This window comes from Pristiophorus japonicus, chromosome 22, assembly GCF_044704955.1.
Source record: "Pristiophorus japonicus isolate sPriJap1 chromosome 22, sPriJap1.hap1, whole genome shotgun sequence".
Classification (NCBI taxonomy): Eukaryota; Metazoa; Chordata; class Chondrichthyes; family Pristiophoridae; genus Pristiophorus; species Pristiophorus japonicus.
In genome coordinates, this window is record NC_091998.1 from 64,558,618 (window position 1) to 64,702,796 (window position 144,179).

The window sequence follows — 144,179 nt, forward strand, 5'->3', positions numbered from 1 at the left end:
TTCCCGCGCTGTGGAGCGCGCTCCCCTCCTCCAGGTTCCCATGGAGACGGTGCAGTCACGTGTGATTGCTCAGCCAATCAGGTACAGTATTCCTCAGCTTTCCCATTAATAGCAACGGGAGCTCCGTATCTACCAGTTCTCAGTGCTATTAATGGAAAAAAACACACTAAACACATATAATAAAAAATAAAAAAGCGCACCTCACATAATTAAAATTAAAGTTAATAAATATCTTAGAGAAAAAGAAGTCAAAGTTTTTAAAACGTTTTTAAAATTATGGTTTTAAAAATAAATATAACGTAGTAGGCAGGGTTTTAAAATTAATATGTTTTTTTTAAATGTAATTTAATTCTATTTTTGTATGTTTTTAAACTCTTACGCCTGTAAAAGTAGGCTGTACGCCTGCTTTTATCAGGCACAAGAATTTTGAGGACATTTGCTGGGCAAGATATGGGTAAATACCGCAATTTTAACCTTGAAAATGTCCTTGCACCCGATATGCATTGGATCTGTCAAGCGCCAGTGCACACACATTGTGCGCTGAAAACCGGCTTTGTGATGCCTTCCTGTCAGTACACACTCCATACACACTCCATGCACACTCCATGCACACTCTGTACACACCCCGTACACACTCCGTACACACCCCGTACACCATCCGTGCACACTCCATACACACCCCGTGCACACCCCGTACACACCCCGTACACCATCCGTACACACTCCATGCACACTCCATGCACACTCCGTACACACCCCGTACACACTCCGTACACACCGCGTACACACCCCGTACACCATCCGTGCACACTCCATACACACCCCGAGCACACCCCGTGCACACCCCGTACACACTCCGTACATGCCCCGTACACCATCCGTACACCATCCGTACACCATCCGTACACCATCCGTACACACTCCGTGCACACCCCAACTGGTTGGGGTTTTATTGAGTCTTGTGAACATCATGTGACTGACTCAACAGCTGTACAAACCTGTGAGCAGATCCCTGCTGCCACTGCCCCTTTAGTCCTACTGGCACCGATGTTGCTAACAGTATATCTAACTGCTGTCTCTTTTACAGGATGAAAGCATTATGCATTCAATGCAGCTCTTCGAAAATGTTATCTAGAAGCACTTGAGTCACACACTGAATGGGAGCACCATGACCAGGAACCTTAATCTATCCTTTGACACACTTTGTAGAAGTAATAAAAAAAAATCCAGAGGATTTACGAGTATGCTATTTCATCTAGGAAACTTTTTAAAAACAGTGCAGTTAACAATTAGGAATAATTGTGCCTCTGTATCTCGAAGCTTTTCTCAACAAGGTCTGACTTGGAAAGGACTGCTCCAATACGGTAAAAGATATTTTTCCAATGGAAAACAGACATTTTGGGAAGGATGTTATCCCCTCCACGATCCTGAGGGCGGAATCTGACACGGACTGCGCCGCTCTCCCTGACTGAAAGGGATGAGGCGAGGGGGAATGATGTGCACACAATGCATCAGCGATTGTCTCAGTACCTGACTCACTTCACCAACACACTGCCCTCTGACTGTGTGCGTGGGTTGTTGGAACAGCGGAAAGTGGAACGCAGCACCCGTAGGCAAACGCTGTCGCCCGTTGGCAACTCTTCCAAATGAGACCTACTCTGCTGATCAGGAAAGACTGGGCCGAGAATCTGGAATTTAATTCGACCCTGAAAAACTTATAGTCCCACTCCAGACTTTTTTCTCCAGTTTGAGAGACTAATTGCCACGCTATTTAATGCCACAATATGTGATGCTTCTACCTGAGGGAAAGAAATGGAAACCTAATTTTCAGATCACAATTTTCAGACTGTAATGTGTCAGTATTGTTATTTGCATTCTGTTGATTAAAGGCTGACAGGCTGTCCCCGTTTACAGTACAGTAATGTTCGTCTGTTATTGTCTATTTTATATTAGTGCGGATTGGATTATTAATATATCATACCGTGGGTCTGATCTCTCAAACTGTGCGATGGGACTGACTGCAACACAGCTCCAGCACTTGGCCTGCCTCGGGACTATGGTCCTTTTCATTGAGGCCAAAGTAAGAATCCTCTAGCATTCTGCACTGCACCAATCCCAACTCATCCTCTCGTCACAGGAACAGACCAATTTCAGCTGCAGAAAGATTGGAAATATCAGGAAATGCATTCCCTGGAACTTAGAAGGTTGTGCCGTGATTTAATCAAAAGTTTTCAAGATAGTCAGGGGAGCTGATAGGGTAGATGGAGAGAAATTATTTCCACTAGGCATCATATTTGACCCTGAAATGAGCTCCTGGCCACATATCCACGCCATAACTAAAACCGCCTATTTCCACCTCCGTAACATCGGCCGGCTCCACCCCTGCCTCAGCTCATCTGCTGCTGAAGCCCTCATCCACGCCTTTACCTCTAGACTTGACTATTCCAACGCACTCCTGGCTGGCCTCCCACATTCTAAACTAGAGGTCGTCCAAAACTCAGCTGCCCCGTGTCCTAACTCGCAACAAGTCCCGCTCACCCATCACCCTCTGTGCTCGCTGACCTACATTGGCTCCCAGTTAAGCAACGCCTCGATTTCAAAATTCTCATCCTTGTTTTCAAATCTCTCCACGGCCTCGCCCCTCCCTATCTCTGTAATCTCCTCCAGCCCCACAACCCCCGGAGATCTCTGCCCTCCTGAGCATCCCTGATTATAATCGCTCAACCATTGGTGGCCGTGCCTTCTGTTGCTTAGGCCCTAAACTCTGTAATTCCTTCCGTAAACCTCGCTGCCTCTCTACCTCTCTTTCCTCCTTTAAGACGCTCCTTAAAACCTACCTCTTTGACCAAGCTTTTGGTCACCTGCCCTAATTTCTCCTTATGTGGCTGGGTGTCAATTTTCTTGTCTTATAACACTCATGTGAGGCGCCTTGGGATGTTTCACTACGTTAAAGGCGCTGTATAAATACAAGTTGTTGTTGTTGGGAGTCTAGGGCTAAGGAACATAGTTCAAAGGCCAGGCCTTTCAGGAGTGAAGTTAAGAAACACTACACGCAAAGGGTGGTAGAGGTTTGGAACTCTCTTCCGCAAACGTCAATTGATGCTGGGTCAATTGTTAATTTTAATTCTGAGATTGATAATTTTTTGTTAACTAAAGTATTAAGGGATATGGGGCAAAGGCATAAGGAGTTAGGTCGCAGATCAGCCATGATCTTGTTAAATGGCGGAGCAGGCTCGAGGGGCTGAATGGCCTCCTCCTGTTCCAATGGTCCTTTGTTCCTATAAATGGGAATATTGGAGATTTTCAATAGTGTGATATTTGCAGGGGGAAGGGAGAGGGATATAAGCCTCTGGCTGTGAAACCTAATAACAGACCTCAAATCTAAGGACAACACAGCGAAGGACAGAGACTGTGCCAGCGCCTGGTGTACAAGGGGGCTAACCTCACCGGGTAATGTCAGGTCCCGTTATCTTGTGGTACTGCAGGTACGTCACTCCTGATCTATCCAGCAACGAGAAGTATTGCCACGTCAGGCACCAGCGGTTCCATGCTGGGCCACCTTGTAAAGTTACTGATGAAGGTGGTTCAATGTGATCAGCTGGCAGAATTTGCCCAGTAAAAAGAACACAATAGGAGCTGGAGTCGGCCATTCGGCCCCTTGAACCTGCTTCACCATTCAATAAGATCATGGCTGATCTTCCACCTCAACTCCCCCCTCCCGCACTCTCCCCCTAAAATCTCGATCTCAGCCTTGAATATACTCAATGACTGAGCATCCACTGCCGTCTGGGGCAGAGAATTCCAAAGATTCACCACCCTCTGAGTGAAGAAATTTCTCCTCATCTCAGTCCTAAATGGCCAACCCCTTATCCTGAGACTGTGGCCCCTGGTTCCAGACTCCCCAGCTCGGGGGAAACATTCTCTCTGCATCTACCCTGTCAAGCCCTGTAAGAATTTTATATGTTTCCATTAGATTACCTCTCATTCTTCTAAACTCTAGGGAATAAAGGCCTAGTCCACTCAATTTCTCCTCATAGGGCAATCCCCCCATCCCAGGAACCAGTCTGGTGAACCTTTGTTGCACTCCCTCAAAGGCAAGTATGTCTTAGGTATTTTAATGTGGGATCGTTCTAGTTTTTTATCATTCTCAAAAACTGGACAGATGTGAATACTCTTATTTTAACACTATAAATTTATTGGCCCAGAAATTGCGGTCAGAGGCTTCTCGAGGGGCCGAAACCTCAGAAATTTCCACGAAAGTACCTGGTGGCCTGGGGGTTTCGAAGACTCCTATCCTGTGTCTCTACGCGAAAGCCTACATAGAGGCACCTGTATCCCAGGAGCACCTGGGATCCCAGACCCACCTGTATCCCCGGAGCATATGGCCTTTGATTGGATCACTGGGATCACGTGGGCCGGCCCAACCAATCAGAGTAGGGGGAGGGGGGGGAATCCCCATTCATACTTAATGGTGAGTTCCGATATACGGAACCACCGTAAGTACGAATGGGAATACCCCCAAAAACACAGAAAATAAATTTGAAAAAGTCATTCGCGTATTTCAAATTAATAAAAATGGAAATTAGTTAATTATTTAAAACAAAAATTTAATTTTTTGAAAAGTAAATTTACATATTTTAAGCGGTCAAAAATAAACTTACCTCACATTTTAAATGTTTGAATTATTTTTTAAAATGCACTTTAAAAGTCTTACACTGATTTAAAAAAAAAGCTGGCCCTATGCCTGCTTCCATCAGTCGTAAGAATTTGAAGGGCGTTCGCTGGGCAGGAGTTGGGCAAATAGATTTCCTTCCCTAAAGGATATTAGTTTCATGGTCACCATTACCAACAATAGGAGGCCCTTTAGATTCGGAGGATGCTTGACCGATCGTAAGGTCTGGGCTTTCAGCGCACGCACTTCGCATACCTCAACCCGGATCTCGCGGAGACCCCGTCAGCGTGTGCACACCCTGTACGTGCCCCTAGTGCAACTTTTAAACTGGTGACTTTGGGTCGTTTCCAAATAAACTTCAGTTATGTTATAATTGGAACTGATGAGTTACGTCAGCAAATGTTGTAACTTTTTTTTGATTGTGAAATCAAGTTGAAGGACTGAGGTTGCTCATGCAGGACAGCGCCATCATTGGGAAAGAATAAAGATCAAAGAAAATGAGCCAAGTCTTGGGTGACACCAAGCTCCGATGTAAAGGTCAGTCAATTGTACGAGTGAGCAAAGACTGAGGGAGGTAAAGAGTGCCACAGTTTCAGGTCCCGAGAGATAAATATTCGACTATTTGTTCATGGGATGTGGCTTCACTGGGAAGGCCAGCATTTATTGCCCATCCCTAACTGTCTCTGAGAAGGTGGTGGTGAGCCACCTTGAACGCTGCAGTCCACAATACTCTTTTGTACTGGTTTGGTACAACGGAATATCTCACTAGGCCATTTCAGAGGGCAGTTAAGAGTCAACCACATTGCTGTGGGTCTGGAGTCACATATAGGCCAGACTGGGTAAGAGCGGCAGATTTCCTTCCCTGAAGGACATTAGTTTCATGGTTACCATTACTGATACCATCATCATCATCATCATCATAGGCAGTCCCTCGGAATCGAGGAAGACTTGCTTCCACTCTAAAAGTGAGTTCTCAGGTGACTGAACAGTCCAATACGGGAATTACAGTCTCTGTCACAGGTGGGACAGACAGTGGTTGGAGGAAAGGGTGGATGGGACAGGTTTGCCGCACGCTCCTTCTGCTGCCTGCGCTTGGTTTCTGCATGCTCTCGATGACGAGACTCGAGGGGCTCAGCGTCCTCCCGGATGCACTTCCTCCACTTAGGGCGGTCTTTGGCCAGGGACTCCCAGGTGTCGGTGGGGATGTTGCATTTTATCAAGGAGGCTTTGAGGGTGTCCTTGAAACATTTTATCTGCCCACCTTGGGCTCGCTTGCCGTGTAGGAGTTCCGAGAAAGCGCTTGCTTTGAGTGTAGCAGAGCTTGGTCTCCAGTCGCCTTGGGTAATCCTTGCCACTGGACCAAGACCTAGCTCTGTCAAGCCCGTGTGGTGGCTGGTGTGCAACGGCCACCCCACGTTAAAAAAATCCACGCACAGGCATCTTCCACCCTTCAGGATGTATTTCTGGACCTAGATTGTTAGATCCCTCATTGAAACACCTGTGAACTCATCCCTTTTTGGTGTAGAAGTGGGTCACCCTGAGGAGGGACTGCCTAATACTATACTTGCTTTGGGAGTCTCGTGTCGGGCATGCGAACAATGTGGCTCGACCAACGGAGCTGGTCGAGTGTGGTCAGTGCTTCGATGCTGGGGGTGTTGGCCTGATCAAGGACGTTAACGTTGGTGCGTCTGTCCTCCCAGGGGATTTGCAGGATCTTGCGGAGACATCGTTGGTGGCATTTCTCCAGCGACTTGAGGTGTCTACTGTACATGGTCCACGTCTCTGAGCCATACAGGAGGGCGGGTATCACTACAGTCCTGTAGACCATGAGCTCGGTGGCAGATTTGAGGGCCTGGTCTTCAAACACTCTTTTCCTCTTTCATTGATACCAGCTTTTTATTACAGATGTATTTAATTAACTGAATTTTAAATTCCCCAGCTGCCGTGGTGGGATTTGAACTTGTGTCTCCGGACCATTAGGCCGGGCCTCTGGATTACTGGTCGAGCAACATAACTACGATGTTACCGCATCATGATTTCAGCACTGTGGGAATGTAGAGGGGCGCAGGGAGATGTGAACACTGTCCAGATTGACAAATTTGGAGCTTAAAATGAATGAGAGGAGCTTGAAATGAAAGGAACTCTCCGCATTATTCGCACTGATAAAGCAGAGCCACGCAAAGGGTTACAACAGAGAGGGAGGCAGAATTCGAAGGCTGGAGGTGAGGTGTGAGTAGAATCGTTCACCCGATGATGAGTTTTTTCTCCTTCCTCATCTGCCAGAAGGAGCTGCCCCGATGTGGTCGCAGTTTTCGTGTTCTCGGGTTTTGCAGATCACAAGCCGCTGAGGAAAATAAAATCCATTGACAAATGAAGAGGAAAGCAAGTTATTGAGGAGGAACATGGGAGTTGCGGAGATATAACACCTGAGGAGATTGTGCGCTTATGAAGTTACGGAAGGGGGGGGGAGGGGGGGATATTCCGTTGCACTCATGGGTAACTTTGCGGAGGGCGGGGAAGCCTGGCCTCCCGCGAGAAATTTGGGGTTACTGCCCCCCGAGAGGAAGTGGAGTGCAAAATAACACTAGCGGTGCCGGACGGGTCGGGAGCGGGGCGCAGCCTATAAAAGGCCCAGCGGCAGTTGGTGAGACGTGGGAGCAAAAAGTGACGTCACAGCCAATGAGGTAAGTGATTGGCTGGTGATTGGTGAGTAGCTTTTCTTTTCTTTTTTATATCAGTAAGTGAACTGTAACATTGTTATTACCAATTTAAGGGTATCTAAGGTTAAGACATGGCAGGAGAGCTCGGCCATGTGATATGCTCCTCCTGTACCATGTGGGAACTCGGGGACACTTCCGGTGTCCCTGGGCGCTACGTGTGTGGGAAGTGTATCCGCCTCGAGCTCTTGACGGTCCGCGTTGCGGAATTGGAACTGAGGGTGGATTCACTCTGGAGCATCCACGATGCTGAGAATGACATGAGTATCACGTGTAGTGAGTTGGTCTTACCGCAGGAGAAGGGTCCACAGCCAGATAGGGAATGGAAGACCAGCAGGAAGAGCAGTGCAAGAAAGATAGTACAGGGGTCCCCTGTGGTCATCCCCCTGCAAAACAGATACACTGCTTTGAGTACTGTTGGGGAGGATGACTCATCAGGGGAGGGCAGCAGCAGCCAAGTTCATGGCACCATAGGTGGCTCTGCTGCAAAGGAGGGCAGGAAAAAGATTGGGAGCGCGATAGTGATAGGGGGTTCGATGGTGAGGGGAATAGATAGGCATTTCTGCGGACGCAACCGAGACTCCAGGATGGTATGTTGCCTCCCTGGTGCAAGGGTCAAGGATGTCTCGGAGCGGGTGCAGGACATTCTGAAATGGGAGGGAGAACAGCCAGTTGTCGTGGTGCACATTGGTACCAACGACATAGGTAAAAAAAGGGATGAGGTCCTACGAAAAGAATTTAAGGAGCTAGGAGCTAAATTAAAAAGTAGGACCTCAAAAGTAGTAATCTCGGGATTGCTACCAGTGCCAAGTGCTAGTCAGAGTAGGAATCGCAGGATAGCGCAGATGAATACATGGCTTGAGCGGTGGTGCAGCAGGGAGGGATTCAAATTCTTGGGGCATTGGAACCGGTTCTGGGGGAGGTGGGACCAGTACAAACCGGACGGTCTGCACCTGGGCAGGACCGGAACCAATGTCCTAGGGGGAGTGTTTGCTAGTGCTGTTGGGGAGGAGTTAAACTAATATTGCAGGGGGATGGGAACCTATGCAGGGAGACAGAGGGAGACAAAAATGAGGCAAAAGCAAAAGACAGAAAGGAGATGAGGAAAAGTGGAGGGCAGAGAAACCCAAGGCAAAGAACAAAAAGGGCCACTGTACAGCAAAATTCTAAAAGGACAAAGGGTGTTAAAAAAGCAAGCCTGAAGGCTGTGTGTCTTAATGCAAGGAGTATCCGCAATAAGGTGGATGAATTAACTGTGCAAATAGATGTTAACAAATATGATGTGATTGGGATTACGGAGACGTGGCTCCAGGATGATCAGGGCTGGGAACTCAACATCCAGGGGTATTCAACATTCAGGAAGGATAGAATAAAAGGAAAGGGAGGTGGGGTAGCATTGCTGGTTAAAGAGGAGATTAATGCAATAGTTAGGAAAGACATTAGCTTGGATGATGTGGAATCTATATGGGTAGAGCTGCAGAATACCAAAGGGCAAAAAACGTTAGTGGGAGTTGTGTACAGACCTCCAAACAGTAGTAGTGATGTTGGGGAGGGCATCAAACAGGAAATTAGGAGTGCATGCAATAAAGGTGCAGCAGTTATAATGGGTGACTTTAATATGCACATAGATTGGACCAGCCAAACTGGAAGCAATACGATGGAGGAGGATTTCCTGGAGTGCATAAGGGATGGTTTTCTAGACCAATATGTCGAGGAACCAACTAGGGGGGAGGCCATCTTAGACTGGGTGTTGTGTAATGAGAGAGGATTAATTAGCAATCTCATTGTGCGAGGCCCCTTGGGGAAGAGTGACCATAATATGGTGGAATTCTGCATTAGGATGGAGAATGAAACAGTTAATTCAGAGACCATGGTCCAGAACTTAAAGAAGGGTAACTTTGAAGGTATGAGGCATGAATTGGCCAAGATCGATTGGCTAATGATACTGAAGGGGTTGACTGTGGATGGGCAATGGCAGACATTTAGAGACCGCATGGATGAATTACAACAATTGTACATTCCTGTCTGGCGTAAAAATAAAAAAGGGAAGGTGGCTCAACCGTGGCTATCAAGGGAAATCAGGGATAGTATTAAAGCCAAGGAAATGGCATACAAATTGGCCAGAAATAGCAGCGAACCTGGGGACTGGGAGAAATTTAGAACTCAGCAGAGGAGGACAAAGGGTTTGATTAGGGCAGGGAAAATGGAGTACGAGAAAAAGCTTGCAGGGAACATTAAAGCGGATTGCAAAAGTTTCTATAGGTATGTAAAGAGAAAAAGGTTAGTAAAGACAAACGTAGGTCCCCTGCAGTCAGAATCAGGGGAAGTCATAACGGGGAACAAAGAAATGGCAGACCAATTGAACAAGTACTTTGGTTCAGTATTCACTAAGGAGGACACAAACAACCTTCCGCATATAAAAGTGATCAGAGGGTCTAGTAAGGAGGAGGAACTGAGGGAAATCTTTATTAGTCGGGAAATTGTGTTGGGGAAATTGATGGGATTGAAGGCCGATAAATCCCCAGGGTCTGATGGACTGCATCCCAGAGTACTTAAGGAGGTGGCCTTGGAAATAGCGGATGCATTGACAGTCATTTTCCAACATTCCATTGACTCTGGATCAGTTCCTATTGAGTGGAGGGTAGCCAATGTAACCCCACTTTTTAAAAAAGGAGGGAGAGAGAAAGCAGGGAATTATAGACCGGTCAGCCTGACCTCAGTAGTGGGTAAAATGATGGAATCAATTATTAAGGATGTCATAGCAGCGCATTTGGAAAATGGTGACATGATAGGTCCAAGTCAGCATGGATTTGTAAAAGGGAGATCATGCTTGACAAATCTTCTGGAATTTTTTGAGGATGTTTCCAATAAAGTGGACAAAGGAGTACCAGTTGATGTGGTATATTTGGACTTTCAGAAGGCTTTCGACAAGGTCCCACACAGGAGATTAATGTGCAAAGTTAAAGCACATGGGATTGGGGGTAGTGTGCTGACGTGGATTGAGAACTGGTTGTCAGACAGGAAGCAAAGAGTAGGAGTAAATGGGTACTTTTCGGAATGGCAGGCAGTGACTAGTGGGGTACCGCAGGGTTCTGTGCTGGGGCCCTAGTTGTTTACATTGTACATTAATGATTTAGACGAGGGGATTAAATGTAGTATCTCCAAATTTGCGGATGACACTAAGTTGGGTGGCAGTGTGAGCTGCGAGGAGGATGCTATGAGGCTGCAGAGTGACTTGGATAGGTTAGGTGAGTGGGCAAATGCGTGGCAGATGAAGTATAATGTGGATAAATGTGAGGTTATCCACTTTGGTGGTAAAAACAGTGAGACAGACTATTATCTGAATGCTGACAGATTAGGAAAAGGGAAGGTGCAACGAGACCTGGGTGTCATGGTACATCAGTCATTGAAGGTTGGCATGCAGGTACAGCAGGCGGTTAAGAAAGCAAATGGCATGTTGGCCTTCATAGCGAGGGGATTTGAGTACAGGGGCAGGGAGGTGTTGCTACAGTTGTACAGGGCCTTGGTGAGGCCACACCTGGAGTATTGTGTACAGTTTTGGTCTCCTAACTTGAGGAAGGACATTCTTGCTATTGAGGGAGTGCAGCGAAGATTCACCAGACTGATTCCCGGGATGGTGGGACTGACCTATCAAGAAAGACTGGATCAACTGGGCTTGTATTCACTGGAGTTCAGAAGAGTGAGAGGGGACCTCATAGAAACGTTTAAAATTCTGATGGGTTTGGACAGGTTGGATGCAGGAAGAATGTTCCCAATGTTGGGGAAGTCCAGAACCAGGGGTCACAGTCTAAGGATAAGGGGTAAGCCATTTAGGACCGAGATAAGGAGAAGCTTCTTCACCCAGAGAGTGGTGAACCTGTGGAATTCTCTACCACAGAAAGTAGTTGAGGCCAATTCACTAAATATATTCAAAAGGGAGTTAGATGAAGTCCTTACAACTCGGGGGATCAAGGGGTATGGTGTGAAAGCAGGAATGGGGTACTGAAGTTGCATGTTCAGCCATGAACTCATTGAATGGCGGTGCAGGCTAGAAGGGCTGAATGGCCTGCTCCTGCACCTATTTTCTATGTTTCTATGTTTCTATGCACTGGTCGGGCTCGCGCCTTCATTAAAGGGAAGGAACCAAGCTACAAACTCTGCGGTGAGGAAAGGGGCCCCCCTGGTCCACTGGGGAGCAGGGCCACCAGCCCGACCGGGTGTATAATGATGTATGGGTGGGTTATATATATATATATATGTGTGTGTGTGTATAATATGCATTTGTATTGTTCAGAGACAATTTGGGCCTGAAATTCCGATTGAGGTCTTCCCACGGGCAAAGGAGTGAAACAGAGAAAGAGGATGGGCGCTCGCCTGTTGCTGCACCGCCCGTTGGAACTTCCGAGCCTGAGGCCTCCCGTGACTGTGCGTCGCAGAGCGCGCACGTGGGAGCTGGAGACAGCAGCCAATCAGGTGTCGTACAGATTCTCATTCATCGTAAAAAGAGTTCCGAAAGTCCGGAACACCAAACTCCCAAACACTCAAAACACAATAAAAAATAGAAAATAAACTACATATTTAACATTCATTATATAAAAAATATATTCTCGACTTTTGGTAAAGTTTTTCTAATTAAGTCTTAAAATAAACTTCCCGTAGTGGGGCGGGTTTATAAAACTAAAATGTGTTTTTATAACTTTAGTTCTGTGTATTTTTAAACACTTGCGCCTGTAAACGTAGGCTAGACGCCTGCTTTTTCAGGCACAAGATTTTAAAGGACATTTGCTGGGCAAGATATGCGTAAATATCGGAAATCTTGCCCTCGCTCCCGATATGCGGATGATCTGTCAAGCCTGAAACTAGAAAGATCGGAAAAAACGGTTTTCAGCGCATGTGCATTGCGCGCCGAAAACCGCCTTTTTCGATGCCTTCCTGGGTCCGTAGACACTCCGAACGACATCGGAATTTCAGGGCCGTTTTTTATTTCCGATATATTAGTAAACCTCTTGCTGCTGCACACACTGACCTTCCTTCCTGGGTCGAGGTTTCTCCAGCAGTGACCACGGGCTGCAGAGTTAGGAACCGAGGCCCCAGCACTGAAGCCCTGCTGCCACAGGAGGAAAGGGCAGCACTTTGAAGCTGCTCGCCACCCTGAATTCTACAGCACAGGGCTCGATCCGCTGAGCACCGCCTTAAAATGGGCGAGGGCGTTTGTTCAAGAGCTCCCGCCATTTGAAACTAGGTTTGGATCTTTGTGAAAAGCTGCATTCTGACTGCTGGTTTTTTGACTTCACCAGCTGTGCGGACACGATGGGCCGAAATGGCCTCCTTCCGTGACAGGAAAGTTGGGCCGGCAATTTTCCAGTGATGTTCCGGCCCAACTTACCATTTTTTAATCAAAATGGGTGCTAGCCTCCTATTTTGGGCGATATACGGGCACTAACCCAGTGATCTGAAGTGGAAAGTCTAGCCTTCCACTTCAGATCGCTGGGCTAACTGGATGTTGAGCATCAAAGCTGGCAATGGCTGCTGGTTATGTGGCTCAGTGGGCAGCACTCTCGCCTTTGAATCAGAAGATTGTGGGTGCAAGTCCCACTCCAGAGATTTGAGCACAGAAATCTCAGCTGACATTCCAGTGCAGTGCTGAGGGAGTGCTGCACTGTCAGAGGTACTGTTCTTCAGATGAAAGCAATTGAAGCTCCGTCTGCCCTCTCAAGTGGATGTAAAAATCCCATGGTGCTATTTCAAAGAAGAACAGGGGAGATGTCCCATGGTGTGAGGATTAATCACACCCTACTTTATCAATTTGGCCCTTTCTTAATCTTGAACAGGACAGGTAATATTTAGGAAGATAATTCTGGTACAGTTTTTAGCAGCGGTTTTAAGGCAGTAGCCTTTACTAACCCATTTCGCTCTGTTGTACACTCCAAACCCATCCCAAGTCAAGCGGTGATTCAGAGAATGGACTGGTGTTCTGGTCAATATTTGTTCCCCCACAAACATCACTAAAACAAATGATTTGATCATTTATCTCACTGCTGATTGTGGGATCTTGCTGTGCACAACTTTAGGGATGGGCAATAAATGCTGGCCTTGCAGGGGCACTCACATCCCAACGAATGTAAAAAACAAATTGGCCTCTGTGTTTTCTACGTTACAACAGTGACTGTACTTCGAAAGTATCCCGGCTCCCGGTTATGCAACGCCTTGATTTTAAAATTCTCATCCTTGTTTTCAAATCCCTCCGTGGCCTCGCCCCTCCCTATCTCTGTAATCTCCTTCAGGCTCACAACCCCCCGAGATGTCTGCGCTCTTGAGCATCCCTGATTTTAATCGCTCCACCATCGGTGGCCGTGCCTTCAGCTGCCTGGGCCCCAAGCTCTGGAATTCCCTTCCTAAACCTCCTCGCCTCTTTTTCCTCCTTTAAGACGCTCCTTAAAACCAACCTCTTTAACCAAGCTTTTGGTCACCATACCTAATATCTGCTTCCGTGACTCGGTGTCAAATGTTGGTTTTTAACCCTCCCATGAAGAGCCTTGGGGAGTTTTACGATGTCAAAAATGCTATATAAATGACAGTTGTATTTCATTGGCTGTAAAACACTTTGGGTGGTGAAAGTCGCTATATAAATGTAAATCTTCAGATGCTGTGTTTTCCTGCTTTCATTTCAGGCAGGCGTAATGTCTGTAGCTCCACACTGTGGACTCCTGTGTTACTGCAGCCAGTGCTGTTTAATAAAGAGCCAGGTCACCTGACAAGAAGGTCAGCGACTTCTGGAAACTTCTGCCATCTTAAATGCTGTGTGTGCTGTGTGGCCTCTGGAAATATCACAATGGCGGCGAGAATGGGATTAATCGGATAAAACAAAGCTGAAATTTTTGTTGGTGGATGATTCAGCCAGCCGACAGAGAGACTTTGAGAGCTTCTCTGTTTTGATTAACAGCTACAAATCCAAGGTAAATTACAAGCACACTTGTTTGAACTGCCAGAGTCCAGATGGCCGTGCCTATGGGAGTAATAGGGCATTTGGGGGAATTTCAACGCGACCGGGAAAGTTTCAGAGTGTATGTGGATCGGCTAGAAATATTTTTCACTGCAAATAATATAATCGAAGTCCCCGAGAATGAAAGCCAGAACCGGGCGGTGTTGGAACGAAAAAGGGCTATATTCTTAACTGAGGCGGGGCCCGAGGTGTATGAAACGCTGTTAAATTTACTTGTGCCTAACAAGCCAAAGGATACAACTCTGAAACAGAGTTAGAACAGCACTACAGCCCCGTGCCCTTAGAAATTGCTGAAAGTTATCGTTTCGGAATACGAAATCAGAAGACCGAAGAAAATATCAGTGAGTACAATGTAGCATTAAAAATGCTATCTATTCACAGTAATTTTGGAAACTTTCAGGACCGAGCATTGCGTGACCACTTTATTTGTGGGATGCAAAATGATGCGATCAGAAGGAAGTTATTGACAAAGCCTAACTTGACTTTTGATTTAGCTTGTCAGGCAGCTATGTCAATGAGTATGGCCGACCAATATTCCTGAGAATTTCATACTATTTTCAGCCTGCAGGTTCAAAATAAAAGGCGGTGGGGCCCCAAAGTCTCAGAAACTGGAAATGGGAACAGAGCATTGAAGTCCTGCTATCGGGGCCTGGGACAACACTTTGCTCAAAGTTGTCCATATGTGAAGGCAGAGTGTTTCTTCTGCAGGAAAACTGGGCATCTTGTGAAGGCATGCCGACTGAAGGGTAAACCAGTTTTCAAAGCTATGAGTAGAAATCCCCAGAGACTACATAGCATGGAAGAAAAACAACAGGATAACGAGATGTTAGACGTCATCACGAGCATGAGGTTAACGGACAGCGATTCAAAAAGCATCATAATCCACATAGATGTTGTAGGATTCAAGATACCCAAGAAATCGACACTGGTGCATCCATGAGTGTAGTACTGGAGCCGCTGTACCTCAACAAATTGCGTGATTTCCCACTGGAGAAATCCAAGATAGAGCTGCAAGGCTACTCTGGAGAGAACATTCCTGTGGTAGGTCGTATCACTGTACCGGTGAAATACAAGGATCAAATTCAGAGCTTGCTTCTCTTAGTAATGGCAGAAGACAAGCTTGCCTTACAAGGAAGAAATTGATGGGATCACTGAAGCTGGATTGGAATGAGATTTTTCATGTTGAAATGAGATTTGCGTCAAAGGATGATGTCATCAAGAATTGTCCGAAGGTGTTCTGCAAAACAGGCAATCTGATCCAAGGCTTCAAGGCGAGTGTCAGGGTACAGAAGGATGCTAGATCAGTTTACTGCAAGCCACGTTCCATACCATATGCACTCAAGGAGAAAGTTGAGCAAGAACTCAAAAGACTAGAGACTGAGAACTTTATTTCTAAGATAGATCGATGTAATTGGGCTACACCCATTGTTGTTGTAGCTAAGTCCGATGGTAAGGTAAGATTGTGTGGTGATTCTAAAGTAACCGTAAACCAGGTTCAAGAGGGTAATGTCCCCAATACATTGCCGAATATAGAAGATTTGTTCACAACACTGACAGGTGGTCAGATCTTTTCAAAGTTGGATCTTACAAATGCCTACTTACAGCTTGAACTAGATGAGGAGTCCAAGTCATGTTTGACTATAAATACTCATCTAGGCCTATATCAGTTTAATAGGCTACTATTTGGAGTGTCTTCCGCTCCTGCCATATTCCAATGGGTGATGAACCAGATTTTGCAAGGTATTAAAGGGGTAGTATGTTATTTAGATGACATACTAATTTCAGCACCAAATAGGCAAATTCATAATAACATATTGAATGAAGTCCTCAAACGGCTAGAGAAGCACAAAGTATGAGTGTCTGTTCGTAAGTGTGAGTTATTTCAAAACTCCGTGGAGTACTTAGGGTACAGAGTAGACAAAGATGGTTTACATCCAACCAAGGGAAAGTTGGATGCAATCAGAAATGCACCCACTCCCAAGAATGTCACTGAACTTTGATCATTTTTGAATCTTTTGAAGTATTATGGGAAGTTCCTACCAAATTTGGCTACAGTATTGCATCCACTGAATGAACTATTGAAAAATCAGGTCCATTGAAAGTGGTCAGAAGAATGCGATACAGCATTCAAGGAGTATAAAAGCAAATTGGTGGAGAGCACCATGTTATTTCACTATGACGTATCTAAGGAGATCAAGCGAGCATGTGATGCCACTCCGTATGGAATTGGGACAGTGATCTCTCATGTATTATGTAACGGGGAGGAGAGACCAATTGTTTTTGCTTCACGCACTCTCAGTGCCAGTGAGCGTAATTATGCGCAAATCGAAAAGGAAGCTTTGGCATTCATTTTTGGGGTCAAGAAGTTCCTCAAATACTTGTATGGTCATAAGTTTACCATCGTTACAGACCATAAGCCCCTGACAGCAATCCTCCATCCAAAGTCCCCAGTTCCAACATTATCTGCAGCCCGAATGCAGAGATGGGCTTTGATTTTGTCAGCATATACATATAATATTGAATACAGATCATCAGCTGATCACAGTAATGCTGATGCAATGTCTAGATTGCCTTCCCCATCACAAGTTACACCCGATAGGGAAGAAGTGTTCTATTTTTCATACATTGATGAACTGCCAGTCACAGCTGAAGAGATTGGTAGAGCAACCAAACGTGACCCAGTGATGTCAAAGGTGTATGATTATATTGCAAATGGATGGCCAAACCAGGTAACAGACAAAGATCCATTTTTCATTCATAGGAATGAATTCTCAGTCGATAAAGATTGTATCATGTGGGGTGCAAGAGTAGTTATACCAAATAAATTCAGGTCCAAATTATTAGGAGACCTCCATGACCAGCACCTGGGAATGTGCTTGACCAAGAGTTTTGCACGCAGTTACTTATGGTGGCCAGGTCTTGATAAAGACAGAGTACATTGTCAGTCAGTGTACGACATGTCAATCGGTAAGCAAGCAACCACCATCAGTACCATTACAGCCATGGAAATGGCCTCCCAGGGTGTGGCAAAGGCTACATATCGATTTTGCTGAGCTAGAAGGACAACAATTGATCATTGTGATTGATAGCCATTCAAAGTGGGTCGAGGTGTTTCCAATGTATAAATAACAACAAGTAAAACATTAGACATTTTGCGAAGTTTATTTTCTTCATCTGGCCTCCCGGAAGAAATTGTTTCTGATAATGGACCACAATTTTGTTCAGAAGAATTTGCACAGTTCACGAGCAAAAATGGTGTGAAACATACCAAGGTTCCACCATACCATCCTGCTTCAAATGGTGCAGCAGAGCACACTGTACAAATTGTAAAACATGCCCTCATCAAACAGATGTTGGATCCAAATTCAAAGAAATTACAGTTGTCATTGGACCACAAATTGGCTAATTTCCTAATTATGTATCATAATACTCCTCACACAACTACTGGTAGAACACCAGCAGAGTTGTTTCTCAAACGATAGCCACGAACCAAATTCTCGTTGTTAAAACCAAACTTGGCACAGTCCGTAGAAGAGACACAATTAAGACAGAAAGAGAATCATGATAGAGGTAGAGTAAAATAGAGAAGTGTGAAATTAAATCAGAAGGTGAGAGTGAAGAACCATCACCATAAATGGTTAAAGTGGTTACTAGGAAGAGTGGTGAAGATATGTGGTCCCCACACATATTTGGTCAAGATGTTTGGTCATGAACAGGTTAGGTTTGTTCACATTGATTATATTTTACCTACAGACATGGAAGGAGTTGAAGGTGGGAATGATTCAATTATTTCTGATTCATCAGATAGTTTTGATACACCAGTAGCAAATCCTATGTCTAGTGTACTGGAAACAAATCCCAGAGAAAGTCAGAATTTAAGTCTGAGTCCGAGTCAGGCAGCCAAACAGTCTGAAGTTAGAGAGAGTTCAAATGGAAATCAAGGGCATCCCTTGGAGGAAAACTTTCATGTTCCCGATGTTGGGGAAGTCCAGAACCAGGGGACACAGTCTAAGGATAAGGGGTAAGCCATTTAGGACTGAGATGAGGAGAAACTTCTTCACTCAGAGAATTGTGAACCTGTGGAATTCTCTACCGCAGAGAGTTGTTGATGCCAGTTCATTGGATATATTCAAGAGGGAGTTAGATATGGCCCTTACGGCTAAAGAGATCAAGGGGTTTGGAGAGAAAGCAGGAAAGGGGTACTGAGGGAATGATCAGCTATGATCTTATTGAATGGTGATGCAGGCTCAAAGGCCCGAATGGCCTACTCCTGCACCTATTTTCTATGTTTCTCAGGATCAGCCTCGAATGAGTTTAAATTGGACACCATGTTTGGAAAGTTCTGTCGAGAGCGAAAGTATTCTCTTCGAAACAGAAAAGAAGTGGTTAAGCTTGATTTGTAAATATGGCAAAATAAGTCCATATCCTTTGTTAGGTATAACCATGCAAGTTATGTATGATAATTGTTTGTTATAATAATTTCTTCATTAAGGAGGGAGAAGTGTAATGTCTGTAGCCCCACACTGTGGACTCCTGTGGCACTCAAGCCAGTGCTGTTTAATAAAGAGCCAGGTCGCCTGACAAGAACGTCTGTCACTTCTGGCACCTTAAATGCTGTGTGTGCTCTCTGGAAATATCACAGCAGGTCAATCTATTTCTTGTTTCAGCTTGCTGTGGTGAGAGTTGAGAAGGTTTTGGCTGAGTTGCTGCCAGCTCTCTGCCGTTGCGTAGAGGTGGGAGACAACACAGGAAGTGTGTGAGAGTTTGAACAGCTCGAAGGGGTGGAGTTAGCTTGGTGCAAAAAGGCGGAAACCCCCCCCAAAATGTTAATGTGCAACGCGAGAGAGCGAGAAGGAAGGAGACTTTTACGTTGCTGACAGTCCTGAGGAACTCTATATGGAAGGGGCGAGAGAGGGGCTGGCGAGGAATTAGAAGGAATTGCTGAATCCTAGACTTGAAGGGCTCCAGATGGAGGTCCTGCTGCTCACGGCCAATGTCGGTTCCCTCTTCGACGATGTGAGTAAACGGCCTAATTCTCAGCCCGCAGCAACAGGAGGCTTTATTGCAAAAGCACTTTTTAAACAAAAAAAAATGCAGACTGTAAACTTTTTAAAAGTTGGGCAGGGAGTCCGGGGTGGGACAAGGCAGAGCTGCAGCAGGGGTGGGCGATGGGGTAACCCCTGGGAAGTGTTTCCTAATCCCTCCCGTTCCACCCTGCGCTGGCTGGGACCGTATCTCCAGCCCGGCCACCCCATGCCACGGTCAGGCAGTGCCTGGCTGAGGTGCTCAAGATGTGTCTCGCTGTCCCCCTCCCTGGTTAGACACAGGCAGCCACCGCCTCTTGCTCTCACTTTCTCTCTCAATCTATGGTCAGGAAGTGTCTGCCTCTTTCATTGGCCGGACTTTTTTTTGGGGGGGAGGCTCTTGTCCATGTTTATAGTCCTTTTGTGTGTGTGTGTGTGGGAGGTTGCAATGTTGGCCTCCCCTCTTGCTGAAGGTGCTGATTCAGGAGGGGGCACTGGCTCCTTGCTTCCTGGGCGAGCGGGACATTGCGGGGTGGAGCGGGCTATTCGACTCTTGCGGCATCACAACTGCCCTCCCATCTTTCCAGCACATACTGCCCAGCAGGGGGCGTGTCATTGGCTGGTGCCGGGGAGTGACCCTCACCAAAAGTCAACCCATGACGATCGTAATGCCCTGGCTCTCGGCTCAGAGTCGAGATGAAACTTAGGAACGCAGGTCTGTAAGTTCCCAACACTAGATCTCAGCCCCCCGCCCCTCCCCCCCCAACACTAGATCACAGCCTCCCCAACACTAGATCACAGCCCCCTCCAACACTGAATCACAGCCCCCCCCCCCAGTACCCGATACCAGTTCAGGGCCCAACACTGGATCACGTAACACATTTACACACACCCAATAAATGAACTGTGTATTATGGGGACAGCGATGGCACCCAAATACTGTGTGTCGTGTATTCTCCCTCGGTAATGAACTCACATGAACACCGTTCGGTCTATTTGTATCTTTCTGCTACCGGGTTTGTACAGACCGAGTGATGTGATTTGGAATGTGGAAGCTCCTGGCAGCAGTTGGGGGCAGGTTTGATTCGAACACTGAATATTCGTCAGTCTAGGCCGATTGAGGCCAAACCTCATTTTTCTGTCAGCTACAAGGCCTCTAGGCGACAGTGGGGCAGGATCAATTCACTGCCCGGCAACGACAGGTCCACAGTGCAAAATGACCCATAATCGTGGCTCAGTGGGCAGCACACTCGCCTCTGAGTCAGAAGGTTGTGGGTTCAAGGACATAAATCTAGGCTGACACTCCAGTGCAGTGCTGAGGTAGTGCTGCACTGTCGGAGGTGCCGTCTTTCGGATGAGACGTTAAACCGAGGCCCGGTCTGCTCTCTCAGGTGGACGTAAAAGATCCCGTGGCACTATTCAAAGAAGAACAGGGGAGTTATCCCTGGTGTCCTGGGCAATCATAGACGTTTACAGCAAGGAAGGAGGCTATTTCGGCCCAAGAGGCTACCCAGCCTAATCCCACTTTCCAGCTCTCGGTCCATAGCCCTGTAGGTTACGGCACTTCAGGTGCACATCCAAGTACTTTTTAAATGTGGTGAGGGTTTCTGCCTCTACCACCCTTTCAGGCAGCGAGTTCCAGACCCCCACCACCCTCTGGGTGAAGAAATTTCCCCTCAAATTCCCTCTAAACCTCCTACCAATTACTTTACATTTATTCCCCTGGTTGTTGACCCCTCTGCTAAGGGAAATAGGTCCTTCCTATCCATAATTTTATACACCTCAATGAGGTCTCCCCTCAGCCTCCTCTGTTCCAAGGAAAACAAACCCAGCCTATCCAATCTTTCCTCATGGCTAAGATTCTCCACTCCCAGCAACATCCTTGTACCCTCTCCAGTGCAATCACGTCCTTCCTGTAATGCGGTGACCAGAACTGCACGCAGTACTCCAGCTGTGGCCTAACTAGTGTTTTATATAGTTCAAGCATAACCTCCCTGCTCTTGTATTCCATGCCTTGGCTAATAAAGGCAAGTATTCCCTATACCTTCTTAACCATCTTATCTACCCGGCCTGCTACCTTCAGGGATCTGTGGACCTGCACTCCAAGGTCTCTTTGTTCCTCTACACTTCTCAGTGTCCTACCATTTAATGTGTATTCCCTTGCCTTGTTAGCCCTCCCCAATGACCTCACACTTCTCCCGGATTAATTTCCATTTGCCACCGTTCTGCCCGCCTGACCAGTCCGCAGCTTTCTTCTTCATTATCAACCAACGTAACAAAAACAGATTATCTGCTCATTATCACATTGCTGTTTGTGGGAGCTTGCTGTGCACAAATTGGCTGCCGCGTTACAACAGTGACTGCACTTCACAAAGTTGGTTTGGCAGAAGTCTGGAAAGCAAGCTAATTTTCCATGTCAGTTGGCGAACGAGACAAATAAATTAAAACTTCCCCGGAACCAACTACTAGCTCCTTCAAAAATAAAGTTCCAATATGGGTGCTGATTGTCAGGATTATAGCTATCATTTTTCCCTCTTATACTTAAAAAATAAATTCTAGTGTAGATTCCCCTTTCGTCTCCCATTTTCCTTTCTAATTTGAGGATTCCTGTGCTCCTAAAGATATTGGAAACTGTCAAATATTTGATAGTTAAATGAGCTGCTAACCAGCATGAATATTTTTAGACAAGAGATATTCTATCCCTTACTATTTATAAAGCAAGTGCCTAACATTCAAAGGGGTTTATCATATGGAACAGTGGTGTAGCAGAATAGCACACCAACATGCTGGCATAAGTTTTAAAATAAGAATTAACTCCTCACCAGTTGGGAGTAAATGATGATAGTTAAAAGAAAGATTTATAATAGTGTCTTTCAGGACATCCCAAAACCCTTTACAGCCAATGAAGTATTTTTGAAGTGTAGCCACTGTTGTAACAATGGGCCCTGACCCGCGAGAGACCGTCAGCGACAGGTCAGGGCCATAAAAGGAGCGGTGAGCAGCGGCCACGGGAAGCGGGCAGCGTACCACGGCAAGGTACAACACGAGTCGGTGCAGGGGGGGCGACGGCAGCAACGAGGGACTTCATCGAGGTCCAGGTCGGTGATTGGAGCGTGGGCAGGAGCGGCGAGGTCGGGCCGAAGGAGCGGCGAGAGACTGTAGAGGGACGTGATCGGGGCCCAGGAGAGGCGCGATTTCGGGGCCCCGAAGAGGCGAGGGCCCAGGGGCAGCACGGGCCCAGCCCACACTGCGATATGTGAGTGCACGCTCGGTCCATGCAGCAGAGCAGGTCTCCAGTCGTCCTGGTTAACCCTTGCCACTGGACCAAGACCTCGCTCTGTCAAGCCCGTGTGGTGGCTGGTGTGCAACGGTCACCCCACGTTAAAAAAATCCACCCACAGGCATCTTCCACCCTTCAGGATGTAGTTCGGGATCCGGAATATTAGGTCCTTTATTGAAACACCTTTTTGGAGTGGAAGCAAGTCATCCTCGTTTCGAGGGACTGTCTATGATAATGATAACACTTCACAAAGCAATTGATTGGCTGTGAACCGCTTTGGGGCGCCCTGAGGTTGCGAAAGGCGCTATATAAATGCAAAATTCTTTCTTTAATTCAAGATAAGTTCCAGTTTCACTGTTATGCTTGCATGAGCATTGCAAACACCACTGCTGAGCTCGGGACAAAGTTCAGTTTTGGTATTGCAGGCAGCACTTTGCTCCTGCGTATTTGCAGAGTGAGGCCAGGAACGTGAGCACCATCATAACATAATAGGAACAGGAGTAGGCCATACGGCCCCTTGAGCCTGCTCCGCCATTCAATAAGATCATAGAAACATAGAAATTTACAGCGCAGAAGGAGACCATTCCGGCCCACCGTGTCCGCGCCGGCCGACAAAGAGCCGCACGGCCCTCGGTCAGCAGCCCTGAAGGTGTCCATAGGTTTATATGTAAATGACGGCAAGGCAAAGACCACCCAGCCCAACCAGTCCGCCTCACACAACTGCGACACCTCTTATACTGAAAAATTCTACACTCCACCCCAACCGGAGCCATGTGATCTCCTGGGAGAGGCAAAAAGCAGATAAAAACCCAGGCCAATTTAGGGAGAAAAATCTGGGAACATTCCTCTCCGAGCCATGGCTGATCCGATCATGGACTTGGCTCCACTTCCCTGCCCGTTCCCCATAACCCCTTATTCCCTTAGCGTTTAAGAAACTGTCTATCTCTGTCTTAAATTTATTCCATGTCCCAGCTTCCACAGCTCTCTGAGGCAGCAAATTCCACAGATTTACAACCCTCAGAGAAGAAATTCCTCCTCATCTCAGTTTTAAATGGGCGGCCCCTTATTCTAAGATCATGCCCTCTAGTTCTAGTCTCTCCTATCAGTGGAAACATCCTCTCTGCATCCACCTTGTCAAGCCCCCTCATAATCTTATACGTTTCGATAAGATCACCTCTCATTCTTCTGAATTCCAATGAGTAGAGGCCCAACCTACTCAACCTTTCCTCATAAGTCAACCCCCTCATCTCCGGAATCAAGCTAGTGAACCTTCTCTGAACTGCCTCCAAAGCAAGGATATCCTTTCGTAAATATGGAAACCAAAACTGCACGCACTATTCCAGATGTGGCCTCACCAATGCCCTGTATAGCTGTAGCAAGACTTCCCTGCTTTTATCTAATCCTCAAATATCTATCGTTGGAGCCACTCTCTGCTGTGAAAACTCTTCCGGATTTTCTCACCTGCGCTCCTGAATTTGGTGGACTTTGCTGGGGCTAGTTTCTACAGGTCCCTTGGCAATGTTCCCTCTAAGCTGTGCATGGCTGCTCACGGGCTTCCGCACTGGAATTACCGCGCGTACGTTGAGATTTAGCGGGACCGCACATTGAAAGTAACGTGGCGCAGAATATGGTGCAGCCTGCAGGGGGCGCTCCCCTCGGATGGGTTACCTTGATGGCTGCTCCTTGTGAGTGAGCCTGAATAGTACAGGTACGGGAACGCAGTTATACTTGCATTGGAAGCTGTTCAGAGAAGGTTCATGAAGTTGATACCAGAGATGAGAGGGTTGACTTATGAGGAAAGGTTGAGTAGGTTGGGCCTCTACTCATTGGAATTCAGAAGAATGAGAGGTGATCTTATTGAAACTTATAAGATAATGAGAGGGCTTGACAAGGTGGATGCTGAGAGGATATTTCCACTCATAGGGGAAACTAAAACTAGGGGACATAGTCTCAGAATAAGGGGCCGCCCATTTAAAACTGGGATGAGGAGGAATTTCTTCTCTGAGGGTTGTAAATCTGTGGAATTCTCTGCGCCATAAAGCTGTGGAGGCTGTGTCATTGAATATATTTAAGGTGGAGATAGACAGATTTTTGAGCGTTAAGGGAGTCGAGGGTTATGGGGAGCGGGCGGGGAAGTGGAGCTGAGTCCATGATCAGATCAGCCATGATCTTATTGAATGGTGGAGCAGGCTCGAGGGGCCAAATGGCCGACTCCTGCTCCTGATTCTTATATTCGTATATTTTATGCTCATAGTGGTTATGTTACTGGGCCAGTAATCCAGAGGCCTGGATAATGATCTGGAGACGTGAGTTCTAATCCCATCACGGCAGCTGGGGAATTTAAATTCAGTTAATTAAATAAATCTGGAAATGAAAAGCTTGTGTCTGTAACGGTGACCATGAAACCCGTGTATTGTCAGAGGAAACCCAACTGGTTCACTAATGTCCTTTTGGTACATAAGAAATAGGAGCAGGAGTCAGCCATTTGGCCCCTCGAGCCTGCTCTGCCATTCAATAAGATCATATCTGATCATGGCCGCAACTCCACTTCCCCGCCCGCTCCCCATAACCCTCGACTCCTTTAGTGAAGGAAATCTGCCGCCCTTACCCGGTCTGGCCTCTATGTGACTCCAGACCCACAGCAATGTGGTTGACTCTTAACTGCCCTCTGAAATGGCCCAGCGAGACACTGTATTGTACCAAACCACTGCAACAAAGTCAGCACTGTGGGAGCATCTTCACCACACGGACTGCAGCGGTTCAAGAAGGCGGCTCACCACCACCTTCTCGAGGGGCAGTTAGGGATGGGCAATAAATGCCGGCCTTGCCAGCGACGCCCACATCCTGTGAATTTTTTAAAAATAGGTACGGGGAGACTATTTGACTATATAAGGCATCACGGGCCAGCCCAATCCAATCCTCCCATTGAGAGGGGGGGGGGGGGAATAATTCTGACTTTGGGTGATGGTGTAAGCGGGTGACATTGATTCAGCCGCCCGTAATACATCGCTAGCTGAAGTCATTAACGTCATGACTTCGATGGAAAGTAAAATGTTTATCCCGCAATCAACATAACAAAAAAGCAGATTATGTGGTCATTATCACATTGCTGTCTGTGGGAGCTTGCTGTGCGTAAATTAGAACATAAGAACGAACATAAATAGGAGCAGGAGTCGGCCATTCGGCCCCTCGAGCCTGCTCCGCCATTCAATACGATCATGGCTGATCTGATCTTGGACTCAGCTCCATTTCCATGTCCGCTCCCCATAACCCTTTACTCCCTTATCATTCAAAAATCTGTCCATATATTGGCTGCTGCGTTTCCCACATTACAACAGTGACTACACGCCAAAAAGTACTTCATTGGCTGTAAAGCACTTTGAGACGTTCGGTGGCTGTGAAAGGCGCTATATAAATGCATGTCTGTCTTTAAATATTGTCGCATCGTGCTGGGCGACACTCTAGCTGTCCGGCTCTCTGTGGACACTGGAAAGGGACTTTAAAAAGGGCTGGGTGGATATCCAGTTAGCAGCATATGTAAAAGTTACACGGTATGTGCAGGTGTTGAGGATAAATATTTTCTGGTACATTGGCCGTTCCCTCGCTGGGGCCGTAGAAAATAACTGGAACGCAGGAAATCGGTAAGCTTATTTTTATATTCGTTCCTGGGATGTGGGCGTCGCCGGCAAGGCCGGCATTTATTGCCCATCCCTAATTGCCCCTTGAGGTGGTGGTGGTGAGCCGCCTTCTTGAGCCGCTGCAGTCCGTGTGGTGAAGGTGCTCCCACAGTGCTGTTAGGGAGGGAGTTCCAGGATTGTGACCCAGCGACGATGAAGGAATGGCCGATATATTTCCCAGTCAGGATGGTGTGTGACTCGGAGGGGAACGTGGAGGTGGTGGTGTTCCCGTGCCCCTGCTGCCCTTGTCCTTCTAGGTGGTAGAGGTCGCGGGTTTGGGAGGTGCTGCCGAAGAAGCCTTGGCGAGTTGCTGCAGTGCATCTTGTAGATGGAGCAGTGGATCTGTGATGAGCTGCGCTCGGTTAACCATAAGAAATAGGAAGAAATTTCAGCATTTGCACAAGCTCCATTTGCGGTTACTCACTTCCTTCAGGAAGGTCGATAAACTGTGGGCAGTACATGACACGGCCAACTGTACATGGTCCGTTGGAAGGGCCGGTCTTAGTGGCCTCTGCTGGTTCCATGCTTTTATTTCTGAGGGTAACAGTCCCATTATTCTGTTCCCCAGGCCCTCAGCCTTCTGGGACTCACAGGGCAGGCAACTTTCCTTTGTCAATTTTCTCTCCGCTTATTCTTCTCTTCTGTGTGTCAGCCGTGGCTCAGTGGGCAGCACTCTCGCTTCTGAGTCAGAAGGTTGTGGGTTCAAGTCCCACTCCAGGAGCTTGAGCACTTAAATCTAGGCTGACACTCCCAGTGCAGTGCTGCACTGTCGGAGGTGCCGTCTTTTAAATGAGACTTTAGACCGAGGATCCGAGTGGATGTAAAAGATCCCCCGGTGCTATTTCGAAGAGGAGCAGGGGAGTTATCCCTGATGTCCTGGGGCCAATATTTATCCCTCAATCAATATAACAAAAACAGATTATCTGGTCATTGTCACATCGCTGTTTGTGGGAGTTTGCTGTGCGCAAATTGACTGCCGTGTTTCCTACAATACAACAGTGACTACACTCCAAAAGTACTTCATTGGCTGTAAAGCGCTTTGAGACGTCCGGTGGCATGAAAGGCGCTATATAAATGCAAGTCTTTTTCACATTGCAGTTTGAGTTCAAGGCGGCGGACGGCTCTGGGGAATTCAGATCTGTCAAATTGCATTTCTGATTAGTAAATCAAAAACGATTAATCGGCACTGTCATTGGTCATGTGATCTCAATCCTCATAATCACACGGTGTATGCCTGTGAACTTTAACCTTTCTGTGTGTTTGCCGGTAAAATGTTACGGCAAAATGTAGGGTGTGGCAATGTTCCCTCTGCCCCTTTAGCTGGCACCTACAAATATCTGCGTGTGTGCAGTTTTTCCATCGGTGAGCGGCCCGCGCAGCCTAACGGGCGCGTTGGGGTGTGGGTGTTCTGCTCGTTGAGCTCTTTGTTTCTTTGGTTACTGAATTGTGGCCGAGTATTGTTAATTAAACATGCGCGTGTTGTGAAGTACATTTACCTGTATTGTGTGGAAGGCGCTTTGCACTAAAATTGGTACAGGAGGTTGAAACATCATCATTATAGGCGGTCCCTCGAACGAGGATGACTTGCTTCCACATGGGTTCACAGATGTTTCAATGAAGGACCTAATATTCCAGTCCTGAACTCCAGTTGAAGGATGGAAGATGCCTGGGTGTGGATTTTTTTAACGTGGGGTGACTGTTGCACATCAGCCACCACACGGGCTTGACCGAGCTAGGCCTTGGTCCAGTGGCAAGGGTTAACCAGGACGACTGGAGACCTGCTCTGCTGCACAAGAGGTTAAAGCAGCGTCTTCACAGTCACCACCTTCAGACACGCGAGATCAGGAACCGGCAAGTTAGGGAATGTGAAACTCGGCCTGCCCCAGTCCTAAGGAGCAGCAGCACTGTTCCAAACGCCCGTGCGTCCGTGCTGGTTTAAAAATGCCGCAAAAGACGGTGTTCCTGGTAATGAAGCTATCCTGTTTGTGGGAGCTTGCTGTGCGCAAATTGGCTACCTGTGTTTCCCACATTACAACAGTGACTGCACAAATGGGACAGTGTGAGACTCTGAGATCCTGGGCCTTAGTACCGGAGGTTAAGGCCGGTTTCGTGGAAAATAAAAATAACTTCTGTCTTGCTTCTGTCCACCTCTGCAGATGCCATGTTGGTGAGGGCAATAAAAGAATCGGGTGTTGGGCTGTTAACATATTCAAATACGGGGCCCAACGCCCGCCTTTGCAATCTCTTACAAATTTGGTTTGGGTCTGAGGCAGCCCATGCATGTACTGACTGCCTCCGGGGAAACAAACACTAACCGACCTCACTCTCTCCTCCAACCTCCAGGCCCTCACCGACATCTCCCCCCGATCTTGGCCATGACCTTCCACACCTGATCCCGGCACTCCCCCGGATCCCGGTCCTGACCTCTCACCCCTCTCCGCCCTCCCACTCCCCTGGATCCCGGCCCTGACCTCTCGCCCCTCTCCGCCCTCCCACTCCCCCGGATCCCGGCCCTGACCTCTCGCCCCTCTCCGCCCTCCCACTCCCCCGGATCCCGGCCCTGACCTCTCACCCCTCTCCGCCCTCCCACTCCCCCGGATCCCGGCCCTGACCTCTCGCCCCTCTCCGCCCTCCCCCCCCCGCCCCCCCCACCGATCCCAGCCCTCCCACTCCCTCCGATCTCCAGGCCCTTCCCTAGAGTCCGTGCTGGTGTTCAGCGTGTTCAGCACGGGGCTGAACACCACGAAATGCAGCCCCAGAATAACGCTGTGGCCCATCTTTTTTTTACAAGTGTGAGAAAATTTCTCCTACCGCGACCGTTTTCGGGCCTTATCGAGTTTCCCGGCCCCTGTTTTAGTTGTGGTGGGTTAGTGCGGGTGTGGTACACGCCATCAGCCTCTCTAACCCGTACAGTGGCTGTGATTGGCCCAGTCCAGACGATCGGAAATGGATCTGGTCAGGGCCACAAGAAGCTTTCAGCATGCAGGATCAATGCAACACGTCGCGCTTGTTTAACCGGCGGGCTCCTGAAGCGGTCAGTGCCTTGGAGCCTGACTGGTTTTGGACTGACCGATCGGTAACACCCAGAGCAGCAGGATTAGCCGCAGTTGCTGCAAGTGCCTGTTTTATTCAGCCTTCCCCTACTGGTTTAGTCCACAGACTCACCACATCGTGTGGTTCCGAGCCACTGTAGAAACATAGAAACATAGAAAATAGGTGCAGGAGCAGGCCATTCAGCCCTTCTAGCCTGCACCGCCATTCAATGAGTTCATGGCTGAACATGAAACTTCAGTACCCCCTTCCTGCTTTCTCGCCATAACCCTTGATCCCCCGAGTAGTAAGGACTTCATCTAACTCCCTTTTGAATATATTTAGTGAATTGGCCTCAACTACTTTCTGTGGTAGAGAATTCCACAGGTTCACCACTCTCTGGGTGAAGAAGTTTCTCCTCATCTCGGTCCTAAATGGCTTACCCCTTATCCTCAGACTGTGACCCCTGGTTCTGGACTTCCCCAACATTGGGAACATTCTTTCTGCATCTAACCTGTCTAAACCCGTCAGAATTTTAAACGTTTCTATGAGGTCCCCTCTCATTCTTCTGAACTCCAGTGAATACAAGCCCAATTGATCCAATCTTTCTTGATAGGTCAGTCCCGCCATCCCGGGAATCAGTCTGGTGAACCTTCGCTGCACTCCCTCAATAGCAAGAATGTCCTTCCTCAAGTTAGGAGACCAAAACTGTACACAATACTCCAGGTGTGGCCTCACCAAGGCCCTGTACAACTGTAGCAACACCTCCCTGCCCCTGTATTCAAATCCCCTCGCTATGAAGGCCAACATGCCATTTGCTTTCTTAACCGCCTGCTGTACCTGCATGCCAACCTTCAATGACTGATGTACCATGACACCCAGGTCTCGTTGCACCTTCCCTTTTCCTAATCTGTCACCATTCAGATAATAGTCTGTCTCTCTGTTTTTACCACCAAAGTGGATAACCTCACATTTATCCACATTATACTTCATCTGCCATGCATTTGCCCACTCACCTAACCTATCCAAGTCACTCTGCAGCCTAATAGCATCCTCCTCGCAGCTCACACTGCCACCCAACTTAGTATCATCCGCAAATTTGGAGATACTGCATTTAATCCCCTCGTCTAAATCATTAATGTACAATGTAAACAGCTGGGGCCCCAGCACAGAACCTTGCGGCACTCCACTAGTCACTGCCTGCCATTCTGAAAAGTACCCGTTTACTCCTACTCTTTGCTTCCTGTCTGACAACCAGTTCTCAATCCACGTCAGCACACTACCCCCAATCCCATGTGCTTTAACTTTGCACATTAATCTCTTGTGTGGGACCTTGTCGAAAGCCTTCTGAAAGTCCAAATATACCACATCAACTGGTTCTCCTTTGTCCACTTTACTGGAAACATCCTCAAAAAATTCCAGAAGATTTGTCAAGCATGATTTCCCTTTCACAAATCCATGCTGACTTGGACCTATCATGTCACCATTTTCCAGATGCACTGCTATGACATCCTTAATAATTGATTCCATCATTTTACCCACTACTGAGGTCAGGCTGACCGGTCTATAATTCCCTGTTTTCTCTCTCCCTCCTTTTTTAAAAAGTGGGGTTACATTGGCTACCCTCCACTCCATAGGAACTGATCCAGAGTCAATGGAATGTTGGAAAATGACTGTCAATGCATCCGCTATTTCCAAGGCCACCTCCTTAAGTACTCTAGGATGCAGGCCATCAGGCCCTGGGGATTTATCTGCCTTCAATCCCATCAATTTCCCCAACACAATTTCCCGACTAATAAAGATTTCCCTCAGTTCCTCTTCCTTACTAGACCCTCTGACCCCTTTTATATCCGGAAGGTTGTTTGTATCCTCCTTAGTGAATACCGAACCAAAGTACTTGTTCAATTGATCCGCCATTTCTTTGTTCCCCGTTATGACTTCCCCTGATTCTGACTGCAGGGGACCTACGTTTGTCTTCACCAACCTTTTTCTCTTTACATACCTATAGAAACTTTTGCAATCCGCCTTAATGTTCCCTGCAAGCTTCTTCTCGTACTCCATTTTCCCTGTCCTAATCAAACCCTTTGTCCTCCTCTGCTGAGTTCTAAATTTCTCCCAGTCCCCAGGTTCGCTGCTATTTCTGGCCAATTTGTATGCCACTTCCTTGGCTTTAATACTATCCCTGATTTCCCTAGATAGCCACGGTTGAGCCACCTTCCCCTTTTTATTTTTACGCCAGACAGGAATGTACAATTGTTGTACTTCATCCATGCGGTCTCTAAATGTCTGCCATTGCCCATCCACAGTCAACCCCCTAAGTATCATTCGCCAATCTATCCTAGCCAATTCTCGCCTCATACCTTCAAAGTTACCCTTCTTTAAGTTCTGGACCATGGTCTCTGAATTTACTGTTTCATTCTCCATCCTAATGCAGAATTCCACCATATTATGGTCACTCTTCCCCAAGGGGCCTCGCACAATGAGATTGCTAATTAATCCTCTCTCATTACACAACACCCAGTCTAAGATGGCCTCCCCCCTAGTTGGTTCCTCAACATATTGGTCTAGAAAACCATCCCTTATGCACTCCAGGAAATCCTCCTCCACCGTATTGCTTCCAGTTTGGCTAGCCCAATCTATGTGCATATTAAAGTCACCCATTATAACTGCTACACCTTTATTGCATGCACCCCTAATTTCCTGTTTGATGCCCTCCCCAACATCCCTATTACTGTTTGGAGGTCTGTACACAACTCCTACTAACGTTTTTTGCCTTTTGGTGTTCTGCAGCTCTACCCATATAGATTCCACATCATCCAAGCTAATGTCTTTCCTAACTATTGCATTAATCTCCTCTTTAACCAGCAATGCTACCCCACCTCCTTTTCCTTTTATTCTATCCTTCCTGAATGTTGAATACCCCTGAATGTTGAGTTCCCAGCCCTGATCATCCTGGAGCCACGTCTCCGTAATCCCAATCACATCATATTTGTTAACATCTATTTGCACAATTAATTCATCCACCTTATTGCGGATACTCCTTGCATTAAGACACAAAGCCTTCAGGCTTGTTTTATTAACACCCTTTGTCCTTTTAGAATTTTGCTGTACAGTGGCCCTTTTTGTTCTTTGCCTTGGGTTTCTCTGCCCTACACTTTTCCTCATCTCCTTTCTGTCTTTTGCTTTTGGCTCCTTTTTGTTTCCCTCTGTCTCCCTGCATTGGTTCCCATCCCCCTGCCATATTAGTTTAAATCCTCCCCAACAGCACTAGCAAACACTCCCCCGAGGACATTGGTTCCAGTCCTGCCCAGGTGCAGACCGTCCGGTTTGTACTGGTCCCACCTCCCCCAGAACCGGTCCCAATGCCCCAGGAATTTGAATCCCTCCCTGCTGCACCACTGCTCAAGCCACGTATTCATCTGCGCTATCCTGCGATTCCTACTCTGACTATCACGTGGCACTGGTAGCAATCCCGAGATTACTACTTTTGAGGTCCTACTTTTTAATTTAGCTCCTAGCTCCTTAAATTCGTTTCGTAGGACCTCATCCCTTTTTTTGCCTATGTCGTTGGTACCAATGTGCACCACGACAACTGGCTGTTCTCCCTCCCATTTCAGAATGTCCTGCACCCGCTCCGAGACATCCTTGACCCTTGCACCAGGGAGGCAACATACCATCCTGGAGTCTCGGTTGCGGCCGCAGAAACGCCTATCTATTCCCCTCACAATTGAATCCCCTATCACTATCGCTCTCCCACTCTTTTTCTTGCCCTCCTGTGCAGCAGAGCCAGCCACGGTGCCATGAACTTGGCTGCTGCTGCCCTCCCCTGATGAGTCATTCCCCTCAACAGTACCCAAAGCGGTGTATCTGTTTTGCAGGGGGATGACCGCAGGGGACCCCTGCACTACCTTCCTTGCTCTACTCTTCCTGCTGGTCTTCCATTCCCTATCTGGCTGTGGACCCTTTCCCTGCGGTAAGACCAACTCACTACACGTGATACTCACGTCATTCTCAGCATCGTGGATGCTCCAGAGTGAATCCACCTTCAGCTCCAATTCCGTAACGCGGACCGTCAGGAGCTGGAGGCGGATACACTTCCCGCACACATAGTCGTCAGGGACACCGGAAGCGTCCCTGAGTTCCCACATGGTACAGGAGGAGCATAACACCCGACCGAGCTCTCCTGCCATGTCTTAACCCTTAGATACACTTAAACTGGTAATAACAATGTTAAAAGTTACTGACCAATATAAGAAGAAAAAGAAAAACTACTCACCAATCACCAGCCAATCACTTACCCCCTAGGCTGTGACGTCACCTTTGGTTTTTTTGCCTTCTCCCTGTAGCTGCACCGGTACGCCTCTCTCCGACCCCGGACTCGCGCTGCTCCGAGCTCCCGCCTCCTCGACTGACTGCTCCGAGCTCCCGCTGGCCTTTATAGGCCTCTCTCCGACCCCGGACTCGCGCTGCTCCGAGCTCCCGCCTCCTCGACTGACTGCTCCGAGCTCCCGCTGGCCTTTATAGGCCTCTCTCCGACCCCTGTGATGCTCTCTGGGGAAGGGCAGACACTTCCCCCATCGGACAAGCAATAACAGCTACCAGATCAGCAGAGCTGTTAAATATCTCGGCTTTCATTGGGTCCTTTCACCTGCCTTGTACAAGCGCAGACAAACCCACCTGATATAATCGCTTTGGCATTTTATTTCATAGAATCATAGAAATTTACAGCACGGAAGGAGGCCATTCGGCCCATCGTGTCCACGCCGGCCGACCAAGAGCTACCCAGCCTAATCCCACTTTCCAGCTCTCGGTGCGCAGCCCTGTAGGTTACGACACTTCAGGTGCACCTCCAAGTACTTTTTAAATGTGGTGAGGGTTTCTGCCTCTACCACCCTTTCAGGCCGTGAGTTCCAGACCCCCACCACCCTCTGGGCGAAGAAGATTCCCCTCAAATCCCCTCTAAACCTCCTACCAATTACTGTAAATCTATGTTCCCTGGTTATTGACCTCGCTGCTAAGGGAAACAGGTCCTTCCTATCCACTCTATCCAGGACCCTCATAATTTTATACACCTCAATTAGGTCTCCCCTCAGCCTCCTCTGTTCCAAGGAAAACAACCCCAGCCTATCCAACGTTTCCCACATTACAACAGTGACTACACTCAAAGTACTTCATTGGCTGTAAAGCACCTTGAGACATCCGGTGGTTGTGAAAGGCGCTATATAAATCCAAGTCTTTCTTTATCCAATCTTTCCTCATGAGCTAAAATTCTCTAGTCCTGGCAACATTCTTGTAAATCTCCTCTGTACCCTCTCTGGTGCAATCACATCTTTCCTGTAATGCGGTGACCAGAACTGCACGCAGTACTCCAGCTGTGGCCTAACTAGTGTTTTATACAGTTCAAGCATAACCTCCACATGCTGGTGAGAAAAGAATAAGTAGAGAGGACAGTCTATGCCAGTCTAGGTGGGTTCGAACTAAGTAGCCGCTAGGAATACCAAGTAGTGTGGGGTGAGGGAGCAGTAGGCCACTGGGTATTGAGTGTAACGGGCACACTATATCCTGAGGTGGTTGTGACGCTTATACACTCTCGGTTTTGGAGCTCAGATGTGTGGCTCTTGGTCTTCTGCAGGTGGTGTTGACCTGGTTTCTGTTTTCCTCCTGAAATCCGCTTGTGTCTTTGGATATATCCGCCTTGCATTGGATTCGGCTGGCCTGCATTGGCATTATTTCCATGTTGGGCATAAGGTGGAACTTGCATTTATTAGAATCATGTCGACAAACAAAAAAAGTTCTCCTTCTCCTCAAACTTTGCTCTCCGTTAACCGGTCAAAATACTTTGGGGGCAAAATTGACCCTTTTTTTTTTTAAGGCCCGGTGATGCGGAGGGGAAGGCCTTTCCGACTGGGGGCAGACAGATGGTGCGCCCCCACCTGGAATTTCCCCGGGCCGGGAGCGGCGCCCCGTGTTTCCGCCCCGCCCAGCGCTCCGACTCGTTGTTGGCCGCGCGCCGACCCCTTTTCAGCCCCGCGAGGGAAATTACCCCGCTGGATTGCAGCCGCCGCCGCCACTCGGTGCCCCCGACAGCTTCGCGCGACGGGAAGCCCTGAAAGGGGAGGGCGCACCGCCGCGGCCGCCATTTTGTTTTGAATGTTGGCCGACTCTGAAGTCGGCCTGACCATGGCGGCCGCTGGTTCTGCCGGGCCACCCACAGGCAGCCCATTACCCCGCTCTTGGATGCCGGGCCGAAGCCCTCCCTGGTGTCCCAGTGGGCGCCAAAGAGACCTCGCAGCGTCCCTCCCCTTTAAGTGAAGAGGCGGGACGTAGCGATGCGTCAGCACGCGCCGCGCCAACAACACTGCCCGCCTTCCGCCCCACTCCCACCTCGCTGTCTCCCCCAGCACCGCCCCATTTATTTTAGCAGCCAAAAATACCCAATTTCCCCCTCTTCCCCCGCCCTATCTGTCCTGGTGGTAATTCGCCATTTAATTTGAATTATCTTACCCGAGCGGGGCGGAGGGCAATTTCGGCCCCGTGTTACCAATTGGCTTCCGACTTTCTGTCGGCGCTGAATCTCAGCGAGGTGCGCTCCCATTAGGGACCAGCAGACCCCGCCCAGTTCCCCAGCAGTTCCCTGCGTCTAACCCTACAGAGTGCGTGTTGTTGGGATATCTGTACCATGGGACCATTAGGGCTCACTGACACAGTCCCCATTGGATGCCCTCACACAGCAGAGAGATATTTAAGGGGGAGCTCGGTAAACACATGAGGGAGAAAGGGATAGCAGGACCATGGTAATGGGGTGAGATGGAGAGGGGTGGGAGGAGGCTGGTGTGGAGCATAAACCCCGGCCCGGAGCGGTGTGGCTGGAGGGTCTGTTCCTGTGCCGTACATTCTCTATAATACTTTTGCCGCGGCCAGCAAAGGATGGTGATACATTGGTGCGTTTCTTGACCCTGAAACGAGTTTCCGGCCACACATCCACGTCATAACTAACACCGCCTATTTCCACCTCTGTAACATCGCCCGTCTCCATCCCTGCCTCAGCTCATCTGCTGCTGAAGCCTCATCCATGCCTTTGTTACCTCTAGACTTAAACTATTCCAACACACTGGTTGGGCTCCTGCGTTCTATCCGATGTAACCTTGAGGCCAGTGGCCCGTGTCCTAACTCGCACCAAGTCCCGCTCACCCATCGCCCTGTGCTCGCTGACCTACATTGGCTCCCGGTTAAACAAAGCCTCGATTTCAAAATTCTCATCCTTGTTTTCAGATCCCTCCATGGCCCTCGCCCCCTCCCTATCTCTGTAACCTCCTCCAACCCCACAAACCCAAACCCCCGAGATATCTGCGCTCCTCTAATTCTGCCCTCTTGAGCATCCCTGATTATAATCGCTCAACCATCGGTGGCCGTGCCTTCTGTTGCCTGGGCCCCAAGCTCTGAAACTCCCTCCCTAAACCTCTCCACCTCTCTACCTCTCTTTCCTCCTTTAAGACGCTTCTTAAAACCTACCTCTTTGACCAAGCTTTTGGTCATTTGCCATAATTTCTCCTTCTGTGGCTTGGTGTCAAATATTTGGTCTTGTAACGCTCCTGTGAAGCGCTCTGGGATGTTTTACTACGTTAAAGGCGCTATATAAATACAAGTTGTTGTTGTTGTGGCCTGGGGCAGAAAGCCTGGTGTAATTTTCCCCTTTGCTTTTTGATGGTAACATGGGTCTAGCAATGGCGATATTAGAAGCTGGTCACGTAACACATTTGTACGACATTGCTTTCTGCTACTCTACTGGGAGGCTTAACATATATTAATGCCCTTCCCTTTGTAAAGCACTCTCAGATCTTTTATCAATTTGGCGTGCACGATATAAATGTTGTTCCCGCCCCCAACCCTTAGTTCCTATAACTTCTTGTTTCTACGTGACTCAATCTACCTTCTCCGAATTTTTTTTATTGTCAAACTTCACACCAGTAACATTCATTTTCTCTCATTGTCCTCTTCTCTAATAATAAATGTGTCAGTGGGGTTAAAAATCCAATTTTTAAAATTTCCTTCTGAATTGGAAAAGAAAGACTTTGGGCCATCCTAAAGTGCTTTACAGCCAATGGAGTATTTTTGGAGTGTAGTCACTGTTGTAATGTGGGAAACACGGCAGCCAATTTGCGCACAGCAAGCTCCCACAAACAGCAATGAGCAGATAATCTGTTTTTGTTATGTTGATTGAGGGATAAATATTGGCCCCAGGACACTCCTCTGCTCTTCTTCAAAATAGTGCCATGGGATCTTTTACTTACACCTGAGAGGGCAGATGGGGCCTCGGTTTAACGTCTCATCTGAAGGGTGGTACCTCTGATGGGGGCCTTGAACCCATGACCTTCTGACTCAGCAGGGAGAGAGCTGCCCGTTGAGCCACAGCCACGTATTCTCCGAGTGAGCTATGACTGCGTTCACAACAGTAACTCGTGCACAAACTGATCTCCGTTCTCCCCCCCCTGCCCCACTTTAAACCCTTAACAATAAACCTCAGATTTCTAGTCCTATATGTGACTGTAGTCATCATCATAGGCAGTCCCTTGGAGTCGAGGAAGACTTGCTTCCGCTCTTAAAAATGAGTCCTTAGGTGGCTGAACAGTCCAATACAAGAGCCACAGCCCCTGTCACAGGTGGGACAGATAGTCGTTGAGGGAAGGGGAGGGTGGGACTGGTTTGCCGCACGTTCCTTCCGCTGCCTGCGCTTGGTTTCTGCACGCTCTCGGCGATGAGACTCAAGGTGCTCAGCGCTCTCCTGGATGCACTTCCTCCAATTAGGGCGGTCTTTGGTCAGGGACTCCCAGGAGTCGGTGGGGAAGTTGCATTTTATCAGGGAGGCTTTGAAGGCGTCCTTGTAACGTTTCATCTGCCCACCTTTGGCTCGTTTGCCGTGAAGGAGTTCCAAGTAGAGCGCTTGCTTTGGGAGTCTCGTGTCGGGCATGCGAACAATGTGGCCCGCCCAGCAATGTGACTGTACAGTAGTGCAGTTCCCTATAAAACCACCCAGGCGGTACATGACTATGAGCAGCGCGACAGGAAATTTCTACACGTTGCGAATGAAAGGCTTGCGATGGTGTTCTCGGGAAGTGCGTGTGTGGCACTGTCCCTGAGGGGGGGGGCGGGGGGAGGCCAGCCTATGGGGGCATTGTTGGTCTTGTAGACTCCCAACAATATGTAGCACACACCTCCAGGAATGTCACCTGCATCGTGCTTCACTTCTCTGGGAAACTTGGTGCCTGTCAAACAATCCGTTGCAATGACCGAGTGGATTTCCTTCCACTCCACTGAGCACAGCTGTGTGAAGCTCGGGTTCCGCACAGGGCCTTCCTGCTTTGAGGTGTATGGAAACTCTGCCAGGGCACAGAATACAAGAGCAGGCAGGTAATGCTTGAACTGTATGAAACACGAGTTAGGCCACAGCTGGAGTACTGCGTGCAGTTCTGGTCACCACATTACAGGAAAAATGTGATTGCACTGGAGAGGGTACAGAGGAGATTTACCAGGATGTTGCCTGGACTGGAGAATTTTAGCGATGAGGAAAGATTGGATAGGCTGGGGTTGTTTTCTTTGGAACAGAGGAGGCTGAGGGGAGACCTTATTGAGGTGTATAAAATTATGAGGGGCCTAGATATAGTGGATAGGAAGGGCCTATTTCCCTTTGAGGGGTCAACAACCAGGGGGCATAGATTTAAAATAATTGGGGGGAGGTTTAGCGGGGATTTGAGGGGAAATTTCTTCACCCAGAGGGTGGTGGGGGTCTGGAACTCACGGCCTGAAAGGGTGGTAGAGGCAGAAACCCTCACCACATTTAAAAAGTACTTGGATGTACATTTGAAGTGCCGTAACCTACAGGGCTACGGACCGAGAGCTGGAAAGTGGGATTAGGCTGGGTAGCTCTTGGTCGGCCGGCGCGGACACAATGGGCCGAAATGGCCTCCTTCCGTGCTGTAAATTTCTATGATTCACCTCTAGGAACTGGGCCATTTTGCTGAAGGAGGGTCATAGGAGTGCTATACCAAGGAGTGCTATATATATATATATATATATATATATATTATTACACACATACTGCTGCAGAACAACAACTTGTATTTATATAGCGCCTTTAACATAGTAAAGTGTTCCAAGGCGTTTCGCAGGAACGTTATAAGAACATAAGAATTAGAAGCAGGAGTTGGCCATTTAATAAGATCATGGCTGATCTTCGACTCAACTCCACTTTCCCACCGGATTTTCTCATATCCCTGTAATAAACACACAATCTGACAGCGAGCCACATGAGATATTAGGTCAGATGACCAAAAGCTTGGTCAAAGAGGTCGGGTTTAAGTGGCAAGTAACATTCGTGCCACACAAGTGTCAGGGAATGACCATCTCCAACAAGAGAGGCAACGGTATTACCATCACTGAATCCCCCACCATCAACATCCTGGGGGTCACCATTGACCAGAAACTTAACTGGACCAGACACATAAATACTGTGGCTACAAGAGCAGGTCAGAGGCTGGGTATCTGCGGCGAGTGTCTCACCTCCTGACTCCCCAAAGCCTTTCCACCGTCTACAAGGCACAAGTCAGGAGTGTGATGGAACACTCTCCACTTGCCTGGATGAGGTGCAGCTCCAACAACACTCAAGAAGCTCGACACCATCCAGGACAGAGCAGCCCACTTGATCGGCTCCCCATCCCCCACCTTCAACATTCACTCCCTCCACCACCGGCGCACCGGGGCTGCAGTGTGTACCATCGACAAGATGCACTGCAGCAACTCGCCAAGGCTTCTTCGGCAGCACCTCCCAAACCCACGACCTCTACCACCCAGAAGGACAAGGGCAGCAGGCGCATGGGAACACCACCACCTCCACGTTCCCCTCCCAGTCACACACTATCCTCACTTGGAAATATATCGGCCGTTCCTTCATCGTCGCTGGGTCACAATCCTGGAACTCCCTCCCTAACAGCACTGTGGGAGCACCTTCACCACACGGACTGCAGCGGTTCAAGAAGGCGGCTCACCACCACCTTCTCAAGGGGCAATTAGGGGGATGGGCAATAAATGCCGGCCTTGCCAGCGACGCCCACAATCCATGAATGATAAAAAGCTATTTTCTAGTGGGCAAGTCCAGAACAAGAGGGCGTAATCTTAAAATTAGAGCTGGGCTGATGTCCGTGGTGATGTCAGAAAGCACTTCACACAAAGGGTGCTGGAAATTTGGAACTCTCTTTCATAGAAACATAGAAAATAGGTGCAGGAGTAGGCCATTCAGCCCTTCGAGCCTGCACCACCATTCGATAAGATCATGGCTGATCATTCACCTCAGTACCCCTTTCCTGCTTTCTCTCCATACCCCTTGATCCCTTTAGCTGTAAGGGCCATATCTAACTCCCACTTGAATATATCTAATGAACTGGCATCAACAACTCTCTGCGGCTGGGGGTCAATTGAGAATTTCAAGTCTGAGGTTGATAGGATTTTTGTTAGGCAAGAGTGTTAAGCGATTATGGAACCAAGGTGGGTAGACGGAGTTACGGCACAGATCAGCCATGATCTGACTGAATGGAGGCAGGCTCGATGGGCTGAATGGCCTGCTCCTGTTCCCATGTACCTCAGCTCGTCGCGATGGAGATGGAACCAAGCACGATGAAGAAAAGTCGATTCATAACCTGATTGGTCAGGCAGGATGTGTCTGCAAATGAGCTGTGCGATTGGACAAGGTTTTGCAAATGCAGCAACCTTCTGAATCCAGGCTTTTGATTGGCAAGCTTTCTAAAAACGTGCATCCACCTCCGGAAAAGGAGATAAACGAGAAAAAAGAAATTAAATTATAATTTTATTCGGTAAAAAGATTGCGAGATGGGATTGAGTATGATAGGGCAAAAAGTGAAATGAAAGTTGAGAAGGACTTTGTGTAAGAGAGCAAGAGATCGGGACTTTCTTCAGCATCATACTCTCAAAGCTGACAGTCAGGGCCACTGAGAGAGGACCAGGAGCAGGAACCCTGACCAAGGATCGGGAGCAGGAACCCATACTTTGTAAGGATCAGGATCCGGATTAGGAACTCTGACTGTATGAGGATCGGGATTGGGAACCCTGACCAAGGATCGGGAGCAGGAACCCGGACTTTGTAAGGATCAGGAGCAGGAGCAGGAACTCTGACTGTGTGAGGATCGGGATCGGGAACCCTGACCAAGGATCGGGAGCAGGAACCCTGACCAAGGATCGGGAGCAAGAACCCAGCCTGTTGGGTTTGCCTCATTACTCGGATTGTAGTGGCCCTGTTAATGTCCTGGCTAAGGTTAGCGAATTCAACACAAACATAATACATAAAGGGAAGTTAGATAAACGCATGAGAGAGGAAGGAACAGAAAGTTATGTTGATGGGGTGAGATAAAGAGGGGTGGGAGGTGGCTTGTGTGGAGCATAAGCACCGGCATGGATGTAGGATTCCAGTGGGACCCTGGTTCCAAATGGTTCGACGTTGACCCATGTTGGGGACAGTGATTTAACTTTATTCAGCACAAGCAAGACTTAATACAGTACAGTGTTCGAGCAGCAGTTTACGGAGTATAATTGAGACTTATGTTGCCACACATACTGTGTAGAAGCTGCAACAGTGAGTAGACAGCACCCTGTGTGTGTGTCTCATTGTTCCTCGCCTCCTGGGTGTCTCATAGAATCAGAAATTTACAGCACGGAAGGACCCATCGTGTCCGCACCGGGCTCTTAGATTCTTCCTGAAATCCTCGTGCTCCTGAAATCTTCTACACTTCTTATACCCTTACTCAAAATCACTGGCTGACACCAGACCCAAAATCCAATCGTAAAGATGCCACGTTCATAGCACCCTGACTTACGCAGGTTTCTGGTCTGCTGACACTCTTGCATCATCTGTTGTTGACCAGAATAGAAGTTTACAGCACAGAAGGAGGCCATTCGGCCCATCGTGTCGGTGCTGGCTGACAAAGAGCTACCCAGCCTAATCCCACTTTCCAGCTCTTGGTCCGTAGCCCTGTAGGTTACAGCACTTCAAGTGCACACATCCAAGTATCTTTTAAATGCGGTGAGGGTTTGTGCCTCTACCACCCTTTCAGGCAGCGAGTTCCAGACCCCCACCACCCTCTGGGGTAGTTGTGGCAACACAAAAGGAAAATGTCTCCATTGGTTGAGATATGGCCCCTGTTGTAGGCCTCGGGTTTTATAATTTACTGCGGGTGTTATAACATTACAGCACAACTCTAACTGCCCCTGACCTTGGTTCCCAGGCTAGCTTCAGTCTAACCCGACCATCTCTTTCTCATCCCAAGTTGTCTGATTACAGCTTACTCTCAGACTTTTAAGCAAAAGAAAAAGATGTTACATAATTCTGATAACACTTGCATGCAGTTGATGATCACATACATACGTTTAATCCTTAAACACAATTATAGATCTATTACATTGCAGCAAGGATGATCGAGACGGCAAGCGAGCCCCAGGTGGGCAGAGGAAACGTTTCAAGGACACCCTCAAAGCCTCCCTGATAAAATGCAACATCCCCACCGACACCTGGGAGTCCCTGGCCAAAGACCGCCCTAAGTGGAGGAAGTGCATCCGGGAGGGCGCTGAGCACCTCGAGTCTCGTCGCCGAGAGCGTGCAGAAACCAAGCGCAGGCAGCGGAAGGAGCGTGCGGCAAACCAGTCCCACCCTCCCGTTCCTTCTACCACCGTCTGTCCCACCTGTGACAGAGACTGTCGGTCCCACATTGGACTCTTCAGTCACCTGAGAACTCACTTTTAGTGTTGAAGCAAGTCTTCCTCGACTCCGCGGGACTGCCTCTGATGATATCTATTACTGATGGTTTGAAGATACCAAAACACGTATTGGGGGGGGAAAAAAACAACTAACCTGCAACTCATAACAGTCCCTGTCTCTTGCCTCTTGCCTCTGTCCATCCATTAATTCTCTCCGTTTTTCCTCCCAGACTGACTTGCTCTGCTAGCAGGCCTGGTTGAAGTTTGCATTTTTAATATTTGTCAAGCATGTTCTATCTTCCATTTTGAAATCTAACCGGGTCTACCCAATGCACATTGCACCAATTTAAAAGCATGATTATTCAACAATCAGTGTGCATTGATTAACTGCTCTGTAATACAGACTTAAACCTGCCATTGATAACGCTCATCTCATTTCGCCCATGTTAGCTAGTGGGAATCGGAAATGGAGATTTCTCAGGATTCTTGCACAGACCAGTTGGGCCGAATGGCCTGTTTCTGTGCTGTACGTTCGATGTAAGCCAGGAATCAAAGCTGCGATGTTTGGGCTTTGTACTTCATGAGACAATGCATTTACTAATTAATCTATTGAAGAAGACAGACTTGCATTTATATAGCGCCTTTCACGACCACTGGACATCCCAAAGCGCTTTACAGCCAATGAAGTACTTTTTGGAGTGTAGTCACTGTTGTAATGTGAGAAACGCGGCAACTAATTTGCGCACAGCAAGCTCCCACACGCAGCAATGTGATCATGACCAGATAATCTGTTTTTGTTATGATGATTGAGGGATAAATATTGGCCAGGACACCGGGGATAACTCCCCTGCTCCTCTTCGAAATAGTGCCATGGGATCTTTTGCGTCCACCTGAGAGGGCAGACGGGGCCTCGTCTACAACGTCTCATTCAAAAGACGGCACCTCCGACAGTGCAGCACTCCCTCAGCACTGCACCGGAGTGTCAGCCTAGACTTATGTGCTCAAGTCCCTGGAGTGGGACTTGAACCCACAATCTTCTGACTCAGAGGCGAGAGTTCTACCCACTGAACCACGGCTCACACCTTGAGGTGAGCTCAGAGTTGTGACTTTATCAGCAAACGTCCCCGTGTGTGTGTGCGTGTGTGCGTGTGCGTGTGCGTGTGCGTGTGTGTTTGTGTGTGTGTGTGTGTGTGTGTCCAGGTCCAGCTGCATTTGGAGGAAGCACGACTTTCATATTGCTGCCTCCCTGCCTGCCGGATGTGCACTGACCCTTGCACTTCCAGTCTCCGAGCTGCTTTGTGTGTGTGTGTGTGTGTGAGTATGAAAGTCTAAAGGGCAGGATTTGCATTGTGTTTAGTAATAGGCCTCTGGTTCCCAGGGATATTCCAGTGGGTAAATAAAAAAAAATACAAATGCTGTATTTACACAACAAAGGGCCAGGATTAGACACACAGCCTGGGTTCCAGTCACGGGATGCATTCGATTATTAGCCTGCCAAACCCCTTTGCTTTTTCAACTAACAGTGAATTCTTCCGAATGCAAATTTGGCACCAGGAAACTAGAGACAGGGAGAAGAAGAAATACAAACAGAAAAGCTCGGTGCTACGAGTGATTTAATTTACGGCATTGTGCCAAGCCAGCTGACTGCATCGCGTTTAAACAACCGTGTTGCATATAAACATCGAAAGTTACAGCACAGAAGGAGGCCATTCCGGGCCATCGTGTCCGAGCCGGCCGACAAAGAGCAGCCCTGAAGGTTACATATAAACCCATGAACAATGACGGAAAGGTAAAGAGCACCCAGCCCAACCAGTCCGCCTCACACAACTGCGACACCCCTTATACTGAAACATTCTACACTCCACCCCAACCGGAGCCATGTGATCTCCTGGGAGAGGCAAAAAGCAGATTTAAAAACCTGGGGGAAAAATGGAGGACAGACTGGGTGCTTCTGAAAGCACAGGGGTAAGATCATCCCCCCCCCCCCCCGCCCCGGGTTCGTCCTTAGGTTGAAGTCTCTGGGAAACGGCTGGCGTTCTGCTTATTGCCCGCCCTGCATTACCGCCCAACACCGCGTTATACCCCCGGGTAAGTGGCGGCTCACAGCACTTCAGCTCTGATGGAGCGAGAGGTTGGACAGCCGGCTCCCATTCCGATCTTCATCATTCTGGCCGTGGATTTTTTTTTTATCACTGGCCGTTGTGGCCCTTCACTCAACACCACAGAGATTCCCAGCCAGACCGAGACGTACAAGTCAGAGAAATGTATGGCACAGAAGGAGGTAATTCGACCCATCGTGTCCGCACTGACCACAGGAGCTGTCCAGCCTAATCCCAATTCCCAACTCTCGGTCCGTAACCCTGCAGGTTACACCACTTCAAGTGCATATCCAAGTACTTTTTAAATGTGGTGAGGGTTTCTGCCTCTACCACTCTTTCTGCCAGTGAGTTGAGTAGGTTGGGCCTCTACTCATTGGAATTCAGAAGAATGAGAGGTGATCTTATCGAAACATATAAGATTATGAGGAGGCTTGACAAGGTGGATGCAGATAGGATGTTTCCACTGATGGGGGAGACTAGAACTAGTGGGCATGATCTTAGAATAAGGGGCCGACCATTTAAAATGGAGATTGGTGTGTATCTGTAAAGTATGCACTCCCATGTTCCGCCACCAGGGAGCTCATCCCCTGAAGTTCCAAGGGATCCCAGCATCCCTTGGGAGCACTATATATAAGCCGGCCCCTAAGGCCTGTTCCTCACTCTGGAGTGTCTTAATAAAGACTGAGGTCACTGTTACTTTAACCTCCCTGTGTGCAGCCTCATCTGTGTTCGGAACACAATAACTGGCGACGAGAATACGAATCCAACGCAAAGATGCAGCAAACTGTGGGCATCCTGGAGAAGTTCTCGGAGGGTGAGGACTGGGAAGCCTATGTCGAACGGCTAGACCAGTACTTTGTAGCCAACGAACTGGACGGAGAAGGAAGCGCTGCAAAAAGGAGAGCGGTCCTCCTCACGGTCTGCGGGGCACCGACCTACAGCCTCACGAAGAATCTTCTGGCTCCAGTGAAACCCACAGATAAGTCGTATGAGGAGCTGTGTATACTGGTTCGGGAGCATCTTAACCCGAGGGAGAGCGTGCTGATTGCGAGGTATCGGTCTACACATGCCAGCGATCTGAAGGTCAGGAAGTGACGAGCTACGTCGCCGAGCTAAGGCGACTTGCAGGACAATGTAAGTTTGATGGCTACCTGGAGCAAATGCTCAGACTTTTTTTGTACTGAGCATTGGCCACGAGACCATCCTACGAAAACTTTTGACTGTAGAGACACCGACCCTCAGTAAGGCCATTGCGATAGCACAGGTGTTTATGTCCACCAGTGATAATACCAAACAAATCTCTCAGCACACAAGTGCTAGCAATGTTCTTAAATTAATTGGAACTGTGTTTGCGAGCAGAAATGTACAGGGCAGAACCCACGAGTCTGCAACTGCCAGCAGGCCTCAGGTGACCCAGATGACTCCGAGCTCCCAACAAAGGATGAATGCAAGACAATTCACACTTTGTTGGCGTTGTGGAGGCTTCCATTCAGCCTATTCATGCCGCTTCAAAGGGTATGTTTGTAAGAGCTGTGGAACAATGGGGCACCTCCAACGGGCTTGCAGATGAGCTGCAACCTCTGCAAAACCTGCTAACCACCACATGGCAGAGGAAGATCGGTCCATGGTGGATCAAAGCAATTTCGAGCCTCAGAGACAGGAGGCAGAGGCTGAAGTATATGGGGTGCACACATTTTTGACGAAATGTCCAACTATTATGCTAAACATAAAATTGAATGGCTTACCCGTATCCATGGAACTGGACACTGGCGCTAGCCAATCCATCATGAGTAAAAAGATGTTTTAGAGACTGTGGTGCACTAGGCATTCAGACCAGCCCTGAGCCCCATCCACACGAAACTGAGACCGTATACCAAAGAGCTTATCACTGCCCTGGGCAGCGCCAGGGTCAAGGTCACCTACGAGGGCACGGTGCATGAACTGCCACTCTGGATTGTCCCGGGCGATGGCCCCACACTGCTTGAAAGGAGCTGGCTGGGCAAAATCCGCTGGAACTCGGATGACATCTGAGCGCTATGGCGATGAGGCCTCATGTACCCAGGTTCTTAACAAATTTCCTTCCCTTTTTGAGCCAGGCATTGGAAACTTTTCCGGGGCCAAGGTGCGGATCCACTTGGTCCCAGAGGCACGACCCATTCACCACAAGGCGCGAGCGGTACCTCACATGATGAGGGAGAGAGTGTAAATAGAGCTGGACAGGCTGCAACACGAGGGCATCATCTCCCCAGTGGAATTCAGCGAGTGGGCCAGCCCGATCGTTCCAGTACTCGAAAGTGAAGGCACGGTCAGGATTTGCGGCGATTATAAAGTAACTATTAATCGTTTCTCGCTACAGGACCAATACCTGCTACCTAAGGCAGACGACCTATTTGCGACGCTGGCAGGAGGCAAGACATTCACCAAGCTCGACCTGACTTTGGCCGACATGACGCAGGAGCTGGAGGAGTCTTCGAAAGGCCTCACCTGCATCAACATGCACAAGGGACTGTTCATCGACAATAGATGCCCGTTTGGAATTCGGTCGGCTGCAGCGATCTTCCAGAGAAACATGGAGAGCCTACTCAAGTCGGTACCACACACGGTGGTCTTTCAGGACGACATATTGGTCACGGATCGGGACACCGCCGAGCACCTACAAAACCTGGAGGAGGTCCTCCAGCGACTGGATCGCGTAGGGCTGCGGCTGAAGAGGTCGAAATGCGTCTTCATGACAACAGAAGTTTTTGGGGAGAAAGATCGCGGCGGACGGCATTCGGCCCACAGACGCCAAGACAGAGGCTATCAGGAACACGCCCAGGCCACAGAACGTCACAGAGCTGCGGTCGTTCCTGGGACTCCAACTATTTTGGTAACTTCCTACCAGGGTTTAGCACCCTTTTAGACCCTACATGTGTTATTGCGCAAAGGTGAGAACTGGGTATCGGGAATAAAACAAGTAATTGCTTTTGAGAAAGCCAGAAACATTTTATGCTCCAACAAGCTGCTTGTATTGTATAACTCGTGTAAAAGACTTGTGCTAGCATGTGATGCGTCGTCATATGGAGTCAGGTGCGTATTACAACAAGCTAATGTTGCGGGGAAGTTGCAACCTGAGCTTGTCTAAGGCCGAGAGGGCCTACAGCATGATTGAGAAAGAGGCATTAGTGTGCGTGTTCGGGGTAAAGAAAATGCATCAGTACCTGTTTGGCCTCAAATTTGAGCTGGAAACCGATCACAAGCCCCTCATATCCCTGTTCGCTGAAAACAAGGGGATAAATACTAATGCCTCAGCCCGCATACAAAGGTGGGCACTCGCGCTATCAGCTTATAACTATACCATCCACCACAGGCCAGGCACCGAGAACTGTGCGGATGCTCTCAGTCAGCTACCATTGCCCACCACGGGGGTGGAAATGGCACAGCCTGCAAACTTGTTGATGGTGGCACAGCCCGTAGACTTGTTGATGGTCATGGAAGCATTTGAAAATGATAAATCACCTGTCACGGCCCGCCAGATTAGGACTTGGACCAGCCAAGATCCTCTGCTGTCCCTAGTAAAAAAAAAACTGTGTACTGCATGGGAGCTGGGCCAGCATCCCCGTTGAAATGCAAGAGCCAATCAAGCCGTTCCAGCGGTGAAAGGACGAGCTGTCCATTCAGGCAGACTGCCTGTTGTGGGGTAACCGCGTAGTGCTACTCAAAAAAGGCAGGGAGACGTTCATCTCGGATCTTCACAGCACACACCCGGGTATAGTAATGATGAAAGCAATAGCCAGATCCCATGTGTGGTGGCCTGATATCGACTTTGACTTAGAGTCCTGTGTACGGCAATGCAGCGTGTGTGCTCAGTTGAGCAACGCACCCAGAGAGGCACCACTAAGTTTGTGGTCCTGGCCCTCCAGACCATGGTCGAGGATCCATGTCGACTATGCGGGCCCGTTTCTCGGTAAAATGTTCCTGGTGGCGGTGGATGCTTTTTCAAAATGGATTGAATGTGAAATAATTTCGGGAAGCACCGCCACCGCCACCATTGAAAGCCTGAGGGCCATGTTTGCCACCCACGGCCTGCCTGACATACTGGTCAGTGACAACGGGCCATGTTTCACCAATGCCGACTTTAAAGAATTCATGACCCACAATGGGATCAAACATGTCACCTCGGCCCCGTTTAAACCAGCCTCCAATGGGCAGGCAGAGCGGGCAGTACAAACAATAAAACAGAGCCTTAAACAAGTCACAGAAAGCTCACTCCAAACCCATCTGTCCCGAGTACTGCTCAGCTACCGCACGAGACCCCACTCGCTCACAGGGGTGCCCCCGGCTGAGCTACTCATGAAAAGGACACTTAAAACCAGACTGTCGCTGGTTCACCCCAACCTGCATGATCAGGTAGAGAGCAGGCGGCAGCAACAAAATGTAAACGATGGTCGCGCCACTGTGTCACGGGAAATTGATCTGAATGACCCTGTGTATGTGCTAAACTATGGACATGGTCCCAAGTGGATCGCGGGCACGGTGATAGCTAAAGAAGGGAGTAGGGTGTTTGTAGTCAAACTAGACAATGGACAAATTTGCAGAAAGCACCTGGACCAAACGAGGCTGCGGTTCACAGACTGCCCTGAACAACCCACAGCAGACACCACCTTTTTCGAGCCCACAACACACACCCAAAGGATCAACGATACCACCCCGGACCAGGAAATCAAGCCCAGCAAGGCCAGGCTCACCCAGCAGCCCTGCAGGGCCAACAACACGCCAGCCCAGCGAGGGCACAGCCAACACACCAGAACAGACATTTGTACCGAGGCAGTCCACCAGGGAAAGAAAGGCTCCCGACCGCCTCACCTTGACTTTGGCGGAGCGGGGGGGTGATGTTGTGTATCTGTAAAGCATGCACTCCCATGTTCTGCCACCAGGGAGCTCATCCCTTGAAGTCCCAAGGGATCCCAGCATCCCTTGGGAGCACTGTATATAAGCCGGCCCCTAAGCCCTGTTCCTCACTTTGGAGTGTCTTATTAAAGACTGAGGTCACTGTTACTTTAACCTCCCTGTGTGCAGCCTCATCTGTGTTAGGAACACCATAGAGATGAGGAGAAATTTCTTCTCAGAGGATTGTAAATCTGTGGAATTCACTGCCTCAGTGAGCTGTGGAAGCTGGGACATTGAATAAATTTAAGACAGAGATGGACAGTTTCTTAAACGATAAGGGGTTATGGGGAGCGGGCAGGGAAGTGGAGCTGAGTCCATGATGAGGTCAGCCATGATCTTATTAAATGGCGGAGCAGGCTCGAGGGGCCGAATGGCCGACTCCTGCTCCTATTTCTTATGTTCTTATGAGTTCCAGACCACCACCCTGTGAGTGAAAACAATTCTCCTCAACTCCCCCCTCATCCTGCTACCATTTACTCTGAATCTACGTCCCCTGGTTATTGACCTCTCCGCTGAGCCCGGAGCTTGCGTGTTGCTTTTGTTTGAACAGCGAAGTGTGAGAAAATCTCCTGCGTGTCCAGTTCTGAGGCTGCCCCGCTCTATAAACAAACCCATTCACAATAGAATCACAAAACTGCTGTCGGTGGTAAGTTGTGTATTATAAATGGGCTATCAATTGCTACAGCTAAAGGTTATAACAATAATTTGGATTTGTATAGTATCTTTAGCACGGTAAAATGTCCCAAAACACGTCACAGGGGCGTAATCAAATAAAAAGATTAACACTGAATCAAAGACCAGTTAGGACAGGCGACTAAAAGCTGAGTCAAAGAGGTAGGTTCTGTGAAGGGTCTTAAAAGAGGAAAGGTCTAGGGAAAGAATTCTGGAGCTAGAGGCCAAGGCCGATGAAGGCACGACGGGCAATGGAGATTGTGCAAGAGTATTTATATAGCGCCTTTAACGTAGTGAAATGTCCCAAGGAGTGTTATGAGATAAAGCAATTTGACACCGAGCCGCATAAGTAGAAATTAGCGCAGGTGACCAAAAGCTTGGTCAAAGAGGTAGGTTTTAAGGAGCGTCTTGAAGGAGGAGAGAGAGGTAGAGAGGTTTAGGGGAGGGAGTTCCAGAGCTTGGGCCCCAGGCAACAGAAGGCACGGCCACCAATGGTTGAGCGGTTATAATCAGGGATGCTCAGGAGGGCAGAATTAGAGGAGCGCAGACATCTCTGAGGGGTTGTGGGGCTGCGGAAGATTACAGAGATAGGGAGGGGCGAGGCCATGGAGGGATTGCTTAACCGGGAGCCAATGTAGGTCAGCGAGCACAGGGGGTGATGGGTGAGCGGGACTCGGTGCGAGTTAGGACACAGGCAGCCAAGTTTTGGATCACCTCTGGTTTACGTAGGGTAGAATGTGGGAGGCCAGCCAGGAGTGCGTTGGAATAGTCCAGTCTAGAGGTAACAAAGACATGGATGAGGGCTTCAGTAGCGGATGAGCTGAGGCAAGGGCGGAGACGGGTGATGTTATGGAGGTGGAAATAGGCGGTCTGAGTTATGCTGTGGATATGTGAATGCAAGCTCGTTTCAGGGTCAAATATGACACCCAGGTTGCAAACAGCCTCAGACAGATGTTGGGGAGAGGGATGGAGTCAGTGGCTGGGACTGAAAACAATGGCTTCAGTCTTCCTAATATTCAATTGGAGAAAATTTCTGCTCATCCAGTACTGGATGTGGGACAAGCAGTCTGACAATTTAGAGACCGTGGAGGGGTCGAGAGAAGTGGTGGTGAGGTGGGTGTCTTCAGTGTATATGTGGAAACTGATGCTGTGTTTTCGGATGATATCGCCAAGGGGCAACATGTAGATGAGAAATAGGAGGGGGCCAAGGATAGATCCTTGGGGGACACCAGAGGTAACGATGTGGGGGGGGGAAGAGAAGGCGTTGCAGGTGATTCTCGGGCTACGATTAGATGGATAAGAATGGAACCAGGCGAGTGCAGTCCCACCCAGCTGGACGATGGTGGAGAGGTGTTGGAGGAGGAGGGAGTGGTTAACCGTGTCAAAGGCCGCAGACAGGTCGAGAAGGACGAGGAGGGATAGTTTACCTTCGTCACAGCCACAAAGGATGTCATTTGTGACTTTGATGAGAGCCGTTTCGGTACTGGGGCAGGGGGCAGAAACCGGAGTGAAGGGATTCAAACATGGAGTTCCGGGAAAGATGGGCACGGATTTGGGAGGCGACAACACGTTCATGGACTTTGGAGAGGAAAGGGAGGTTGGAGATGGGGCGGTAGTTTGCAAGGACGGAGGGGTCGAGGTTTTTTTTTGAGGAGAGGGGTGATGGCTGCAGATTTGAGGGCAGAATTGGAAGAGCACAGAGATTTCGGAGGGTTGCAGGGCTGGAGGAGATTAGAGATGGGGAGGGGAGAGAGTCCATGGGAGGGATTTGAACACAAGGATGGGAATTTTAAAATTGAGATGTTGCTGGACCAGGAGCCAATGTAGGTCAGCGAGCACAGGGGTGATGGGTGAGCGGGACTTGGTGCGAGTTAGGACACGGGGCAGCGAGCACAGGGGTGATGGGTGAGTGGGACTTGGTGCGAGTTAGGACACGGGGCAGCGAGCACAGGGGTGATGGGTGAGCGGGACTTGGTGCGAGTTAGGACACGGGGCAGCGAGCACAGGGGTGATGGGTGAGCGGGACTTGGTGCGAGTTAGGACACGGGGCAGCGAGCACAGGGGTGATGGGTGAGCAGGACTTGGTGCGAGTTAGGACATGGGGCAGCGAGCACAGGGGTGATGGGTGAGCGGGACTTGGTGCGAGTTAGGACATGGGGCAGCGAGCACAGGGGTGATGGGTGAGCGGGACTTGGTGCGAGTTAGGACACGGGGCAGCGAGCACAGGGGGTGATGGGTGAGCGGGACTTGGTGCGAGTTAGGACACGGGGCAGCGAGCACAGGGGTGATGGGTGAGCGGGACTTAGTGCGAGTTAGGACATGGGGCAGCCGGGTTTTGGATGAGCTCAAGTTTGTGGAGGCTGGCCAGGAGAGCGGTGAAATTAATGTTCCTTATCATTTTCTTTTCCTGGTGTACGGCCCCTTTAACGGGCCGTACAGGCCACTCGTGCGCGGTTATTCCCTTCACGGAGCCGGTGAGAGTTCTGCGCAGCACCTTCAAACCACTCAGCGGCCGCACAGTTTAACGGAAGCGTTGGTTGGAATCGTCCAGTTGAGAGGGAATGAAACCTCTGATGGGTGATGGTTTCAGCAGCAGATGAGCTGAGGCAAATGTAAAGACAGGCGATGTTACAGAGGGGCCTGGACAGAGTAGATGGAGCGAACCTGTTCCCATTAGCTGAAGGGTCGGGAACCAGGGACACCGTTTTAAGGCGATTGGCAGAAGAACCAAAGGCGACATGAGGAAATGCTCTTTTACGCAGCGAGTGGTTAGGATCTGGAATGCGCTGCCTGAGAGGGTGGTGGAGGCAGACTCAATCGCGGCTTTCAAAAGGGAGTTGGATAGGTACCTGAAGGAAAACATTCTATGATTCTAGGTGGAAGGAGGCGGCCTTTGTGATCGAGAATATGGAGCCAGAAGTTCAGCTCGGTGTCCGATAGAATGCTACGGTTGCAATGCGGTTATTCACTGTGACTGTGCAGCATTCCTGTGTATTCAGCAGGGTAAGGGTCACTCGCTGTGTCACTGGAGAGTTGCTGCATTTTCGCTGTGCAATGACTGGTCAAGGCCTCCAGGAACGGGGACAACAAAATTGCCGGATAGGAAATAAGTTTGATTTCACGTCTTTTATTTTATTTTACAGTTGGAAGGTTTGCAAATCATCTGGCTTCAGGAGTTTTACCAGGTAAGTGAGTGGAATCTGTTCTCCCAGGTGGTCACTCCCGCCCATATCTTACCTGTAAGCTGCAGGCTCTTTGTTTCTCAATATCTCTCCTATAGTAGGCGTTGGTTACAGTTAATGAAAGGGTCACGTCAGGCTTTTACCCTGGGGCGAATGTTTGTCTGGCTTTAAATAGAATAACGAAGAAAGAATTGATGGAACTGAGCAGGTCTCTCGCTGGAGGTTCTGTGTTTCTGAGTGAGCTGCGCTGGAGAGACTAGGGTTACTCTGTGCCTCTGAGTGGGGCAGGTGAAAGGTCAGTTATGGGTGCGTCTTCCCAATCAATATCCAGCGATTTCCCCCGTTAGAAGTTGCGTTTGTATTGGTTGGGGGACGGGGTGAAGCTGGGCTCCGGTGAATGCTGTCTGGGCACATGCCAGCTCTCAGCCGGCACCCTGGTGCCCACACCCCAATGCCCGTACCTCGGTGCCCGCACCCTGGTCGGAGCCGGCAAGTGACGAAGGTGGAAGTAGGCGGTTAGTCATTTGAGAAATTCGGGTTGAGGATGGAATTTGGTTCTTTGTCAAATGTTGATCATTACCCATCTTCACACACCAGTGGTGGCTGTCTAAAGTGACGCAGCTATCAGCAAGACAGAAATAGAATCCGTATGGATAGAGATAAAGGATCAATCACATTAACAGGTGCAGTCTACAGACCACCTAATAGTGGAAGGGAGGTGGAGGAAGCAATATGCAGACAATTCGTAAAAAACAAAGAATAATAATCATGGGAGATTTCAACAATTCTGATATTAATTGGCCAGAAGAGGTATTCCTACACTGTGTAAAGGACTCCTTTCTAACCCAATATGTAAAAAGCCCAACAAGGGAAGATTCACTATTGGATCTAGTAATGGGGAATGGGCCAAAGCAGATAAGAGAAGTAAAAGTAGAGGAACATCTTGGCAATAGTGATCATAATATGATCAAAATGATAGTTGAGAAGGACATAAATATGATAAAAACTAGGGTAATAGATTGCAGAAAAGCTGATTTTGAGCGGCTGAGAATAAAACTTGGGAAAATAAAATGGACAACAATATTGGCAAACAACGATGTAGAACAGCAATGGCAAACATTTAAAAGGAAAGAACAAACTAAACACTAACAAGACTCCATGGATGAATAAAACAATAAGGGAGCAATTGAGGACAAGGAAAGAGGCATACATTAAGGACAGAGACAGCGGGGGAGTGCATGATAAGGAAGAATACAAAGAGATTAGGAGAGAAGTAAAAAAAAACAGTTCTGAAGCCAAAGAGGAACTATAAAATTAAATTATCAAGGAACATAAAACAAAATAGTAATATATTTTACAGGCACAGCAATAAAAATTGGGATGGAAGTAGGGGCTATTCAGTGATGGACAGGATAATACCACAAGTAATGATAGAGAGACGGCAGAAATATTAAATAATATTGCTTCAGTATTTACCACGGAGATAGAACATTGGATGATGAGATTAGGAATGAGAGAAGTGCATTTTAAAATAAAAGAGGGGATATCCCCTGTGCTATCTCGTGAAGGAACAGTCATGCTTTGTCTCGCACCCCTGCTTTTTGTCTGTAAGCATTTGGTTATCTGCCGTTATTTCTACTTGTGTGGCTCAGTGTCAATTTTTTTTGTCTCGTAATACTCCTGTGAAGCGCTCTTGGGCTTTTCACCGCATTAAAGGTGCAATGTGAATACAAGTTGTTGTTGTAGTCATTGTCCCTGGAGAATTCCCTGACTCCTGTTCCAATTCATGAGTTTCCCAGAATCTCAAAACTGTCGAGCTGCTTAACCCACTCAGTCTTCCCTCCTTCCGACCAGCAGGACAGGCCCAAATTTGAGTGTCGTATAACTGCTTCCGAGCATCCTCGCTTGGACCTGGCAGCTGCCAAGGAACAAAATCTGTCCAACAACTACAGCAAAGATAAATAAAAGCCGGGAAAGCTGGTGGCTGGCCTAACCTGGGGAAGCAAGTGACTCCAAAGGCCGTGAGCCAGAGGCAGTCAGTGAGCAGAACACTCCTTCGCTTGTACTGGACGAACTAATACCAGCAGGAACAACAGCAGCTTGTCTTTATAATGGTGCCTTTAACGTAGGCCCAAGGTGCTTCACAGGAATGTTATGCGATTTAAAAACCGAGCTTGGGGCCTAGACAACAGCGGGCACGGCCACCGATGGTCGAGCGATTTATAATCAGGGCTGCTCAAGGAAGGCCAACAACCAGAGCATGCAGGTTCAAGATAATTGGTGAAGGCCCAGAGGGGCGAGGAGCAATGGTCCCATTGCGTGGCGGTCCAGCCCAGGCTGTTCAACAGCTTAACAATGAAACTAACTGCCCCCGCGCGAGAAATCTACTGTTCCGCGCAGCCCCTTAAAGGGCCCGCGCACCCAGAAACAAAAATCACCGGAAACATTGGGGGTGAGAATTAAATTTTTTACCCAGCGAGTTGTTGTGATCGGGAACGCGATGCCCTGAAAGGGCGGTGGAAGCAGAGTCAATAGCAACATTCCAAAGAGAACTGGATAAATACGTCAAGTGGAAAGATTTGCGGGGCTGTGGGTCTAAATTAGAAAGCTCTTTCAAAGAGCGGGCACAGGCATGACGAGCCGAATGGTTCTATATATGAAAGCCTGAAGGTAGAATCCAGGGTGAGGTGACAGAGGGTTGATGAGGGCAATGCAGTGACGTGGTGCACATGGATTTCCAAAAGTGCCACACAAAAGCCTTGCGGCAAAGTTGAAGCTCGTGGAATAAAAGGGACAGAGGCAGCATGGATACGGGATTGGCTCAGCGACAGGAAACAGAGAGTAGTGGGGAACGGTTGTCTCTCGGACTGGAGGAAGGTATACAGTGGTGTTCCCCAGGGGTCGGTGCTGGGAACACTGCTTTCCTTGATATTAATGACTTGGATGTGTGTGTACAGGGCATAATTTCAAACTTTGCAGAGGACACAAAACTTGGAAGTATAGTGAACGGTGCGGAGGAGAGCAATAGACCTCAGGAAGTTACAGACAGGCTGGTGGGATGGGCGGACACGTGGCAGATGAAATTTAATGCAGGAAAATGTGAAGTGATGCATTTTGGTAGAGACAGTTAGGAGAGGGAATATAAACTAAAGGGTACAATCCTAAAGAGGTGCAGGAACAGAGAGACCTGGGGGTATGTGTGCACAAATCGTCGAAGGTGGCAGGGCAGGTTGGGAAAGCGGTCGTTTTTCGTACGCTAGTAGCGAAGTAAATCAAACGTCAATATCTAAGTCGGATATCCAGGCCCAAGCTCCCGGTGTAACGGCGGGGATATCCCGCAGGCTGCCTGTGAATTCCCTCTGGGGGCAGGGCTCGATGATGTGCTCCAGGGTCTGATTAGGAGCTCCACAGTCACATGACGGGGAGGCTTTAATCTTCCACCAATGGAGAAGGTGCAGCATCGACCGTGACCGGTTCTGAGGCGGTCGATGGTTGTCCACTGTTTGTGAGGAAGGTTTGATCCTTCAGGTTGTGCTGTGGGCTCCTCGATAAGGAATCCATTCCTTATGTCGCAGTTCTTCCAAGCATTTCGCCGTCGGTCATCGAGGCTGAGGGGAGATCGCTGAAGGGCTTCGGTGACGGTCCAGAATGGCCGCCTAGATCTGAGACAGGTCGGTGGTAAGGTGTTCAAGACTCAGTTAAAAAAGTTTACAGGATCCTGGGCTTCATAAATAGAGGCATAGAGTACAAAAGTGTGGATATTATGCTGAACCTGTATAAAACACTGGTTCGGTCTCAACTGGAGTATTGTGTCCAATTCTGGGCACGCACTTTAGGAAGGATGTGAAGGCCTGAGAGAGGGTGCAGAGAAGATTTGCGAGAATGGTTCCAGGGATGAGGGACTTCAGTTACGGGGGTAGATTGGAGAAGCTGGGGTTGTTCTCCTTGGAGCAGAGCAGGTTGATCGAGGTGTTCAAAATCATGAGGGGTCTGCACAGATTAGATCAAGAGAAAGTGTTCCCATTGGTGGAAGGGTTGAGAACACAGATTTAAGGCGATTGGCAGAAGAACCAAAGGCGACATGAGGAAAAACTTTATTAAACAAGCGAGTGTTTAGGATCTGCCTGAAAAGCTGGTGGAGGCAGACTCAATCGCAGCTTTCAAAAGGGAGTTGGTTAAGAACCTGAAAGAAGACATTTGCCGGGCTCCGGGGAAAGGGCGGGGGGGAGTGGGACTGGCTGAGGGGCTCTTGCAGAGAGCCGGCACGGGCTCGATGGGCCGAATGGCCCCCTGTGCTGTAACCGTTCTGTGATAGGCTGAGGGGACAAAATTGGCAACTCATTTCTGTCACAATTAATTTGCTTTCAACTATTTGGAACAAATGTTATCATAACCGCTTCACCCCGTGTCCCCAGGATCAGTCTGGGGCCGCAGGAGGCAGGGGGAACTGTAACGTGAAACGTAACCGAATGCCGTGCGGTGTCTCTGTCTCCGCAGGCCGTGGGTAAATACAAGCCGTATTTCATCGCTGTTCACTGTCAGGAGATCGGAGGGAAGGACTATGAAACCGGCATGGTGCATGTAGACACATTCGTAGAGTAAGTAGCTCTCGGTGTGACTGAGCTTGGTGTGGGTGCTGCAGGAACCTCTGGTGCTTGATGTTGGAGCCCATTAACTGTAGAGCAATCATCAAACAGCGTCACAGACCATAGGAATGATGCTCGTAGCTGTGGAATAACCACGTTGGTGCAATCATACTGAACCCTGGTAACACACCGCACCCCTCCCGTCCCGTTCCCTCCCCCTGTCCCCCTGTCCCCCATCCTCACTTTGTACCATACACTATATGTGCCGTACAGTATATGTGCATGTACAAGTGTGTATCTTCAACGTGCCTCACACAATGAATCACTGCGTCTGTTCGAAAGTGAAATGCAGCCTGTGTTCTCTGGCAGCAAGCCAGGCAAGCTGCAATGAGACAAATGGCGATGAATCTGCTTTTGGTGTTGATTAGAGGGAAGAATGTTGGCCAGGACACGAGAACTTGCTCCTCTTCCATGGGATCTAACGTTCATTTTAATAGGGAGCACAAAATCCAGGCTGACACTCCAGTGCCGTACTGAGGGAGCGCCGTACTGAGGGAGCGCTGCACTGTTGGAGGGGCAGTACTGAGGGAGTGCCGCACTGTCGGAGGGGCAGTACTGAGGGAGTGCCGCACTGTCGGAGGGGCAGTACTGAGGGAGCGTCGCACTGTCGGAGGGGCAGTACTGAGGGAGGGAGTGCTGCACTGTCGGAGGTGCCGTCTTTCAGATGAGACATTAAACCGAGGCCCCGTCTGCCCCCTCAGGTGGGTGTAAAAGATCCCACGGCACTCTTTTGAAGAAGAACAGGGTGAGTTTTTCCCAGTGTCCTGGCCAATATTTATTCTTCGATCAACATAATAAAAACAGATTACATTGCTGTTTGTGGGAGCTTGCTGTGCACCAATTGGCTGACGCGCTACCTACATTAAGCGCGTCAAACACTACTTAATTGACTGTAAAGCGCTTTGGCACACCCTGAGGTGTGAAAGGCGATTAAAATGTCTTGTTATGTTGATAGTGGTGATTCTACAAAGGAAGCAGCGCTACCATCAGGCACTTGGAAGTACTGCAATGCTATGGCGATTGAAATAAATTCATAGAAACATAGGAACCGGAGGAGGCCATTCGGCCCCTCGAGCCTGTTCTGCCATTCAATGAGATCGTGGCTGATCTGTGACCTCTCCATATACCCGTCTTTGGCCCATATCCATTGTGACCCTTCGGTTACCAAAAAGCTATCAATCTCCGATTTAAAATTAACAATTGACCCAGCATCAATTGCCGTTTGCGGAAGAGAGTTCCAAACGTCTACCACCCTTTGTGTGTAGAAGTGTTTCCGAATTTCACTCCTGAAAGGTCTGGCTCTAATTTTCAGACTGTGCCCCGAGTCCGAGACTCCCCAACCAGCGGGAATAGTCTCTCTCTCTCTCTCTCTCTCTCTCTCTCTCTCTCTCTCTCTCTCTCTCTCTCTCTACCCTATCTGTCCCCCGTAATATCCTGAAAACCTCAATCAGATCTCCCCTTAAGCTTTTACATTCCAGGGAATACAACCCGAGTTTGCATAATTTCTGCTCGTAATATAACCCTTGGAGTCCAGGTACCATTCTGATCAAGAAAGAGAAAGCTGTGCATTTCTGTAGCGCCTTTCATGACCACAAAGCGCATTACAGGCAATGAAGTACTTTTTGGAGTGCAGTCACTGTTGTAATGTGGGAAACGCGGCAGCCTATTTGCGCACAGCAAGCTCCCACAAACAGCAATGTGATAATGACCGGATAATCTGTTTTTAGTGATGTTGACTGAGGGATAAATATTGGCCCCAGGACACCGGGGATAACTCCCCTGCTCTTCTCCAAAATAGTGCCGCGGGATCTTTTACATCCACCTGACGGGGCCTCGGTTTAACGTCCTATCCGAAAGACTGGCAGCTAATTATTTCTGGCTCGGTATTTTTCAATTTGTTCAAGGTTGGGGGATTCTCAATGAGAAGGAGGCAACAACAATTCAGCGATGGAACCATTGGCGAGTGGGGGGGGGGGGGGGGGGCAAGTGCTGGGTTACCCATGTGGCCAGGTGGACATGTCCTGGGGTTGACCGGGAGCTGACCTGTCAGCGACAGAGTCTTCTCTCTGCTCCGTGCTTCCATTTTAATCTGAGCTCCGTTTTTTTTTTCCCCCCCGGCAGCGATATTCTCTCCAGCAAAGAGATGAGCGAGTACAACCGAGCCTGTGTGTACCTGGACGAGGATTTCACTGCTCAGCACCATTTCACAGTAAGTGGCCTGTGCTACCGCGAGGGAAGAAGTGCCCTTGCATTTATCAACAGTGCATCACATCTCGGGCACTTTCTCAGCGTGCATTGTCATTCATCATCACTCGGGACCGCCTATGACGATGATGACGATGCCCACGCCAAAAAAGGATGAGTTCACAGGTGTTTCAATGAAGGACCTAATATTCCAGGTCCCGAACTACATCCTGAAGGGTGGAAGATGCCTGTGTGTGGATTGTTTTTAACCTGGGGTGACCGTTGCACACCAGCCACCACACGGGCTTGACAGAGCCAGGTCTTGGCCCAGTGGCAAGGGTTACCCATGACGCCTGGAGACCTGCTCTGCTGCACGGGCCCAGTGTGCGCTCACACATATCGCACAGTGTGGGCTGGGCCCGTGCTGCCCCTGGGCCCTCGCCTCTTCTGGGTCCAGAACTCTCGCCGCTCCTGCTGTACCTGCCCCTGGTCCAATCAGCAGCCTGGACCTTGATGACCTCACTCTTCGCTGCCGTCGCCCTCCTGCACCAGCTCGCGCTGTACCTCGCCGTGGTACGTCGCCACGCTGTCCATAGCCGCCACTCGCCACTCCTTTTATGGCCCCGATCGCACCAGGAGTTACACTGACCATTATTATGTCGGTGAGTGAGCAGCCATTTTATGTCACCACCCACTTGCAGTACTTCCAAGTGCCTGATGGTAGCGCTGCTTCGGTTGTAGCAGTGATTACTATCGACCTAACACGACATTTCGCTCGCGCCTTTCACAATCTCAGGGTTAGACTATTCTTGGCCTTGGCGAGTGTAATGCACACACCTGTGTGTATGCTCACGGGTTTGTAGAGCTGTCGCCAAGCCCCGGAATCTCCCTCGGGAGCCGGCGCCTCACAAACTTCAGCCTCCTCCGGGAAATCCCCTCCGTGCCTTTCAGTTCTGCGCGGAGAGGATTCCTGTACTCGCTGCTCTCCCACACTCCCCGTCCGGACACGCCATGGCGCACCATCTTGCCGTCCAGAGGAGGCGGGGGTCCCCGATGGAGTGCTCTCTACGCGGGAGTCCTCCCTCTATTTATCGGGGACTTGGCCTGGAGGGTGTTGCACGGAGCAGTCCCGTGCAATAAGTTTTTAAGTCGGTTCACGGGCTCCCAGGCCGCCTGCAATTTCTGCGGTCTGGAGGAGTCTGTGTTCCACGTGTACGTACAATGTGTGAGGTTGCAGCCCCTACATTTTTTAAAGGGGCTGCTCCTCAAATTCTCGTTGCACTTCAGTCCCACACTCCTGATCTTTGGGCACCCTGTGCGGAGGGGAGCGGGTAGGTCCGAGGGCCTCCTCTTAGGACTGCTCCTGGGCACGGCCAAGGGGGCCATCAGCCGGTCCAGACAGCGGGCGGTCGAGGGGGTCGTTCAGCCCGACTGCCTGCCTCTCTTCCGCGATTACATCCGAGCCAGGGTGTCCCTGGAAATGGAGCACACGGTGTCCACCGGTACGCTCGCGGCCTTCCGCGAGAGGTGGGCGCCGGAGGGACTGGAGTGCGTCATCACCCCCGGCAATCAAATTTTAATTTAATTTGGTAAAGTTCCCATGTAAATTTAGACATTGTGGGTTCTAGTGCCCTGACCAAAAGGGGGTGTTTTATATGTAAACCTGTATATACCTTGTGTAACCACTAGAGGGCTCATCCTCTGGAGTCTCAAGGGATCCCACAGTCCCTTGGGAGCACCTGTACTTAAGGAAACCTCACAGGCTGGAGAGGCACTCTGGAGACCTGTAATAAAAGACTACGGTCACACTTTACTTTGAGCTCCCAGTATCTGGTCAGACTCTTTATTCATACATAACAGGGAGCACTTGATTTAAAGTTCTCACCAAAATAGTTGTAGAGCTGTTGAGTTGGGAGTGGCTTAGCCAGTCACGTGATGTTCACAAGACTCAATAAAAGCCCAGCCAGTTGGGTTCGGGGGATCCACGATGAGGCAGGTTGTTGTGAGCCTGATGGATGAACTGGTAATGTGTAGTGTGATTGTTCAACCTTTGTTAATAAACCAACTAGTTCTTAATAGCAATGTGTTGCTATGACTTCTTAAGCAAAGAACCCATGGAGCAAATACATTACCGAGGGGGAGCACTGATTCACCAGAATGATAGCGGGACTAAAAGGGTTAAATTATGAGGACAGGTTTCATAAACTGGGTTTGTATTCCCTCGAGTGTAGTGGATTGAGGAAGGATCAGATTGAGGTGTTTGTAATTGTTGAAGGAGTTGATCGGGTAGATCAAGAGAAACCATTTCCTCTGGTTGAGGGGAATCCAGAACAAGGGGGGCGTCACCTTAAAATTAGAGCCAGGCCGTTCAGGGGTGATGTCAGGAAAAAGAAAGACTGACTTACATTTACATAGTGCCTTTCACGACCACCGGATGTCTCAAAGTGCCTTGCAGCCAGTTAAGTGTAGTTACTGTTGTAATGTTAGTGCACAGGCATCTTCCATCCCTGGAGTTCAGGACTGGAATATCAGGTCCTTCATTGAAACATCTGCAAACTCATCCCTTTCGGTGTTGGAAGCAAGTCATCCTCGTTCGAGGAACAGCCTATGGTGATTAGTGAAGCACTTCTTCACACAAAGGGTGGTAGGAGTCTGGAACTCTCTCTCTCTCTCTCTTTCTCCAACAAGCAGTTGAGGCTGCGGATCAGTTGAAAATGAGACTGCTGGAGTTTTTGTTACGCGAGAGTATTAAAGGTGCGGGAACCAAGGTGGGTAGGTGAAGTTAGGCTCGAGATCAGCTATGATCTAATTGCAGGCCGGGACAGGCTTCGAGGAGCTGAGCGGCCTCCTCGTGTTCCGATCTGCTTGGGACGTGTGTTGGCCAGGTCATCTCCCTGCAGGAGAACCATCACCTCGGACAATGCATGGTGCCTCGGCCTGCAATGGAGCTTAACCCCCGCCTCCTTCTGACTCGGAGCGCTACGCGGTGGCCAAAACCAGGGGACGGGAGTAACCTGGGATGAGAGCACGGCAGTCCAGTCGTTTGAGAGTGACCACCCCGGTCGTTTCGATAATTGAAAGCCAAACACCAACAGTGTGACAAAATGTGGTGAGTGAATCTCTGTTACCTCCTCCAGCCCGCCGAGATCTCTGCGCTCCTCTAATTCTGGCCTCTTGCACATCCCTGATTTTAATTGCTCCGCCATTGACGGCCGTGCAGTCGGCTGCCGAGGCCCCACGCTCTGGGATGCCCTCCCTAAAGCCCCTCCGCCTCTCTCCTCCTCATGAGACGCTCCTTAAAACCTACCTCTTTGACCAAGCTTTTGGTCACCTGCCCTAATATGTGGCTCAATGTCCAGTTTTGTTTGCTAACGATCCTGTGAAGCAGCTTGGGCTGTTTTAAAGGCGCTATATAAATGCAAGTTGTTGTTGTTGTTGTTGTGATAACTATTTTAATGAGACATTAAAGGCACTAAACGGTGGATTTAACTTTGTTTCCAAAAAGCTGACTTTGCAGTTATCACCCACCAGATGGCAGCCTGCCACAAGAAGTCGAGCTTTACATTATTTCTGGTCAGACCTGATTGTTGTCTGTACGTTCACACATTTCAACTTTGGAGACCCATGACTTTCATCCCCAGTGGTGGGAAGGTCCTGGAGATTCCCCTCTCTTCTGCATCGTAAGAGCTGGAACCATCGAGACACGCCCCTGGCCCAAGGAACTTGTGCAAACTGGAGCGAGAAGCCTTGCTGTTTTGTGTGTCCTCGCCAACCCGTATCTCTGAAGACCCAGGCGAGGAATCTTTTACAAGCTTCAGGATAAAAGTAAACCGTGGCTCAGTGGGCAGCACTCTCGCCTCAGTCAAAAGGTTGTGGGTTCAAGTCCCACTCCAGGAACAAAAATCCAGGCTGACACTCCCAGTGCAGTGCTGAGGGAGTGCCGCACTGTCAGAGGTGCCGTCTTTAGGATGAGACGTTAAACCGAGGCCCCGTCTGCCCTCTCGGGTGGAAGTAACAGATCCCATGGCACTATTTTAAAGAAGAGCAGGGGAGTTATCTCCGGTGTCCTCAATCAACATCACTAAATCGGTTTATCTGTTCATTATCACATTGCTGTGTGTGGGAGCTTGCTGTGCGCAAATTGGCTGCCGTGTTTCCCACATTACAACAGCGACTACACTCCAAAGGTACTTCATTGGCTGAGAGACATGCGGTGGTTGTGAAAGGTGCTATATAAATGCAAGTCGTCTTTCTACCTTTATGCGCAGTAACTTCAACAACGTGCATTTATATAGTGCCGTTCACATTGTGAAATGTCCCAAGGCGCTACACAGGAGCAATTATCAAACAAACCTTGACACTGAGCTGCATGAGAGATTAGCACTGGTGTCCAAAAGCTTGGTCAAAGAGGCCGGTTTTAAGGAGGCGAGAGAGAGGTAGAGAGGTTTAGGGAGGGAGTTCCAGAGCTTGGAGCCCAGGCAACTGAAGGCACGGCCACCGATGGTGGAGCGATTATAATCGGGGATGCTCAAGAGGCCAGAATTGGAGGAGCGCAGAGATCGGAGGCTTGTAGGCAACGCTCCCGTTATTTTTTTGAGGGGGTGCACGGCTCCTTTAAGGGCCTGCTCAGCCCAATCAAGGTACGGCACGTGCGCGTTTTTTCCGATTGATAGCCGAGAGCCGGCCGCACAGGAGCTGCAGAGCGCTGCGTGACTTAATGGGAGCATTGGTTGTAGGGCCGGGGGAGGACCCCAGAGATAGGGGGACTCTCGGTCCGAGACACAGAGCACTTGAACGTACAAACTGTGTGAGGGAGTTTCGGCCTGGTTTGTGGAGACTCGGCCAGAGTTTTGTCTCGACTCTTTGTTGAGGCCATCACTGCCAGGTTTGTTGTGATACCTTAAGGACTGAGATGAGGAGAAATTTCTTCACTCGGAGGACGGTGAATCGTTGGAACTCTCTGCCCCAGAGGGCTGTGGAGGCTCAGTCGTTGACAACATTCAAGACGGAGATCGATAGATTTTTGGGAGCAAGGAAATGAAGGGACATGGGGACTTATGGGATGGTGGAGTTCAGGGAGAAGATCAGAAATGATCTTGTTGAATGGCAGAGCAGGCTCGAGGGGCCAAATGACCTCCTCCTGCTCCTAATTCTTATGTTCTTATCTAATTCGAGACTTCCCAGCCAGGGGGAAACATCCTCTCTGCATCTACCCTGTCAATCCCCCTCAGAATTTTACACGTTTCATTGAGATCACCTTTTGTTCTTCTTAACTCCCTCCCGGTCCCACTCTCAACTCAACCAGCATCTGCTGGAACCAAAGTTAATAAATTGAAGTTTAGATTAAAATTATTGATCCTTCCCATATGTAAACCATATATAACATTGGTGGACAGCTCCAGATGTGTTGGACAGCCCGTGCCGATTAAAAATGGGACAGCATGCCTGAATATTTGTTTAATTTTGGGCCCTGTGTGTTTTTGATTGATTCCCCATTAGTTTCGGGGCTGTTGCCAGTTAATCTCTGTTCCTCTCACTCACTGACTTTCACCCCCTGTAGAAATGGGATTTTGATATATAATCACTTGTAAGTCGATAGATTTTTATTAAACTGTGCACGCTTTGAGTGTTTGATTAATGCTGGGGCCGATTTGCTCGAAAGGAAATGGAAGGGAAGAGAGTTTTGCATCTGTGCACCCAGACTGCGACTGAAAAATCTCTCCCAGCATTAATGATTATCCGTGTGAGCGATTGGAGAACGCGGGGAATCAGACCTTCCTGCGCTGGCTGTGGGTTACAGATCACGGGATGGGGCATTTCCAGGGCCAGATGGGCCCCCAGGGCAAACCGACCCCAATGGGCCGATAGTTCTGTTTGTTCATGTTCATTACATTACGTATATGATTCTGATTCTGAGCATGAAAACATAGGCCGGTATATTCAACAATGAAAGCATATATTCTGTATCAAGTAGGTATATATTCCAGTTCTGGTAACATTACAATACTGGATTCCTACACATTTATGCAAATTTCTCAATAACGTGAAATAAAACAGGCTAATATATATTACATAAGAACATAAGAATTAGGAACAGGAGTAGGCCATCTGGCCCCTTGAGCCTGCTCCGCCATTCAACAAGATCATGGCTGATCTGGCCGTGGACTCAGCTCCACTTACCCGCCCGCTCCCCGTAACCCTTAATTCCCTTATTGGTTAAAAATCTATCTATCTGTGATTTGAATACATTCAATGAGCTAGCCTCAACTGCTTCCTTGGGCAGAGAATTCCACAGATTCACAACCCTCTGGGAGAAGAAATTCCTTCTCAACTCGGTTTTAAATTGGCTCCCCCGTATTTTGAGGCTGTGCCCCTAGTTCTAGTCTCCCCTACCAGTTGAAACAACCTCTCTGCCTCTATCTTGTCTATCCCTTTCATTATTTTAAATGTTTCTATAAGATCACTCCTCATCCTTCTGAACTCCAACGAGTAAAGACTCAGTCTACTCAATCTATCATCATAAGGTAACCCCCTCATCTCCGGAATCAGCCTAGTGAATTGTCTCTGTACCCCCTCCAAAGCTAGTATATCCTTCCTTAAGTAAGGTGACCAAAACTGCACGCAGTACTCCAGGTGCGGCCTCACCAATACCCTGTACAGTTGCAGCAGGACCTCCCTGCTTTTGTACTCCATCCCTCTCGCAATGAAGGCCAACATTCCATTCGCCTTCCTGATTACCTGCTGCACCTGCAAACTAACCTTTTGGGATTCAAGCACAAGGACCCCCAGGTCCCTCTGCACCGCAGCATGTTGTAATTTCTCCCCATTCAAATAATATTCCCTTTTACTGTTTTTTTTCCCAAGGTGGATGACCTCACATTTTCCGACATTGTATTCCAACTGCCAAACCTTCGCCCATTCGCTTAACCTATCTAAATCTTTTTGCAGCCTCTCGGTGTCCTCTACACAACCCGCTTTCCCACTAATCTTTGTGTCATCTGCAAATTTTGTTACACTATGCTCTGTCCCCTCTTCCAGGTCATCTATGTATATTGTAAACAGTTGTGGTCCCAGCACCGATCCCTGTGGCACACCACTAACCACCGATTTCCAACCCGAAAAGGACCCATTTATCCCGACTCACTGCTTTCTGTTAGCCAGCCAATTCTCGATCCATGCTAATATATTTCCTCTGACTCCGCGTACCTTTATCTTCTGCAGTAACCTTTTGTGTGGCACCTTATCGAATGCCTTTTGGAAATCTAAATTCACCACATCCATCGGTACACCTGTATCCACCATGCTCGTTATATCCTCAAAGAATTCCAGTAAATTAGTTAAACATGATTTCCCCTTCATGAATCCATGTTGCGTCTGCTTGATTGCACTATTCCTATCTAGATGTCCCGCTATTTCTTCCTTAATGATAGCTTCAAGCATTTTCCCCACTACAGATGTTAAACTAACCGGCCTATAGTTACCTGCCTTTTGTCTGCCCCTTTTTTAAACAGAGGCGTTACATTAGCTGCTCTCCAATCCACTGGTACCTCCCCAGAGTCCAGAGAATTTTGGTAGATTATAATGAATGCATCTGCTATAACTTCCGCCATCTCTTTTAATACCCTGGGATGCATTTCATCAGGACCAGGGGACTTGTCTACCTTGAGTCCCATTAGCCTGTCCAGCACTACCCCCCTAGTGATAGTGATTATCTCAAGGTCCTCCCTTCCCACATTCCCGTGACCAGCAATTTTTGGCATGGTTTTTGTGTCTTCCACTGTGAAGACCGAAGCAAAATAATTGTTTAAGGTCTCAGCCATTTCCACATTTCCCATTATTAAATCCCCCTTCTCATCTTCTAAGGGACCAACATTTACTTTAGTCACTCTCTTCCGTTTTATATATCGGTAAAAGCTTTTACTATCTGTTTTTATGTTTTGCGCAAGTTTACTTTCGAAATCTATCTTTCCTTTCTTTATTGCTTTCTTTGTCATTCTTTGCTTTCGTTTAAAATTTTCCCAATTTTCTAGTTTCCCACTAACCTTGGCCACCTTATATGCATTGGTTTTTAATTTGATACTCTCCTTTATTTCCTTGGTTATCCACGGCTGGTTATCCCTTCTCTTACCGCCCTTCTTTTTCACTGGAATATATTTTTGTTGAGCACTATGAAAGAGCTCCTTAAAAGTCCTCCACTGTTCCTCAATTGTGCCACCGTTTAATCTGTGTTCATAGTTTACTTTAGCTAACTCTTCCCTCATCCCACTGTAGTCCCCTTTGTTTAAGCATAGTACGCTCATTTGAGACACTACTTCCTCACCCTCAATCTGTATTACAAATTCAACCATACTGTGATCACTCATTCCGAGAGGATCTTTTACTTAGGAGATCGTTTATTATTCCTGTCTCATTACACAGGACCAGATCTGAGATAGCTTGCTCCCTTGTAGGTTCTGTAACATACTGTTCTAAGAAACAATCCCGTATGCATTCTATGAATTCCTCCTCCAGGCTACCCCGTGCGATTTGATTTGACCAATCGATATGTAGGTTAAAATCCCCCATGATTACTGCCATTCCTTTTTCACATGCCTCCATTATTCCCTTGATTATTGCCCGCCCCACCGTGAAGTTGTTATTTGGGGGCCTATAAACTACGCCCACCAGTGACTTTTTCCCCTTACTATCTCTAATCTCCACCCACAATGATTCAACATTTTGTTCATTAGAGCCAATATCGTCTCTCACAACTGCCCTGATATCATCCTTTATTAACAGAGCTACCCCACCTCCTTTCCCTTCTTGTCTATCCTTCCGAATTGTCAGATACCCCTGTATGTTTAATTCCCAGTCTTGGCCACCCTGCAACCACGTTTCTGTAATGGCCACCAAATCATACCCATTTGTAATGATTTGTGCCGTCAACTCATTTACTTTATTTCGAATGCTGCGTGCATTTAGGTAAAGTGTTTTAATACTAGTTTTTAAACCATGATTTTTAGTTTTGACCCCTCCTGCAGCCCCCTTTATATTCATACATATTGTCCCTTCCTATCAACTTGTGGTTTACACTTACCCCAGTGCTACTCTGCTCTGTTGCCTCCTGCCTTTTGCATTCTTTCTTGGGGTTCTGTTCATCTGCGCTCACCCGCTGTAACTAGCTCAGAGCCCTCTCCTGGGTTCCGAATACTCCTCATTGAGGCACCGAGCTTTCAGGCTTGCCTTTTTATTACACTTTGACCCTTTAGAATTTTGCTGTACATTGGCCCTTTTTGTTTTTTGCCTTGGGTTTCTCTGCCCTCCACTTTTACTCATCTCCTTTCTGACTTTTGCTTCTGTCTTCATTTTGTTTCCCTCTGTCTCCCTGCATTGGTTCCCATCCCCCTGCCATATTAGTTTAACTCCTCCCCAACAGCACTAGCAAACACTCTCCCTCGGACATTGGTTCCGGTCCTGCCCAGGTGCAGACCGTCCGGTTTGTACTGGTCCCACCTCCCCCAGAACCGGTTCCAATGCCCCAGGAATTTGAATCCCTCCCTGCTGCACCACTGCTCAAGCCACATATTCATCTGCGCTATCCTGCGATTCCTACTCTGACTAGCACGTGGCACTGGTAGCAATCCCGAGATTACTACTTTTGAGGTCCTACTTTTTAATTTAGCTCCTTAAATTCGTCTCGTAGGAGCTCATCCCTTTTTTTTTAACCTATGTCGTTGGTACCAATGTGCACCACGACAACTGGCTGTTCTCCCTCCCTTTTCAGAATGTCCTGCACCCGCTCAGAGACATCCTTGACCCTTGCACCAGGGAGGCAACATACTATCCTGGAGTCTCGGTTGCGGCCGCAGAAACGCCTATCTATTCCCTTTACAATTGAATCCCCTATCACTATCGCTCTCCCACTCTTTTTCCTGCCCTCCTGTGCAACAGAGCCAGTCACGATGCCATGAACTTGGCTGCTGCTGCCCTCCCCTGATGAGTCATCCCCCTCAACAGTACTCAAAATGGTGTATCTGTTTTGCAGGGGAATGACCACAGGAGACCCCTGCACTACCTTCCTTGCACTGCTCTTCCTGCTGGTCTTCCATTCCCTAGCTGGCTGTGGACCCTTCACCTGCGGTACGACCAAATCGCTACACGTGCTACGCACGTCATTCTCAGCATCTTGGATGCTCCAGAGTGAATCCACCCTCAGCTCCAAGCGGTCTGTCAGGAGCTGGAGGCGGATGCACTTCCCGCACACGTAGTCGTCAGGGACACCGGAAGTGTCCCTGAGTTCCCACATGGTACAGGAGGAGCATATCACGTGACCGAGCTCTCCTGCCACGTCTTAACCTTAGATACACTTAATTTGGCGACAACAATGTTACCAGGTTACTTACTGATATAAAAAAGAAAAAGAAAAGCTACTCACCAATCACTTACCCCTTTGGCTGTGACGTCACCTTTTCATTCCTTTCTACTTCTATTTGCTTTTTCTCCCGGCTGGAGCTGTACAAACACGCCTTTATAGGCCTCACTCATGCTGCTCCCGGACTCGCGCTGCTCGAACTCTGTCTGTATATCGGTACATCAGTGTATATAGGGACTTCTGTATATCGGTACATCATTGTATATAGGGATTCTGGATATCGTTACATCAGTGTATATAGGGATTCTGTATATCGGTACATTAGTGTATATAGGAACTTCTGTATATCGGTACATTAGTGTATATAGGGACTTCTGTATATCGGTACATAAGAAATAGGAGCAGGAGTAGGCCATTCGGCCCCTTGAGCCTGCTCCGCCATTTAATACGATCATGGCTGATCCGATCATGGACTCAGCTCCACTTCCTGCCCGCTCCCCTTATCGGTTAAGAAACTGTCTATCTCAGTCGTAAATATATTCAATGTCCCAGCTTTCACAGCTCTCTGGGGCAGCGAATTCCACAGATTTACAACCCTCAGAGAAGAAATTCCCCCTCATCTCAGTTTTAAATGGGCGGCCCCTTAATCTAAGATCATGCCCCCTAGTTCTAGTCTCCCCTATCAGTGGAAACATCCTCTCTGCATCCACCTTGTCAAGCCCCCTCATAATCTTATATAGGTACATTAGTGTATATCGGCATAAACACCAACACCTGGGACTCCCTGGCCAAAGACTGCCCTAAGTGGCGGAAGTGCATCCAGGAGGGCGCTGAGCACCTCGAGTCTCATCGCCGAGAGCATGCAGAAACCAAGCGCAGGCAGCGGAAGGAGCGTGCGGCAAACCAGTCCCAACCACCCCTTCCCTCAACGACACACTGTCCCACCTGTGACAGGGACTGTGGTTCTCGTATTGGACTGTTCAGCCACCTAAGGACTCATGCTAAGAGTGGAAGCAAGTCTTCCTCGATTCCGAGGGACTGCCGATGATGATGATAAACAAGTGAATCTATTTTCCTCGGTCTTGGTTTTTCCTTTCTTATTATCTATTCTATTCAGCCTATTTGGAAGGCCATATATTTTCTTTCCTACATTTATTTGGTGGGCCCGGGGCTGCAGCCCCATCCGCCCCGCGGTTAATCGGCCCCTGGGCATTTCCCTAGCTCTGGGGCTGGGAATGTCCTGCCCGGTGTAGCACTGAGCCGTACAGGTCAGGATTCGGTGCGCCTCCTCGGTGAACCGTCCGTGTGGCCTGAGCTCGTCACTGTCGCCTGGACCGTGGGCGGCGGTGTTACAATTGGTCACAACTCACTGGTTAAGTGAGGTGAAAATATCAGCCAAGATACGCTCTCCGGCCCAGTGACTCCTCTGTGGCCCTTGTGTAAGATTAGGATCACAGGTCACACACATACACACCCAAAAAATCTTCTGAATTATAGGTCATTTTATTCCGGGAAGAGCGGTAGTTCAAATCTAGTCAAACACAACACAATCAGGATAGACATACGACCATGACAAGAAGTTGGTGCTAGTCCCGATGGGACATACGGCTGGTGGCACGAACAGTTCTTATCTTCACCGTCTGCCCTGAAACAGCCTCGAGATCTTTCTCTTATTCTATTTTTAGGGGTGGGCCTTGTCTAGGATATGGATGGGACCATTTAACCCATGACGTGTCAGATTCTTTGTCTCCACTCTTGGGTAAAACCCTCCTCTTCACATTTACCCTCCCAAGGCTGGAGCCAGACAGGCCGATCTTGGCCCTCAGATGTCTGGAGCGGCCCGTTATCAGTTATTGATGTTCATGCTGTTCAACTTGCTTTAGCTGTTGTACTGGGAAATGAATCTTCAATTCTAACACCAGTCTGGAGAGACTTTTCCAATTCATGAATCCTTACAGTCAGGCGATGACTGGCTTGGCTCTGCTGTCCTGTCCCTCGCTCTGCTCAGAGCAGAGAAGGTCGAGAGGAGATTTGATCGAGGTGTTCAAAATCATGAGGGGGTTAAACAGAGTAGAGAAAGAGAAACTGTTCCCATTGGTGTAAGGGTCGAGAACCTGAGGACACAGATTTAAGGCGATTGGCAGAAGAACCAAAGGCGACATGAGGAAAAACGTTTTTACGCAGCGAGTGGTTAGGATCTGGAATGCGCTGCCTGAGAGGGTGGTGGAGGCAGACTCAATCGTGGCTTTAAAAAGGGAGTTGGATAAGTACCTGAAGCAAGAAAATTTGCAGAGCTACGGGGAAAGGGCGGGGGAGTGGGACTGGCTGAGGTGCTCTTGCAGAGAGCCGGCACGGGCTCAACGGGCCGAATGGCCGCCTCCTGTGCTGTAACCGTTCTAGGATTCTAACAGTCTGGAAGCACCCAGTGTCCCGGCTAATTGGTGAAGGGCTCGTGTCCACATGCGCCAGACTATTCCTCCTGTGTGACCCTAGACGTGGTGACAATCGGATCCAGGGCCTATCTTATTGGGGGGAAATTGCGGTGGAGGCTTCCTGCGGGCAAACTCCTCCAACTTGCATTTTTTTAAACGAAAATAGCTGGTGGTCCCGGAGGAACATAGGATTGTGCTCCGAGGCCTGGTTGCCCAGTCCAGCGTATGGGAACATGTCTTCTAGGAGCGTATGGGTATCCCTGGACCACCAATCACAATGGAGTATTCTCATTCATAGTCATGGGAGCTCCGAGCTCCCAGCTCCTATTACCATCAATGAGAACACCCCTTAAAATCAAATAAAACACACACACAAATGGAAAAAAACACCACTTTAAAAAAAAAAATTAATCGAAATTGCATGAAATTAAATGTTTGAGAAAAATTTATTTATTTGAATTTTAAAAAATATATTTTAATAGTGTTTATAAACTTACCTTCATAGACAGGGTTTTTAATATAAAAATAAGTAATAGCATTTAATTTTTCTGTGTTTTAAAACTCTGATGCTGGTGACAGTAAGCTGTGTGCCTGCTTTTACCGGGTGTAAGAGTTTGAAGGACATTTGCTTGGTAGGAGTGAAGCAAACGGCCCAAATCTCCGCCCCGCGACTGTCCTTCTCCCAGGGACGCGTGCGATCTGACCGATCTCAAAAGGCGAGTCTCTGCGCATGCACATCGTGCGCCGAGAGCCGGCCTTTGCGAGGCCTCTTCGGGGACGTGTGCACATCGGACGCGCCCAGTGAGGCCGCAATCCTGGGCTCGATGCAACATCAGCACGCACACTGTGTCAGCTTGGGGTCCGTCAGGGCAGCTCAGTGTAACTCCACACACCACCCATTCTTTCCCTGCCTGCTCACCTTTAATGAAATCGGCAACAACTTGCACTTATATAGCGCCGTTAACCTCCTCAAATGTCCCAAGGGCCCTTCACAGTAATCAAGACCCGAAGCCACATCAGGAAATATTGGGGCAGATCACCAAGGTGCTAGGTTTTAAGGAGCGTCTTAAAGGAGCAGAGAGAGAGTTGGAAAGGTTCAGGCCCAGGCAGCTGAAGGCACGTCTGCCAATGGTGGGGGCGATGAAAATCAGGTATGTGTCAGAGGCCAGAATTGGAGGAACGCAGAGATCTCGGAGGCATATGGAGCAGGTGACAGAGATAGGGAGGGGTGTAGAGGTTGGAGGAGGTTACAGAGATAGGGAGGGGTGTAGGGCTGGAGCAGGTTACAGAGATGGGGAGGGGTGTAGGGCTGGAGGGGGTTACAGAGATAGGGAGGGGTGTAGGGGCTGGAGGGGGTTACAGAGATAGGGAGGGGTGTAGGGGCTGGAGGGGGTTACAGAGATAGGGAGGGGTGTAGGGGCTGGAGGGGGTTACAGAGATAGGGAGGGGTGTAGGGGCTGGAGGGGGTTACAGAGATAGGGAGGGGTGTAGGGGCTGGAGGGGGTTACAGAGATAGGGAGGGGTGTAGGGCTGGAGGGGGTTACAGAGATAGGGAGGGGTGTAGGGCTGGAGGGGGTTACAGAGATAGGGAGGGAGGAGGCCATAAAGAGATCTGAATATAAAGATTAGACTTTTTAATGTGTTGTATTGTCAGACAGGGAGCCAATGCAGGTCAGCACGCACAGGGTGATGAGTGAATGAGATTTGAGGCAAGTTAGGACATGGGCCCGGAGTCTGGAACTCACGGCTTGAAAGGGTGGCAGAGGCAGAAACCCTCATCACATTTAAAAAGTACTTGGATGTGCACTTTAAGTACTGTAACCTACAGGGCTACGGACCATGAGCTGGAAAGTGGGATCAAGCTGAATCCGGCTTTGTCTTCCGGCATAGACACGATGGGGCGAAATGGCCTCCTTCGGTGCTGTAAATTTCTACAACTCTATGACACGGCCTAAGTTGGAACCTGAAGCCCTCAGTCAGTCATCTACTGCCCCTGCAAGGACATTGTGATAGAGGGGACCTCCTGGTGGGTTTGATTTACTGCGGTTTGCTATAGCCCAATATTCAACAGTAAAATATTGAAGTCATCTTGTGACCATTAACCAGAAACTTAACTGGACCAGACACATAAATACTGTGGCTACAAAAGCAGGTCAGAGGCTGGGTATTCTGTGGTGAGTGTCTCACCTCCTGACTCCCCAAAGCCTTTCCACCATCTACAAGGCACAAGTCAGGAGTGTGATGGAATACTCTCCACTTGCCTGGATGAGTGTAGCTCCAACAACACTCAAGAAGCTCGACACCATCCAGGACAAAGCAGCCGCTTGATTGGCTCCCCATCCCCCACCTTCAACACTCACTCCCTCCACCACCGGCGCACCGTGGCTGCAGTGTGTACCATCTACAAGATGCACTGCAGCAACTCGCCAAGGCTTCTTCGGCAGCACCTCCCAAACCCGCGACCTCAGCCGCCTAGAAGGACAAGGGCAGCAGGTGCATGGGAACACCACCACCTCCACGTTCCCCTCCCAGTCACACACCATCCTGACTTGGAAATATATCGGCCGTTCCTTCATCGTCGCTGGGTCACAATCCTGGAACTCCCTCCCTAACAGCACTGTGGGAGCACCTTCACCACACGGACTGCAGCGGTTCAAGAAGGCGGCTCACCACCACCTTCTCAAGGGGCAATTAGGGATGGGCAATAAATGCCGGCCTTGCCAGCGACGCCCACATCCCAGGAACAATTTTTTTTAAATTCTATTCACACACGCACTCGCACACGTAATGGCAAGCTCCAGTCTCTGCCGCGATCCTGTGCCGGTATATTTGTTTGTTTTGCTTTCTCTCACTTTAGATATGTAGCTTGGAACAGGAGGAGGCCATTCAGCCCCTCGGGCCTGTCCCATTGTTCAATTAGATCATGGCTGATCTGCACCTCAACTCCCATTCACCCGCCTTAGCGACACACACAAGCCTAAAATGCTGGACATTTTCAGCCGGACAAGCGGTGTGTGGCGAGAGAAACCGAGTTAACGATTGCGATTGGTGGCTGTCCACCTGCTAGCTCCATTGTGCCCGTCCCCAACAAATCTCCGCTTGGTGCTGGCAACTCTGGAAGTGACGGAGATAAATAGCTCCGCCCAGAGCATGGAGCTGAGCGCGAGCATAGTTGGCCGTGGGATACGGTAGAGACATTCTGGAGCATCGGGCAAGGCCCAGCTCTGAGAGCTTGCGTTGTGAGTTACGTATGTGAGGTTCCCTTTGCGGCTAACGGTGGTGAGTGCAGGGTGGATAATGGGCATTAATATATTCTTCATCTCTCTCAGCCGCCCCCCCTTTCCCGGTTTCTTTCTGTCTCCTTTTAAGTAAGAACATAAGAACTAGGCCCCTCGGCTGGTCTTCGACCTCAACTCCACTTTCCCGCCCGATCTCCATATCATGTGATTCCCCGAGTGTCCAAAACTCTATCGATCTCAGCCTTGAATATACTCAACAACTGAGCCTCCACAGCCCTCTGGGGCAGAGAATTCCAAAGATTCACCCCCCTCTGAGTGAAGAAATTCCTCCTCATCTCAGTCCTAAATGGCCGAGCCCTTATCCTGAGACTGTGACCCCTGGTTCTAGACTCCCCAGCCCGGGGGAAACATCCTCCCTGCATCTACCCTGTCAATCCCCCTCAGAATCTTGCGTGTTTCAATGAGATTACCCCTCATTCTTCTGATCTCGAGAGAGTACAGGCCCACTCTGCCCAGTAGTTTTGGTTTGTATTTTGTTCTTTCTCTGCCCAGCAGGAGATGGAGCTGGGGAACAATGCTGACCCCATCATTTCTCGCGGTAGCAGAACCCCCCCCCCCCCCGCTAAAACCCCAGGGCCTCGCTCTCCCGCGAGAGGGGACAAAACCAGCCGCCCGCCCTGCGACCCGGGACCCTGTGGGAGGTGGCAGGTCCCAGGGAGGGGGGGAATCGCTGGGGATCAGGGTCCTGCCGGAGAACTGGCCGGCCATTCATTGCCGAGGGGCAGTGGAACCTGATTTTAAAAGTCTGAGCTTCTAGACCGCACTCTGTCTGATTTCGGTCATTTCTCTTTGGTACGTGTCAGCGTCGGAGAGGCCGAGGGAGCGAGGCACTTGCCCGCCTAATCACTTTGCAATCGTTATTAATTTTCTCTGGGTATTGATTGCGTGCGATTCAGTGAAAGATTTTTTTCTTCAATGAGATTTGTCGGGCTGTCGACAAGGCACTTTACAAGACAAGGGAAGAATGCAGTGCAGGCCGCTGAGAGATGAGCAGCACGAGGGGAATTAATGGGACGATTAAGACCCGGGACGTTTTCTCCATTTAATTATGTGCTTCCCCCAACCCCTCCCCTCACCCCCCACCAGCTCCCTCCCCTCGCCCTGAAGGTGCTGCCTCCTCGCTGGGCTGCTCCACGACGGGGGGGGCAATCGCTCCTTTGTACCCTCCCGAAGAGGCCATTCTGCCATCGAGCTATTCGACCAAGTGAGGCAGGAGGTACGTCCCAATCGAGCTCGACCCTGCTCACGCACTTGCGCTTTTCATAATTGGACATCGTGGTAACGTCACTGGATTTAGTAATCCCGAGGCCTGGACCAATGATCCCGAGACAGGAGTTCAAATCCCACCACGGCAGCTGGGGAATATAAATTCAGTTAATTAAATAAATCTGGAATAAAAAAACTAGTATCAGTAATGGTGATCATGAAACTACCGGATTGTCATAAAACCCAACTGGTTCACTAATGTCCCTTTAGGGAAGGAAATCTGCCACCCTTACCCAGTCTGGGCCTATATGTGACTCCAGACCCACAGCAATGTTGTTGACTCTTAAATGCCCTCTGAAATGGCCCAGCGAGACACTCAGTTGTCAAGCAAGTGGCTCACCTCAAGGGCAATTGGGGAGGGGCAATAAACGCTGGCCTTTCCAGTGACGCCCACATCCCATCAACTAATTTTTAAAAATGTGATCAGAAAAGGAGACGTGTGACTAATTTCCCCACCCTCCCACTGCAGCAAGGGTACTGAGGCCAATTGTAATATGTTCATTGGGTGAGGCCAACATACTCGGCCCAGACCTTCGGGGTCTTCAACGGAGCCAAGCAGGCTGCAGACAAAGGAGACATCCCTTGACCATTTTTAGCTGGGCAATCCACAACCCTGCTGTCTGGAGAATGTTCCAGAGTGCGTGTGACTCCGTAGCCTAAGGACTGTGCGCGTAGTCGGGGAAAGCAGAGAGGTGACTGAGTGACACAACCATTTGGCCCCTCAAGCCTGCTCCACCATTTAATAAGATCGTGGCTGATCTGGTCATGGGCTCGGCTCCACATTTCTGCCTCGACCACCTTTTCAGGCAGTGAGTTCCAGGCCCCACCCTCTGGATGAAAACTTTTCCCTTCAAATCCCGTGGGGAGGACAAACGCACCAACATCAGCGTCATCGACCAGGCCAACATCCCCAGCATCGAAGCACTGACCACACTTGATCAGCTCCGCTGGGCGGGCCACATAGTCCGCATGCCAGACACGAGACTCCCAAAGCAAGCGCTGTACTCTGAATTCCTTCACGGCAAACGAGCCAAATGTGGGCAGAGGAAACGTTACAGGGACCACCCTCAAAGCCTCCCTGATAAAGTGCAACATCCCCACCGACACCTGGGAGTCCCTGGCCAAAGACCGTCCTAAGTGGAGTAAGTGCATCCGGGAGGGCGCTGAGCACCTCGAGTCTCATCGCCGAGAGCATGCAGAAACCAAGCGCAGGCAGCGGAAGGAGCGTGCGGCAAACCTGTCCCACCCTCCCCTTCCCTCAATGATTATCTGTCCCACCTGTGATGGACTGTGGCTCTTGTATTGGACTGTTCAGCCACCTAAGGACTCATGTTAAGAGTGGAAGCAAGTCTTCCTCGATTCCGAGGGGCTGCCTATGATGATAAATATATTTCCCCTCAAATTCCTTCTAAACCAATTACTTAAATCTATGCCCCCTGGTTGTTGACCTCTCTGCTGAGGGAAATAGGTCCGTCCTATCTCTCTATCCAGGCCCCCCGTAATTTTATACACCTCAATAAGGTCTCCCCTCAGCCTCCTCTGCTCCAAAGAAAACAACCCCAGCCTATCCAATCTTTCCTCATAGCTAAAATTCTCCAGTCCCGGCAACATCCTCATAAACCTCCTCTGTATCCTCTCCAGTGCAATCACATCTTTCCTGAAATTCGGTGACCAGACCTGCACGCGGTGCTCCAGCTGTGGCCTAACTAGTGTTTTATACAGTTCAAGCATAACCCCCCTGCTCTTGCATTCTGTGCCTTGGCTAATAAAGGCAAGTAAGGGGGCCGTATCTCGGAGTGATCGGCCAACCATGATTTCCCCCCCTTCGCGTCGAGCTCCTGGTTTCGCGTCGAGGGCAGGAATCTTCCCCACAGCCTTCACAGGAAAGCCTCCATTCCCGGGCCACCTTCACTCCGCGCCGAGAGCCGGAGGGGAATCGGAGAAATTTCCGACACAGAAGGAGGCCCTTCGGCCCGTCTGCTCCAGGCAAGGGGCCACCTGTGCCCCAGGGAGCTGCCGACGGTTAGCCGACGGTTAGCCTGTGGCGGGTTCCCCGGGGTTAGCTGGCTCCAGAACGTTCCCCAGTTCACGTCCCTCTGCCCCCCCCCCCCGGTAAAGTGAGGTGAGTTGCTCCGGTTCACCGGAATGTCTGTACACAGAGAGGCGGATGAGGCCAAATAACCCCAACTGTCGTTAATCTACAGAAAAAAAACCGCGGGGCATTTATTCAATGGGAAAGGTTGTTTTCCTTTAGAAAGCCATTGGGTAATGACTTCACACTGAAGATCCTCTGGCTGGGCGTTGCCTCGCCCTGAAAGTATTGTCCCTTACCTACAGAGCTGGTTACTGTACACGTGTCATTGTCCTCGCAATGTCTAAATCAGCTCTTGTTCCTCTTCCCCAGGCCCTGGGCAGTATGTACTTCCTACACCAGTCCGTGCACACCATCCACCAGTTCGATTTTAAAGGTAATTTTTACAGTTTTACATACACATACTTCTGGCCTTCAATCTACCTCTCTCTTTTTCTCTCTCTCCCTTTCTCTCTCTCTCTTTCTCCCTCTCTCTCTTTTCCCCTCCCCCTCTCTCTCTCTCTTCATCTCTCTCTTTCTATCTCTCTTTCTCTCTTTTTTTTTGTCTCTCCTCTCGTCTCGTCTCTTTTTTTCTCTCTCTTTTTCCTAACTCTGATTTTGTTAATACTACTCTGGTCAGATCTCCTCTGAACTTTCTTCTCTTGTCTCTAAGCTCCCAATCCCTCGTCCTACACACTCGTTTTAAAGAGAGAAAGAAAGAGGGAGAGAATAAAAAGAGATAGAGGTGAAGGAATGTAAGCTTGGCTGTCTGATCACTGCTTGCTGATTTATTTTGTGTCCTCCCCTCCCCCATCCTCCTCCCCCCCCCCCATCCCCATCCTCCCCCCCCCTCCCCCATCCTCACTCCCCCCCCTCCCCCATCCTCACTCCCCCCCCTCCCCCATCCTCACTCCCTCCCCTCTCCCATCCTCACCCCCCCCTCCCCCATCCTCACCCTTGCTGGTGTCTGGGCTGTGGACCTTCTCCCAGAGACACAATTGGAAGTATTTTGTGAAGCTGTGTGACCTCGCTGTGCTGTTGGGTCTGGGGAATAATCCAGTGACCAGTCACAAAGCACATCTGTCCGAGAAGGAAGAGCTGCCCTCCCTATTGGATGGGTGATGCACAGGCCGGGCCTATAGGAACTGGACATCGCGGAAAGAGGGATCAACAGTTTCAAACATTAAGGAAAAAGAAAGACTTGCATTTATAATAGCGCCTTTCATGACCACCGAACGTCTCAAAGCACTTTACAGCCAATGAAGTACTTTTTATTTTGGAGTGTAGTCACTGTTGTAATGTGGGAAACGCGGCAGCCAATTTGCGCACAGCAAGCTCCCACACACAGCAATGTGATAAAGACCAGATAATCTGTTTTTGTTATGCTGATTGAGGGATAAATATTGGCCCCAGGACACCGGGGATAACTCCCCTGCTCTTCTTTGAAATAATGCCATGGGATCTTTTACATCCACCTGAGAGGGCAGATGGGGCCTCGGTTTAACGTCTCATCCGAAAGACGGCACCTCCGACAGTGCGGCACTCCCTCAGCACTGCATTGGAGAGTCAGCCTAGATTTTTGTGCTCAAGTCCCTGGAGTGGGGCTTAAACCCACAACCTTCTGACTCGGAGGCGAGAGTGCTGCCCACTGAGCCACAGCTGACACTGAGTGGAAAAACTGACAGGAAAAACTGTGTGGCTATTCAAAGCAGAGAAGAAGAAACCTCTCTCCCTACAGGAAGGATGTGATTGCACTCGAGAGGGTACAGAGGTGATTTACGAGGTTGTTGCCTGGACTGGAGAATTTTAGTTATGAGGAAAGATTGGATAGGCTGGGTCTGTTTTCTTTGGAATAGAGGAGGCTGAGAGGAGACTTAATTGAGGTGTATAAAATTATGAGGGGCTTGGATAGGATGGACCTATTTCCCTTAGCAGAAGGGTCAACAACCAGGGGACATAGATTTAAAGTAATTGGTAGGAGGTTTAGAGGGGATTTGAGGGGAAATATCTTCACCCAGAGGGTGGTGGGGGTCTGGAACTCACGGCCTGAAAGGGTGGTAGAGGCAGAAACCCTCACCACATTTAAAAAGTACTTGGATGTGCACCTGAAGTACCGTAACCTACAGGGCTACGGACCGAGAGCTGGAAAGTGGGATTAGGCTGGGTAGCTCTTGGTCGGCCGGCACAGACACGATGGGCCGAATGGCCTCCTTCTGTGCTGTAGATTTCTCTGATTTCTCTGCTGCTCCCAGGACTTGGCCAACAATAATGGGTTGAAGCGATGCCCCTCCCGTGAGGATTGCCGCCTGGGACACCGCGTTGAACGTTGGTACCACCGAACAGTACCACGCACCTTTAGCTTCATGCTGCCCCCAGGCTAGGCTGATGCATTGCCCACCCGCCATGTGCAAGGAGCCTAACTTGTCTTCCTTTTGCTTCCATCTAGTTCAAAAGTACAAGGAGGTGTTTGGGAAGGAAATCCATACAAAACATCTGGAAAGCAACAGCATGATTGAGAAAGAGAGGTTTCCACAGGATTTCTGGCCTGAGGTAGGTCTCAAAGCAGGAGAGGCCTGTATCGTATCTCTGGGAGCGACAATGTCCTTGTATGGTGTCTCAGGGCTACACGTACAAAGCATAGCCTTGGAGTGTAGTGAGGCACCTTGTTTACGCGCACTATACGGCAGGAGTCCCCTAGGTCAAGGTTGGAAACCCTGGGTGGATTTGTCTCCCCTCCCTGGGCCAGGGCCCAACACCCCAGCCTGAAACCAACAGAGTGAGATTGAAGCTGGGACCTCCTGGTGAGCACACTCCGTACCACACCAGACGATGCATTTAAATAATGATAAACCTTTGTGGGTGTTTACCGGCTTTGAGTCGTTCCTGAAATATACACACTTGGGAAATAAGAGCAGGAGTAGGCCATTCGGCCCCTCGAGCCTGCTCCGCCATTCAGTAAGATCATGGCTGATCTTCGACCTCAACTCCACTTTCTCGTCGATCTCCATTTCCCTCGATTCTCCTAGAGTCCAAAAATCTATCGATCTTCCCAACCTTGAATATACTCAACGACCCAGCCTCCGCAGTTCTCTGGGGCAGAGAATTCCAAAGATTCACCACCCTCTGAGTGAAGAAATTCCTCCTCATCTCAGTCCTAAATGTCCAACCCCTTATCCTGAGACTGTGACCCCCTGGTTCTAGACTCCCCAGCCTGGGGGGAAACATCCTCCCTGCATCTACCCTGTCAAGCCCCCTCAGAATCCTTATATGTTTCAATGAGATCACCTCTCATTCTTCTAAACTCCAGAGAATATAGGCCCAATCTATTCAATCTCTCCTCAAAGGTCAACCCTCTCATCCCAGGGATCAACTTTCATTGATCCCCCTCTAAGGCAAGTATATCCTTCCTTATGTACAGAGACCCAAACTGTGCACAGTGCTCCAGGTGCGGTCTCATCCAAGTCTTGTAGAAAGACTTCCTTATTCTTGTACTCCAACCCCCTTGCAATAAAGGCCAACATACCATGTACCTTCCTAATTGCTTGCTGTACCTGCATGTTAACGTTCTGTGTTTCATGTACAAGGACACTCAAATCCCTCTGAACACCAACATTTAACAGTTACTATTTAAAACAATATTATTTTTCTATTCTTTCTACCAAAGTGAATAACCTCATATTTCCCACATTATACTCCATCTGCCACCACCTTTCCCACACACTGTAAATGACCCTTGCAGACTCTGTGTCCTCCTCACAGCTTACTTTCCCACCAAGCTTTGTATCGTTAGCAAATCTGGATACACTTGGTTCTTTCATCCAAGTCATTAATATAGATTGTAAATAGCTGAGGCCCCAGCACTGATCCCTGCAGTCATCATCATCATCATCATCATCATATGCAGTCCCTCGGAATCGAGGAAGACTTGCTTCCACTCCTGAAGTGAGTTCTTTGGTGGCTGAACAGTCCAATACGAGAGCCACAGACTCTGTCACAGGTGGGACAGATAGTCGTTGAGGGTAAGGGAGGGTGGGACAGGTTTGCCGCACGCTCTTTCCGCTGCCTGCGCTTGGTTTCTGCATGCTCTCGGCGACGAGACTCGAGGTGCTCAGCGCCCTCCCGGATGCACTTCCTCCACTTAGGGCGGTCTTGGGCCAGGGACTCCCAGGTGTCAGTGGGGATGCTGCACTTTATCAGGGAGGCTTTGAGGGTGTCCTTGTAACGTTTCCGCTGCCCGCCTTTGGCTCGTTTGCCGTTAAGGAGTTCCGAGTAGAGCGCTTGCTTTTGGAGTCTCGTGTCTGGCATGCAGACAATGTGGCCCTGCCCAACGGAGCTGGTCGAGTGTGGTCAGTGCTTCAACGCTGGGGGTGTTAACCTGGATGAGGACGCTAACGTTGGTGCGTTTGTCCTCCCAGGGGATTTGCAGTACTCTGCTAGTAACAGCCTGCCAACCCGAAAATGACCCGTTTATATAAATCGCTCCTTATGTTGTCAAGATTTTTTTCAGTGTCAAAATTCTTGACAAAATGTGTGTTTTGTTTTACTATAATATCAGTTTAATAAAACTTCACACCTTAATGTATGAACTATTGTTTCTCTCCTAGTTTAAATGGTCCCGGAAAGGCTACATTCGGACCCGATGGAGAATCCAGGATCGGTATGTCGCAGTCTTTATCTTTCATTTATCCTTTCCTGTTTGTTTATTGTAGGTATTTGGGGAGTGTTAGCCCGAGAGCTCGACCTTTCCTGGGCCCTGTTCCAAAAGCAAATGACCTGCCGGCTGAGCGTGTTTACAGAAGAGCGGCAGAAGTCTTGCCGTGTTCAGGTGGCACCACACATTCCCTCTTTCACAGGCCATTGGTCCAGCCCTAACAGTGACACAACCAGCTGCCTCCCAATCAGAGAACAGGAACTGGAGGTGGATGGATGCAATGTCTGCAGCTGTGTGAATGCTCACGGGTTTGTAGACTGTTGTCTGCGCCAAACCCCGGAGCCTCCCTCGGGAGCCGGCGCCTCACAACTTGAGCCGCCTCGGGGAAATCCCCTCCGTGCCTTTCAGTTCCGCGCAGAGGGGTTTCCTGTACGGGCTGCTCCTGCACACTCTCTACCTTGCCATCCTCGTCTGCCGTCCGGACACGCCATGGCGTACCATCTTGCCGTCCGGAGAAGGCGGGGGTCCCTGATGGAGGGCACTCTACGCGCAAGTCCTCCCACTATTTATTGGGGACTTGGCTGGGAGGGTGGTGCACGGAGCAGTCCCGTGCAATAAATTTTTAAGCCGGTTCACGGGCTCCCAGGCTCCCAGGCCGCCTGCAATTCCTGCGGTGTGGAAGAGTCCGTGTTCCGTGTTTTTATGGAGTGTGCGAGGTTGCAGCCCCTGTTTCATTATTTAAAGGGGCTGCTCCTCAATTTCTGGTTGCACTTCAGTCCCACACTCCTGATCTTTGGGCACCCTGTGCGGAGGGGAGCGGGTAGGTCCGAGGGCCTCCTCGTAGGACTGCTCCTGGGCACTGCCAAGGGGGCCATCAGCCGGTCCAGGCAGCAGGCGGTCGAGGGGGTCGTTCAGCCCGACTGCCTGCCTCTCTCCTGCGGTTACATCCGAGCCAGGGTGTCCCTGGAGATGGAGCACGCGGTGTCCACCGGTACGCTCGCGGCCTTCCGCAAGAGGTGGGCACCGGAGGGACTGGAGTGCATCATCACCCCGGCAACCAAATTTTAAACTTGATTTATTTTAACGTCCAAAGTTTAATTTGTTTAAAGTGTCGGTTTTAGTGCCCCTTTAATAAGAGGACACTTGTATTAATGTTTCAGCTTAAAATAGTTGTAGAGCTCTTGAGTTGGGAGTGGCTTAGCCAGTCATGTGATGTTCACAAGACTCAATAAAACCCCGGCCAGTTGGGTTCGGAGGATCCACGATGAGGCAGGTGGTTGTGAGCCTGGTGAATGAACTGGTAATGTGTAGTGTGATTGTTAAACCTTTGCTAATAAACCAACTAGTTCTTAATAGCAATGTGTTGCTGTGAATTCTTAAGCAAAAAACCCATGAAGGAAATACATTGCAACAGTGAACCTTTGTAACAGGAACCGGGTGGGGAATTGATAGAGTTATACCACATTAACAGGAGTTGGAGGTAATTGATGAAGACGAACACCCATTCTACTCACCCTCTCGCCCCCCCCCTCCCCCCCCCACATCCCGCATCCCCCATCCCCCATCCCCCAGTGCCACTTTGCCACAAATGTCCATCCTGGGGCATCGTTAACAATGTCTCTTTTGCTCTCTGGAAAGACGGCTCCACTCTGCGACCCCTCTCCATGACCCCGCTGTCGTTGGGAAATCCACCCTCAGTCCAGCCACATCCCATTCTATTCCACTCTGATATAACCACGAGGGTAAAGCACGCCTCCCACTCTGGTTCCTGTTCCTAGTCCCAGTTGAGGTGAAGGTTGAGGTTAAATAGCTGTCGGCTGTCAGGGTGGAACTTTGTCACTTGCTTTCCACTGGGTGTAGTGTATTTGGATTTCCAGATGGCATTCGATAAGGTGCCACATAAAAGGTTACTGCACAAGATAAAAGTTCACGGGGTTGGGGGTAATATATTCGCATGGATAGAGGATTGGCTAACTAACAGAAAACAGAGAGTTGGGATAAATGGGTCTTTTTCCAGTTAGCAAACAGTGACTAGTCAGGTGCCGCAGGGATCAGTGCTGGGTCCCCAACTATTTACAATCTATATTAATGACTTGGATGAAGGGACCGAGTGTAATGTAGCCAAGTTTGCCGATGCTACAAAGATGGATGGGAAAGCAAGTTGTGAGGAGAACACAAAAAATCTGCAAAGGGATATAGACAGGCTAAGTGAGTGGGCAAAAATTTGGCAGATGGAGTATAATGTGGGAAAATGTGAGGTTATCCACTTTGGCAGAAAAAATAGAAAAGCAAATTATAATTTAAATGGAGAAAAATTGCAAAGTGCTGCAGTACAGAGGGACCTGGGGGTTCTTGTGCATGAAACACAATAAGTGAGTATGCAGGTACAGCAAGTGATCAGGAAGGCAAATGGAATGTTGGCCTTTATTGCAAGGGGGATAGAGTATAAAAGCAGAGAAGTCCTGCTACAACTATACAGGGTATTGGTGAGGCCACACCTGGAGTACTGCGTACAGTTTTGGTCTCCGTATTTAAGGAGGGATATACTTGCATGGGAGGCTGTTCAAAGAAGGTTCACTAGGTTGATTCCGGAGATGAGGGGGTTGACTTATGAGGAAAGGTTGAGTAGGTTGGGCCTATACTCATTGGAATTTAGAAGAATGAGAGGTTATCTTATCGAAACATATAAGATAATGAGGGGGCTCGACAAGGTGGATGCAGAGAGGATATTTCCACTCATAGGGGAAACTAAAACTAGGGGGCATAGTCTCAGAATAAGGGACCACCCATTTAAAACTCAGATGAGGAGGAATTTCTTCTCTCAGAAGGTTGCAATTCTCTGCCCCAGAGAGCTGTGGAGGCTGGGTCATTGAATATATTTAAGGTGGAGATAGATTTTTGAGTGATAAGGGAATAAGGGGTTAAGAGGAGCGGGTGGGGAAGTGGAGCTGAGTCCGTGATTGGATCAGCCATGATCTTATTAAATAGCGGAGCAGGCTCGAGGGGCCAGGTGGCCTACTCCTGCTCCTATTTCTTATATTGTTAAACCGAGGCCCCGTCTGCCCTCCCAGGTGGATGTAAAAGATTCCGCGGCACTGTTCGAAGAAGAGCAGAGGGGTTTCCCGCGTTTTTCTGACCACTATTTATCCTTCAACCAACATTGCTTAAAAAAAAACATTATCTGGTCTTTATCACGTTGCTGTTTGTGGGAGCTTGCTGTGCGCAAATTGGGCGCTTTTCCCGCATTACAACAGTGACTGCACTTCAAAGGTACTTCATTTGCTGTAAAGGGCTTTGTGACATCCTGAGATCGTCTCGGTCACGCAGTTGGTGCAAAGACACCTCTTTCTTTAAAAAAATTAGCCTTGTCAGCAGAAGGTGGGAGAATTGGCAAGTCATGGGGTGTTGCAGTGTGAGCAGGATTGGGAGCTGGTCACAGCAGGGATGGGAATGAGGGCCTGTTACTAATTTTCCCACTTTTCCCATTAGCACAATCTCTTCACACATGCACATATTTTTCTCCCCTGTGGCAGGATCTTCGATCTGGTGAACATCCATCTTTTCCACGATGCCTCCAACCTCATTGCCTGGAAAAGTCCTTCCATCTTCCCGGGAAACAGGCGGAAGGCACTGGGCCACGTGCTCAGCAGGTAGGTGATGCCACACGGAAGAGAGAGATGGACGCTGGCTGTGAGATGATTGGACCAGTACAGACCAGGGTGGGCTGGTCTGGTTTGAACCAAGGCTTTTCCCTATCAATTCCTGACAGCCAAAAACTTAGCATGAGGAATGGAAAAGGTCACGAGGTGTGGGAAGCGGTTCTGCTCTCCCACGATTGGTGCATTATTGTATCAATGTATCTAACCCCGTGCTGTACCTGCCCTGAGTGTGTTTGATGGGACAGTGTAGAGGGAGCTTTATTCTGTATCTAACCCCCTGTACCTGCCCTGGGAGTGTTTGATGGGACAGTGTAGAGGGAGCTTTACTCTGTATCTAACCCCGTGCTATACCTGCCCTGGGAGTGTTTGATGGGACAGTGTAGAGGGAGCTTTACTCTATATCTAACCCCGTGCTGTACCTGCCCTGGGAGTGTTTGATGGGACAGTGTAGAGGGAGCTTTACTCTGTATCTAACCCCGTGCTGTACCTGCCCTGGGAGTGTTTGATGGGACAGTGTAGAGGGAGCTTTACTCTGTATCTAACCCCGTGCTGTACCTGCCCTGGGAGTGTTTGATGGGGACAGTGTAGAGGGAGCTTCACTCTGTATCTAACCCCCTGTACCTGCCCTGGGAGTGTTTGATGGGACAGTGTAGAGGGAGCTTTACTCTGTATCTAACCCCGTGCTGTACCTGCCCTGGGAGTGTTTGATGGGACAGTGTAGAGGGAGCTTTACTCTGTATCTAACCCCCTGTACCTGCCCTGGGAGTGTTTGATGGGACAGTGTAGAGGGAGCTTTACTCTGTATCTAACCCCTTGTACCTTCCCTGGGAATGTTTGATGGGACAGTGTAGAGGGAGCTTTACTCTAATTTTGTTTTAAATTTACTCACCAATTTTTCTCTTGTCCTCTCCTGTCCCAATGACATGACCTCTCTCTGGGAGTGGATCTGCAGATGATGGTCTGTGTCCAGTACCTCACCCAATCAACAGTGGCCTTTGACAGTGAGTGTCAAAGGTTATTCAACGGCAGAGAAGCCTGGGAGTTGTCTCACCTCTCTACATTACACTGACATCTTTCTCCAGCATCTGTCCTCTTTGAGTCGCACAGACCCCTCCCTTGGTATCTCCTCTCTGTGTGTCCCACTGACCATCACTCCCAGAACCTTCCCCTCTGTTTCCCAATGGCTCGCTATCTCCAGCATCTCCCTTAAGAACAAAAGAAATAGGAGCAGGAGTCGGCCATTCGGCCCCTTGAGTCTGTTCCGTCATTCAATAAGATCATGGCTGATCTGATCTTGGCCTCAGCTTCACTTCCCCGCCCGTTCCCCATAAACCCTTTATTCCTTTATCGTTCAAAAATCTGTCTATCCCCGCCTTAAATACATTCAATGTCCCAGCTTCCACAGCTCTCTGGGGCAGAGAATTCCACAGATTCACGACCCTCTGAGAAAAGAAATTCCTCCTCATCTTCGTCTTAGTGGGTGACCCCTTATTCTGAGACTATGCCCCCTAGTTCTAGATTCGCCCACGAGGGGAAACATCCTCTTTGCATCTACCCTGTCCAGCCCCCTCAGAATCTTATACGTTTCAATAAGATCACCTCTCATTCTTCGAAACTCCAATGAGTATCGGCCCAACCTGCTCAACCTTTCCTCATCTCCGGAATCAACCTGGTGGACCTTTGCTCTGTCCAGTGTTCCCTGTCCCCGGTGTTTCTCTGGCCCATTGGGAAAGTAGCCACAGACTGTATTGTGCTGGGGTTAAATGGACAGTCACACTGTTCCTCCAAGAGGTGAGTAATAACTGATGGGGTGTTTAGCATTAGCATCAATGGGTGAGGTTTGCCAGTTCCTCGATTTGATTTTAATTCACTCCTGGTATCACTACCCTGTGTACTGATGATTCAGTTTGCAAAACCAAACTGGTGCTGAGATTCAAGAGATAAACAGGGACCTGTACAAGATCAGGGTGACTCCCAAACCCTCGTAACTTGTGCTTACTGCGCATAATGCCCCTTTCATCTCCAATTTCCAGTTTCAATTAAATACATTTAAACACTAGCTGGAATATTGTCCAATTCTGGGCACCGCACTTTAGGAAGGACATGAAGGCTTTGTAGAGGGTGCAGAAAATATTTACGAGAATGGTTCCAGGGATGAGTTCCGTGGAGAGACTGGAGAAGCCGGGGTTGTTCTCCCTGGAGCAGAGAAGGCTGAGTGGAGGTGTTTAAAATCATGACGGGTTTAGGTAGAGTAAATGAAGAGAGGCTGTTTCCAATGGCTGAAGGGTCGATAACCAGAGGGCCCAGATTTAAGGCAACATGAGGAAAAACATTTTTTACGCAATGAGTGCTTAGGAATTGGAATGCACTGCCTCCATCATATCAGCATCACAGGCAGTCCCTCGAGTCGAGGATGACTTGCTTCACAGGTGTTTCAGTGATGGACCCAAAACCCCAGGTCCCGGACTAAACCTTGAAGGGTGGAAGATGCGTGCGTTGTGTGTATTGTCAGTAAGATGGCGGATCATTGGCAGTGAGTGATGGTCCAGCGTCCGTGTCCGTGTGAGGGGAATCGACCAGCGACAGCACGCAGAGCGAACCCGAGCGGGATCCGACTCCGTAATGGTGGTTAGTTAGCGGATGTCCCCGAACTCACTGCTTGGGATTTTTTGATCATTTTTTTTTAAAAAGAGCGAACCATCTTTTAGAATGCACTGCCCGATAGGGCGGTGGCTACAGATTCAATCGTAGCCTTCAAAATGGAATTGGATAAATACTTGAAGGAGAAAAGTTGCAGGGATATGAGGAGAGAGCGGGGGAGTGGGACTAACGGGATTGCTGTTCGAGAGAGCCGGTGCAGACTCGATGGGCCGAATGGCCTCCTTCTGTGCCGTACTGTTCTATGGTTCTACAATTAATCTACCAACATGAAAATTGTTTCTGTTCCTCTGGTGCCTCAGTAGGCTTCCCGTTCCTGATTGGTGTCCAGTCACTCCTGCTGGGACCATGCAAGTGTGTGGTCATTGGGTAAGGCCAGAGTCGGGCTCCGGCGTGGTTCCCTCCACAGTGGAATAGCCCGAGTACATTTACTGCCCTGGCTCACAGGTGGAGAACAGCCATAAAAGGAAATTCTGTGCGCAAATTGGCTGCCGCGTTTCCCACATTACAACTGTGACGACACTTCAAAGGTACGTCATTGGCTGGAAATCTGAAATAAAGGCAAAAAATGCTGGAAACATTCGGCAGGTCAGGCTGCATCTGTGGAGAGAGAAACTGCTAATGTTTCAGGTTGAAGTCCCACTCCAGGGACTTGAGCACATAAATCTAGGCTGACACCCCAGTGCAGTGCTGAGGGAGTGCCGCACTGTCGGAGGTGCCGTCTTTCGGATGAGCCGTTAAACTGAGGCCCCGTCTGCTCTCTCAGGTGAACATAAAGGATCCCGTGGCACTATTTCGAGGAAGAGCAGGGGAGTTATCCCCGGTGTCCTGGTCAATATTTATCCCTCAATCAACATAACAAAAAAGCAGATTATCTGGTCATTATCATATTGCTGCTTGTGGGAGCTTGCTGTGCACAAGTTGGCTGCCGCGTTTCCCACATTACAACAGTGACTACACTCCAAAAGTACTTCATTGGCTGTAGAGTACTTTGGAACGTCCAGTGGTCATGAAAGGCGCTATATAAGTGCAAGTCTTTCTTTCTTGAAGTGTATCTTCTACTTCTGGTTTTCACAGGATTACAGACACCCGTTATGAGAAGATGCCGTTCTTAATTTTTGGAGACTTCAATGTGCGCCTGGACGCCAAGAGAGTGGTTGAGGTAGTTGTCCCGAATTACTGCATGGATTTGCCTGACTGTACGATTAATATGCTGCACAGTGGAACCACTCCACAGAACTCCAGTGGACCAAACCGATTTCTGCTCACTCCCACTGCACAGAATCCCAGTAAACCCAATCCTTCCTATTCACGTCATCACTTACCCCTTTTAAGTTCATTGTAAGAATTCCAATATTGCCATTGTGATATCCCGTCAACATAGGAAAAAAAATAGGTGCAGGAGTAGGCCATTCGGCCGTTCGAGCCTGCACCGCCATTCAATATGATCCTGGCTGATCATTCACCTCAGTACCCCTTTCCTGCTTTCTCTCCATACCCCTTGATTTCTTTAGCCGTAAGGGCCACATTTAACTCCCTTTTGAATATATCTAACGAATTGGCCTCAACAACTCTCTGTGATAGAGAATTCCACAGGTTCACCACTCTCTGGGTGAAGAAGTTTCTCCTCATCTCGGTCCTAAATGGCTTACCCCTTATCCTTAGACTGTGACCCCTGGTTCTGGACTTCCCCAACATCGGGAACATTCTTCCTGCATCTAACCTGTCTAACCCCGTCAGAATTGCATATGTTTCGATGAGATCCCCTCTCATTCTTCTACATTCCAGTGAATATAAGCCGAGTCGATCCAGTCTTTCTTCATATGTCAATCCTGCCATCCCGGGCATCAGTCTGGTGAAACTTCAAGATCGACTGCTGATCGTAGAATCGAAGAATGATACCGCACAGGAGGAGGCCATTCGGCCCATCCTGCCTGTGCCAGCTCTTTGGCAGAGCGATCCGATCAGTCCCACTCTTTCCCCCCTCCCCCGGGCTCTGTAACTGTTTTCCCTTCCAGAATGTATTCAATTCCCCTTTTGAAAGTTACCATTGAATCTGCTCCCACCGCCCTTTAAGGCAGCGCGTTCCTGACCATAATAACTCGCTGCGTAAAAGAAAAAATGTTTCCTCATCTCCCCCTCTGGTTCTTTTGCCAACCGCCTTAAACCTGTGCCCCCCTGGTTACCGACCCTCCTGCCCCTGGGAACAGTCTCTCCCTAGTTACTCTATCAAAACCCCTCATGATTTTGAACGCCTCTATCAAATCTCCCCTTAACCTTCTCTGCACTAGGGAGTACAAGCCCAGCTTCTCCAGTCTATCCTGATAACCGAAGCCCCTCATCCCTGGTACTATTCTGGTCAATCTCTTCTCCAAGGCCTTGACATCCGTCCTGTATACAGTGCCCAGCGTTGGACACAATACTCCAGCTAAGGCCGAACCAATGTTTTATACAGGTTTAGTATAACTGATTGCTATTTTTTTTAATGAATTGTGTGACTTGAGTCCAATAAAACCAGTTTCCTGTGTCTCTATATTTGCAGACCCTCTGTAGCACAGCTTCTGTGCAGACCATATCGAACGCTGATGCTGAAGATGTGAAGAAGGTCGTCTTTCAGGAGAGAGATAATGACCACAAGGTATGAGCGTAAAGATTTATTGCGCGTCAGTCCGGGTGGGAGCCTGTACTCGAAGCAACCACTTTCTGCTGTGGGAGATGTGGGTCATTGGTGCTTGGACTGTGTGGACAGGATTTTGAACCCATGCCCTAAAGGGTCAGCCGTGGCTCAGTGGGCAGCACCCTCGCCTCTGAGTCAGGAGGTTGTGGGTTCAAGTCCCACTCCAGAGACCTGAGCACAAAAATCCAGGCTGACACTCCCAGTGCAGGGCTGAGGGAGTGCTGCACTGTCGGAGGGCCGTCTTTCGGATGAGATGTTAAACCGAGGCCCCACCTGCTCTCCCAGGTCGGCACTATAGTGTGACGTCCCAAATCCGGAAACCTCGGGACGGAGGCCGTTCCGGATTCCGTGTATTTCCGGATTTCGGAACATCTTTGCCTGGGCCAAGATGGGGGTGGGTGAGCTTGGGCCGCCAAGGAGGGGTAGTCTGGATTTCGGAACATTTTCCGGTTTACGGACGACCCCGCCAGGGATCGGTCTGGTGATTGGATTCCGGAACATTCCGAATTTCGGAACTCCGGATTTCAGATGCTCAACCTGTATTTCGAAGAAGAGCAGGGGAGTTATCCCCGGTGCCCTGGGGCCAATCAACATAACAAAAACAGATTATCTGGTCTTTATCACATTGCTGTTTGTGGAAGCTAATTGGAGACTTGACGGGGCAGAACTTGCCCTCGCTGATCTTAAAGATTTTTCTCCGCCACAATCCATGGGGACGAGAGTAAAATTCAGCTCTTTAAAATGTTATTTTTTTTACCGTGCGGTGTTCGGGCAGATGTCGATTGGTGTCATCATCACGCTAACACGTTACAATGTCCCTCCCCTTCAGTTAAAGGGGAGGGCCATTGTGAACTCTGCATTTAGTTTAGCTTGGGCCCACCAGGGAGGGTTTCAGCCGGGCCAGCGGCCTAGTATCCAAGAGGGGGGTGTCCGGCCCGCCAAACCCGTGGACGCCATTGTTGGACCGACCTCCGAGTCAGCCGACAATTAAAGTAAAATTTTGGCCGCGGCAGAGCGCTCTCCCCTTTAAGGGTGGATGGATCGCCCAGCCGCAAGGAGCTTACCGCCCGGGAAAGCTGTCGGGGGGAACTGATCCACTCCCGCGGTGGCAATTTCCCACGCGAGGCGGAAAGGTGATGGGGGGGGGGTGGGGGGGTCAGTGCCGGTCGGCGGATGGTCGGCGCCTGCCCGACGGGGCGGCTACACCGGCGGAGTGGTGCCGAGCACCGCTGGGGAAAACATGGAGGGCAATTTCCGAACTGTCGGTGATTCTGCGGCGACTAGGCGGTGAGTCCTCACCGACCCATTGCCCGCCCGTTTGGGGCAGTCGTGGCTCTGATCGAAAGGGGCAATTTCGGCCCCGTGAGTGGGCAGTGCAGCGAGCTCCGGGGGGGGTGGCGGGGAGAGAGGTGTCGTTGGACCCGTGGTTCCCAAAGCTCTCCCCCCACGGGGGGTTTTCCTCGCCTCGTGTCTGGGCCTGTTGTAGACTCATCGAGAGAGACTGATTGTCGGGATTAGTCAGGAACTCCTTTACCGCTGTGTCACACGACTCGATCATCGGCAGTCCCTCGAGTCGAGGAGGACTTGCTTCCAAGTCAAAAAGCTCACGGGTGTTTCGGTGAAGGACCTAATATTCCAGATCCTGAACTACATCCTGAAGGGTGGAAGATGCCTGTGTGTGGATTTTTTTAACGTGGGGTGACCGTTGCACACCAACCACCACACGGGCTTGACAGAGCGAGGCCTTGGTTCACGCGACTACCAGGATGGTAGGTGGTGAACCAGATGGATCTGGCTCTCTCTTTCATCCAGTAACTCCTAAGCCTGGTATCCAAAGGCTTTAGTTGGTGTCTGTAAGTCGATCCTGTGGGACAGAGGATAATTAAACATGCTAATATATGTTGAATACACATTTGTGTCATTACATACATCATCATCATGGGCAGTCCCTCGGAATCGAGGAAGACTTGCTTCCACTCTAAAAGTGAGTTCTCAGGTAACTGAACAGTCCAATACGGGAATTACAGTCTCTGTCACAGGTGGGACAGACAGTGGTTGAGGGAAGGGGAGGGTGGGACTGGTTTGCCGCACGCTCCTTCCGCTGTCTGCGCTTGCTTTCTGCATGCTCTCGGCGACGAGACTCGAGGTGCTCAGCGCCCTCCCGGATGCACTTCCTCCACTTAGGATGGTCTTTGGCCAGGGACTCCCAGGTGTCGGTGGGGATGTTGCACTTTATCAGGGAGGCTTTGAGGGTGTCCCTGTAACGTTTCCTCTGCCCACCTTTGTCTTGTTTGCCGTGAAGGAGTTCCGAGTAGAGCGCTTGCTTTTGGAGCCTCGTGTCGGGCATGCGGAAAATGTGGCCCGCCCAGCAGAGCTGATCGAGTGTGGTCAGTGCTTCGATGCTGGGGATGTTGGCCTGGTCGAGGACGCTAATGTTGGTGCGTCTGTCCTCCCAGGATCCTGTGGAGACATCGTTGGTGGTATTTCTCCAGCGACTTGAGGTGTCTACTGCACATGGTCCATGTCTCTGAGCCATACAGGAGGTGGGTATTACTACAGCGCTGTAGACCATGAGCTTGGTGGCAGATTTGAGGGCCTGGTCTTCAAACACTCTTTTCCTCAGGCGGCCGAAGGCTGCACTGGCGCACTGGAGGTGGTGTTGGATCTTGTCGTCGATGCCTTCTCATTGATAAGAGGCTCCAGGGTATGGGAAATGGTCCATAACATACAGCGGTCCCTGATAGCTGTCTGGTCAAGTGAGAAATGTTTCATTATCTTTACCATGCAGGTGTTGCTGAGGATTGAATCAAAAACCTTCGACTACTTTGATCAAGATGTTTTCCGAGAAAACAATGGAAAAGCTGTTCGTAAATTCAAATCCATTTGAGAGATTACTTTTGCATTCCATGTGATTTGCTCATGCCCAACCCTCCTTGCACAGTGTAGGACTGTGACCATTTGCCTCTCTCTCTTTTAGCTGTTAGAGTTTGACAAGGAGCTGGCCACATTCAACAATGAAATCTGTGAACTGGACATTCAGTTTCCACCGAGGTATGTGAAGATTAAAACAGGGAGCGTGGGTTAAAGTAACAGATTCCTAGATTGGAGAAGGAAGTTATTCGTGTAAACTAGAAAGTAATTCTAGAAAGCCGCCTTCCTGCATCTATTTAAACTATTGCGGGGGGAGGGGGGGGGTACTGCCTAGCGCCCCGTTTGGGAGCGGTAACAGCCGTGAGATGGGAGTTCCCGTGTCGGGCGCGGAAGTCCCACCCTGCTCGCGATATTGGGATTACCGCCCCTGAGAGGAAATGGAGCGCAAAACAACACAATCCACTTCCTCCGTGGGGTACTAAGAGGGCGGAAGCATGGGGAGAGAGGCTCAGCACTACGCACTGGGCGGCATAGCGCTGCCGTGGAGAAGGAGCCTTCCCCCTTCATTAAAGGGAAGGGCCAAGCTGCTGATTCTGGACCACCAGGGAGCGGGCTGCCGGGCATTCAGCCTGGCACTCAAGCGGAGCGTCGGGCTGACCGATCGCGGCACGGAACCCGCGTTCAACGAGCCAACCGGGCGCTCGGGAAAACGCCGACATTCTTTTCAAACCGACACCTCCCCTTTAAATAGCGCCCCGCGAGCCTTTCTCCCCCCCCCCCCCCCCCCGGTTCACCTCCCCTGAAGCTGTCTCTGTCATCGCCCGGCGCATCTTCAGGGGGCGTGGGCCAAGTTTTGTTCCGGGGCGAAAACGGGACGCTGCAGAGCGGGGCGCCACCGCGGAATTTAGCGGGAGTCGTTAGCGGCACCGCGCCCGGCTGAAAAGTCGGGGAGGTGCTAACGGGAGGTGAAGACAGCCCCAATTTCTTCCCCTAAGACTCTTAAGTGAGGAAAAGTAAATGTCACAAACACTCACCTACCTGATCCCAGTCCAATGTTCCAAAGAAGCAAGTCCCATCTTATTCCTTCCATTAAAACAGGAATTCCCAACTTGAAATGCGTTTCTATTTTGTTCTCGTTGCACGAACTCCCAACACACCCACTGCATGGACTTGCATTGGATCCACTCCTGTTGTGGAGAATTCCAGTGGATCGGATCCACTCCCCATGCATGCGACTGAACGTCTCTTCCTTTTACTTTCCTGGATCCCGTGGCGCTGGGTGACCAGACCAGGGTCCGTGACTCTAGTGTGAGCCAGGGGGCAGACTGAAGACCAGGAGAGTGAGGTCACTCGACTTTCTCTGTGGGGCTCTGCTGTGGGAGAGGTTGATTGGTCTAATGGCGAGAATGTTGTGTTTGCCTTTCCAGTTACCCATACAGTGAAGTCAACACTGAGGGAACACAATATGCAAATACCCGCTGCCCAGCCTGGTGTGATCGAATCCTCATGTCTCCATCCGCCAAGGAAGTTGTGGTCAAGGTAACGTCCCTTCCCGCAGACCAATGGTCAGTGGCAGCTCGCACTGATATTTCTCCGACAGCTCAAATGCCCCATCCTTTCTGCTCAACAACTTGCATTTATATAGCACCTTTAACATCGACAAAAAGAATGTCCCAAGAATGCCTCACCGGTGGAAAGGGGAGAAAATGAGCCAAGAGGCAACGAAGGAGCTATGGGGAGGAGTGAGTGAGCAAAAGCTGGGTGACAGAGGGGGGGGTTTATGTAGGGTCTCAAAGGAGGAGAGGAAGGTGGAGAGGTTTAGGGAGGGAATTCCAAAGCGTGGCTCCCAGGCAGCTGAAGGCACGGCCGCCAATGGTGGGGCGAAGCAAGTGGGAGATGCACAAGAGGGAGACAAACCGAGAATTTGGGGGGATTTGAGGACTGGAGGGGGTTACAGAGATAGGGAGGAGCTGGAGGAGGTTACAGAGATAGGGAGGGGATGGAAGGGGTTACAGAGATAGGGAGGGGCTAGAGGAGGTTATAGAGATCGGGAAGGGCTGAGGGGGTTACAGAGATAGGGAGGGGCTGGAGGAGGTTAAAGAGATAGGGAAGGGCTGGAGGGGGTTACAGAGATAGGGAAGGGCTGGAGGAGGTTACAAAGATAGGGAAGGGCTGGAGGGGGTTACAGAGATAGGGAGGGGCTGGAGGAGGTAGGAGGTAACAGAGATCGGGAGGGGCTGGAGGAGGTTACAGAGATAGGGAGGGGCTGGAGGGGGTTACAGAAATAGGGAGGGGCTGGAGGGGGTTACGGAAATAGGGAAGGATAACATAAGAATTTAAGAAATAGGAGCAGGAGTCGGCCATACAGCCCCTCGAGCCTGCTCCGCCATTTAATACGATCATGGCTGATCCGATCATGGACTCGGCTCCACTTCCCCGCCCGCTCCCCATAATCCCTTATTCCATTATCAATTAAAAAACTGTCTATCTCTGTCTTAAATTTATTTAATATCCCAGCTTCCACAGCTCTTTGAGGCAACGAATTCCACAGATTTACAACCCTCTGAGAGAAGAAATTCCTCCTCATCTCAGTTTTAAATGGGCGGCCCCTTACTCTAAGATTATGCCCTCTAGTTCTAGTCTCCCCCATCAGTGGAAACATCCTCTCTGCATCCACCTTGTCAAGCCCCCTCATAATCTTATACGTTTCGATAAGATCACCTCTTGGAGGAGGTTACAAAGATAGGGAAGGGCAGGAGGGGGTTACAGATGGGGAGGGGCTGGAGGAGGTTACAGAGAAAGGGAGGGGCTGGAGGGGGTTAAGGAGATGGGGAGGGGCTGGAGTAGGTTACAGATGGGGAAGGGCTGGAGGGGGTTATGGAGATAAGGAGGGGCTGGAGGGGGTTATGGAGATGGGGAAGGGCAAGGCCATGGAGGCTCTTAAATACAAACTTGAGAATGTTAAATCTGAAGCATTGGGAGAATAGCAGCCTACGTAGGTCAGCGAAGGACTGGGTGATTGTTGAGCAGGACTTGCTGCAGGACAGGACACGAGCTGATGAGCTGATGTTTGCAGACTGGGGATAATGGGAGGCCGGTCAGGAGAGCGTTGACATAGGAGTAACTGCTCAGTGAAGAGCTGCTTGTCCTCGGCGTACATGTGGATCCCATTCATTCCGTGACATCCCATGTCTACAGATGATGTCGCCAAAGGGCAGCATGTAGTTGAGTGGGAAGAGCAGAGACATGGATGGATCGTGGGGAGCTCCGGGCTAAATGTGTGCAGTTGGGAAGAGAGGCCATTGCTACAGATGACAATCAAATGGGTAAGAGTGGGACTAATGGAGGGCCCTCCCACTGAGCTGGGCGTTGGAGGAGAGGCGTTGGAGGAGTAAAGTGTGGTCAACTGTGTCAAAGGTTGCAGAGAGGAGGAGGAGGAGGAGGAGAATACGATAGGAGGTCATTTGTAACTTTGATTGTCATTTCAATGCTGTGGCAGGGGCAGAAACCTGATTGGAGGGACTCAAACAGGGAATTGTGGGAAAGAAGGGTGTGGACTTGGGAGGTGACAGCATGTTCAAGGAATTAGGAGAGGAAAGGGAGTTTAGAGAAGGGGCTGGTAGAGAGAGGGAACCATTGTCAATGTCGGCTGGCATGAGGGCCCTGAAGGGAAACTGGGCGGCCAGGGGATGTGGATCAGCAGGAGGTGGGTCTCACGGATGAGAAGATTTCGGGGAGGGGATGAGAGGTAAAAGTTGGGGTAAGACACTCTGAAGTGTCCCCTGATCTCGGGAGGTAATTGAGACAAAACAGGCCCCCAGGATATCAACCCAACCTTTTTCAACTGCAGCGCTATTGTTTGTAGGAGAACATTGGGAAACCAAATATTTACCGTGGCTGTCTTAAAGTTCATGTGCTCAGTCCAATTGCCAGATGGAGGGAGGTTTTCACGGCCATGGGTGGAAAACATCCCTTTCAGGGTGGTTTTAATAGAGCCCTTTCATTGGCATTGTGAATGCTGGGATAGAACTGCCTCCATTGCATTCTCTTCCTTAACAAATGCAAGCGGCCTGAGCTGATCATGGTGAGGCAGTAGGGCGTGAGTCAGTGAGCGACCCACTGACTAGGGATGCGTAGGTGACCCCGGCATTCCTTTGGCCATAATCATGCCTTTCTGATCCGGAAGTGAATTCCAGCGCGGAGCCCTGCCAACTGCTCACGGTCCCAGAGCGACCAAATCCAAGGGAATGGAAGGAAGGAGTGTAAAACTGTATTTTGAACATTTATATCTTGTCTTTTAGGGGAAATATGTCTACGACCTAATGGGACCCGCAGTCTGCATGGGTGACCACAAGGTAAAAGCTGTAAATGTTACATTTGTAATCAAACCGAGAGATCTTTGAGCTCAGCAAGGGGCATTAGTGCTGGGGGTGGCACACTTCCTATTTCACACATTTCGTTTCGGCATCAAACACTCCCAGGGCAGGTACAGCACAGGTTAGATACAGAGTTAAGCTCCCTCTACAGTGTCCCATCAAACACTCCCAGGGCAGGTACAGGGGGTTAGATACAGAGTAAAGCTCCCTCTATACTGTCCCATCAAACACTCCCAGGGCAGGTACAGGGAGTTAGATACAGAGTAAAGCTCCCTCTACACTGTCCCATCAAACACTCCCAGGGCAGGTACAGGGGGTTAGATACAGAATAAAGCTCCCTCTACACTGTCCCATCAAGCACTCCCAGGGCAGGTACAGGGGGTTAGATACAGAGTAAAGCTCCCTCGACACTGTCCTATCAAACACTCCCAGGGCCAGGTACAGCATGTGTTAGATACAGAGTAAAGCTCCCTCTACACTGTCCCATCAAACACTCCCAGGGCCAGGTACAGGGGGTTAGATACAGAGTAAAGCTCCCTCGACACTGTCCCATCAAACACTCCCAGGGCCAGGTACAGGGGGTTAGATACAGAGTAAAGCTCCCTCTACACTGTCCCATCAAACACTCCCGGGGCAGGTACAGGGGGTTAGATACAGAGTAAAGCTCCCTCTACACTGTCCCATCAAGCACTCCCAGGGCAGGTACAGGGGGTTAGATACAGAGTAAAGCTCCCTCTACACTGTCCCATCAAACACTCCCAGGGCAGGTACAGCACGGGGTTAGATACAGAGTAAAGCTCCCTCTACACTGTCCCATCAAACACTCCCAGGGCCAGGTACAGGGGGTGAGATACAGAGTAAAGCTCCCTCTACACTGTCCCATCAAACACTCCCAGGGCAGGTACAGGGGGTTAGATACAGAGTAAAGCTCCCTCTACACTGTCCCATCAAACACTCCCAGGGCAGGTACAGGGGGTTAGATACAGAGTAAAGCTCCCTCTACACTGTCCCATCAAACACTCCCAGGGCCAGGTACAGGGGGTTAGATACAGAGTAAAGCTCCCTCTACACTGTCCCATCAAACACTCCCAGGGCCAGGTACAGGGGGTTAGATACCGAGTAAAGCTCCCTCTACACTGTCCCATCAAACACTCCCAGGGCAGGTACAGGGGGTTAGATACAGAGTAAAGCTCCCTCTACACTGCCCCACTGAGCTGTCTTGGGTCAGATGTGGCTCAGAACTCTCGGATAGCTGCGGTTCAAGAACGACTCGCCACCACCTTTTCAATTGGAGCAATAAATGCCGGCCGTGCCAGCGACGCCCATATCCCATGAATGAATACGGCAAAGATTGGAATAAAGCTGTCTGCTCCAGCACAATGTACCACCGGCACACTCTCAGACCACGGCCCCATTTCTCCCACCAGTGGGCAGAGGAACAATTTCTCCACCAGTTGCTCTGCCCTCGGTGCTCAGTGCTGGTGGTGACTGGTGTTGGTGCTGCCACCAAGGGTGGTGATGGGGGCTGGGTGGAGGTCCTGTGCCCGCCTCCCCCAGCCGTTGGCAATGGGCTGCAGCCAGAAGTGCCGTTTTTTTTCTGTTACTTCAGTGACTGACTACACTTCAAAAGTACTTCATTGGCTGTAAAGCGCTTTGAAACATCCGGTGGTCGTGAAAGGCGCTATATAAATACAAGTTGCTATTGGTCTTGTGGGTATTGGTGAGGCCGCACCTGGAGTACTGCGTGCAGTTTTGATCACCTTACTTAAGGAAGGATATACTGGCTTTGGAGGGGGTACAGAGACGATTCACTAGGCTGATTCCGGAGATGAGGGGGTTACCTTATGATGATAGATTGAGTAGACTGGGTCTTTACTCATTGGAGTTCAGAAGGATGAGGGGTGATCTTATAGAAACATTTAAAATAATGAAAGGGATAGACAAGATAGAGGAAGAGATGTTGTTTCCACTGGTCGGGGTGACTAGAACTAGGGGGCACAGCCTCAAAATACGGGGGAGCCAATTTAAAACCGAGTTGAGAAGGAATTTCTTCTCCCAGAGGGTTGTGAATCTGTGGAATTCTCTGCCCAAGGAAGCAGTTAAGGCTAGCTCATTGAATGTATTCAAATCACAGATAGATAGATTTTTAACCAATAAGGAAATTAAGGGTTACGGGGAGCGGGCGGGTAAGTGGAGCTGAGTCCACGACCAGATCAGCCATGATCTTGTTGAATGGCGGAGCAGGCTCGAGGGGCTAGATGGCCTACTCCTGTTCCTAATTCTTATGTTCTTATGTTCTGTGGGGCATATCCTACAATGCCAATGGGAAGAGGTCCACTCCTCACCTGCCTGTTCCTCGTATGTGGGCCCTGACACATGGTGTCGGCGGGCTCTGTGACCATGGGAACAGACCCTGATTCTGCCTTCGCTTCCAGCGGGAAGGACTGGGTCGGGAACATTAGGAGCAGGAGCAGGAGTAGGCCGTTCGGCCCCTCGAGCCTGCTCCGCCATTCAATAAGATCGTGGCTGATCTTCGACCTCAACTCCACTTTCCTGATCTCCATAACCCTCGATTCCTGTAGTTCAAAAATCTATTGATCTCAGCCTTGAATATACTCAAAGACTGAGCCTCCACAGCCCTCTGGGGCAGAGAATTCCAAAGATTCACCACCCTCTGAGTGAAGAAATTCCTCCTCATCTCGGTCTTAAATGGCCGACCCCTTATCCTGAGACTGTGACCCCTGGTTCTAGACTCCCCAGCCCGGGGGGGAAACATCCTCCCTGCATCTACCCTGTCAATCCCGCTTAGAATTTTATATGTTTCAATGAGATCACTTCTCATTCTTCTAAACTCCAGAGAGCATAGGCCCATTCTGCACAATCTTTCCTCATAGGACAGTCCTCTCATCCCAGGGATCAGACTTGACTCCTGGCTCTGTCTCCGCTCCTGACCCAGCTTCACTGAGACGAGTTATAGAGTCCATTCCAGCTGGGCTCGGCTTGCTCGGCACAGTCCGGGAATTGAAGTTGTGGTGCGACTATACATTTCACCACCGCGGGGAACTTCCTTACACACTCGTAGTGCAAGCGTATTTCTTGAAAGTGCTGAGTAACCTGATTGTGTCTGTGGAAATATCAGGAGGTGGGGCTTTATGAGACAGTCAAATATTGACATTGTAGGGGTGTTGCAGTGAGTTATAATGCCGACCTTTACCCCTGGACTTAATAAAGTCCTGATTCATGGGCCAAGATCTCTTCCCCCGATGTTGTAAAGGCCTTCAGTGAAATTAGTTGCGATCAGACTGACCTGAGGCCCCAGGAAGTGTTGCCTGGGGGAGGAGAACTAAGGCTGGTGGTCAATGTTCCCCCTAATTTTATATTTGGGTACGCGGTCCGTTTAGCGGGCTGCGCAGCCCGCTCAAGGTTCCGCGCATGCGCGAAATGTTACACTGGGAAAGCCGGTCCCTGGCTGCGCGGGACCGCACAGCTTGGAGGGAACTTTAGTTGTGATGCCTCCCACAATCAAATAGGCCAAGTTCAGTATCTAGGCACACACGTGTACAATGATCACTTGAGTGAGGGTGCAGGAGGCCGAGCGTGGTGTGGGGCCAGCTGATCTTTTCCTGCCCGTCATTTTAGTGTGTTGGCATGAGTCAGAACCATCAAAAATAAAGCACAGACAAGTGGGAGCCCTGGGCAAAATCCTTGGAAAATTGCTGCCTCCCCCAGATGGGTGCAAAGCTTCTCATTCATTCCATCACCGTAATTACCGTGGAGCACACCCTGAAAGAAAGACTGGCATCTCTGTAATGCCTTTCAGGACGTGCCAAAGCGCTTTGCAGCCAATGAAGTACTTTTCGAAGTGTAGTCACTGCCGCTAGTTTCAGAAAGGCGGCAACCAATTTGCGCGCAGCAAGCTCCCACAAACAGTGATGAGATAATGACCAGATAATCTGCTGGAGCGATGTTGGTTAAGGGATGAATATTGGCCAGGTCACCGGGGAGAAAGGCACCTCCGACAGTGCAGCACTCCCTCAGCACTGCACTGGAGTGTCGGCCTGGATTTTTGTGCTCTGGTCTCTGGAGGTGGGGACTTGAATCCACAACCTTCTGACTCAAGAGGCGAGGGTGCTGCCCACTGAGCCACTGGTTGATGCTGATAACTGTTAATAGACTGATACTGTAGTGTATTTTCTAAAGTGTTTTTCCCTATTTCCCTCCCTCCACCGAATCCAGCCTGTGTTCCTGGGCTTCCAGATCACAAGCTTGAAGAGAAACGGTAGGTGCATGGTGCCTCAGCTTAACCTCTCTCGGATCGTGCTCTACTCTTCCGTTTGTCTGTTTCTGCGTTCGATTTATTTTTTTAATTGATTCAGCACCCTGTCCAGGCAATAAAAGTGATGAGTCTATTATCATCTGCACTTTCCTTTCAAAGTTCTCCTCTGTTTAATCACGTTCATTGTATTCTTCCGATGCACCTTTTCCCAGTGAGTATGCGATAGTGTACATGTTTCAGTGCTGTGTTCTGATTTATATTGCATTCTCCAATCGTACTTATTGTCCAAGTCCTTCTGTAAATCCATCGCTGCATCCTCTCTCACCCGAGGTTAGATTTGTCAGCCATTTTGTCAGTCCAGGTTGTTAATGTAGTTTAGGAATAACAAGGTTCCAGGCAACTCCCTGTGGAGCAGCTCTCGTAATAAAAAAAAGACTTGCATTTATATAGCGCCTTTCACGACCACCGGATGTCTCGCCTCTGTTTAAAGCTAATGTAACGCCTCTGTTTAAAAAAGGGGGCAGACAAAAGGCAGGTAACTATAGGCCGGTTAGTTTAACATCTGTAGTGGGGAAAATGCTTGAAGCTATCATTAAGGAAGAAATAGCGGGACATCTAGATAGGAATAGTGCAATCAAACAGAGGCAACATGGATTCATGAAGGGGAAATCATGTTTAACAAATTTACTGGAATTCTTTGAGGATATAACGAGCATGGTGGATAGAGGTGTACCGATGGATGTGGTGTATTTAGATTTCCAAAAGGCATTCGATAAGGTGCCACACAAAAGGTTACTGCAGAAGATAAAGGTACGTGGAGTCAGAGGAAATGTATTAGCATGGATAGAGAATTGGCTGGCTAACAAAGCAGAGAGTCGGGATAAATGGGTCCTTTTCGGGTTGGAAATCGGTGGTTAGTGGTGTGCCACAGGGATCGGTGCTGGGACCACAACTGTTTACAATATACATAGATGACCTGGAAGAGGGGACAGAGTGCAGTGTAACAAAATTTGCAGATGACACAAAGATTAGTGGGAAAGCGGGTTGTGTAGAGCACACAGAGAGGACAAAGAGATTTAGATAGGTTAAGCGAATGGGCTAAGGTTTGGCAGATGGAATACAATGTCAGAAAATGTGAGGTCATCCACCTTGGGGAAAAAAAACAGTGAAAGGGAATATTATTTGAATGGGGAGAAATTACAACATGCTGCGGTGCAGAGGGACCTGGGGTCCTTGTGCATGAATCCCAAAAAGTTAGTTAGCAGGTGCAGCAGGTAATCAGGAAGGTGAATGGAATATTGGCCTTCATTGCGAGAGGGATGGAGTACAAAAGCAGGGAGGTCCTGCTGCAACTGTACAGGGTATTGGTGAGGCCACACCTAGAGTACTGCGTGCAGTTTTGGTCACCTTACTTAAGGAAGGATATACTAGCTTTGGAGGGGGTACAGAGACGATTCACTAGGCTGATTCCGGAGATGAGGGGGTTACCTTATGATGATAGATTGAGTAGACTGGGTCTTTACTCGTTGGAGTTCAGAAGAATGAGGGGTGATCTTATAGAAACATTTAAAATAATGAAAGGGATAGACAAGATAGAGGCAGAGAGGTTGTTTCCACTGGTCGGGGAGACTAGAACTAGGGGGCACAGCCTCAAAATACGGGGGAGCCAATTTAAAACCGAGTTGAGAAGGAATTTCTTCTCCCAGAGGGTTGTGAATCTGTGGAATTCTCTGCCCAAGGAAGCAGTTGAGGCTAGCTCATTGAATGTATTCAAATCACAGATAGATAGATTTTTAACCAATAAGGGAATTAAGGGTTACGGGGAACGGGCGGGTAAGTGGAGCTGAGTCCACGACCAGATCAGCCATGATCTTGTTGAATGGCGGAGCAGGCTCGAGGGGCTAGATGGCCTACTCCTGTTCCTAATTCTTATGTTCTTATGTCTCAAAGCGCTTTCCAGCCAATGAAGTGCTTTTCGAGTGTAGACCTGGTCTGACACCGCCCCTCGCACAATTACTTTCCATTTCCTGTCTAACTCTAGCCTGAATTCCTGTCGGATTTAGTTTACCTCAAAGTCTTTCATGTGCCACATTGTCAAAAACTTTCCGAAGCACCGAACCTAAAACTTGGGACGTTCCATCGAGTGCCTTCTCTGTAAAGAAGTTGAGAAGATTTGTTGGGTGCGATTTTCTCCTTTTACACTCGAGCTGGCTCTTTTGCACTGAGTGATTTCTGAGAGGTCCTGCTCTGGCCTGCCTCTAGTGCTTGTTAGCTTGATTTGACCCACTGCATTGGCTGGGCAAATGGCCATGAGGTTGCCTGACCGAGACCGAGACTTAGCAGCCAAGTACGGTACGGCTCAGGAGAGGCGAGAGTTCGGTGCCCAGAAGAGGCGCGGGCCCAGGGGCAGCACGGGCCCAGCCCACACTGCGATATGTGAGCACACTAGGCCCGTGCAGCAGAGCAGGTCTCCAGTCGTCCTGGTTAACCCTTGCCACTGGTCCAAGACCTCGCTCTGTCAAGCCCGTGTGGTGGCTGGTGTGCAACGGCCACCACAAGTTTAAAAAATCCCACGGCACAGGCATCTTCCACCCTTCAAGATGTAGTTCGGTACCTGGAATATTAGGTCCTTCATTGAAACACCCGTGAACTCATCCCTTTTCGGCGTGGAAGCAAGTCATCCTCGTTTCGAGGGACTGCCTATGATGGTGACGGTGACTCTGTTGCCCGACAAATTGGATTAAATTGCAGTTGGGCTTGGTGGCGTCTAGTTCTGAATCAGTTGCTGAGCGTCCCTCTCAGAGTGCCCAGTTTGTATTGGGATAGCTGTATCGCCCACATTTATCACACTGCTCGTACATAACCGTCTCGTCTCGGCAGACCATTGGCCTTCTCCCAGCCTGTCTGTCGACGGCCACTATCGTGCATTCCAGATCATCATAATTATCTTCATTTCGGCTCTAATTCTTTTACTAATTATCCTAAAACTGTGTCCTCGGGTTACTGACCCTCTGTCACTGCAAGCTGTTTCTGCTTACTCTATCGAAATCCTCAATGATGTTGAAGAGCTGTTAAATCGCCCTTCATGGGATAGGCCCGTGACATTTTACAATTGTGCAATCTTCTCATTTCAGGTGACAAGGGGGACCCCTAACTGAGGAAAGGCCACGTGGTCCCATCGCCACTGGAAGCCGCAGTGATCCTGGGCTGGTAAAGCGAGCTAGCTTCCGTGTTCGCTCTGTCGCAACTCAATCTCCCAGTTTGAAAACCAACGGCTGCAGAATTGGCCCAGTTCTTCACCAAGCCCTTCCCCGATCCCTGCTGCAGACCATGGGATTACTGGTCCATCAGCAGGATTATCTGGGGGTTTTCCAACAGCCAGCAGCGTTCCTGCTGGGTATCATCCAAAGAACTGTGTGTCCAACCTGAATCCTTTCTTAACATTTCCGTCTGTGTACAGAGCACAGTTTGGAGCAGATGAACTTCAATGTAAGGAGCGCGCTGTGTACATAAGCTTTATTTATTTAGATTCAGTTTTCAGTCAGTGATGATTGACTGCTGGGAGGAACACCGGAACAGGAGGAGGCCATTCGGCCCCTCGAGCCTGTTCCACCATTTAATAGGATCACGGCTGATCAGCGACCTAACTTCATATACCCGCCTTTGGCCAAAATTCCTTAATAACTTTGGTTAACACAAAACTACAATTGCAGCTTTAAAATTAACAATTGATCTAGCATTAATTGCTGTTTGCGGAAGAGAGTTCCAAATTTCTATCACCCTTTGTGTGTAAAATGTTTTCCTAATTTCACTCCTGAAAGGTCTTGCTTTAACTTTTAGATTTTGCCCGCCCCCCCCCCCCCCCCCCCGAGTCCTAGACTCCCCATCCATAAGACCATAAGAAATAGGAGCAGGAGCAGGAGTAGGCCATTCGGCCCCTCGAGCCTGCTCTGCCATTCAATAAGATCATGGCTGATCTGATCATGGACTCGGCTCCATTTCCCCGCCCGCTCCCCATAACCCCTTATCCCCTTATCGTTTAAGAAACTGTCTATTTCTGTCTTAAATTTATTCAATGTCCCAGCATCCACCTTGTCAAGCCCCCTCATAATCTTATACGTTTCGATAAGATCACCTCTCATTCTTCTGAATTCCAATGAGTAGAGGCCCAACCTACTCAACCTTTCCTCATAAGTCAACCCCCTCATCCCCGGAATCAACCTAGTGAACCTTCTCTGAACTGCCTCCAAAGCAAGTATATCCTTTCGTAAATATGGAAACCAAAACTGCACGCAGTACTCCAGGTGTGGCCTCACCAATACCTTGTATAACTAGCTGTAGCAAGACTTCCCTGCTTTTATACTCCATCCCCTTTGCAATAAAGGCCAAGATACCATTGGCCTTCCTGATCACTTGCTGTACCTGCATACTATCCTTTTGTGTTTCATGCACAAGTACCCCCAGGTCCCGCTGTACTGCGGCACTTTGCAATCTTTCTCCATTTAAATAATAACTTGCTCTTTGATTTTTTTTTCTGCCAAAGTTCATGACCTCACACTTTCCAACATTATACTCCATCTGCCCACTCACTTAGCCTGTCTATGTCCTTTTGCAGATTTTTTTGTGTCCTCCTCACACATTGCTTTTCCTCCCATCTTTGTATCATCAACAAACTTGGCTACGTTACACTCAGTCCCTTCTTCCAAGTCGTTAATATAGATTGTAAATAGCTGGGGTCCCAACACTGATCCCTGTGGCACCCCACTAGTTACTGGTTTCCAACCAGAGAATGAACCATTTATCCCGACTCTCTGTTCTCTGGGCTTGTGTTCCCTTGAAGATTAAGGGGTGATCTAATTGAGATGTTTAAGATGATTAAAGGTTTTGATAGGGACAAACTATTTCCTCTGGTGAGGGAGTCTAGAACAACAGGGCATAACTTTAAAATTAGAGCCAGACCACTCAGGATTGATGTCTGGAAACACTTCTTCACACAAAGGGGAGTGAAAATCTGTTGAGGCTGAGGGTCAATTGAAAATGTCAAAACCTGACATTGATGGATTTTTGTTGGGCAAAGTTATTGGGCGGGAAAATTCCAGTTGGGGTCTTCCTTCAGACGAATGCCTCTGACCCAAAATTATTTTATGAAAGTACTTGGTGGTCCCGGAAGCGCCTTCGATTGCAGTCGGAGGATTTAATTCCAGGCGCAGCGCACGGGGAGAGGACATCCCCGTACGTCCGTACGTACAAGCTGGAGTCACGTGGGCCTTCACCACCAATCACTGTGCAGTATTCTCATTGATGATAATGACAGGTCGGAAAAGCCGGTTTTTTGGCGCATGCGCGTCGCGCCCAGAAAGCCGGCTTTAGCGAGGTCTCGCCGGGTCAGTGCACACGCCGTACGCACCCGGCCAGGCCGGAATTCTCGGCCCATTAATGGATACAGAATCAAGGCGGGTAAATGGAGTTGAGAAGCCGATCGGCCATGATCTCATTGAACGCCGGAACGGGCTCGAGGAGCTGAATGTTCCGGTGTTCCTAGATACTCTCTGCAATGGGCCTTTAATGGTATTCATGGGGAAAGCCCAATTCTGATGCCTTTGCCCAGGTTTATGTTTGGTTATCACACACACTCACTGATGGGCCTTCAAGACCTGAAAGGACAGTTGATGAGAAACAACACATTACAACATTAAGTAGTTTCATGGGATGAGCTGAGGATATCCAGTCTGCAAAATATCAGAATCCAAAGTGGCATAACCACTCGCGTTTCATCGAGTAATATCTTCCTATTATACTGAAAGTTAGGATCCAACAGAACTTCTGATGGCTTTGTGGCTCAATGCATCTGCGATCTTGGAAGCCCCAGCCTTGATCCCGGAGCCTCTGTCCTAACCCCACCTTCGCCCAGCGAGAATGGTGCAGCGGAGAGGGGGTTAAGTTTAACCCCCCCTTCGCCCAGCGAGAATGGTGCAGGGGAGAGGGGGTTAAGTTTAACCCCCCCCCTCGCCCAGCGAGAGTAAGCCCGAGTCCACAAACGGCCTGGGGTCGCTCTGTCCCCGCCCGCTGCCATTTCACCTTCGCTGACTTTGAGTTTGCCCGAGGCTCCCGCGACAGGCAGGCTGGGGGCAGTAGGGAGCTCCGGCCCGCTGACGTCATTGGTGACACGATCTTAACGCTGTGCGGGGGAGTCCCTCACTGCGCGGACCCCAGCAGCTGAGCCGACTGGACAGAAGAGACCCGCGGCGAGTGTATAAAAAAACCAAAATGATGCGAGAGAACTCCTTGTGGGCCAAGAGGAGCAGGAGTACTCCCCCCTCCGCCCCCCCCCCCCCCCCAGTCCCTACGAGGGGTCCTTCAGCCTCGCCAGGCTCGATGCCCCCCACCTTCACTAACTGCCAGGGACCATCCCAGTGGGTTGCGGCTTCCCACAGGTAGTGGCTCTGGCCAGGTTCGGTGGGACTCTGGGAACAATTTATTGATTGAGACCCAGCCATTAAGATCAGCACCTCCCAGAACTCCCAGAGTGTGCTGCCCGCTTTGGGGGCATTTTAACACTTGGACCCAAGTCTTTGCTGGGTAGGAAACTGATAGCCTGTTGTTGGCCAGCGCGAACACAATGGGCGAAGATGGCCTCCTTTCATGCTGTAAACTTCTATGATTAACAGATCTGAGTTTAGATGTAGCGTGTGCCTGTGGTCTTGGAAGAGGAATAATCAGCAAGGATTTCTGTTCCAGATTGCTGGCTATGACTCCGGGTCGACAGTGTATATGTGTGTGTGTTCAATTATGGGCGTGTTAGCCAACACCATATGTATGAACATGGTCCACTTGTGTGGGAGACAATTGAAAGAATGTAAGACTTGCATTTATATAGCACCTATCACAACCACCGGACGTCTCAAAGCGTTTTACAGCCAATGATGTGCTTTTGAAATATAGTCACTGTTGTAATGTGGGAAACGCGGTAGCCAACTTGTGCACAGCAAGCTCCCACACACAGCAATGTGATAATGACCAGATAATCTATTTTAGTTATGTTGATTGAGGGATAAATATTGGCCCTAGGATACTGGGGATAACTCCCCTGCTCTTCTTCAAAATAGTGCCATGGGATCTTTTACCTCCACCTGAGAGGGCAGACGGGGCCTCGGTTCAACGTCTCATCCAAAAGACGGCACCTCCGACAGTGCGGCACTCCCCCAGCACTGCATTGGAGTGTCAGCCTAGATTCATGTGCTCCTCCCTGGAGTGAGACTTGAACTCACGACCTTCTGACTCAGAGGCGAGGGAGCTACACACTGAGTCACAGCAATCGTGTTGCTGATGCCTGTGAAACGATAGCCCAGCAAGTGTCGGCATTTTCAGGCGATTGTGGAGGGAGGAGGGGGAGAGATCACAGTCTGATTGGAGTTAAGAGTTTTGTACCATTTTGTATGTTTCATGTAATACCTGTAATGATAGTGCCTGATGTATATAGACTGCTTGTGTGTCCGCTGTACCTGACTTGACTTTGTAAAGAGCTGAAATAAATTCTGACATGATGCACTCGATTTCCAAAGTGGGTTTTGTGTCCATCGGTCAGTCTGTCACTGGAAGCCAGCAGAGGCACAACAACTTCCTGTCACTTCAGCAGAGATAACAACATTGGACACATAAGAAATAGGAGCAGGAGTCGGCCATTTGGCCCCTCGAGCCTGCTCCACTATTCAATAAGAACGTGGCTGATCTGATCATGGACTCAGCTCCACTTCCCTGCCCGCTCCCCATAACCCTTTACTCCTTTATCGCTCAAAAATCTGTCTATCTCCGCCTTAAATATATTCAATGACTCTCTGATATTAGCATGGATAGAGGATTGGCTAAGTAACAGAAAACAGAGAGTCGGGATAAATGAGTCATTTTCCGGTTGGCAAACAGTAACTGCGGGGTGGCGCAGGGATCAGTGCTGGGTCCTCAACTATTTACAATCTATATTAATGACTTGGATGAAGGGATTTACAACCCTCTGAGAGAAGAAATTCCTCCTCATCTCAGTTTTAAACGGGCGGCCCCTTATTCTGAGACTATGTCCCCTAGTTTTAGTTTCCGCTGTGAATGGAAATATCCACCTCGTTGAGCCCCCTCATTATCTTGTATGTTTTGATAAGATCACCTCTCATTCTTCTGAACTCCAATGAATAGAGGCCCAACCTACTCAACCTATCTTCATAAGTCAACCCCTTCATCTCCGGAATCAACCTAGTGAACCTTCTCTGAACAGCCTCCAATGCATGTATATCCTTCCTTAAATATGGAGGCCAAAACTGCACGCAGTACTCCAGATGTGGCCTCACCAATACCCTGTACAGTTGTAGCAGGACTTCTCTGCTTTTATACTCTATCCCCCTTGCAATAAAGGCCAACATTCCATTTGCCTTCCTGATTACTTGCTGAACCTGCATACTAACTTTTTGTGTTTCATGCACAAGAACCCCCAGGTCCCTCTGTACTGCAACACTTTTCAATTTTTCTTCATTTAAATTAGAATTTGCTTTTCTATTTTTTTCTGCCAAAGTGGATAACCTCACATTTTCCCACGTTATACTCCATCTGCCAAATTTTAGCCTGTCTATATCACTGAACATTTTTTGTGTCCTCCTCACAATTTGCTTTCCCATCCATCTTTGTATCATCAGCAAACTTGGCTACATTACACTCGGTCCCTTCATCCAAGTCTTTAATATAGATTGTAAATAGTTGAGGACCCAGCACTGATCCCTGCTCCACCCCGCAGTTACTGTTTGCCAACCGGAAAATGACCCATTTATCCCGACTCTTTGTTTTCTGTTAGTTAGCCAATCCTCTATCCATGCTAATATATTACCCCCAACCCTGTGAAATTTTATCTTCTGCAGTAACCTTTTATCTGGCACCTTATCGAATGCCTTCTGGAAATCCAAATACACTATATCCGCTGGTTCCCCCTTACACACCCTGCTCGTTACATCCTCAAAAAACTCCAGCAAATTTGTCAAACATGTTTGACGTCTCATCTGAAAGACGGCCCCTCCGACGGTGCGGCACTCCCTCAGCACAGCACTGGGAGCGTCAGCCTAGATTTGTGTGCTCAGGTGTCTGGAGTGGGACTTGAACCCGCGACCTTCTGACTCAGTGGCGAGAGAGTGCCACCCACTGAGCCACAGCAAGTTGAAGGTAGCGGTAAGCGGTGGAGCTGCACTGTGACAACACTCACCGTCAGGAGAAGAGGGGAGAAATACAAGGAAGGTAAATGCGTAAAACAAACATAAGAGTCAATATTTTCCTCTGGATGCAGGACGCTTCACTGGTGTGAGGGACCTGAGGCCCAGATGGGAACCGCACTCTGGAACAGGCAGCACAGCTGTCAGATGAAGCTGGGTTTGAAGCCGGTGTGGACAGTCAGTGACAAAGTTCCACCCTGACAGCCGCCAGCTATTCAACTTCAACCTTCACATCAACTGGGACTAAGAGCAGGAACCAGATTGGGAAGCGTGTTTTACCCCTCATGGTTATTCCAGGGTGGAATGGGATGTGGTTTTGCCAGCCTGAGGGTGGATTTCCCAACCACAACGGAGTCATGGAGAGGAGTCGCAGAGTGGAGCCATCTTTCCAGAGAGCAGGAGAAACAGAGACATCACTAACCGTGTTGCAGGATGGACATTTGTGGCCAAGTGGCACTGGGGGGGTAGAATGTTAGGTTAATTGGTCTATCGTTTCCTGCTTTCTGTCTGCCTCCTTTTTTAAATAGGGGCATTACATTTGCGGTTTTCCAATCCACTGGGACTGCCCCAGAATCCAGGGAATTTTGGTAGATTACAACCAATGCCTCCACTATCTCTGCAGCCACTTCTTTTAAGACCCTAGGATGCAAGCCATCAGGTCCAGGGGACTTGTCAGCCTTTAGTCCCATTATTTTACCGAGTACTACTTCTTTAGTGATAGTGATTGTATTAAGTTCCTCCCTCCCTATAGCCCCCTGATTATCCACTATTGGGAGTTTTTAGTGTTTTCTACCATGAAGACCGATACAAAATATTTATTCAACGTCTCTGCCATTTCCCTGTTCTCCATTATTAACTCTCCAGTCTCATCCTCAAGGAGACCAACATTTACTTTATCATCGACCTCAACTCCACTTTCCCGCCCGATCTCCATATCCCTTGATTCCCCTAGATCCCCACAATGTATCTCCTCATCATCATAGCCAGTCCCTCGAGTCGAGGATGACTTGCTTCCACGCCAAAAAGTTCACAGGTCTTTCAATGAAGGACCTAGTTTTCCAGGTTCCAAACTACATCTTGAAGGGTGGAAGATCCCCGTGTGTGGATTTATTTAATGTGTGGTGGCCGTTGCACACCAGCCACCACATGAGCTTGACAGAGCTAGGCCTTTATCCAGTGGCAAGCATTAACCAAGACGACTGGAGACCTGCTCTGCTGCACGGACCTAGTGCGCACACATATCGCAGTGTGGGCTGGGCCCGTGCTGCCCCTGGGCCCTCGGCTCTTCTGAGCCCTGAACTCACACCTCCCCTGGACCCCGATCACATCCCTCTACAATCTCTCGCCGCTCCTGCTGTACCTGCCCACGCTCCAATTACCGACCTGGATCTTGGCGATGTCCCTTTTCACTGCTGTTGCTCTCCTGCTCCAGCACGTGCTGCTCCTTCCATTCCCCGGCCTGCTCCGATGGTGCTCGCGGACAATCTATCGATCTCAGCCTTGAATATACTCAGAGACTCAGCATCCACAGCCCACTGGGGCAGAGAATTCCAAAGGTTCACCACCCTCTGAGTGAAGAAATTCCTCCTCATCTCTGTCTTAAATGGCCTTCCCATTATCCTGAGACTGTGACCCCTGGTTCTAGACACTCCAGCCCGGGGAAACAACCGCTTAGCATCTATCCTGTCACATCCTGGAGAGATCTTCCGTCATTAATCAGCATCGCAAAGATATAAATTTGGTTCAACATCTCTCACATGGGCCACAGAGGACATCTCAGTTGTATGAACATTATATTCTCATCTTTGTCTCTGTTTTGTCTCTATTTCACTGCCTACATAGCTATGGGATTGGGACTACTTTCCTTCTTTGAGAGAATGCTTTGGAGACCTATACAGTTCAAGGCTTCCAATTCTAAATGGATGCTGAGATAAAAGAAAGTCTACCATTTATACCATCCTCCAATTCTGGCCTCTTGCGTATCCCCAATTTTTTTCATTCCACCATCAATGGCCGTGCCTTCAGTTGCCGAGGCCCGAAGCTCTGGAATTCCCTCCCTAAACCTCTCCTCCTTGAAGGCGGTCCTTAAAACCTACCTCTTTAACCAAGCTTTTGGTCATCTGCCTTAATACCTGGCTCTCTGCCAAATTTTTATCTGATAACGCTTCTATGAAGCACCTTGGGACGTTGTACGACATTAAAGGTGCTATATAAATGATTTGTTGTAGATATTGGGGTAATTGTGAATACTGTTGCGTACATAAGTAACAGTTACTGCATTTGGAAATAACTCCTTGTATGTGAAGTGCTTTATTACATGAAAGGTAAGTTGTACAAATTCAAGTCTTTCCTTCGCTCCTGAAGCATCCATAGTTCTAATTATGCTAGAGAACGTCTCTAATTATGCTCCATCAGTATGTTGACCTCTATGGTTTGACCCCTCCTGCCTCTTTGGTGGGACTGATTCCTGAGGTACGGCCCCCTGACACAACGCATAAGTGGCCATTCGGCGTGCGTGCCTCTGCAGTGACCTTTGGCAGGATATTTGACTGTGGGAGGAGGTGTAATTGCCAAGACCCGAACCTACCTACGCCAGCTCTGTCGCCCAATCGGGAACAGTAGCATAGTGGTTGTGTTATTGGAATAGTCATCCAGAGACCAGGACTTAATAAGAACATAAGAAATAGGAGCAGGAGTAGGCCCCTCGAGCCTGCTCCGCCATTCAATAAGATCATGACTGATCTGATCATGGACTCAGCTCCACTTCCCTTCCTGCTCCCCATAATCCCTTATCCCCTTATCGTTTAAGAAACTGTCTATTTCTGTCTTAAAGTTACTTAATGTCCCAGCTTCCACAGCTCTTCGAGGCAGCGAATTCCACAGATTCACAACCCTCAGAGAGAAGAAATTTCTCCTCCTCAGTTTTAAATGGGCGGCCCCTTATTCTAAGATCATGCTCTCTAGTTCTAGTCTCCCCCACCAGTGGAAACATCCTCTCTGCATCCACCTTGTCAAGCCCCCTCATAATCTTATACGTTCTATAAAATCACCTTTCATTCTTCTGAACTCAACCTTTCCTCATAAGTCAACCCACTCATCCCCGGAATCAACCTAGTGAACCTTCTCTGAACTGCCTCCACAGCAAGTATATCCTTCCGTAAATATGGAAACCAAAACTGCACGCAGTACTCCAGGTGTGGCCTCATCAATATCCTGTGCAGCTGTAACAAGACTTCCCTGCTTTTATACTCTATCCCCTTTGCAATAAAGGCCAAGATTCTATTGGCCTTCCTGATCACTTGCTGTACCTGCATACTAACCTTTTGTGTTTCATGCACAAGTACCCCCAAGTCTCGCTGTACTGCAGCACTTTGCAATCTTTCTCTATTTAAATAAGAACTTGCTCTTTGATTTTTTTCTGTCAAATTTTTGCCCACTCACTTAACCTGTCTATGTCCTTCTTCAGTCTCTTTATGTCCTCCTCACACATGACCCATCCTCCCATCTTTGCATCGTCAGCAAACTTGGCTACATTACACTCAGTCCCCTCTTCTAAGTCATTAATATAGATTGTAAATAGTTGGGGTCCCAGCACTGATCCCTGCAGCACCCCACTCATTACTGATCGCCAACCAGAGAATGAACCATTTATCCCGACTCTCTGTTTTCTGTTTGTCAGCCAATCCTCTATCCATGCTAATGTATTACCCTCAACCCCGTGAACTTTTATCTTGTGCAGTAACCTTTTGTGTGGCAAGTAACCTTTAGTGTAGTCTCTGTTGTAATGTGGGAAATGCGGCAGCCAATTTGCACACAGCAAGCTCCCACAACCAGCAATGAGATAATCTTTTTTTTTTGTTATGTTGATTGAGGCTTAAATATTGGCCAGGACACTGAGGATAAGTCCCCTACTCTTTGAAATAGTGCCATGGGATCTTTTACGCCCATCTGAGAGAGCAGACTGGACCTCGATTTAACGTCTCATCCGAAAGTCGGCACCTCTGACAGTGCAGCGCTCCCTCCGCACTGCACTGGAGTGTCAGCCTAGATTTCTTTGTGCTCAAGTCCCTGGAGTGGGATCTGAATCCACAATCTTCTGACTCCGAGGCGAGTGTGCTGCCCACTGAGCCACAGCTGGCACTTTAGGGAAGGAAATCTGTCATTCTAACCCACCTTAAATATATTCAATGACACAGCCTCCACAGCTCTCTGGGTAGACCCTCGGAGAAGAAATTCTCCTCATCTCCATTTTAAATGGATGACCTCTTATTTTGAAACTATGCCCCCTAGTCCTAGATTCCCCCACAGGGGGAAACATTCTCTCTGCATCTACCTTGTCAAGCTCTCTCATAATCTTATACGTTTCGATAAGATTACCTCTCATTCTTCACAATTCCAATGAGTTTGCCCAACCTACTCAACCTTTCCTCATAAGTCAACCCCCTCATCCCCGGAATCAACCGAGTGAACCTTCTCTGAACTGTCTCCAAAGCAAGTATATCCTTTCGTAAATACGGAGACCAAAACTGCACGCAGTATTCCAGGTGTGGCCTCACCAACACCCTGTATAGTTGCGACAAGACTTCCCTACTTTTATACTCCGTTCCCCTTGCAATAAAGGCCAACATTCCATTTACCTTCCTAATTACTATATAATTACCTAATTATGTATGGTTGATACTGAACCCTGTAACTGTTTTTGTTATGTAAAGAGAATAATCTGTGCGTGGGGCGTTGAAAGGATAGACCCACCCTGTGCCTAATTAGAACCTGTCGATAAAAGCTGATGAACTTTGCCCCCGACTTTGGTCGCAATGTGCTAACATTAAGTAGCCTATCTGCTTTCAATTGCCTCCAGAGGCTATATTCAATGCCACTCCCAAAAACGGACCAGGCTCTTGAAACTCGTAACATTTCCCCTCGCGCTCATAGGGTGGGCACAAGAGAAAGCTTTTTGTTGTAGGAAATCATAAAGTCTTAGAGCGCAGAAGGAAGCCATTTGAACTGCCCTACCTCTGCTGGCTCTTTGAACGAGCTTTCCAATTAGGGCTCACTCCCCCCTGCTCTTTCCCCCAGAGTCCAGCACATCTTTCCCTTCCAAAAATACATCCAATTCCCTTTTATATAGTGTGATGTATACTATATGGTAGAGTGAATAGTGCGTGCATTATCTACAATATATTATACAAAATCATGTGTAGTATATAGAATGATACCGCCCAGCAGGAGGCCATTCGGCCCATCGTGCCTGTGCTGGCTCTTTGAACGAGCGATCTGATTAGTCCCACTCCCCTGGTCTTTCCCCATAGCCCTAAAAATGTTTCCTGTTCAAGTATTTATTCAATTTCTTTTCGAAAGTTACTATTGAATCTGCTCCCACCGCCCTTTCAGGCAGCGCGTTCCCGATCACAACAACTCGCTGCGGAAAACACATTCTCCTCATGTTGCCTCTGGTTCTTTTGCCAATGACCTTGAATCCGTGACCTCTGGTTACCGACCCTATTGCCAGATGGGTAACCTCCTTGCCACCTCGAGCTTTCAACTTTTCTCTCTCCCCAGCTCTATTGTATATATTTTTGTTGCTTTCGGTATGATCAGTGCTCCTCTGAATTTTTTTTTCAGCTTCTCCTGCACTCAAACTCCATTATGCTGCACACTTCCTCCCCCCCCTCGCCCTCCCCCTCTGTATTCTCACTGTAGTCAAATCAATACTCCTCATACTCAAACTCCGCACTCCCTCAGCACTGCACTGGAGTGGCAGCCTAGAATTTCTATACTCTGCAGTTTCTGGAGTGGGACTTGAACCCTCAACCTTCTGACTCAGAGGCGAGAGCACACAAGAACATAAGAATTAGGAGCAGGAGTCGGCCATTTGGCCCCTCGAGCCTGCTCCGCCATTCAATAAGATCATGGCTGATCTTTGACCTCAACTCCACTTTCCTGCACTATCCCCATATCTCTCGATCCCCTTAATATCCGAAAATCTATCGAACTCGGTCTTGAATATACTCAAAGACTGAGACTCCACAGCCCTCTGGGGCAGAGAATGCCAAACATTCACCACCCTCTGAGTGAAGAAATTTCTCCTCCTCTCAGTCCTAAATGGCCAACCCCTTATCCTGAGACTGTGATCCTGGTTCTCCCGAGCCAGAGGAAATATTCTTCCTGCATCTACCCTGTCAATCCCTGTAAGGATTTTATATGTTTCAATGTGATCACCTCTCTTTCTTCTAAACTCTGGGGAATATAGGCCTTTGGTGCTCCTAACTCAGCCACAGCTGACACCTAAGTCCATCTCTGCCTCACGTCCACCTCCGTCTCACGTCCACCTCCGCTTCATGCCCACCTCCGCTACATGCCCACCTCCGCCTCACATCCACCTCCGCCTCACGCCCACCTCCGCCTCACGCCCACCTCCGCCTCACGCCCACCCCTCATACACATTTTCTCCCGCAAGGAATACCACATTTCCCCATTTTCCCTCGTGTTTCTGTGCATCAGTCGAACTTCCCAGTGAATATTGAAACTCGTTGTTGCCCCTGGGGTTTTTCCTCCCCTCCTGGAGCCACTGAATTGTACTGGGGCACAGCCCCACAAGCAGCAGTACCTTCCTGTAACTTGTATGGAAGGGCATTCCTCATGTGTGAATGGCAGTGAATGTATGAGTGCCAGACAACTATTTGACCACAGGGGCATCTCAGCTGATGCCCTCACACCCAATACCACACGCACTCACTGACCCCGCCAATACCAGTGCAACTCCTGGCTGATTGCAATTCTTCAACCACCAGCCCTGAGGGACAGCATCCAATTCAGGACAGTCCCGGAAACATCTTGACCTGTATGGCTCAGTCCCACACTGGGCAGGAAATTCCCATCCCCAGAGTTGGGGCAAATGCCCCATCCCGTGATCTGTAACCCACAGCCAGCGCAGGAAGGTCTGATTCCCTGCGTTCTCCAATCGCTCACACGGACAACCATTAATGCTGGGAGAGATTTTTCAGTCGCAGTCTGGGTGCACAGATGCAAAACTCTCTTCCCTTCCATTTCCTTTCGAGCAAATCGGCCCCGGCATTAATCAAACACTCAAAGCCTGCACAGTTTAATAAAAATCTATCGACTTACAAGTGATTATATATCAAAATCCCATTTCTACGGGGGGTCAGTGAGTGAAAGGAACAGAGATTAACTGGCAACAGCCCCGAAACTAATGGGGAATCAATCAAAAACACACACAGGCCCCAAAATTAAAGAAATATTCAGGCATGCTGTCCCATTTTTAATCGGCACGGGCTGTCCGACACATCTGGAGCTGTCCACCAATGTTATTTATGGTTTACAAATGGGAAGGATCAATAATTTTAATCTAGACTTCAATTTATTAACTTTGGTTCCAGCAGATGCTGGTTGAGTTGTGAAGTGGGACCGGGACGAGAGGATTGGGATTGTTTAACCCTCGTCATGTACAGCCCACCTTCTGCCTGACCCTCCCCACACTCCCTCCTCACTGTGTTCAAATCCAGACTCGTCGCATCAACTTCTTCTCAAACTCATTCTCCCCGGGGCCTCAGAGCTGCAATACTCCTTACCTCCCTCAGTCCTCCCTCCCTCTAATCCACAGGCTTTTAAAACACAAAGTTGGGTTTCATCTGACCATTGCTTATCTCACCTTCTCTCCGGCTCTTTTGAACTTTATGAGTGTCAGCCATTACTTCAGCCTTAGCGGTCGAAGTGACAGCTGAGGCTCAGTGGGTAGCACTCTCTCTCACCCCTTAGTCAGAAGGTTGATGGCTCAGTCCCACACCGGGCAGGACATTCCCATCCCCAGAGTTGGGGAAATGCCCCATCCCGTGATCTGCAACCCACAGCCAGCGCAGGAAGGCCTGATTCCCCGCGCTCTCCAATCGCTCACTCGGAGAACCATTAACGCTGGGAGAGATACAGGTCAAGATGTTTCCGGGACTGTCCTCAGTTGGGTGCTGCCCCTCAGGGCTGGTGGTTGAAGAGTCCCACTCCAAGGATTTGAGCACAATATCTAGGCTGACACTCCCAGTGCAGTGCTGAGGGAGTGCCGCACTGTCAGAGGTGTCGTCTTTCAAGTGAGACGTTAAACCGAGGCCCCGTCTGCTCTCTCAGGTGGATGTAAAAGATCCCACGGCACTATTGAAGAACAGGGGACCTAGCCAATATTTATCCCTCAACTCACACCCAAACACAGATTATCTGGTCAATCCCACATTGCTGTTTGTGGGAGCTTGCTGTGCGCAAAATGGCTGCCGCTTTTCCTACATGACAACAGTGACTACACTCCAAAAGTACTTCATAAAGAGCTTTGGCACATCCTGAGGTTGTGAATGGCAAGTCTTTCCTCATTTCTTTGTTCTGGGCCGTGGCTGTTCACCCAGATCAGCGGCATCAACCCTGGTTACTAGTTTTGTGTGTAAAATTGCAACGTATTTTTGTGTTGACAGAACTCCTGCCAGGACCCAGCGGTGTTATTGTACCCAGCATGCAGCGTGAAGAAGCCAAGATGGCCTCCCATAGGGGCCAAAACACCAATGCTACAATTGGATTACTCCACAACAGAGCATCTGGACATTGAGCAGACAAATGTTGTTTGTGAGTAAACTGTTGTAGTTTCATTTTTTTTTTAAGTATACCCATTTACAATGTGGTTTGAATAATTTGTAACAGTTGGGGTTATGAGATCCCTTTGCTTCTGTAATGGTGTCCGCAGCATATGTAACAGCTTCATTGGTGGCAGAGGCATTTTACTGAAACATTCAATTGATTTTCTTTCTCTAAATTCCAGCTCACTCACCCAGCCTTTCTCCCCTCACCCGGTGAAAACGCTGGCTCAGGTTGTGGTGGCTGCCTGCTCCCAAGGCGGCTGATTGGCTAGTTTAGGCGGGGTCTCACTGGTCAATCATCAGACAGCGAGCCTCAACAAATGATTCAACTGTGGGCCTATACTCTCTGGAGTTTAGGGGAATGAGAGGTGATCTCATTGAATCAAGGGATTATGGGGATCGGGCAGGAAAGTGGAGTTGAGGCCGATGATCAGCCGTGATCTTATTGAATGGCGGAGCAGGCTCGAGGGGCCGAATGGCCGACTCCTGCTCCTATTTCTTATGTTCTTATGACACATATATGATTCTGAGGGGGATCGACAGGGTAGATGCAAAGAGGTTGTTTCCCCCGGGCTGGAGAATCTAGAACCAGGGGTCACAGTCTCCGGATACGGGGTCGACCATTTAGGACTGAGATCAGGAGGAATTTCTTCACTCAGAGGGGCAGGGGGTGGTGAATCTTTGGAATTCTCCACCCCAAAGGGCGGTGGATGCTGAATCGTTGAGTCTATTCAAGGCCGAGAGCGGTAGACTTTTGGACTCTAGAGGAATCAAGGGATATGGGGATCGGGCGGGAAAGTGGAGCTGAGGCCGAAGGATCAGCCGTGATCTTATTGAATGGCGGAGCAGGCTCGAGGGGCCCAATGACCTACTCCTCGTTTTAATTCTTATGTTCTGATGGGGGCAGCAAACACAAGTTTGATGCGCCCCCCCCCACCCCTCACCCCGCCCTCACCCAGCACCGCGAGATCCAGGTAGCTGATTGAATTCCTCTCTCTCGGCCTTAGCCCAAGAGGTCTGAGGACAATTGCAACCTCTGAACCCCTGAGCTAACTCGGCATAAGGTGGGGAACCACACCTGGAACATTCTGGTCCACGTGGCTGGGTTTCACATCGCGCAGTCTCTGATTGAGGCAGCAGGACAGCGAAGGTGTTCATTTATACGTGTCACAGTGCAACAATGGATCAATGTACACATCACAAGTTGCCGAGCTCAGCCCCATCCCCTTGGGTTGAAAACCAAATTTCGTTTGCCTGCATCTCACTCGGTCTAGTTGAGGATAACCCAATGGTATATATTTTATTCTTCGCTTCTCTCACTCTTTTTAACTCTGATGGTGTGAAGTGCCTACTACATTATACTAGCAACTGCACGTCAAAAGAACTTAGTTGGCCATAAAGAGCTTAGGGACATCCTGAGGTCATGAAAGGTGTTATCGAAACGCAAGTCTGTCTTTCTTTTATGGGCCCCGGCCTTAGGTTTGTTGACAGAAAAAAAGTAATGATGAAAGCACTGCTTCAGCAAACAGCTCGGGCTAATCTTGCCACACCTTCTGACATCGTCACTACGGGACTCAATGTGGTCGTTGTTAACCTCACACATTGGGCGGGAGAGAGCCGGGAGTGGGGGGGATTGAAAGATGTAAATTGGAGAATGCCGACCCATCCTGCCGCTTACGCGCCTGTGGCCAGTTTTACAGCGGGGGGATTGCGTGGCGTGTAAGTGTCCTACCGTGGGAAAGGCAGCACACCTCGCTATAATATTCCAGTCCGGCTCCCCCAGTGGGGGTTTCCAAGAGCTCAGGATACCCGGGGCAAAGTGGGGAGCAGCGTATCCTGCATGTGTGCTTCTTAGAGCAGTCCTTGTGGGCCAGGAGGAGCACCAGCGCTCCCCTTCACTCCGGCCCCTCAATGAACCTTCTGCCGATCAGGGTCTCTCCTCATGGCCATGGTCAGCTGACACCCGTCCTCCTCCCCTCCGACCCCCGATCGTTCTCTCCCTCCGACCCCCGATCGTTGCCCCCCTCCGACCCCCGATCGTTGCCCCCCTCCGACCCCCGATCGTTGCCCCCCTCCGACCCCCGATCGTTCCCTCCCTCCGACCCCCGATCGTTCCCTCCCTCCGACCCCCGATCGTTCTCTCCCTCCGACCCCCGATCGTTGCCCCCCTCCGACCCCCGATCGTTGCCCCCCTCCGACCCCCGATCGTCCCTTCCCTCCGACCCCCGATCGTTCCCTCCCTCCGACCCCCGATCGTTCCCTCCCTCCGACCCCCGATCGTTCTCTCCCTCCGACCCCCGATCATTGCCCCCCTCCGACCCCCGATCGTTCTCTCCCTCCGACCCCCGATCGTTCCCTCCCTCCGACCCCCGATCGTTGCCCCCCTCCGACCCCCGATCGTTCTCTCCCTCCGACCCCCGATCGTTCCCTCCCTCCGACCCCCGATCGTTGCCCCCCTCCGACCCCCGATCGTTCCCCCTCTCCGACCCCCGATCGTTCCTTCCCTCCGACCCCCGATCGTTCCCTCCCTCCGACCCCCGATCGTTCTCTCCCTCCGACCCCCGATCGTTCCCTCCCTCCGACCCCCGATCGTTGCCCCCCTCCGACCCCCGATCGTTCCCCCTCTCCGACCCCCAATCGTTCCCTCCCTCCGACCCCCGATCGTTCCCTCCCTCCGACCCCCGATCATTGCCCCCCTCCGACCCCCGATCGTTGCCCCCCTCCGACCCCCGATCATTGCCCCCCTCCGACCCCCGATCGTTCCCTCCCTCCGACCCCCGATCGTTCCTTCCCTCCGACCCCCGATCGTTCCCTCCCTCCGACCCCCGATCGTTCTCTCCCTCCGACCCCCGATCGTTCCCTCCCTCCGACCCCCGATCGTTGCCCCCCTCCGACCCCCGATCGTTCCCTCCCTCCGACCCCCGATCGTTCCCTCCCTCCGACCCCCGATCGTTGCCCCCCTCCGACCCCCGATCGTTCCCCCCCTCCGACCCCCGATCGTTCCCTCCCTCCGACCCCCGATCGTTCCTTCCCTCCAACCCCCGATCATTGCCCCCCTCCGACCCCCGATCGTTCCCCCTCTCCGACCCCCGATCGTTGCCCCCCTCCGACCCCCGATCGTTCCCCCTCTCCGACCCCCGATCGTTCCCTCCCTCCGACCCCCGATCGTTCCTTCCCTCCAACCCCCGATCATTGCCCCCCTCCGACCCCCGATCGTTCTCTCCCTCCGACCCCCGATCGTTCTCTCCCTCCGACCCCCGATCATTGCCCCTCTCCGACCCCCGATCGTTCCCTCCCTCCGACCCCCGATCATTGCCCCCCTCCGACCCCCGTTCGTTCCCCCCCTCCGACCCCCGATCGTTCCCCCTCTCCGACCCCCGATCGTTCCCTCCCTCCGACCCCCGATCGTTCCTTCCCTCCAACCCCCGATCATTGCCCCCCTCCGACCCCCGATCGTTCCCCCTCTCCGACCCCCGATCGTTGCCCCCCTCCGACCCCCGATCGTTCCCCCTCTCCGACCCCCGATCGTTCCCTCCCTCCGACCCCCGATCGTTCCTTCCCTCCAACCCCCGATCATTGCCCCTCTCCGACCCCCGATCGTTCCCTCCCTCCGACCCCCGATCATTGCCCCCCTCCGACCCCCGATCATTGCCCCCCTGCAAACACCGACTTTCCCGCCCAGCAGCCCAGCGATGGAACCAGAAGATTGCAATGCTAATCAGGACCTGCTGTTAAATTCGGCTGGACCACCACCTACCGCCGATTTCTGGGACCCCCCCCCCGCCCCCCACAAATATCGGGGCTAGTGTGTTATTCTCCATCTCTGCCTGAGGGGGCAACGCCCAGCCTGTGGCTGAGGAAGCTCTGCTTTGAGTTACAGAATGGGACGAGAGAGAGAGAAAAAATTTAATTTTTGAAATCAAGAACTTCAACTAATTTGAATATCTATTTGATAAAACTTTTATTATAGAATGTGTGATATATTTATTGCACATTTCATAATATTCATATTTACATCACCTGTTGATGTCACAAGATCTATCCTTATCGTACAGGTGTGGGCATGACATCACTGCACTGACTCATGACATCACTGCATTGACCCATTACACCACTGCATGGACCCATGACATCACTGCACTGACCCATGACATCACTGCACTGACTCATGACATCATTGCATTGACCCATTACACCATTGCATGGACCCATGACATCGCTGCACTGACCCATGACATCACTGCGCGGGCCCATGACATCACTGCGCGGACCCATAGCATCACTACACTACGCTATGGTGTCATTGAGTTGCCTTTTGCTTTTCAGTATTTCAGCGGTTTCAGTTTTGAAGCTGGCACATAAAGTCATTAAGTGTTTGTGAGTTAATTCTCCTTCTGTGAGAGACACAATACAATGGGGAATGCCGGGCCTCCTCAATAGGGAGAATTTAGAAACAGCCAATGAGCCGATGGATTGGGGATTGATAATGACCAATCAGTGACACTACTGAGGACCTTGGATTACGGAAGCCCCACAGGATAAACCATGCTTTCCACCAAACGGCTTGCTTTATTCAAGCTGTGGTGGTGTCCTGGACTGTGGACCATGATCCCTCACCAAGTTTCTCAATTAGAAATAAAGATACCGGGGAGGGTCTGGAGTGGACATCAGTCATTGACCCAACACTTGTGGTCGGTGGTCTTCCACAACTCTGCCTCCCACAGATCCTCATTCTTCAGCCTCTGTTCTGGCCACTCTCACTAAAGCTGCTATTTTCTTAAAGTCTACACACCCAGCCACATACCACCCACCCCGTATCTACTAATCTTCCAACCACACTGAGGAGAACTTGAGGTGAAATCAAAGGCTTCAAAGAGAAAGAAGGGAAAAATAAGACAATGCAATGGAAAGGAAGAGAAAAATGGAAGAATAAGCAAACTAAATGACGAAGGGTCATCGACCCCTGAAACGTTAACTCTGTTTCTCTCTCCACAGATGCTGCCTGACCCGCTGAGTATTCCCGCCGTTTTCTGATTTTATTTTAAACTAAGTGAGTACATTGTCCGGGAAATCCCGCGAGTATTACTTTGCTGCCAGCAACATCCCCGAGGAATTTCCCGGCCATTCAATTCGCTTAGCACATTTTCTGTCTGAGCGCAGGCTGTGCGGTTAGGCAGTGTGTGTGCCCACCCTGAGCACGGGCAGTAGAGTCAGGCAGTGTGTGTGCCCACCCTGAGCACGGGCAGTAGGGTCAGGCAGTGTGCGTGGCCACCCTGGGCACGGGCAGTGGGTCAGGCAGTGTGCGTGCCCACCCTGAGCACGGGCAGTGGGTCAGGCAGTGTGCGTGCCCACCCTGAGCACGGGCAGTAGGGTCAGGCAGTGTGCGTGCCCACCCTGAGCACGGGCAGTAGGGTCAGGCAGTGTGCGTGCCCACCCTGAGCACGGGCAGTAGGGTCAGGCAGTGTGCGTGCCCACCCTGGGCACGGGCAGTGGATCAGGCAGTGTGCGTGCCCACCCTGAGCACGGGCAGTAGGGTCAGGCAGTGTGCGTGCCCACCCTGGGCACGGGCAGTGGGGTCAGGCAGTGTGCGTGCCCACCCTGGGCACGGGCAATGAGTCAGGCCGTGTGTGTGCCCACCCTGAGCGGGGGCAATGCGATCAGGCCGTGTGTGTGCCCACCCTGAGCGGGGGGAACGCTGGCCGATGTTTCCTCAGTAACAGTCTCAGTTTCTCGTCGTCTGAATCTGGATCCAAGGGTTTGTTGTATTCCTCATCATCATCGTCATTTTCATAACCGACTTTGTCGGGATTGGCCTCCGGTGAAGAGCTCTCGTTTAAGGTTTTTTTCCTCCATTTTGTTCTCCGGTTTTGGAACCAGACCTACAAAGTTAAGAAACAAAGCCGTGTGAGTTAACTGGAGAAGATCGATGCAACTACAGCCTCAGGACCGGTTTGTGTTTACGCTGGAGCAGCGTGACATCCATCTCAGCATCAAAAGCAGACTTTGCTGATATTTCCAATTCTTGGCCATTGTCAAAGGTTTACCCAGATCAACATTCTCAGTTTCCTTTACAAAGCTGAAGCTGGGGCTGTTCTCCTTGGAGCAGAGAAGGCTAAGCGGAGATTTGATAGCGATGTTTAAAATCATGAAGGGCTTAGATATATTAAATAAAGAGAAACTATTCCCAGTGGCTGAAGGGTCGATAACCAGAGGGCTCAGGTTTAAGTCGATTGGCAAATGACCCAGAGGCGACACGAGGACAAACATTTTTACGCAACGAGTGGTTAGCATTTGGAACGCACGGCCTGACAGGGCGGTGGATACAGATTCAATAGTAGCCTTCAAAAGGGAGTTGGATAAATACTGGAAGGAGAAAAAAAAATGCAGGGATATGGGGAAAGAGCAGGGGGAGAGGGACTAATGGGATTCCACTTCGATATAGCCGACGCAGACTCGATGGGCCGAATGGCCGTCTTCTGTCCTGAACTATTCTATGATTCTAATTTCAAATTGGTCGTATCGGCAGTTTAGCAACAAAGAATATCCATTAGGCCCAACTTTATATAAGTCAATCCTAACTTTTCCACCATGGTCACCCATTTTTACTGAAATGGCTTCACCACAAACTGATTCCACAACTCGATTACTCTTAGGGTGAGAAAGTTATTCTTATCTTCCCTTCCTCATTTTTAAATCTGCGTCTCTGGCGTTGGGACCCTTCACTGTAGCAAACCATCTGCCTGGCTTAACTTTGTCAATCTTAACACTCGCTGGCTGGCTTAAGGTGAGGTGCGAGAGGCTGATCGGAACGCGTGAGACTGTTTTACCCCATCCAGAATCAGCGCCTACCAGGGAGGAAATAGTGTAAGAAAATAAATCACCTGGAAGCTGGCTTCCTGGTTTCAATAACAGATGGTCAGTGTGACTGAATACTGCCAGTCATAGAATCATAGAAATTTAGGGCATAAAAGGCCATTTGGCCCATCATGGCTGTGCCGGCCGAAAAAGAACTAATCCCACATTCCATCTTTTAGTCCGTAGCCCTGTAGGTTACGGAACTTCAAGTGCAAATCCAAGTACAGGTTGAACCTCCCTTATCCAGAACTCCCTTATCCAGAACCACCCCTCGTCCAGAACCATTCCCGGCCACCGGGTGGCGCACGCGCAGAACTCCGACATGAACAAATTGAAGTCCTTCCTCGCTGCTGACTCCCGCAATCGCTGGCCTGACCCCGCGATCCACTCCCCCACCCCCGCACCTGCCACTCACCCCATGATCTCTCTGCCACACTCCCAAACCCAAGCCAGCCAGCCCCGATATCCCCTTGCTCAGTACCTGTACCATTCAATTTAATGTGACCACCTCTCGTCCGGAAAAATCCCTTATCCGGAATGGGCCAGGTCCCGAGGGTGCCAGATAAGGGAAGTTCATCCTGAACTTTTTAAATGTGGTGAGGGTTTCTGCCTCTACCACCCTTTCAGGCCGTGAGTTCCAGACCCCCACCACCCTCTGGGTGAAAACATTTCTCAAATCCCCTCTAATCCTTCTACCAATTACTTTAAATCTATGCCCGCTGGTTGTTGACCCCTCTGCTAAGGGCAATAGGTCCTTCCTATCCACTCTATCGAGGCCCCTCATAATTTTATACACCTCAATTAAATCTCCCCTCAGCCTCCTTTGTTCCAAAGAAAACAGCCCAATCTTTCCTCATAGCTAAAATTCTCCAGTCCCGGCAACATCCTCATGAAGCATAGTACTAATGTTGCTAGACCAGTAATGCAGAGGACTGGACTAATAATCCTGGAGACGTGAGTTCAGATCCCATCATGGCAGCTGTGGAATTTAAATTCAGTTAATTAAATAAATTTGGAATTAAAAAGCTAGTATCAGTAATGGTGACCATGAAACTACCAGATTGTCGTAAACCCCATCTGGTTCATCAATGTCCTTTAGGGAAGGAAATCTGCCGCCCTTACCCGGTCTGGCCGATATGTGACTCCAGACCCACAGCAATGTGATTGACTCTAAACTGCCCCCTGAAATGGCGGCTCACCACCACCTTCCCGAGGGCAACTAGGGATGGGCAATAAATGCTGGCCTTGCTGGTGACGGCCACACCCCATCAACGGCTAAATAAACATAAAAAATCTCCTCTGTACCCTCTCTAGTGCAATCGCATCTTTCCTGTAATGTGGTGACCAGATCTGTATGCAGTACTCTAGCTGTGGCCTAACTTTGTCTTTGGTTGTTGTAATATATGCACCTGTGAGTATGCTCACGGGTTTGTAGAGTGGCTTAGCCAGTCACGTGATGTTCACAAGACTCAATAAAACCCCAGCCAGTTGGGTCTCGGTCATCCACGATGAGGTATGCAGTTGTGAGCCTGGTGGATGAACTGGTAATGTGTAGTGTGATTGTTAAACCTTTGTTAATAAACCAACTAGTTCGTAATATTAGTTACCAACCGCTGCCCCCCCGCCCCCCCGCCCCCTCACAACATTCAGTGTAACTTTCTATTAAGTCGCTCACCTTGACTTGAGACTCGGTCATCCCCAGTGAGTAGGCCAGGCGAGCCCTCTCTGGTCCAGCCAAGTACTTGGTCTGTTCAAAGGTTTTCTCCAGAGCAAAGATTTGGTTGCCGGAGAAGGTGGGCCTGGTGTGTTTCCTCTTGTTACTGACCTCTGTCAGGAAGCTTTTCTGTGCTGCTGAAACAGAGACACAAGGATGGGTTTCATGGCAATGCCTGTGTCCTGGTCACTCAAGCATTGTCCGGTACAAGATTGGGTAAAAGAGATGATCTCTCCTCACCTTTGTGTAGCGTACATAACGGGTACAAGAATAGACGTTTATCTGGTACTGTGTGACTTGTTCATGTCTAGTGTCAGCTTCTGAACCCAAGCAGCACACATTGGATAATAGGAAGAGATTGACATCTGGTATTATGTGGCTCACCTGTTTCACAGTTTCAGCTCCAGAGAATGGAGCATATAAATCTAGGCTGACACTCCAGTGCAGTGCTGAGGGAGTGCTACACTGTCGGAGGTGCCGTCTTTTGGGTGAGACGTTAATCTGAGGCCCCGTCTGCTCTCTCAGGTGGACGTAAAAGATCCCACGGCACTATTTTGAAGAAGAGCAAGTGTAATGTATGCACCTGTGAGTAGTACAGGTTTGTAGAGCTGTTGAGTTGGGAGTGGCTTAGCTAGTCACGTGATGTTCACAAGACTCAATAAAACCCCGACCAGTTGAGTCTTGGTTATGCACGATGAGGTATGCAGTTGTGAGCCTGGTGGATGAACTGGCAATGTGTCGTGTGATTGTTAAATCTTTGCTAATAAACCAACTAGTTCTTAATAGCAACGTGTTGCTATGGATTCTTAAGCAAAGAACTCATGAAGCAAATACATTACAGCAGGGGAGTTATCCCCGGTGTCCTGGCCAATAGATATCCCTCAATCAACATAACAAAAAAACAGATTTTCTGGTCATTATCACATTGTAGTTTGTGGGAGCTTGCTGTGCGCAGATTGGCTGCCGTGTTTCCCACATTACAACAGTGACTACACTCCAAAAAGTGCTTCATTGACCGAAAAGTGCTTTGAGTCGTCCGGTGGTCATGAAAGGCGCTATATAAATGCAAGTCTTTCGTTCTTCTTTCTTTTATATCCAGCACACGCCAGGGAAGGATTGACTCATGCCTAGTCCAGCACAGCTCACGTATAACTCACTGTCAGCTCCTGTACATGTACAGTACATATTCTATGGCCAACACAAACATTCACAAGGTTCAGGTGACCGTTCACTACTTGGAATTTGGTCTCGCAAGTCTTGCTTTGCCCTCCTCTCCTGAAGGCTGAACCCTTGCTGAAGGACACCTCACGGGCACTGTGCAATCTCAGATACCTTGCTCAAGTGTCCAGTCCTTAAACGTGAGTGTCAGACTATTCAACGTTGGGAGAATCGCAGTCACGCCCAATCCCAAGCTCAGCTGATGCTTACACGCACAGCAGTGGACAGTGTTTGGGGGTGGGGTCCCCGACTGATTCTCCTCTTCCTAACTCCCAGGGTGCTGTGAGCAACAAATGTGCTTCTTGGCTGGAGTGAGATAACTTGGCACAGACTGGGGTTTGAACCTGGCTCATTCCTGATCTGAACAGTTCGGCACCACTGGGTGAAGCACTGGCCCACAGTTCAGTACCACTGGGTAAACCACTGGCCCACAGCCCAGTACGACTGGTGAAGCACTGGCCCACAGCTCGGTACCACTGGATGAAGCACTGGCCCATAGCTCGGTACCACTGGATGAAGCACTGGCCCACAGCTCGGTACCACTGGATGAAGCACTGGCCCACAGCTCTGTACCACTGGGTAAAGCACTGGCCCACAGCTCTGTACCACTGGATGAAGCACTGGCCCACAGCTCGGTACCACTGGATGAAGCACTGGCCCAAAGCTCTGTACCACTGGGTAAAGCACTGGCCCACAGCTCTGTACCACTGGATGAAGCACTGGCCCACAGCTCTGTACCACTGGATGAAGCACTGGCCCACAGCTCGGTATCACTGGATAAAGCACTGGCCCACAGCTCTGTACCACTGGGTAAAGCACTGGCCCACAGCTCAGTACCACTGGGTGAAACACTGGCCCACAGCCCAGAGATTAGCGAGAGATGCATTATAATAGGGAGTCTCACCATCCAGCTCCCATTTAACGAGAGATCATTCACTGCTTGGAATGTGTTACTAGGGACGTTCATCAATTTTCTGATTAACCTTATTTATTGATTAAACATGGAGCTGAAGATGGCTTCCCTGAAGATTTTTTTTTTAATTGAAGCTATAACAAGGAAATGTAACTGGAGTGAATTGTTGGACTGATTGGAATAATTGTAGGTTATTCAATAACCCGCATCATGCAGAGAAGTACAGGTGGGGGAACAATTGGTCAAAGTCATCTCACGGTTTTTGCATGGCGGTCTAAACTGTCGCTCCTTACTTACAATGGAACAAGTGCAGATTTGATAACGTGCATTCTCTCTATCTTTGATCTGTAGCTGTCTTACATAGAATTTCACGCCATTCTAATGAACTTTTATAAATATATAATAATGCCTCTGCTATCTCTTCCTTAATTTCTTTTAATATGCACAGATACAATCGATCCGGTCCACGAGTTTTATCCAATGTTCCCTGTAATTCCTTTTAGGCTGCGCAGCCCCTTCAAAATTCTGCGCATGCGCATTTTTGTTTTCAATTTTAAGGCTGGCTCATCGGCTGCACGAGATCCCTAGAGTGCTACGTGGGACCCCTAGAGCACTGTGTGGCTATACAGCTTAAAGGGAACATCGGTTTGATCCTCTCGAAGTTTGATTAGTTGGTCAATTATCTCCTCCCTCTCTCAAATGTCTTGAAATCTTTTTTGATCTCTTCTTCCAATGTCATGTTGATTATGTTAGTAAATACCAGTCTCTATATCAGACGCAAAGTCATTATATAATATTTCTGCCATTTCGCTGTCATTATCTGTGAGTTTATCGTGTCCGTCACTAGCGGGGCGGAAGTGGGGGCAGGGCGGAGCAGCCAAGGCTGTCAGCATCGCGCTGGTGACATCATCGCGCTGGCGCGTCACAAAGTCCCTCCCATTCAGTTAAAGGGGAGGGTCGCTGCGAACTCTGCAGCCACTTTCGTGGCAAACACTGGGCCACCAGGGAGGGTTTTGGCCGGGCCAGCGGCCTGGCACCCGGGAGGGGATGCCGGGCTGCCTGTTGGCTGCCCGGCCAAACCCGTGGCCATAATTGTCGGACCGACCTGGCAAGTCGGCCGACAAAATAAATAACATGGCGGCCGCGGCAACGCGCCCTCCCCTTTAAGGGCGGCCGAGCCACCATGCCACAGAGAGTGCAGCGGCACAAAAAGCTGTCGGGGGCATCGACTGGTGGCGGGGCACTACCGGGAAAGGGGCAATTTCCCGAGGGCCAATTTCATGAGGGGTTCCCACCAGTCAGCAAGGGGTCAGCGCGTGCACGCCGCAGCGGGAAAACGGGCGGAGCAGTCCCCTACACCATTCCAAAACTGAGGAAGGGCAATTTACAAAATGGCGGCCCCTCCACAGAGACTCGGTGGCCATTCCGCGCCGACCCGTGGCTGCCACTTTCAGATAGCCAGAGGCCTTATCGGACGGAGCAAGTTCAGACTCATATACTCCTCCTGAACTCGCGATCACCTTTTGAAATATTTCCTACTGTTATCCTATCGCTTTGTCAAAAACAAATTCCAGTTGATCTTCCCTAGTCCCTTTCGCATCCCCTCAAAATTAGCTTTTTGCCAATCTATTACTTTGGTCTTTGTCTTACTTATCTCTTTCTCAATCATTATCTTAAACCTTTTATGGTGTGATCGCTATTACCTAGATGTTCCCCCACGCTTACTTCTCTTATCTACTCTGGTTCATTTCCCATTCCTGGACCCAGCAGTGATTTCTCTCTTGCGCACTAGGTAAGAAAGGAGTCCTATACGGGGCCCAGAAGAGGTGAGGGCCCAGGGGCAACACGGACCCAGCCCACACTGCGATATGTGCGCGCACTAGGTCTGTGCAGCAGAGCTGGTCTCCAGTCGTCCTGGTTCAACCCTTGCAACTGGATAAAGACCTCGCTCTGTCAAGCCCGTGTGATGGCTGATGTGCAACGGTCACCACACGTTAAAACAATCCACACACAGGCATCTTCCACCCCGTCAACTGGAGTTCAGGACTGGAACATCGGGTCCTTCTTTGAAACATCTGCGAACTCTCGTGGAAGCAAGTCATCCTCGTTCGAGGGACCGTCTATGTGAATGTATACACTGTAAAAACTCTATTCCCCGTTCCCTACCTCTTCTTGACAGTTTATTTGAGGGTAGTTAAATCTCCCATGATTGTTTCTCTTTAACTTTTAGTCATTTCATAGATTCCTCCACCGCCCTTCCACTATTAGGTGGTCTGTAGACTACTCCTATTAGCCTGATCAATCCCTTCTTATCCTTTATCTCAATCCACATTGTAATGTGTTTGCTTCATGGATTCTTTGTTTAAGAATTCATAGCAACACATTGCTATTAAGAACTAGTTGGCTTATTAGCAAAGGTTTAACAATCACACGACACATTACCAGTTCATCCACCAGGCTCACAACCACCTGCCCCGAACCCAACTGGCTGGGGTTTTATTGAGTCCTGTGAACACCACGTGACTGGCTAAGTCACTCACAATGCAACAGCTCTACAATTATTTTAATTGTAACTTTGAATCAAGTGCCCCCTTTTGGTAAGGGCACTAGAACCCACAAATTTCCAAATAAAGCTTTAAAGGAAACCTAAATCAAATTAAAATTTGGTTGCCGGAGGTGATGCTGCACTCCAGTCCCTCCGGCGCCCACCTCTCGCGGAAGGCCATGAGCGTACCAGTGACAACAGCCCTACAAACCTGTGAGCATCCTCACCGATGCATACATTACACACATGGATTCTGTTTCTATCTTAATATTAATGATGTCCCTTTTTTCTCCTGCTGTTGTGTTTTCTCTAATTAGTACAGTACGCTCCCTACATCCCCCTCCCCGACCCTGCCGCCTTACTTCCAGAGCCTTTCTATATCGACCTTGGGACTCTCGGTTAAAGGGAGTCTTGAGTTTAAAAATGCACTCGAGTGACTCTGGAGGAAGAGACTACTTTCCTGCTCTTGCAAGATTGTTCGATCCCTCTGCATTAATGGATTTTAAATAATATAAGATAAACAACAACAACAACAACAACGTTTATTTATATAGCGCCTTTAACATAGTAAAACATCCCAAGGTGCTTCACAGGAGTGTTATAAGACACACAAAATAAATTTGACACCGAGCCACATAAGAAGAAATTATGGCAGATGACCAAAAGATTGGTTAAAGAGGTAGGTTTTAAGGAGCGTCTTAAAGGAGGAAAGAGAGGTGGAGAGGTATAGTGGGGGGAGTTCCAGAGCTTAGGGCCCAGGCAGCTGAAGGCACGGCCACCGATGGTTGAGCGATTATAATCAGCGATGTTCAAGAGGGCAGAATTCGAGGAGAGCAGATATCTCGGGGTTTGTGGGGCAGAAGGAGATTACAGAGATAGGGAGAGGAGAGGAAACTAGTGGTTTGTCAGGAATTCTTGGCAGGACATGGGGGGGGGGGTGTGTGATCTACCACCAAAGTCTGGCAGGTCCTCCCACCTGCAAGTTATATACGTCAACCTCACTCGTCGAATTAACTGCACAATAGCCACACCTCCCCTCCGCACAGTCTATAATCAGGGCAGAGCGCAAAGTCAGATAACCAATATTGTTTGAGACCAAAGACTAAACAGCCCCCGAGTTTAGAGACAGTTTGTGAAGAGTTAATATGTTGAGTTATTGCCTTTCTAAGATAGCTTTACCGGACTTTTAAAGGGGCCCCTATTGTTTGACGAAGCAGTACCTGTGTAATAGGAGCACCTCCCACCCCCGTCTGCCCCCAGGCACTCTGGCCAAGCACAGGCAGATAGCCCTCCCAACAGTAACACAAAGTGCCAACATCAATATAGACCCAGAGATAAAGTTGGGGACCCTCCTAACTGAGAGTCCAACAGTCACAGCTCCGGAGGCTCTGCACAGCTCACTCTATCAATTCCAGACTTGTTTCCTTACAGATAAGGTTCAGGGACGGATTACTGCACCATCACACACCACAGTTGTACTTTCACAGGACGGCAGTAGTTTTTGGTCTGCACTGCCTGGCTACTGATCTGGGGGAGGGCATCGCCCAGCCTTCATAGAACCCGCTGGTTTTCATCAATGGAATGAAAGTCAGGCAGGTCGTGTAACAACAACAACTTGTATTTATATAGTGCCTTTAACACAGTGAAACGTCCCAAGGTGCTTCACAGGGGTATTATGCGATAAAAAATTTGACACCGAGCCGCATAAGTAGAAATTAGAGTAGGTGACCGAAAGCTTGGTCAAAGAGGCAGGTTTTAAGGAGCGTGTTGAAGGAGGAAGGAGAGGTAGAGAGGCGGAGAGGTTTAGGCAGGGGGTTCCAGAGCTTGGGGCCCAGGCAGCTGAAGGCACGGCCTCTGTCATGTATCTTACATTATTATATATAACTGTATCCTAACATGCTATACATGACTGTAATAAGATATGACCTGTAACCACCAGCATACCTTACCACCAGGGGTGCACTTGCAAGAGACAGGTATATAAGGACAGGTCTCAGGCAAGTGCAGCATTCCAGAGCTGTGAAATAAAGGGGCAGGTCCAGAGTGACCTTGACTTCACTACCTGCCTCGTGTGAATCTGTACCGAGGGGACAGGACTTTACAGCCTCCAATGGTTGAGTGATTATAATCAGGGATGCTCAAGAAAGCAGAATTAGAGGAGCGCAGACATCTCGGGGGGTTGTGGGGTTGGGGGTGCGGTTGTGAGGCTGGAGGAGATTACAGAGATAGGGAGGGGGTGAGGCCATGGAGGGATTTGAAAACAAAGATGAGAATTTTGAAATCGAGGCGTTGCTTTACCGGGAGCCAATGTAGGTCAGCGAGCACAGGGGGTGATGGGTGAGCGGGACTTGGTGCAGGTTAGGACACGGGGCAGCCAGATTTTGGAACATCTCTAGTTTACGTAGGGTGGAATGTGGGAGGCCAGCCAGGAGTGCGTTGGAATAGTCAAGTCTAGAAACAAAGGCTTGGATGAGGGTTTCAGCAGCGGATGAGCTGAGGCAGGGCGGAGACATGTGTACCGCTGCTTCAGTTTACTGCCCGAAGCAGGGGAGTGCTGGTGGGGGTGTTGACCAAGACTTGCCCTGGTGTCTTGTCATTAGGACCCCTGTACAGAGGGAGTTGGATGACAGTTTTGAACATTTCGTGCTGTCCTGAAGGTGCTGGCTGACACTGAGGGTGTGGGTTACATGGGTACACGCCACCAGTTGGTATCTCAGCCAAGAGGCCATTCTTCAGGTGCCAATCTCAGTATTGAGACCCAACATGCCATTCAACAGTGTAAAGAAAGAAAAGACTTGCATTTCTATAGCGCCTTTCACAACCTCGGGGCAATCCAAAGCACTTTACAGCCAATGAAGTACTCTTTGAGTTGTGGTCACTGTTGTAATGTAGGAAACGGGGCGGCCAATTTGCGCACAGCAAGCTCCCACAAACAGCAATGTGCTAATGACCAGACACGCTGTTTTAGTGATGTGGGTTTGAGGGATAAATATTGGCCGGGATACCGGGGAGAACTCCCCTGCTCTTCTCCGAGAGTGCAGCATCATCACCCAGGAGCCAGCTCCTGTTCTCCAGCAATGTTCGTACACAGGCGCTTTCCCCGAGTGATCGGTAGGGCTCGGGACCACACTCCTGGCTGACTCGAGTTGTCCTTCCCGAGCCCAGGGCAGTGATAACTTTGAACGCAGAATGAACATGAACACTCTGGCGGTGAAATGCTGAGTAGGTCACACAGCTGGTCATTATGCTGCTGTTTGCACAGCCCTGGGACATCAGCCCCATTAAAACTGAGATGAGGACAAATTTCTTCTCTCAGAGGGTTGTGGATCTGTGGAAGTTGCTGCCTCAGAGAGCTGTGGAAGCCGGGACAGTGAATAAATTTAAGACAGAAATAGACAGTTTCTTAAACGATAAGGGGATAAGGGGTTATGGGGAGCGGGTGGGGAAGTGGAGCTGAGTCCATGATCGGATCAGCCATGATCTTATTGAATAGCGGAGCAGGCTCGAGGGGCTGTATGGCCTACTCCTGCTCCTATTTCTTATGTTCTTATAAATGAGCCCCTTGCCCAGACTGCTGCCAACACAATGCCCCGTGGATGAGCGCAGCCTATAGAGGTTCAAATGCCCTTCGTGTTACTGCGCCCACTGAACTAGACCAGCCCTTTCCGGCGCTGAAGGGGTTAAAACGAGAGGTTTGAACAAAGTCGGGGATTTATTGATTTCTGATCGAAGGCTAACTCTTAATGGCTGAACAATTGGTGGCCTGCGCAGTGCTCGCGCTTACCTGTGTTTGACGGATGGCTGGCTGCTCTCCAGCGCTGCACGGTGGAGGGGTCACACAGGGACGAGCCCTGGGGGCTCAAAGCGGCAAACGCCCTGTTGTAGTACGGCCCGGGTCCTGCCTCGGGTGCAAAGGCACAGAGCTGGGGGACCCCCGGCCGGAAGCCGGCCCCAGCTGGCGCCCCCACGCTCGCAGGCCTGCTCAGAATGTCCGTAATCCCGTGAGGCGTCCCCATGCTGAGAAGGTCGGTGATGCCGCAGGGCAGCAGCCTGCCGGCCAGGTGGTCAGGCGGGCCCAGAGGGCTCTTGGGCACCAGCCCCGAGTCGACGCCGTAAGCCGCGGCGGGTCTGTCCGAGTTCGCTGGGCACGGGCACGGGCACAAGCCAGCTCTCTGGGCGGGTGAGCCGTGCAGGGTGGCCATGACAGAATTGCTCAGTTCAAACTGCCTCTCTAGCCCTGCCTCCATTAGGACTTCCACCATCGCAGATATGCAGGGGCTCCTTAAACGTGCGTCTCGTAACTTCCTGGGAATGTTTCAGATCATTGCTGTTTCTCCGCCTTGGTTAGAATACCCAGGACCAAAGAGCCAGACGTAACAATGAGCCAACTTAACATGAGGTCTTTCCTCCTCGAGCAGAAACTGCTACTGTTGGCAACTGTTACTTGAAGTTAACTAAACTTTTAACCTACAGCTCCTGGCAGCTGAGAGAATTGTATCATCGAACGATGAATGGGGATTGGCCATGTTGCAAATTAACTGCTGTTCTATTGGCCCAGTGTATCTGAGCTTGTTTTCCATTGGACACCCATATCAATGAGTTGCATTTCTATTGGACGTTTACTTTTTGTGACAGCCAATTTTCCCTCAACCTATCTTCAGTCCTCCCCACCCCCACCCTTCCCCCTCCCTTATCCAAAAACCTGTCATTTTCTAATCAATTTTACACGTGTCAAAGTCAGCCAAGCAGATAGCCCCTTGGAATCAAGAGCTGTCATTTAATCGATTGGTACAATAACAATTTACACAACTTTGATTAAGAGAAATGGGCAGGACACATGTACAATGACAGCAACTCAAGGAGCGAGTGATTATCTGGCATTCGGTGCTTGTTCCTGTGAATGTCCACACAGCAAGAATACTTCATTATTGATGAGCCAGTGATCGGGCTACAGCTCCTCATTACCTGCGAGCTAAACCCCTCTCTCTCAATCCTTCTCCCATTCTCTCGCTCGCTCCCCCTCCCTCATTCTGTTGTTCACATTCTCCCTGTGTTTCCCTCATATTATATTCCGCGCCTAATTTGCTCTCTCATTCTGTCTCCCTCATTCACTCTTTCTCTTTCCTTCTCTCAATCTGTCCTTAATTATATCTGTGTCTCAGTCTATCTCTCATTTTCTTATTCAGTCTCTCTGTTTCAGTCTGACTGTCTCCTCTATCATTATGTCTCTCTCGTTATTCTTTTTGTCCTATCTACCTCTATCGCTCTGTGTGTCTCATTCCCTTCTGTCTCTTTTTTCCTATTATTCCTTTCTTCTCTTTCACTCATTCCTTCTCTCATTCTGCCTCACAGTCTGTCTATCATTTTTGTCACATTCTATTCTTTTCCGTTTCTCATTTCTAAAACATCATTTTTTGCTTCACTAATCACCATACTGCTTTAATTCTATTTTTACCCCTTATTCCCCTCTATCTTTCTGCAGTCAAATCCTGCTCTCTCCACCTCTGCCTTCTTGTCTTGTTTATTCAAAAACTCTTGTGATCCAAAACTCGGCAGCCTGTGTCCTAACTCGCACCAAGTCCCGCTCACCCATCACCTGCTGTGCTCGCTGATCCGTGTCCGAACTCGCGCCAAGTCCTGCTCACCCATCAGCCCTGTGCTCACTGACCCGTGTCCTAACTCGCACCGAGTCCCGCTCACCCATCACCCCCTGTGCTCACTGACCCGTGTCCTAACTCGCACCGAGTCCCGCTCACCCATCACCCCCTGTGCTCACTGACCCGTGTCCTAACTCGCACCGAGTCCCGCTCACCCATCACCCCCTGTGCTCACTGACCCGTGTCCTAACTCGCACCGAGTCCCGCTCACCCATCACCCCCTGTGCTCACTGCCCCGTGTCCTAACTCGCACCCAACCCCGCTCACCCATCACCCGCTGTGCTTGCTGATCCGTGTCCTAACTCGCACCAAGTCCCGCTCACCCATCACCCACTGTGCTCACTGACCCGTGTCCTAACTCGCACCAAGTCCCGCTCACCCATCACCCGCTGTGCTCGCTGATCCGTGTCCTAACTCGCGCCAAGTCCCGCTCACCCATCACCCCCTGTCCTCGCTGCCCCATGTCCTAACTCGCACCAAGTCCCGCTCACCCATCACCCCCTGTCCTCGCTGCCCCATGTCCTAACTCGCACCAAGTCCCGCTAACCCATCACCCCTGTCCTCGCTGCCCCATGTCCTAACTCGTACCACGTCCCGCTCACCCATCACCCCCTGTGCTCGCTGCCCCATGTCCTAACTCGCACCGAGTCCTGCTCACCCATCACCCACTGTGCTCGCTGATCCGTGTCCTAACTCGCACCAAGTCCCGCTCACCCATCACCCCTGTGCTCGCTGACCTACATTGGCTCCCAATTAAGCAACGCCTCGATTTCAAAATTCTCATCCTTGTTTTCAAATCCCTCCATGGCCTCGCCCCTCCCTATCTCTGTAATCTCCTTCAGCCTCAAAACCCCCGAGATGTCTGCGCTCCTCTAATTCTGCCCTCTTGAGCATCCCTGATTATATTTGCTCCACCATCGGTGGCCGTGTCTTCAGCTGCCTGGGCCCCAAGCTCTGGAACTCTCTCCCTAAACCTCTCCGTCTCTCCACTCTCTTTTCTCCTTCAAGATGCTCCTTAAAACCTACCTCTTTGACCAAACTTTTGCTCATCTGCGTTAATTTTTACTTAATGTGGCTCGGTGTCAAATTTATATCTTATAATACCCCTTGAAGCACCTTGGGATGTTTCAGTACATGTTGTGTCCTTCGCTCTTATCTGTCTCTTGCTAGAGTTTAAACACCTCCATCAAATCACCCCTTTAATCTCCTCAGTTCTAACAATAACCACCTTGTATTTATATTATCTCATAGCAGCCAGAATCCTGGTGAGTCCGCACTGTCCCCTCTTTATTGCCTCATCATCCTCTCTGCAGTGTGAAGGTCAAAACTGTGCGCAATACTCCAAATGTGGTCTCACTAAGGATTCGACTAGATTCATGATTACATCTCAACTTTTCTACTCTACACCTCTTGCCCTAACACCCAGTATTGTGGCGACCACCATTTTTAAAAATGTGTTCATGGGATGTGGGTGTTGTTGGTAAGGCCGGCATTTATTGCACCGCGGAGGGCAGTTCGGAGTCCACCACTTTTTTCTGGAGTAAATACAGGCCAGACCGGGTAAGGGCGGCAGATTTCTCTTCCTAAAGGGCATTCGTGAACCAGATGGGCTTATACGACAATCCAGTAGTTTCTTAGGGCCCAGATTTCCCCATGAGTTGCACCATTTTTTTTTGGTGTAACTTTAACTTTTCTGGTGTATCTTTTTCGTAGCAAATATGGCCATTTAATTTGCGCCAGTGTAAGTGAGTTAGTTCGTTTTTTTTGTTAGTTCAGTTTTTTTTTTCAAAAGGGGGCGTTCCCAGCCCCTTACACCATTTATGCCAATTTGGCCAGAAAAAAGTCGTACTGAACTAACTTAGGGCAGCGTATGTGTCCACTTTTGTCCGCACAGAAAGACCTTACTTACAGTTAAGGAATCGGTGCAAGTACCTACATTTAAAGC

The 144,179-nt window shown here is 49.4% G+C and overlaps 3 protein-coding genes across 3 annotated transcripts in view; 2 read left to right on the forward strand and 1 right to left on the reverse strand.

The window, feature by feature from the left end:
- The window catches only part of LOC139234792 (calsenilin-like), a 133,222-nt gene extending 131,324 nt beyond the window's left edge, over positions 1–1,898 (forward strand). The window contains exon 9 of the mRNA XM_070865482.1: positions 1,088–1,898. Within this exon, the coding sequence (XP_070721583.1) occupies positions 1,088–1,135 (48 nt within the window). The 3' untranslated portion in view covers positions 1,136–1,898. The remainder of the gene's footprint in view (positions 1–1,087) is intronic.
- Positions 1,899–19,206: 17,308 nt separating this feature from the next.
- LOC139235114 (inositol polyphosphate-5-phosphatase A-like) lies at positions 19,207–112,999 on the forward strand. The gene is made up of 16 exons (XM_070866295.1): positions 19,207–19,408; positions 54,005–54,046; positions 58,541–58,641; positions 60,811–60,898; positions 80,626–80,689; positions 82,739–82,842; positions 84,897–84,949; positions 88,477–88,593; positions 92,338–92,422; positions 93,803–93,898; positions 96,726–96,800; positions 96,915–96,988; positions 98,236–98,347; positions 101,110–101,163; positions 105,421–105,463; positions 108,595–112,999. Exons 1-16 carry the CDS (start codon positions 19,361–19,363, stop codon positions 108,612–108,614), a joined length of 1,176 nt encoding a protein of 391 aa, XP_070722396.1. The 5' UTR covers positions 19,207–19,360; the 3' UTR covers positions 108,615–112,999.
- A 15,990-nt stretch (positions 113,000–128,989) lies between these two features.
- Positions 128,990–140,839, reverse strand: LOC139234655 (homeobox protein Nkx-6.3-like). Its single transcript, XM_070865337.1, has 3 exons — positions 140,362–140,839; positions 131,863–132,038; positions 128,990–129,211 (listed from the first exon to the last, which is right to left on the reverse strand). The coding sequence occupies exons 1-3, from the start codon at positions 140,837–140,839 to the stop codon at positions 128,990–128,992; spliced, it is 876 nt and encodes a 291-aa protein (XP_070721438.1).
- Positions 140,840–144,179: the final 3,340 nt, after the last annotated feature.

Bases quoted from the DNA above. Each gene is read 5' to 3' on its own strand.
- LOC139235114 (XM_070866295.1), top strand. From the start codon at position 19,361: ATGGAGGTCCTGCTGCTCACGGCCAATGTCGGTTCCCTCTTCGACGAT. The intron at 98,348-101,109 runs GTAACGTCCCTT...CTTGTCTTTTAG, and splicing joins CCAAGGAAGTTGTGGTCAAG to GGGAAATATGTCTACGACCT. The intron at 105,464-108,594 runs GTAGGTGCATGG...TTCTCATTTCAG, and splicing joins CACAAGCTTGAAGAGAAACG to GTGACAAGGGGGACCCCTAA.
- LOC139234655 (XM_070865337.1), bottom strand. From the start codon at position 140,839: ATGGTGGAAGTCCTAATGGAGGCAGGGCTAGAGAGGCAGTTTGAACTG. The intron at 132,039-140,361 runs GTAAGCGCGAGC...TCTCTGTTTCAG, and splicing joins CAGCCATCCGTCAAACACAG to CAGCACAGAAAAGCTTCCTG. The intron at 129,212-131,862 runs GTGAGCGACTTA...TTAACTTTGTAG, and splicing joins TGACCGAGTCTCAAGTCAAG to GTCTGGTTCCAAAACCGGAG.